We start from the raw sequence: 144,179 nt of genomic DNA on the forward strand, positions 1-144,179 counted from the left end.
CCAGAACCCTTTATCCCATTGGCTTTGCATTAATCATTGGCATTATTTATTGTTATCGAAGATTACCTTATTTATTTACTTGCTTATCCAGTGAACTTCTGGCTCATAGGTTGATGCTCAATCACTGAGCCACACCAGCTGGGCTATCATCTGATTCTAGATTATAAACTTTAGCAATTCCATGAACTTCATGAAGTCAAGGACCTTATCTGTCTTAGTTCATCCAGTGCCTAGAAAGTACCCAGAATAAACTACATACTAGATTAAAAAGAAGAAACAAACACCAAATTGACCATTGAAGACATCTACACTGAACATTGTCTGGAGCCAACAAGAAAAGAAAATAACACAGAATTCTTTGGCAGCTCTGACAAAAAATGTTAAGCCAATCTCCACTGCTGGTATTTCCATGAAAATGGGTGGAATTCTAAAAGCAAAAGAGGTTTTTGTATTCTCTCTCTGTTTTGGAATTTGATTTCCAATACAAGATGGTATTCTTTAGATCTAGATTATTTTTGCTTAAGAAACTTAAATTAATAGGTACTTTGGCTGCCACAAAGGGGTTCTGACTTCTCTTACTTAACTAATCAGTCAGGAAAAACCCCCACAAAACTTTGATGTCCAGAAGAGGGTCGTCTTCTTGAGACTGAAATTTGAGATGTCAGAAGTACTTCTCTGCTATAATTGTTGGAAAAGGATCATGTTGATTCTCTAGGGGAACTGAAGCATAATGAAATGCAATCTAAGAACATGCAAACTTATTATCTACCAGGATGGTTGAATAGTTCCAATCAAATGGAGGATAGAAATAGGGGCTTTATATTCAGATTTTGGAAAAAAAAAATGACTCCCTAGCTATATTTAGGCACAATAGTGCCTGCAAATACCTGTGATAGTGGCAGACTGTGGCTTATTCTTAACATAATGAATATATTGTCTTTGAAACTTATCATGGGGGTGAGAAAAAAACACCCCAAATTATTCCTGCAAATGGAAGAAAGATACCTTACTGTGGATAAGAGAAAGCCAGCTGCTTGTCTAAGTGATAGGTTAGTATTGTTTTAATTGGCTCTTCAGAGGGCTGCCTTTGTGTCAGAGACTGCTTAGAGTAGGTGGACTTTGTGACTTTAAAAAAAGTCAGAATTTTTCTTTATTTCTCCCACTCTTGGAAATTGCTGAGAAGTAGAGCTATAGCACCATTAACAGTAGGAATCCTTTCATGAGAATATTTTTTTCCACATTTCTATGGATAGAAATCCTGGCACCAGGGAGATAGCCTTTTTAAAAATACTAATCTGATGTCACTTGCTACTTAAAACTTATCAACAAGTTCCCACTGCTTTTAGGTTAAAAATAAAAATCTGTGTAGCCTATGGAACCCTGCAAGTGGTCTGGCTGTGGGCAACAGTACAGCCTCATTTTGTGGCCCGGGGACTTTGCACATGCTTTTCTCTTACCTGGACCCCATCTTCCTTCACCATCTTCTGTCCTATCCCTCAGACCCCAGCTCAAATCTCAAAACTTGTGGGTCACTTCCCTGACCTCCTAGATTAAATCAAGCTCCTTTGTCCAACACTTACCATTCCCTGAAGCTTGTCTTTTTCACAGTTAGTATTAACTATCACTCGAACTAGATTATTAGGTAGAGACCACATCTATTTGCTCACTACTAACTGCGATGGCACATAGTAGGTACTCAGTGAATTTATAGTAAAAGAAATGAATGCATGAAGGAATGAAGGGAACTGGGTAATACATTGCATCCTTGCACACATTTTATAAATACCTAATATGGTAGCAACATAAACAAGTTTGTTCCCTTATTATAATTAATAACGAAAAGGTCAGTTTTCACTTTGTTTCATATTGGCTATGATGTAACTAGATAAAGATAAAAGTTAAGTATGTGGGGTTTGTACTCATACAGATCTAAGTTCAAAACCTGGTTCTACCATTTACTGGCTGTGTGGTCATGGGAAAATTACTTAAAATTTCTGTGTTCCAGTTTCCTCATCTGTAAAATAGGTCAGACCTGGGTTTGAAGCCCTGATCCATCAATTATTGTGTAACTTGGGTCAAGTTAATAATCTCTTAAAGATTCAGGCTTCAGAACTTGTAATAGAACAAGGCTAATAATATCTATCTATCTTAGGCTTATTAGGAAAATTAATACATATATATGTATAATTTAAGTATATATATATGTACATATATATATATATAATTTGCTTATAAACATATGAAAGGTGCTCAGTCCATTTTGAGTAAAACAATAAAAGCAAATTAAAACAATATTGTAACATTACTTTTTATCAGAATATCAAAGATAAAAAATTGAGCAATGTATGTATGCTATTGGTAACAATGTAAAGAAAGTTTTTTTCACACATTGTTGGTGAAATATCTTTGGAAGCCACTTTGATCATATCTATCAAAATTGGAAATGCAAATAAAATTTGACCTAGAAATTTATTCCTCTAGGAATTCACCATACAGGTATAATCAGGATACAATCATCCAACTGTTTAAATGGGCAAAAAATATTTTTCTAAGAACTTACTGGAAGCTATAGTTGCCTTATAGGGAGAGAAATGAGGTGAAATGAGAGAAACTAGGGTGAAAGGTATTTTTCATTGTCTACACTTTTTAAAAATAATTGTGTGCAAGTACATATATTTCTTTTTTTTCTTCATTTAACATTTTATTTTTCAATTACAATTTACATTCAGTATTATTTTGTATTAGTTTCAGGTGAACAGCATAGTGGTTAGACAATCATATACTTTATAAAATAATCCCCCTGATAATTCCAGCACCCACCTGGCACTAAACATAGTTTTTACAATATTATTGGCTATGTTCCCTGTGCTGTACTTGACACCCTGACTGTTTTGTATCTACCACTCTGTACTTCTCCATCCCTTCACCTTTTACACCCGGTTCTCCATCCCCCATCCCCTCTGGCAACCATCAATCTGATCTCTGGATCTATGAGTCTGTTTTTGTTTTTTGTTTGTTTGTTAATCTTCACCAGAGGATATTTTCTCCATTGCTTTTCAGAGAGAGTGGAAGGGAGGGAGGGACAAGGGGGGAGAGAGAAAGAGAGAGAGAGAGAGAGAGAGAGAGAGAGAGAGAGAGAGAGAGAGAGAGAGAGAGAAAGAATGATGTGCAAGAGACACATCCACTGGTTGCCTCCCGCATGCACCCTGAACCTGCAAACCAGGTTCTTGCCCTTGACTGGGAACCAATCTAACCACTAGCCACACCAGCCAGGGCCATGAGTCTGTTTCTATTTTGTTTGTTCGCTTATTTTGCTCTTTAGATTCCATAGATGAATGAAATCATAAGGTATTTGTCTTTCTCTGTCTGACTTATTTCACTTAGCATAATACCCTCCAGGTCCATTCCTGTTATTGCAAACAGTAAGTTTTCATATTTTTTTATGGCTAATATTGCATTGGGTATATACATCCCAGCTTTTTTATCCACTTGTCATTGATGGGCTTGTGGTTGCTTCCAGTGCATGGTTGTTGTAAATAGCACTGTAACAATGAACCTTGAGCACATGGTGAGTGCTCTCTCTCTCTCTCTTTTTTTATTTTTTATCTTTTTTTAAATTTCTTTATTGATTAAGGCATTACATATGTGTCCTTATTCCCCCATTTCCTCTCCAACCTCCCATTCATGCCCTTACCCCCCTATTGTCTGTGTCCATTGGTTAGGCTTATATGCATGCATACAAGTCCTTTGGTTGATCTCTTCCCCTACCCCCATCCTCCCCTACCTTCCCTGAGGTTTGACGTTCTGAAACATATTTCTTTATCAATTTGAAATTAATTTAAAAGAGCAGAGACTGTGAATTAAAATTTGTAGCTACTGCTACTATGTTAGGCTCCCACAGAGAGCCCTGACTCTCCAACATGGAAGATGTAGGCCAGCAGGGTGGCAATGTGGTTACAGTGGGAGGACACACAGGTGTTAGTGGAGAGGCAGAGAAGCCTGGGAATTCTGGAGTGGGTATTAGAAATGAACAGTGGCTTTGTGGTATCCTCAGAGGTAAACGGAAACCAAATCTTAGAACAAACATCCTTTTAATGTGTATTTATTGAATCCTCATAACTACCTCAAAATAAGTATTGTGCCCATTTAACAGATGAGCAAATAGAGGTTGAGCAGCCTGTCTAAAGTCACACACTAGCCATTGGTGAAGCCAGTATCAGATGCTAGAAGTCTTACTCCAGAGGCATGCTTTAGGCATGCTCATGTGCTTTAGGCACAATCCTATATAATAAAAGGCTAATATGCAAATTGTCTCCTTGACTAGTTCGACCAGGGGGTGGGGCTGGCTGGGGGGAGGGGCCACGAGAGGTTGGTGGGCTGGCCCCATCCCTGATTGCCCCCTCCAACCGCAAGAAGCCCCTCCCCCCAGCTGACCCTGCCCCCGGTTACCCCCCCCCCCCAACCCTGATCAGGGGCGGGGCTGGCCAACCTCCCGCATCCCCTCCCCCCAGCTGGCCCGGCCTGATTGGCCCGGATTGGGGTGGGCCGGACAGACCCCAGCCATGCACCAGGTCTCTAGTTATAGTATATTGTCTCTGTGTAGTGTTTAGGGATCCTACTGCAGTTTTTAATCAGTTTTGGACTCTTAAAATTTTTTTAAATTATATTTTTATTGATTTCAGAGAGGAAGGGAGAGGTAGAGATAGAAACATCAATGATGAGAGAGAATTATTGATTGGCTACCTCCTGCATGACCCCAATTGGGGATTGAGCCTGTAACCTGGGCATGTGCCCTGACTAGAAATCAAACCGTGACCTCCTGGTTCATAGGACAATGCTCAACCACTGAGCCATACCAGCCAGGGTGGACTCTTGGTACCTTTGCTCAAAACAAGCACTCTGTTGGAAATGCAGTTCCACTCTGTGCCAACAACTGCATTGGAAGCTCTTTGGTGATTTCTAGAAGCTCCTTTATTCCCGGTTTGTGGTTTCTCCAGTTTCACTTCTGTTTTCCCTGGAGAAAAAGACTGCTTGATGGAATCAAGATACGTGAGCCCCCCTAGTGCTCTGCTGTGGCCATGAACATTTCAATTAGTGAAGACAGCTCTAGGAAAAACACATCTCAGCACATCTCCAGGCCTTCCAGTCTTGGAACTACATGAGCAATAGACATGGTTTCATCTTAAGGACTTCGCTTACACTGCTGATCAGTCTACTTAGAAAGTTACCAAATGCTGCCAGATCTGCCTCTCCTCCAAATAAACACATTTTGGGAAATCTCTTTGGAGCTGATGGAGAAGGCAAGGTTATAGCCTGAGGTTAGAGCACAGACAGAACATATCCAACCAAGTACCACCCAGATGCAAGTACAGTTGGTTCCAGTATAAACTGGAAACTATTTGAAGGAACTATCCCCTCCTAGCAACCTCTCCATTCTGAAATACTCTGAAGTCTAAGATGTTTGGAAAGGGCCTAAGGAGTAATTAATTTAATTTGTCCAACTAGGGATAACCAGTTGGTAAATAGATATTTTTCTTTTGAAATTATATTTTAATAAAGGTATTTAAAGGCTTGAGATGTTTTCAATTATTCTACTGCAATATAATGGTTAATTTTAAGAGCTCTGTGTTTGATTTGTAGTTAAGATTTTTACGGTCTATATATAGGTTGGTCTTTAATAACCATTTATACATTGCTTCTTTTTATATAGGTCATGTATTCTCCTGGGAGAGTAACAAGATTAGAAATAACAAATACAGTACAGAATAAATTAAAGTGCTTCAAACTGCATTATGTAATTTCAGAAAATTGGTTTCACACTGAATCGTTCAAATAAGGAAACCAAAGGATTTAAGGAAAAATCCCCTAGTATATGCATTTGAATAGCTATTGTTTAGTAAGTTTTATACTTTGTTGTGTGGTAATAGTATCTGTCCACAGTGCTTTATTTATGGGGTAGTTCATATGAGTCAATATGGATAAAATTATCATTATTTGTCTTTATTTAAAAACGTTGGCTTCATTCTCCTTGAAGATGAATAATATTCATTAGTCAAAATGTCAAAGAAATTGTAAAAGTAATTGTATTTATATATATAATTCTCCAAACTCTTGTATACAAAATGTTCTTATTACACTCAATGCAATAAATTCAGAGGCTGCTATGGGACAGGAGATAGCAAAATTGGGGCCAATGCTTTTCTAATTACTTACGATAATAAAAAGTGGGGCTTGGTTTTCCTCTCCCAACTAAATAAAGGAGATATGATGCTCTAGAGAGTCTATCATTCAGACTGGTTTTGTTTGTTTCTGTGAAGTTTAGCATCACTCTCTTTGTACCGAGTCCTCAGGCCTTTTTCAATTTTTCTATTCGTGCATTAAAGGCCTCTTCCTGTATTTGCAGCTTTTCGTTTATCTCGGCCTGTGAAGACAATCATAAAAAAGTGGTTATGATGGAGCTATCTTTCGCTGCACATTGTCTTTGTGGTTTTGACATACTATAGTGCCTAAAGACAGACATTATCCCTCACACACCTTCCTGTTTTGCAGACATAGCCGTGTTTCAGCCTGTAGTGATGTGATAACACTTTATCATATTTCTCTGCACATTCCCAATGTATAGCATGTCTGCTATGAACAGGAAGTGGTATTTGGACAGCCATTTTTCACATAGCCTTGTGTTGGAAGATAGGATAATTTATCTGTATTTTCAGACAGACTTTACCAAAAAGCACCGAATCAGAATAACTGCTCAGGGCTCAGTTATTACAATGCTGTTGGTCTCCCTACTCCTTTGCAATAAATGTTTTTGTCTCCTGTGTAGTACATTCTAAATGGGATCCCAGAAAGCTTCTGTTGTGAAATAGCAACACAAATAATCTCACAATTAGAACAATTTCCTTAATTAAATGTATTCATCAAACATTATAACTCCTGGGATTATGCCACTTGGTGGTATAGTTTTGGTAGAAAAAAGTCAGTGATTGCTGACAGGTTCCAGTGCTTGCTGCAGCGGTGATAGCATTTAGCCTCTGGCAGTGATATTCCATGGACTAGCATTGTTACCTGCACATTTCCAGAAATACTTCCACATTAACTGAACATTAGTAGCCTGGAAATGTCTGCTCTTCTTCATGATGGATAATAAAATCACGTGTAGAGAAACCAGCAGTGGGCAATGTGGTAAAATTGGTGTTTTTGTTTAGATGATTTAAAAAAAAAATCTACAAGTATATGAAGAGTAGTTTATACATATGTGTTAATTACTAACTCAAAGTGTAGAATGTTCATGTCTATAACATAATTTGAAGTTTCCAGGGTAATTATACTTTAAGAAACTCTTATTAATTTTATATAGAAATTTTAAAGATCAAATACTGTTTTGGTCCGGATATACCTTTCTATTCTTATTTCTTTCTTTATGAGGATAACTATAATAGATAGTTTTGAAATACTCCATCTTGGTTGCCTTATCTGATGAGATTTTGTTTTACCTTCACAGTAAGGACTGATATTTCTGAAAAGATCACGCTGGTGTCAATTCTAGATTCTCGTGTAATGCCAGAGTATCAAGTGTTTTTTGTTTTGTTTTTCTTTGGTTCAAGTATTATCAAGCCTTGGATCAAGCTCTGTCCTCTGGTTTTCCATTTTGTTCTTTCTTGGTGGTTGGGTGAAACAGCCAAAGAGGGATGAAAATGGTTCTCCAGGTTACAAAGGAACTCTTGTCACTTTTTAGGAATCTCTAATCCTTCAGGCATGACTAGGGTAGAGCTAAAAGGAGCACACAGGTCTAGGAGTGTGGAGACCTAGGGATTAGTTTAGCTATTGTACCCTTGGGTGAGACACTTAACCACTTAGGGTCTTACTTCTTACCTGAAATATTGAGCAGTTAAAAATTAAGTATTAAGTTAATATTACATGCTAACTTTTAAATTCATAATTCCAATTCCTGATTTTGTGATATATTCACCAATGTTATACTTCAGTGACATGATGTTATGAAACATTTTAAAAATATGTTACTCCTATTTCTTTATGCCATGTACCATATTAGACCATATAAGGATAAAATGGTTGGAAGAATAACGTGGTCACAATTCCAAAGGATTGGGAAGTTTGAACTAACTAACTCTTCCCACTTTCAATTATAGTCCTGTGCCACATAAGGACATTTTGGTCCAAGACAGACCATATATATGACAGTGGCCCCATCCTATCTAATAAAGAGGGAATACGCTAATTGACCCTCACACTGTCGCAAAGATGGCAGGACCCACAGCCAATAAGGAGGGAATATGCTAATTGACTGCCACACCCTCAAAGATGGTGGCCCCCACAGCCAATAAGGAGGGAATATGCTAATTGACTGCCACACCCTCAAAGATGGTGGCCCCCACAGCCAATAAGGAGGGAATATGCTAATTGACTGCCATACCCTCAAAGATGGTGGTGCCCACAACCACAAGATGGTGGCACCCAGTCCCCTCGGCCCCGCTGGGGCAGCAGGCGTGCGGCAAGGCCAGGCCCGCCCCCAGGCAGGCCCAGCCACTCCGTGCGCCTGCCTCCAGAGTCCCCCAGTGCCCTCAGCCCCCTAGCCGCCCAGGGCTGGCCCGAGGAACAGGCAAGCCTCGGATGGTGGCTGCCCAGCCGCTCAGGGCCACCCGAGGCTCAGGTAACCAGGGCCCACTAAGGCTTGGGCTGCTGGCAGTGACAGCCGCAGAGGTGTGATGGGGCATTGCCTTCCTCTGATCGCTGGGTCACCTCCCACCCCTGAGGGCTCCCGGACTGCAAGAGGGGGCAGACCGGGCTGAGGGATCCCCCCACTCCAGTGCATGAATTTTCATGCACTGGCCTCTAGTCCTATATAATAAAGAGCTAATATGCTAATTAGACCGAACAGCAGAATGACCATCTGGATGACCTTCCAGACGACCATCTGGATGACATTCCGGATGAGGCTGTGAGGGGCTGTGAAGGGCTGCGAGGGCCAGCTGGGGCTGCAAGGTGCTGCAAGGGCCGGCTGGGGCTGTGAGGGCCGAGCCCCTTGCATGAATTTTGTGCATCGGGCCTCTAGCAAGATTATAATGGAGCTGAAAAAAATCCTATTGCCTAGTGATGATATAGCCAGTGTAATGTCATAGCATAGCACATTACTCACATGTTTGTGGTGATGCTGGTGTAAACAAACGTACAATCATATAAAGGTACTAGAGGCCCGGTGCATGAAGTTCATGCACTTGCGGGGGGGGGAGGGTTGTCCTTCAGCCCGGCCTGTGCCCTTTCACAGTCTGGGAGCACTTGGGGGATAGCTGGCAGTTGGACATCCTTAGCGCTGACCACCAAGGGGGAGTTCCTGCATTGAGCATCTGCCCCCTGGTGGACAGTGCGCATCATAGCGACCAGTCGTTCCACTTTTTGGTTGATTTGCATGTTAGACTTTTATTATATAGGAAGGAGGATATAGCCCATACAATAATATACAGTGCATACTACTTGACAATGATAATTAACAGCTATGTTACTAGTTTATGTATTTAATATACTACACTTTTTGTTATTATTTTAGAGTGTTCTCTTTCTACTTATAAAAAATGTTTTCTTTTTCACAGGCAATGGACTCATACATCTCATGATCACTGTGTTTCTTGATTGCATCATTCTCACCTACACTTAATTTAATCTTGTGTTGTTTTTCACAGTAACATGTTGTATATGCTTGTAGCCTAAGAGCAATAGGCTACATCACTTAGCCTTGGTGATATAGACTCCATGATGTTTGATGTTAAGTATACTTTCTGATGTTTGCACAATAATATTACCTAATGATGCATTTCTCAGAATGTATCTCTGCCATTAACCAGTGGATGATATAATGTTTTCTATGCCCATCATAATCTCATTTCTTTTCAACTAAGGACAGATGTATCATCACCTACCGGCTTCTGTTTCACTGTCTCACCAGGGTTTTTTTCACATTAACCTGGAGACCTTTCTGGTATTTCACTGAAACAGAATTCATCTACACAAGTGTGAGCTTTGGGGAAAATATTCCTGGAGATAAGGTACACACCTAACAGAGTTGTGTACTGACAGAGGGGAGTTACGTTTAAGATCATCACTGTGGTGATCAGACTTCAGTTCAGGCACAGCCAACAGAGCCGGACGAAATACTCCTTGTCTGGTCAAAACACATTGTCATTGGTCTACCATCTCTCCTGGTTCTTCCTTATAACCCTGCTGAACAGACAAGCTATCCCACACCCACTAGGCTTGGGTATGCCCTGTTTCCTTCCCGGAAGAATGGGAAACATGTGCCCTGGTTCAGTAGCCTCTCAGTGATCACTTCCTTGAGGTGATCTCACTCTCTGGTTTTCTAACCTGGAAATTCAAGTTGACCTAAAATCTCTATAGTCCCAAGATGGCAAACTTCCCTCAAGGTTTTCACTTTATTTTACCCTGTTGCTTAGACAGAGCCAACAGCCAACATTTAACAGCAGGAATTTAGTGTTAGCATTCATATTTCTCTGAAATATAATTCTTTAAATATATTAAAATTTGCTCCATTGGGTATAATCTTTTATTATACAATATGGGGCCAAAATAATTTCATTTTCAATGTATCCTTAAAATTAAAATAACTAAACTATATAACCTTAAATGTTTGCTCTATCCAGTATAATTTTAATTAACATCTCCAGGCCAAGATAACTTCATTCTTTTTAATTTTTTCTTCACTCTTAATAAAGCTCTAAAACTATAAAGTGAGTCAATGGGAAAGTAAGTGAATCAATATACAAAATTTAAGGATTCACACTACATTTTTAGAAATTTCTGAATTACAGGAAGTAAAATATGCCCATAACCACACTAGAGAAGGAGCTCTGAAAAAACTGTACTTAAAACATGATTTCTCTACTGCCTTTTACTCCAAAAAATATAATAATTATGTGATTTTAAAATAAATGAGAAGAAAAACTATTGGAAAATTTTAAGCAGCTTACAATTAATAATTCAGTAAATGTTTCTACAGCAGGCCAGTGTATTCAGGCCTACACACACACTGGCCACTGGCATGTGGCTACCTTTGAACAGGGATGCGGCAGATTTAAGAGCCAGGGACACTGGGAGGTAGGTTTTAGAATTGGAAAATAACTTACCATCTAAAACAGGGGGAGAAATTTAGGTAAGCAGAGAGTAATTACCCAACTTGGAATCGAACCAAGACACAAGGGCAAACACTGAAAAAGTGCCACACCACGGGAGTATTAAAATCCAAAGTAGTCTGGTCGTGATATTAGAGGTTATGTGGTTTTTGCGGATAGCTCTGGAATTCAAACTAGAACCCAGTTTACAACTCCCATTCAGAGTCTTTCATCAGCTTCTGACCTTGGAAACTCTGGACAAATGACTCAGTCTTCCTGCCTCTCTCCTTTTTCAATTTATTTGTCAGAGAAGTGCCTGCCTAATTTGCCTAGAGTTTACTAGAATAATTGGTAGAAAATACAGAAAGGGATTTGCTATCTTGAAGCATTGCATAAATCCACATCATCATGTCATTTTATTGAAAAATTGGCAGTAATTTGGCCCAGGCTAATCCCTGAATCCACTTAATATGGAAATGATCGTAGCACCTTCTCCTCTGGTCCAGATTCTCTCTATGTCTAATTATACTATTTAGATGACCCAACTAATGAACTTCCAAGCCCGGTTAAGGATTGCTGCAGGCCAATGGGACAATCATGTACGTATACAGCAATCATATTATTTCTGTTACATAGTAGTGTTATAAATGCTGCAGACTCTAATATTTTTTAAAAATCAATAAATAGTTAAAAACACACTCACTACATGGAATATGCCTTGGTAAAGATGTTTTCAATTTTTCGGGCCTGCAAACAATTCTATTACTGTCTAGTAGTTCCTCGGCAATAATTTCAGAGCCACAGGATCGCAAAGGAGCCCAGGGCCATGATTATACATAAACTATATTTAGATGAAATGTTATCACTTCTAAAAAGGAGATATGTTCTGAACTCAGCTTAATTCAACTGCACTCTGCCCTTCCACACAGTAACCAGTTATTACATTCATGGGGTTGCTAACAATACAGCTTTGTGTAAAACGTGTTCTTCCACTATTTCTGGTAAACACTAAATACTCTTTATTAAGCCAAGGACTTTGGCTGATTCTGTTGGCATCAAATCATTAAATGTTCATGTAAATAGTGCATTAACATTTGACGATTAAACAGTAACAAGGTATGCTTATGCCAAGCTAATCTTTGCCCTTTCTAAATTAGTTGTTAATACAGTGTGCTTTTTATATACAGTCTCATGCTCAGATATCAACTAAATCTTTCCCTAAGATGCATTAATATTTTAAACATGCAGTAGACTGTCTTATTGATTCACGGTCATTTCCACAAGAAATTATAAATCCTCTCAAAATATGCAATTCACTTATTTAATCATTTTGCCTGGGCAATGATGCAAGTCTTTGTGTAGAGGTAGAAATGTGCTTTTTTGGATGGGAAAAAAAAATTAAGCATAAAGCTAAGCTGACTGATCCATCATTGGCAATTGCTGCTGAGCTGGCTGTTGCCAGCACCGTTTTCATGCATCCATTGGTGTAAACTGCCTAGCTAATAGTGCTATATGAAAAGGAGCAAACTATATGAGAGGGAGTTCAAAGATTTGAAAACCTCTTTTAGAAATTTGGTGAGAAAACTTAGCTGAGAATTATGCTGTGATCTTCAGTGTTTACTGCTTTTAGCAATGTACTCTAATTACTCTCGCATGAGCGATTTTGTTATGACAAGGCATGAAGTCTTTACCATATTATTTTTTGGGTTTTGATGCTGAATGATTTTTCAAACTGATAACACTACACTATGTGCTGTTGGTGAAGTTATTTTGTGATCTTATTGAGTCTCAGATGACTCAACTGAGAGTTATGTGGAGATGTTAAATTGAACTCTTCCATCATAAGCGTTGCTCCTGCTAGCTGAGTGTAGGTAGTGCTTACAGACATTAAGGATGAGGTTGGCTAATTAACCAGTAATGAAGTAAGCGAGCACATTATCAAGGCTGAGCACCTGAATGCCGATTAGGATGTCATCTGTGACTTGGGCAAGCACTGATTTTATATCTTCAATGGTGAGACCAGCTAAAGCATCTGTCTCTGAAGTGCTGGCTGCTGGCTGGGACTCCATCGGGCCTTGCTCTTGATCCAATCTCTAGAATATGGAAAGTAAACAATGTTCAGGTGATATCTAGAGTATTCAGGATTTATATGGAGCCTCAAACTTCTGGGTCATTTGCTACCAGGAGTGATGTCAATCTGCCAAGAGATTGCAATTTGACATCATCCTGCATTTTCATTATTTATGAGCATCATGAAGATCAAGTCATGGTGCTAACAGTGCTTACTTTGAGAAAGTGAAGGTGGAAACTGGGGAAGATGATGGAGTGGAAAAGATTAAAATTCCTGAACCAACCTCAGCTGGCCCACCTGCAAATTAATGGTAAAACAAATATTTGTATTTAGCTGGGAAAAGTCACAGGGAGAGAAAAATGGAAGAACATTTGCTTCCTTTCCTCCCACCCCTTAGAAAGTCCCATGCTGAGAATGGTTGAATTAAGAGACAAAAGGAAACATACCTTCATTTCTGTATCCAATATTGGGGGTGGCTCTATGAATGTTGAGTAAATATCAAATGAGATTCCTTCTTCTAGAGGGTTGGGGAAAAGGCCACCTGAAGACTTGACAACCTCTATCATTTGCTGGAGGGGAAGAAAAGAGCTGTATTATGATAAAGCCTTTTGTGTGTAACCACAATTTACAATTTCAGTTCTGCATCTGATAATTAGCATTTTATTCTACCCACTGTCTAATTCTCTTTCCATCCTATGTGGTTTAGGACTTCATTTTGTACTTCTCTGAGCTTTCATTGTTCATGGGTCAGTATCCCCTTCCTCCTGCTTACAAGCTCTCAGTACTCAGAGACCATGGTTTAGATCCCCTGTATTTCTTCTCAAAGTTTGGCAGAGGGTTAGATGCTTAAAACACTCAATAACAGCCTGATTGTGATAGATGTTACTCAGTGAGATACAGCTGTTCTTGGAGGCAATAGTGAAATGACCATCAAGAACTTGTTAAAGGCTCTAGGTTACTGTATAAAGCCAGCACACACTAAATCAGAGATGCTTGCAAAATCAACCAAGAACACAGAGGGCAGGGCAAAATTTCACTGTGAGCATTTAATAATTCTATAGCAAGAGTGTATCAAACAGAGGAAGGGGGATCATGGTTGGTCAACAGTGAAAATGAAGAAACAGGAATTAAAATGTCAATTTAAGTCCTGGCTGGTTAGCTCAGTTGGTTAGAGTATCATCCGATAAGCCAAGGTTGTGGGTTCGATCCCCAGTCAGGGCACATACAAAAATCAACCAATTAATGCATACATAAGTGGACCAACAAATTAATGCTTCTGTTTCTCTCTCTCTCTCTCTAAAAAAAAAAAAACAATAAATTTTTAAAAAAAGGAGTCTGGGGAGAGAAAGAGGATATGAGGGCACTGATTTCCTTAAAAATCTGAATCATTTTATTAGTTCCTCATGTTCTGATTCTAACCAACATTTTGATCATAATTTGACTTTCCATCTCTCAAATGATCTATAAAGATATGTCTACTTTCGTGCTCTGATTCTCTTGCTTATCACATTCCTTACTGTAAATCAATAAATTGATGTTCTAGTTTATGTAATAAGCTCCATGATCCTGTTTTTGTGGCCCTGAGCTGACGCTATCCTATTTGCTGACAAAGTCAGACCGTGAGCCTTCCAAGTTTGAAGACAATACTCTGGAAATGCATAAATTCACCAAATAATTACCATCCCCTGAGGCCTAGAAAAATCCTAAAATCATTATATATTCATTTCTAATTTCACAATAGTTCAGATAAACTTATATAATATTTCATCACTTAAATGTTACTATTTATTTTTACTTATATGGGTTTTGAAATGTACTGGAGGCTAAGTTATTGCTTGGTTATACCAATGTATCTTACATTGAATTCATATTTCTAACTTTAATTTGATTTTATAGAAAGTTGCTGCTTAGTATACATGTAAAGTAGGAATGAAGTGTCCTAACTTTACAGTCAAGTGAACTGGAAACCAAGAGATTAAATGACTGGCTTAGTCAAATAACTGCTAGGTCTGGGAGTTAAACCCTGGTGTGCTAACTTCTTGGCTTATCCAGTTTTCAGTAAACTGTAATGTGTCATCATGTTGCCATACTTGGAAATTATTGATGTTATTGAGCACTTAATCTCTATTCTGTTAGATGACATCATTCCAGATTGTTTATCTTCAGTTGACTAAATGTTAATCAAAATAGAATATCAAGAAAAAGCATAGCAGAACGATTCTTTTCTCTCATCACATTCATAAGCCCCAGTTTTTTTCCTAAATGGAGGCATTTTCAGCTTCCTACAAAATTATTTGTACCTTTTTTCATCACACTTGATTTTTCATCCTCCTACATTTTATATTGCTCTTTATTTTACTAAACTAGGACAATGAAATAGCTAAACATATTTTAGTGTCCTTTGAAACTTTATAGGCAAAATAAATAAGCAGCACATGGGAATACAGAGACAGGGAAGAGGACGAGTGATACAGACTTTAATATAGGCTGAGAAATAGAAATATGGGTGGAGTGGTGGTGGGCGAGACATTGAAAAAAGAAGAGAGAAAGAATTGAAGGGAGGTTACTGAATTTCCTGCAGGCATGGAGAAAATAAGCCTGAGCTAATTGGCAAGATACAAGTATGTCCTTTTAATGAAGCTGAATCTTATTTGTTGCTGTGGCCATATCTGTCCCACTGCTATGCACTTCCATATACAGGCTAGGCCTTTCTGCTAATTCTCTCTCACCTCCAGGTGCAAGTTCTCAATAGATTCCCTATTCCCTCTCCACCCTGTTAGGAGCAGATTCTACCATCTGCCCACCTGTGCCCCATCTTCCATCAGATTATACACTTACATGTAAGCAGATATTTGTGCTCAACTCTCCCATTTTATCCCTTCCAGCCCTCCCCGTGGTCTGGATTTCTTTAGAAAACTAATCTGAACTACCTGCCAATGACCCAGCACTCCTGGTCTTTGGCGCTGGGGTGTGTGTATACTGGGCACACACTTGGAAACTTGGAGCTCCTCAGGTCCACATCATTTCTCTGGTGGAATGAAGCTCCCATTTATTCCTAGAACCTGGAGCTCTGACTGAGAGTTGGGCTTTTCTTCTACTTGACTTTTTGAGTGTAGCTAACACAGCTAGTCACTTGATTTACCTTGTGCACAAAGCTGGAGGGGGGAGGGGTAATTTCTTTTCTTCAGCGTGTTTATACTATCAGGGAACCAAACCATAGCTACACTTTACTTTCAAAAGTTTTTTTTTTTTTTTTTTTTATTTTTATCGTACACTTTTCTTTTTCATGAAGAGTTACATTTGGCTGTGTTAGTAAGATACTGTTAAGGGAAAACATAACCTAATTTCAGGTGAGGGTAAATACAAAGCTGTTTAACTAATAAGAAGGTATACAGTCAAATATAGTTCACAGAAGCATCACAGTGATTTTTTTCCCCATTAAGTGGCATTAAAAAAAAAACAGTTTAAGAAAATTAGAATCAATAATTGTGGTGAGAGCACAGAGCCAGCAAATATATTTAAATGAAACCGTCTGATGCAATACTTTCTTTAAAAAAATACAATTAGGCCTTTGTATTTTTTTTTTAACAAAACCTCATGTTTTACAACATCACTGGTTCTGTAATAAAATCTATTTAAAACAGAGAGACATGGTCAGCTTTATTAAGTTAGATTTTCTGAAAGAACGTTATAATTTCCTCAGTCTATGAATAGTTGAAGCAAATTAAATAAAGCTAGTTTTATAACTATTTTTATACATTCCTATAGAATTGTAATTGTCTCATATTTTTTTCCTCAAAAGCCTAATATGTTACCTCTTAAATCTAGAAAAATAAAAACAGAAAAAGGATCAAGTATGTTTATTAAAAAAACACTCCTATTTGGTACCCTGATTTAGCAACCGCCCTTTTTCTATAAGAGAATAGCACCCATAATCTTCAGATCAAGAAACAAAGGGAACGACTTTAAGTGACTTGCCCGAGGCCTAATGCTGAGATTAAAACTCAGGAGTTTCTGATTATACACATACATCCATTTGGCCGAATGATTGGTTTTGCTTGACTTTCAAATACCCCCTAAATATTACTTTGAATGTAAAGCAATAAATGTGTTTCTCTTGCCATTTTTGAATGCTTGCACACAAATGGATATAATAAAAACAATCATGTTGTTCCATGTGAATGCCATTTATATTTTTTCAGATAATGAGCAGACCATTTGAACCAAGGTGAGTACATTAAAAGCTCTAATAAAGAAGAGAATAGATTTCTAAACTGAATAATCGACTGTTAAGTGAACATACAATAAATAACATCTACAGATGTGGTCGCTAGAAAATTAGTTTTCTATAGCTTACCAATACACATTTCCCCCAGATGTTATCTGTTACACGAAAATTAACTTAAGTTAGTTATATTGTTCATTACCTGTACATTTCATTAGTGTTATTTAAGACGGTTTACATTCCAAGCTTTAGTTGAATCATGCTATGGTATTTAAAGAATATAAAGTAAGTGGCTTTTTGGCATAATTTAATACTTATAATAACAAATTTTCATTATCAACCATTATGTAGCTTTAAAAAAATCCAAGATTTACTTATAAGCCAAACAAAATCACTAGAAATCTTTTAAGAATTTTATTTACATATTCAGTAGGAAATGGACCTCTATCATGGGAATCAATGGTAAGAATTTTGAACCCTCTTGGAACTAAGTACAGGGTCAGTTTACTTTTAAAAACATACTATACAAATTAAAGTCTGCTTCCAGATCTTACTGTGCCTAAGAACTATAAAGATTTTATCTGAAAAATGTTACTTCATGCTTTCTTTTTCTACTTTATGCGGCAACATTATTAATAATATCAACTCTGATTTATTATTTCTGTTACTTTTAGTTATTGTTTTTTGTTTATTGCTATTTGTTTATTATTTTCTCTGGAGAAAGTGCAGGTGATCGGTGGGTAGTGTTTGTACTGCTGAAATCTATGATTAAAGTGTCAATTACTAAATTATTCAAAATATTAAAAATGTAATTGAGATGACAACTTTCCATTGTTTTAAGTGGCAGAAAGCAAGATAAATTTGTTAAACCCTTTTGGAACTAGAGGAACACATACAAAACACTCACTCGCGTGCTTGAAAAAGACATTTGTTTGGAATTATCAAAGGATGATGACTTCATGTGTAAATCAGAACTTACTAAAAAATGTCAAAGTTTCAAATAGCAAACTTTATTGCAAACTTTTCCCAATACAAGGAAAAAGGCCACACAAATTCCTGTAATGTTTTAAGTATTTCCCTCATTAAAGAGAAAGGCATTACTAATTTGCAAGTCTAATTAAGAAGAACTTGTGTGGTTCTGGAAATTTTGACAAAAAAATTGTAACCCATTGCCCACAATATGCTTCACGTAAAATAACAACATATGAATGCCACCTGCAAAATGCAATAAACTCTGCTAATGTCATACTAAGGCCATAAATTTAAAATCAAAAGAGAGTAAATTCAAAAGCTATGATTATCAGAGAAGCAAAATTAATTCCTTTCTAAAGTGTTTTTCTTTTGTGTTCAGGCCATTAAAACTCTTAATATATCCTGTAAATGTAGAATATCAATTCTGCTATGAGAGCCTCCTCCCCCTTTGCATTTTTGACTTGGAAATAAATTTGCAAATGCAGCACATTAATTTTCTTTCCTATGCTTAATATGCAGTATTTACATTTTGAAAAGGTTCAGAATGTTGCCAGGCTTCTGCAGAGTATGAATAGACATCTAATAGCAACTTCTATTTTTACTCACAGCATACTGGTAGTTTGAACATTTATAACTTAATAGAGCATTGAGACCATCAGATCCACATGCTAATCACCTAAACAGTGAACGGTAACACAGTACAAGTTAGGACAGGAAATGAAGACTACCCCTTCCAGCTGAAGCTGCGATAGGAATTCAAGTTGGCAGGCCACAGTAAACCAATTTGCAACCTGGCTAGGACACTCCAGTTAGCACCTCGTGCCCATTTTTATTTATATGTCTTGATTTGATCTTGTTTAACTTGGGCTTGGAATTTAAAAAACTAAAGTTAGATAATTAAAGAAACTGATTCCAGATTATTTTAAACATCTTCAGTATTTCAAGCGTACTTCTGCTTCAGGCCAACACAATTTGAAAAGAAATCTGAGTACTCCTATCTTAATGACCTAAGAAAACAAAATCCTCTCTAATGAATTTGAAAAAGAGTACTTTCTCAGAGTAAATGCAATTTAAAAGGGAAAGATCTGGCTCCTGTACAAATATTTCCTCAGGGATAGAGCAGTTCTTCAGATGCCCAGATACTTTCTAAAGATGGCAATAATCTGGAAGATAGACCACTGCATTATAGGCTTATCCTTGGCTCTATTCCTAACTGTGAGATGCTAAGAAAATCCCTAGGCCTCAGTTTATTTATCTGTAAAAGAAGGATAATGATAATTGCTACCTGGCTACTTCATCGAATTATTTCAAGCACAAATTAGATAATGTGGGTGAAAATAATGGAAGTCCTTCAAAGGGAAGCTATTATTAAACCCAAAGGTGTGTTATTATAATTACTGTTATTATTGAAAGGGTCTTCTCTCTAATGCTAGCATTGGAAAACAGATTAGAGTAGCCACAGGGAGGACACTGGCCCATGTTATTTCCATATGTAATTGTTAATATTGCCCAAGGAGTCTAATGACCTCAGAAGAATTTGTTAATGAGGACATGCTATCAACCTGTTTCCATACGGCCAGTCTTGATAATACCAAACATATATTCAGTCCTATCTGATTTTAAGAATTCTGTGGACTCAACTTCTCTGAGGCCTGGATAGCATGGCATAATTAGGTAGTTACGTGGCATGGTCAGGACTAAGGCAAATCACCTATTTAGATAAGGAGAGTGTTTACATCTAACTTTTAAATGAGAAAAATCTGTCTCCCCCCTTTGTAGCTCAGTTTCTTCTTCTTTTTTATCTTTTGTTTTTCAGCATCGAGTGTGGTCTGTGGTTGCCCAGATTGAGTTTATTTTTAAAAAATTTCCTTCAACAAATTTCATCAAAAGTGAAGAGTTAGGGCATAGAGGGCAAACTTTCAACAAGTCCTTCTTTTGAAAATTGAAATACCAGAGATCTTGAAATTGCTAAATTCAAAACTGTATTTTTTATTCTTAGATTGACCTTATCCTCCAACTTCCTCAGTGTGAGAGATGGAAAGTATGGCAGGTTCCATTATAAATACTTAGAAAACAACTAATGCTTTTCAAAAATATTTTTAGAAGCCACTCAGAGTATATTTGTTTAGCTTACTAAATTATACTCTAAAAGGCATATCCTTGAACTCAGTTGTAAACTATTTCAAATAGTTCTAATCATGGATACATTTTTGTTTGGTTTCATTTAGAGTGTTCTATTTAAATTTTAGGTTTTAAATATTTAAAGTATTTAAAACATTAATAGGAAATACTCTAAATTATCTCTTGTTTTAAGAATTGGAAATTAAGTATCAGTATCTGTCAATTATAATAAAGATGAGTTTCTATTATCTTTGTGGAAAACCTGTTTTGAATTATCTATACTAATAAAAGAGTAATATGCTAATTAGACCGGGAGACCTTCCAGAGACCTTCTGGACAAAGCTGGGGGCTTGGCCAGCTTGCAAACCACCCTCAAACGACTCTCAGCCCTTGCCCAGGCCAGCCACACCCCCAGTGGGGACTCTCACTCTGATGGGGACGTGGCCAACCTGCAAACAGCCACCAGCCCCTCACCCAAGCTGGCCACGCCCCTAGCGGGGACTCCCACCCTGAAGGGGATGTGGCCAGCCTGAAAATGGCCCTCAGACCCTCTCTCAGGCTGGCCACACACCCCAGCGGGGACCCTCACCCTGATGGGGGCATGGCCAGCCCACAAAGGGCCCTCAACCCCTCGCCTAGGCTGGCCACGCCCCCCAGTGGGGACCCTCACCCCGATGGGGGCATGGCCAACCTGCAAATGGCCATCAGCCCCTTGCCCAGGCAGGCCACACCCCCCAGCGGGGACCCCTACCCCGAAGGGTGTGTGGCCAGCCTGAAAACGACCTTCAGCCCCTCACCCAGGCTTGCCATGCCCGCCCAGCAGGGACCCTGATGGGAATATGGCTGGCCTGCAAATGGCCCCAGCCCCTTACCCAGGCCAGCAATGCCCCTAGTAGGGACCCCCACTGCAATGGGGGTGTGGCTGGCCTGCAAACTGCCCCAGGCCCCTCGCCTAGGCTGTCCCCGCCCCCCAAGGGGACCCCCACCCTGATCTGGGACCCCCTTCAGGGCAGACCAGCTGGCCCCCACCCGTGTGCACCAGGCCTCTATCTATACTAATAAAAGGGTAATATGCTAATTAGATCAGGAGACCTTCCGGAAGACCTTCTGGACGTCCTTCTGGACAAAGCCATGGTGGCGGGGCCGAGGCAGAGGTGGTTAGAGGCAATTAGGCCAGGAGGGGAGGGCAGTTGGGGGCGAGCAGGCTGGCAAAGGGGGGCCAGTTGTGGGCGAGCAGGCCGGTGGGGTGGGCAGTTGGGGGCAATCAGGCCGGCAGGGTGGGTAGTTGGAGGCGAGCAGGTTGGCAGGGGGGCAGTTGGGGGCAAGCAGGCCAGTGGGGGGGGGGGCAGTTGGGGGCAAGCAAGATGGCAGGCAGAGTGGTTAGGGGCGATCAGGCAGGCAGGCAGGCAGGTGAGTGGTTAGGAGCCAGCAGTCCCAGATTGCGAGATCGGGCCTGTGGGATGGGGCCTAAACTGGCAGTCAGACATCCCTTGAAGGGTCCCAGATTAGAGAGGGTGCAGGCCGGGGTGAGGGACACCCCCCCCCCCAGTGCATGAATTTCGTGCACCAGGCCACTAGTCTATATATATAAAAAGCCAGCGACCAGAACGCTATAACGACCCAAACAACCGGTCACTATGACACCCACTGTGGCCAGTGAACTGGCCTGATCGGGGGGTGGGGCTAGCAGGCCAACCTCCCACGGCCCCTCCCCCCAGCCGCACGGCCCCTGATCAGCCTCTCCGACCCCGATCAAGGACGGGGTGGTTGGCCAACCCCCCGCAGCCCTTCCCCCCAGCTGGCCCTGCCCCTGATGGTCCCCCACCACCCCTATCAGCCTGTAGCTCCTCACCCCCATCCAGCCTGCCCCTGATCGCCTCCCAACCCCAATAGGGGGTAAGGCCAGCCGGCCAACCTCCTGCAGCCCCTCTCCCTAGCCAGCCAAGCCCCCGATGGGCCCCACCACCCCGATGGGCCCACAGCCCCTCCCCCCAGCCAGCTCCACCCCGATCGCCCCCCCCCCCACTCTGATCAGGGGCAGGGCCGGCTGGCCAACCACCAATGGCCCCTCCCCCAGGCTGCTGGCCCCTGATCAGCCCCCCACCCCATTCAGAGGCAGGGCCAGCTGGCCCACTGCCCACAGCTCCTCCCCATGGCCGGCCCTACCCCTCATCAGCCCCCACCACCCCAATCAGCCCACGGCCCCTCCCCCCAGCCAGCTCCACCCCAGATTGCCCCCCACCACACCAATCTGGGGTGGACCGGCTGGCCAACCTCCTGCTGTCTCCTTCTCCTGACAGGCCCGGCCCCGATCCGCTGATTTGCCCTGATCTGCTGATTGGGGCTGGGCCGGCCAGACCCCACCTGTGTACGAATTCGTTCACTGGGCCTCTAGTTAAATACAAATTTAAAATTTTTATTTTATATATGTTGCATTTTAATTACATTCTAAAATAGCTTATATGAAGATGAAGCTATTTCATAGCCTTCATGTTTGAGAATATTCCTTTTGAACAAGTTTCTATAATTTGCAGAAATCAGATGAACCAGTAAGTCCCAATGGTTGAAAGAGAAACTACAATGGAAGAAGCCTAAGTACTTGATTCCAGTCTTTCTCTTCATGGGCATCCCTGTTATTTTTCACAGTTTAAACTACCTGAGTAAGAGGAGTCTGAAACCTTTTGGATGAAGTATACATGTAATTTATTTAATTTCAAAGCACATTGAGTGAACGGCATTTCAGTCCTGAAGTCATCAGTAAGAATAAAAATCTTAAAACTATACTGAAACTCATTTCATGTAGAAATATAAAGCTTTTTTTAGACAAAAAGAGAATGTAAAGTACTATGAAACCTTTAGAGAAGTCAACATAATATTATTCCTGTCCTCTTAGACCCAAGATGTCTATTTTAAGTAATCTGACATTAAAAATGTGCTGACAAATATAGATTAAAAAACAACACAGGAAGTTGTAAATCAGTTGGTAACCCTTAGCATCAAGGAAATAAGAGACCATGAAAATATAGTCATTTGCTTTAGTCAACCTCAACCTTAATTTTTAACTAAAGAAAATTTGCAGAAGGCATGATGTTTACATTTTGGATATTTTACTCATAGTTTGTGTGTTTCCTTTTTCTCCAGTAGGCTCATAAATTATTACAAGGAAACATGTTGTCAGTTATAAATATTTCCCTCTCTGCTCAGCTCCCTCCCCGTTCCCTCCCCCTCCTTTTTCAAATCTCCCCTAACTGGTTCTGTTACTGTATTAGGCACTCTTCCTTGGTCAGCAGGGCATGATTTTCTTTCTTCAGAGGAAACTGCTGTCAGTTACTCTTCTGTGCCTGACATTCTAGAAGCAGGGCTCTTGCAGGAAGCACCCCACCCTTTCCTTCGGCAGCCCCTTATTATGTACACGGGGTGTCATTATTTTAATGACCTAAAAGGAGTCATGTCTTTCCAAGCAAGAAACAGCTCCAGGTACCCTAAGCTTATGAGGCTTTTCATGGAATCTGAATTCTTGGAAATCAACTTCAAAAGTGATTTTGTAGACAATGGTTTATACGCAATCAATAAATTTTCTCAAAAAAGACCTTTCATTATAATCTGTAAACCAAACAAACAAACCAAAATAACAACAACTCTGAAAAGTTTACATGGTATCTTATTCCAGATCTGAATGTTTCAGAAATCTGGATTTTTTCCCCCTTAAATGTGTGGAGTCCTGGCTTGGCCCTGTCACTCAACAGAGAGTATGTCTGAGATGTGGCATCTTTACTTGTAAAATTAGGGAGTTGGATTAGGTCTTCTCTAGTCTTGTTACAGATGTTATATCCTAATTTACTAAATTTCAAGTGGCTTTTCCTCTATCCAAACAAGACTCAAAGTTGCTGGTCAATGAAGACCCTCAGGTACAGTATTTTTCTCTTGTGGTGTAGAAGAATATTTGGATCACACACCCAGAGCTTACTGAAATTTTAGACAGGCTGAAGCTTGTCCATCTATTTCTACTTAATTATCTTCTCCAAACCTGCTTCTCCTCCATTTCCTTAGCTCTCAATGGCATCAGCAGCTTTTTTGTGACCGGACTCAAAACCCTGAGGTTGTCTTCAGTTGTTCCCTTTCCCTAACATTAAATCAACCACAAAATATGTTGGGGGCATCTCCGTGATGTCTGTTTCATCACAATGACCATTGTGTAATCCAGGGGCCACATTGTTTCCCATGGGCCATCTCCTCTACCCCTGGCACCCCCAGCCCCAAACAATGTGAATGATACCCATTCGACTTGTGGCAGCATTTGCCTCCATCCAGGAAAATGAAGATTGAAATGAAAAAAAAAAATAACCCCAAATAAAAACAGCTTTTATTTACCAGAACCTACACTGATTTTGGCATTGGCCTAGTTAGAAAGCACATTATAAATATTAGGTCCTTTAATTCATACTGCATTGTGAGGAGAGGTTTGATCAACCTCATATTTTGAATGAAGAACTTAAAGCTCAAAGAGGTTAAGTAACTTGGTCAAGGTTATACAACTAGAGAACAACGAATTCTGTCAGAACTTGAACTCAGATCTATTTCACTCCAAAGCTCATGCACCTAGTCCTTAGGGGTAAATGGAACCCCACTGGCTCTTTATGATCCCCCCAAAACATTCCTCTCCAGTTTTGGGGGGAGTAAATAGAGGTTCGGGAAAGGAAGATGATAGATGCACAGCAGGAATCTGGAGACATGGGTTCTCTGGGAAATTCAGAAAGAGAATTTGTTCACTGGTTCCTCATAGCATTACAGTGCATGTTCCAAAGTAAGTCAATGAAAGTAAGGCAGAGAGGACTGATTTTTTTTTTAAGAAGGCAAGATATAAAAAGCATCTGGTTTATAGAGAAATCTGAGAACATACTTAATTCATTCATGTAAACAGGAAATATAGGAGCATCAGTTTGCTTTTGGTGACTAAAACTGCATGTTCCTGCTCAAATAGCAATTTGTCCTATTTGTTGTAATTTTAATTACTATTTTCATTGGAATCATAGTTTATTTTTTCCCCCCTAGGAACAGGCATGTAGAAAAACAACCAATAACCTAGACAGTTAAAAAGCACTTTGAAAAATGAGTATGATTGTGTGAACAAGTCTCTTGTGATTATTCTTCCACTGTGTGCTGCAATGTGCTATAAATCCATTTCCATATTTTTAATTAACACTTAGTTCCAAAAAACTTTCTGGAGGCCATTAAAATCACAAATGGGGGAAAAAACAAATTCATTTTATCAGAAAATTGACTGTAGACTATTTTGGCGGTTTTTATTATTTTTATATTTTAATGATTAAAATTAAATATAGCTCAATTACTCATGACAGAGGACAGTGGAATAATTTTCATGGCTGATATAATTTTGAAGTCAAACCCGGGTTTGACTTTATTAGTTCTGCTGTGGATGAGTGTCATTGTCCATCCTGCAGCTCTAATTCCTGATCACTTCCATCCACCCATAAAAGGAATCAGACAGCTGTCCCAAGTTACACTTCTCCTAGAGACCTATGGTGCTTTGGCTTTATCTCAACAGCATTCCTATGGGAACTGTACCTTCTGTCCTACGGATTTTAGGCATCTATTTTCATAGTTTGAATCATTCATTTCTTTAATTTCTTTAATGGGAAAACAGAGAATGCACGAGAATTATTTGAAAATTTGTTGCACCAAAATCTTCTGCTATTTTGAGACACTTATTTTGTCCCAAGTAGAAGGTATAACTGCAGCTCTCTGAGGCTACTTATGCATTCCTGGTCCCACAGCAATGACCATGGTTTTCTCATTTAGAAAATGGGGGTAACAATAGTTACCCACCACGTGAATTTTTGTGAGGATTAAATCAATATGCATAAACCTCTTAACTCAGTGTCTTGCATGTAGGAAGAGCTAAAAAATGTTGTCTGTTTTTCTTCATATTTTTATGTCGCATATTTATGTCTATAATGATGCTAAACAAAACTCTCCAAGAATAGGGACTTGATCTCTTTTGTTCCCCACTTAACTGCCTGGCAGGTGGCTGATAAATATGGGAAAGTAATAAATATTTATTGAATACTTAACTGTAAGAAACCCTCATGGACTCATGATCAATAGATCATTTTACCACTACTTTTCACCTTGTTATATAGTCTAATGAGATACAGGGCATTACTTTTTTAAGATTTTTTTCACTCCAGTCTCCTCCCCCCACTATGACCTATGGACTCAGGATGCTCCTCATCTGGGGGTCCAGCCCAGCTCCTTGACTTCACCTATTTCTCCCCTGCTGATGGTCAAGTTCTTCCTGTCCATGCTAGATGGAGTTAAGCAAAATGAATAGATTGTAGTGGTAAGACTGGAATATTAGGATGAGTATAGCCTGTTTCCGATGAGGAACTTGTTCAGGCCAGGAAAACCCTGGAAGGATCATTCTGATTTTCACACTTGTATGAACACAGCCTTGGTATGAGGGGTTGCTAATGAAGCCAGAGAATCTGGCCCAGCATGTTAATTTCAATTCAGGGAACTTCCAGGTATTTAGAAATAAATTCCATATATTAGGCAACTGATACTTAGATAAGAAAGTCAGAAAGCACATGCTATAATATAGTGCTTCAACAGATTATAATATCAACCCATTCTAGCAAAGCTAACATAATTAAAATAATCAAAAACAATCAAGGACAATGAGCTACTGTTTTGAAATTCTTCTGCTAGAAATAAGAAACCAGGACTAAAACCATGCAAACAACAAAGCAACATTGCAAAATTAAGCCATAGTATTAATGGGGTTTATTGAATTATATAATCTACAAAGAAGCCATAACAGATTTCAGATTGGAATACCTTTGGAAACATCAGTCATCTGATTATCATCATTGCCCTAAGAGAAGATGAAGGTTTACTTTGAAGGATCCGATATTCAAGGCAAGTTTTGCAGAACAGATAGAGTATCAAAATATTATGAAAAAACACATTCAATTTCTTTAGCTTCTGTATCTCTCTGAAACATTTTATTTTGTTTGGCTCAGCAATGATGGTAAACACTAAGAAATGATGGAAAAGACGATATTTTACAGTAATTCTTTAGTCTAAAAAATACTCCTTTCCTTACGGTTTATTTTGCTATAATTGTTTATTTATTTGCTTATTAGTAAATAATTTTATTTTGATTTTAGACACAGAAATACAATATTGTAACTGATTTATTCTTTTATGAGACTGATCTTTCTATTGGTAGATCATAAGATATTATTTTAATAAGAATTTTTTTAAAGCATTGGCTGTTATATCTCAGAACTTTGGAACTTCACCATCTCACTAGCATCTGTCAGATTTAATCACCCACAGAACTACCTTATAAACATTATCTTATCAGAAAAAGTGTCATCTTGTGAGCTTAGGTGTGAGAATTGCAAAATAAAGCTGAGCTACACTAACAACTGCTGTGCTAATTTATTGTAAATTATGTTTTTTTTTTGTTTGTAGATATAAGACATGAGAAGTGTTTCTATTTTAAATTCATTTCCTATTATTTCAACATAAATACCAAACAGCTCGGGGGGAAAAAAAAAGTGAGAACAGAGAATATTCCTTAAATAGGTTCTAGTGACAGTGAAATTTATTTTCTAAGCTATCAGTACCAGTCATGTCATCCCGTTCTAGGTGCAGAAACCAGGCAGCACAATTAAGACAAAGCATGTATGCTTAGAATGCTAGATGGAAATTGCTGATCGTCATATGAAGAGTGATGATTTATAGGATATGAACTGGAAATAATTGCATAGCAAGCTGGTCTACAACAAAGCTTTAATTCACTGGGCTGACACTGTAAACTCATAATGTGTCGACCTGGCACCAGCCATGATAGATTACAGCTGTTCACAACACATAAGCATGTCTTTTTCATGAACATTCTGGGAACCGTAGTTCAGATGACCCCAGTAAAAAACTGCAATGGTTTTAACCAAGCTGGTTCCCTCAGAAATGTAAAAACCATGATGAGTCATTATATTATTAAAATTCAGAACCAGGTGGCAATGAATCACATGAAGTTATCACCTCTAAATCATCAAAGAGAGTATAAATTGGGTTCTATAAAGTACCACGAGTCTCAATGCATTTTAACAAGCTAACCTCTTATATAAACACGATTTTATTAATATATTTATTCTTATTATGAAAACTAGAGTGAAATTTAGTGGCAATAAAAGTGAAGGGCTAATGTTGCTAGCTTGAGCCAGAAAGAGTATAGGCCTGTATTTGTATACTGCTTTATTTATGTAGTTCTGTCAATAACTTTTGACCTATGTTTGTTCTTATGAGTCAATGACGAACATGGGAATTTGTATGTTTTTTTTAAAAAAAATGCATTAGTGGACTGGGCATGTGGCAAGAAACACTCAAATTCATAGTGTTTTTTTTTTTTTTAATCTAAATTAGAATTTGAACTCTGGTCTCAAGAACCAGTTGTGGGTCAACGCAACTATTTTGCACATACCCCTCCACCACTTTAAAAAAAAAAATAAATATATATATATAGATTTCAAAGAAAACGGGGTAGAAATACTATTTTAAAAAGTAAAAAAAAAAAACCCAAAAAACATTTTGCTGGGTTTGCTGTGAGCTAGTAAGCTTTATGTTGTACCAGATCACAGATTTAAAAGAATAGTTTTGCCTCTTATGTAAGATTTAGATATCAGTTAAATTTAATAGGTCTGGGTGCATGCAATGCAGGCAGACACATCATAGGCAGACTTCTGCCTTATCAGTGGTTACAGTCTAGAAGTGGAGTCAAAAGGCAGGGGATACAAATACCTGTACAATCAATTACAATAATATGTGAAAATGGCTACAGGTGGGCTAGATTAGGGTACTATTGGGTCATTCACACTTTATTTAGCTGACAACTGAATGATGTACCAGTGAGAGAATCAGACAGACAAGGAGAAGAGCTGGAAGGGAAGGACATAGTGGGGTATGTGTCAGCTAGCTAATTTTTTTAAATCCTCACCTGAGGATATCTTTCTATTGATTTTAGAGAAAGAGAAAAGGATAATGAGAGAGAAAAACATTGATTGGTTGCCTCTTGTATACGCCCTGAGAGTGAACCTGCAACCTAGGTTTGTGCCCTGACCAGGAATCAAACCCACAAACTCTTGGTGGATGAGACAATGCTCCAACCAGCTTAGCCACCTGGCCAGGGCAGCTAGCTAATTTTTATAATAATTACTCAAAATCAGAGGAATAAGTGACATTAAATCATTTGAATATAAAACCATGCTAAAATAAACTCAGTTAAGCATAATTGTTAATTGCTGATAAATATTGCTTTATTTTAAAGAAGATCAGAAGAAATATTCTTGGTTAATGGCTATTTTTACTTAAAATATTTATAGTTGGAGGGACACAAATAGACCTCTGTGGAAAACACATTTGATAGCTAAATATAAAAAAATCCAAATATTAATAACTACTGACATTTATGTAGTCTTTTTTTTTCTCCCAAAGCTCTTGACAAACATTACTGACTATATACACACAGGAATAGTAGTGAAATGCTGCTACTCTTTCAAAAGACTAGACACTAATCCAAGAGTAGCAAATGGCTGATCTACTTAAACACAAATCTGCAGAACATAGGTATGTATTTGGAAATGAAAACTCACACCACAGCACCTCCCTCTCAAAGTGTTTGTCATATTTTAACTTTATTAAATAACTGGTCTTATCTAACTCCATTCTCTTACTAAGTCAACAATGGTGTTTGTATTGTTTTTCTTAGATGGCCTGAGCTGGTTTATGATTGCTGTGAGGCAGTGAAGAAGTACAAAGGCTGATGGCACCTCCTCTCTGAGGATATCCACGCTGGCTCCTTAGCACCTCCTAGCGTGAGGATGGCTGATATGCAACACAAGAGTGCCTACAGATTTGGAACTAGTGGATTCATCGTGAATCAAGTTATTTGAGACAAACCAGTTCAAACAAGTTTCATTTATGAAATACTAGAGGCCTAGTGCACAGGTGGGGTCCCTTGGCCTGGCCAGTGATCAGGCCCGATGGGGCCATCTCGCCCAGTCCCGATCGATCGGGCGGCCAGGGGTTGGGACCACAGGAGGTTGGCTATGGGAGCACACTGACCACCAGGGGGCAGCTCTTGTGTTAAGTGTCTGCCCTCTGGTGGTCAGTGCGTGTCATAGCTACAGGACAGTTGTCCGGTCATCTGGTCTTAAGGGTTGCTTAGGTTTTTATATATATAGATTAGATCAAATCAATTGTTGCAGGGCTGCTTGGTGACACTGATTAAAAAGATGCCATGTTTGTTGTACTTGCTTGAACAAAGTGTAAATTACATGGCAATAATCAAGTGTAGAATGTTTAATGTCTACTGTTAGGGCGGTTACTATAAAATATTAACTATTTTATTTTATTCTCACAGTATGACTGGCAATGACAGAAATATAATATTCTTTACACTTCCTGTAATGATGTTATTCATTGGAAATTTTCAATTCAGGGCTTATTATAAATACTTTGCTTTAAGTTTTAACATCCTTCCTCTCCTCTATAAATCCAAATGTCTTTAAAAATTCAGCCCAACCTCAAACTCCTCCTTAAAGCTTTCAAAGATTTTTCAGAAAACAAGGCACTCTATGTTTTTAAAACCCTCATGATTGTATAAATGTATCTTCACTGAGGAAGTTCTGTCTAGATCCTGGGGATTCAGGCACAACCAACACACATTCATAGACTTTCAAGGAGGGCACAAGCTAGTGTGTGTGTGTGTGTGTGTGTGTGTGTGTGTGTGTGTGTGTGTGTGTTTGGTTGGTAGGGATAACACACAAGATAATTTGCAGAATAAAGTAATCATTAGGATTATATGTAGGGTGTCTGAGACATATAGAGGAAAGAAAGCATTTCACACAAGTGGGAAAAAAGACAGGAAGGGATTCAGGGAAAGTATAAAGGGAAGTTGGTGCCTGAGTTAAATCTTCAAGGGTAAGTAGGGGTTACTATGCAGATAGGGTTAAATAGAGAGAAAAAATTCCAGGTAGAAAGACATAGAGCCATAAGGAGAGCATTCCAGGACAAGAGATGCACATGATGTTGGTGAAGAGCTGGGGTCACACAGGCCTGGGTTTAGTCCCAGCTCTAGTAATTATTTAATAACTACACAACCTTTGGGCAAGTCATTTATTTTCCTATAAGCATTAGGTTTTGCACCTGTCAAATGGTTCAAGTAACTTGACAACCATCAAATTGGCAGAGCCCATTTTCTTCAACATTTTGTGGGAACACATGTCGAAAATTTTAAGATCACAACAGAAATAAAAATTATGGTGTTAAAGTCTAATAGCAAAAATGAAAATTTTATTTTAGGGGTGCTAATATTTTAAATATTTAAATGTTGTGAATACTTTAAAAGGTGATTTATAGTCTTTTAGAGTAAGTTATGTCTACAAGTGTTTGTCATTTGCTATAGCTACATAGAAACAAAAAGTAAATAAAAAATTCAAGAGATTTATTTTCCATATGTCCAAACAATATTCAGCAATTTAAAAAACAAGTTTAGCAGAAGTTAAAACAATGTATTTCCCTCATCATTTGCTGAGAGGAAGCCTACTTGATTAATGTGATTAAAGGGTTGCTTGTAACTCAAGACTCAATTTAAAAAAATAAATTTGGCCTTATTACTTTGCTTCCAACTGGTGGTTTTCCTAGTGTGATTTTTGAGCTACAATCTGCGGCTGCTTTGTTCATGACACATGAATTGTTTTAGCACATCCTTTCCCCTGCTGTGCATATGATTAAGAAAGCAGAGGTTAAATAGTGCAGTAAAGAATTGGGTAAATTCATTCTATTTTTGCTCATAGTGAGTTAGTCCCCCTCCCCCTTTTCAGGACTTGAAGAGTGCAGAAATCTATTATCTTCTCTTGAAATTCCTTAAGGTATGTTCTTATGCCAAAAACGTAACTTCTCTCCCACCATTTTCTGATACACTGATTTTGTGAGGCCTGTGCTATAGATATTATCGTATTGGCATGAAAACCAAATGCAAGTGTATCCTACCGTTTATTGAGTGCTCATGTGTGCTAGGCACGGTGATAAGCATCTTATTTATTTATTTATTTACTTATATTTATTTATTATTTTTTAATCCTCACCTGAAAATATTTTTTCCATTGATTTTTAGGGAGAGTAGAAGGAAGGGAAGGAGGGGGAGAGAGAGAGACCCATCCTCCCACATGCACCCCAACTGGAGCCTGGGATTGAACCTGCAACCCAGGTACATGCTCTTTTAAAAATATATATACATTTATTGATTTCAGAGAGGAGGGAGGGGGAGAGAGAGATAGAAACATCAATGATGAGAGGGAATCATTGATTGGCTGCCTCCTGCATGCCCTTCACTGGGAATTGAGCCTGCAAGCCAGGCATGTGCCCTGACAGGGAATCGAACCATGACCTCCTGGTTCATGGGTCAATGCTCAACCTCTGAGCCACAACAGCTGGGCCCAGGTACGTGTTCTTGACTGGGAATGAAACCCCAGACCCTTCAGTCTGCAGGCTGATGCTCTAACCACTGAGAAAACTGGCCAGGGCTGTGATAAGCATTTTAAATACATTGTTTTATTTTTACTTTGTGATAATCCTATGAAATAAGACCAACCATTCTCATTTTTAGATGAGAAAGAAGAGGCTCTGAGAGGTTTTGTTATTGTTCCAAGACCCCACAATTAGGTGACAGAACTATTAGGTGCTAATATGATATTTCATTCTATATGTCACAGTCTATTTCATTCTAAACCTGGGTTCTTACCATTTGCATTTTTTGTAGGTAGCATTTGACTCAATTCTGGTGAAGTCTCTTATATATAATTGGTGCAATACATGTTAAATTCAATTGAATGGAAATTGTATGTTCATGAAGGCAAAGAGCAGTCAGTTGCCCTCTTTCAGTTTATAATTTAATTTGGATATGACTAAATAAAAGATGTAATATGGAAGCATGAACGCAGTGTAGTTTGTAGGGGAATCATGACAAACTCAATATGTCCAAAGAAACTGTTTCTTCCCTTAAACCTGTTCCTTCCCAGTCTTCAGGGTAATGGTGCTAATACCCACCCAGCTGTTCAAATCAGAATCCTGGGGGACATCCCTGATTCCTCTCTTTCCCTCACATACAATTCATGATCAAGTTTTGTCATATCTGCTCTGAAATATATCTGAAATCTACTTCTACCTTCCCTGCCACCACCCTTTCCAAACCATCAGTACCACAGGCATCACCTTCTAACTGGTTTCCTAGCTTCCTCTACCCAGTTAAGACCCATGTACAAAGAACAGCCAGAGCAGGTTTTGTGGAGCATGAAGCTAAATTATGATATATGAATAGATAGAAATTGCAGGAGTGACTATAGAGAATGATAGATTAACAAAAATTCTATATATTAAAAAGCTGACAAATTCCACAAATATAATAAAAACAAATTAAAAATTATTAAATGCTTGACCCATAATACATTTTAATATATTTTTTGGGCTTTATACTCTAATGCTCTTTAGATACCAAAAATTTTGTAATATTATTTTCACATAAAGAATAGAAAGATCATCTAGTCTTTCCTCTAGCATGGTTATGGGAAATTGTTTTTATTAGTGATACTAGAGGCCTGGTGCATGAAATTCGTGCACTGGAGTGTGGTTCCCTCAGACTGGCCTGTGCCCTCTCGCAGTCCGGGACCCCTTGGGGGATGGCCGACTGCCCTCCCAGGGATCAGGCCTAAGCAGGCAGTCGGACATCCCTCTCACAGTCTGGGATCCCTCTTATAGTCCGGAACCCCTCGCTCCTTACCGCCTGCCTACTCGCTGCTCCTTACCACTCAGCTGGCTGCTCCTAAGTGCTGCCTCGGAGGCGGAGGCGGGAGAGGCTCCCGCCACTACTGCTGAGCTTGCCAGCTGTGAGCCCGGCTTCTGGCTGTGCGGTGCTCTCCCTGTGGGAGCACACTGACCACCACAGGGCAGCTCCTGCATTGAGCGTCTTCCCCCTGGTGGTCACTGCGCATCATAGCAACTGGTCATTCCGCCATTTGGTTGATTTGCATATCAGGGTATATAGGATAATTTAGAAAAATTTCAGCATCACAACTCATTATTTGCAAATCATATACATGTTTAGAACTAATGTCAAATTTCAGAGAATCTGTAGCAAGTTTCCTTCATACATGAACTGCAAGATTTAAGGTTCTTTTCAGGTTCTTTTATGCAACAAACAATTTAAAATATTCTTTCCTTCTTGAATGGATGACACTAATTAACCAACTTGTGTCGATGTCTTCACAGAAGAGGCATATTATACATTTGCTGTTATCTTCATTGATGTTAGAATTTTTTATAAAAATGCAATAAATTTATCTCTCTTGAGACAGTGTTCATATGATTCATTCCTCTTCACTAATTGGACTATCAAACAATCTAGAAGCCTATTATTGCTTCTACTTAAAATGTATTTCTTCTTATTATTGAATTACTACTGTTGTTATGATCTGAATTCCTGGGATTACAATTTATTCATTGATGTCAGAATAATTTTCTATTGAATTTAATTGCTCATCTGTAATGCTCTTGTTTTGTATTTTGAATTTTTCTCAGTTCTTTAATAAATCAACTCAAAGATGACAAAAGAAGGTACTCTGAACATAAGTCCAAATCAGAAGTTGTAATTTCCCATTTGTTGAACAAAAATATTCCAAAATTCTGCCCAAATTGCAGCTAAATTGGTATATTCAAAATTTATTGAATAAAATGTTTGCATTTCATTTGCACTTGGGTTTTTACTCCAAGTCTTCAAAAATATATTTTAGAGTTCTTAAAATGACATTTAGTTTCTACTGCAAGACTTGAATAACATTTTACACAGCTGATGATTATCAGAATTTTCCATAGTTTAGTTTCTAGCTCCATACATTTCATACCTGTTTCTCCTCCACTACTTACTCTTGTCCAGAGTCTGGCCCTAAAAGACACACTCACATTGCAATATGATCTTGGACCTTGCACCTCTGTATCATGATATCATAGTGAATGGTAGAAGCCATATCTGCACAAAGATGGCTAGATATAGTTTATTATACAAGATTTTCCTATTCCAATTCAATCAGTGACCTTTATAATATACTTATCTAGCTCTATATTTCTAACTATGTGTAGGAAGTTTCTATATTATCATTTCAGTATTACATTAAACTTAATGTACTTAACACCAAAGTCATCATCACAACTTTTACTATCATTTTGAAAAACTGTCTTTTCTAATTATGTCAATGGCACAATTACTTTTAGATCCTTTGCTCAAATCTGTGTAAGTTTTGGTTGAAATTAACTTCTTAGTCTTTCTCTTTCAAATGGTCATAATTTCTGTTAAATTTGCTTTATATTATTTCTGACATATGTCCATTCCTTTCCATTTCCATTGCTGTATTCTGGTAGTAACTGGAATAAACTGTTAATAAAATGTTACAAGTAGACACTCTGGATCTATTTTAATGACTAAAAAACTCCCACTTCATTTATAATTAGCAATGTCCATTTGCATATAAACAGTGAGCGCTGCCAAATTTAAACCTTGTCCTAGTCCAGAGAGCAAGAGGCTGTTTATAAACAGCCCTCATGTAATATTGTCTACATTATGTGTCTCTGTTCTCTTATAGACTAAAGTTTTACTGTTAGTGCAGACCAGATTGATATGTCTGAAATTCTGAGTTATTTGTGTTTGAATTAATAAAGTTTTTACTGTTTATAATTTGAAAAAATATTCAAAGTGCTACAATATCTATTGTCCAATATAATAGTTAACATATAATACCATGTATACAATAATTTTTATGTTAGTATTTTAAAAATATAAATATTTTGAGAGGAGAAACTATAACATAATATTCTATTCTGGAGCTATTATTAAACTTAACATGTAATTTTAAAAATTAAAAGTGGACAATATTTGTTCACAATACAAAGTAGTAACATTGGTGTATTAGGTTTGCATTTAGCTATTAAAGTGACAGAAAACCCAAAATTCAGAACTGGTAAGGGAAGACACTATAGGAAAGATTAAGTGAGAATTGTTAGCATCCCTTCAAATGTTCCTTTCTTCCCTCATTTATCTGACTTGGTTAACCATTCTTCTCTTTTTTCATCATTCATTAAGTCTTCAGAGCAGTTTGGCCAAAGCTCACATGACAGAGTAAAGAGGGAAAAGGAAATCTCTGATTTAAGAAAGAAAAGTTTCCTGCAAGGAACTTAAGTGATCGGCAGTGATAACATGGATATATATAAAGTGAACCACTGGCAGGCAAGGCCTTCATCTTTTCAAGAACGCCAGGGTCTATGGCATGGTAGAAGCTTAAGGAAGGGCAGGGTGGGAGGACTATCTACGCTGTTTTGGCACCAGATTGATTTAGTTCTCTAAGCCTGGCTGCTGGTGGGAAGCTAAGACTCGAAATTTAAGGATTTCCATTACCTAGTAAGAGATGACTTCACCTCCCTGACTTTACCTGATTTTATTGACAGAAAACTGCTCTCAGGCCTGTCTCTCCCTCTAGAAAGAGACATCAAGTTTCTGCGGATTCTGAATTAGCTTTCTGACTATGGACTATGTGATTGGTGCTCATTTTGTAAATGGCTTTTGGGATTTATCCTGAATCCCTTTGAGGGAAATTTTCTGGCTGGGCCTCAAATTTATTCCATTGATTTTACTGTTCTACAAAGATACTTTAGATTTCACCATTGCTTATCAATGGAAATCTCTTTGTTCTTGGCCTTAGAAAATTCTATTCTTCTGGATTCTTTTTAGAAAATGGAGGAACAAGTACGCTCAGTACTAAGCATGCTTCATCCAAAATATTAAGATTAGCTTTAATTACTCAACTATGGATCTAATCTTACCTGTTCTGATTAATTAAGCTATTTTTACTAAAGGAAACAAATACAGTCCTCCACTCTGTTCCACATTCTCATCCTATTTTTGCTTTAAAAATTTTTTTTCAACACTTCTAGTTTGGATGAGCTTACTCATAATCTCTTTGATCATGGCTATTGCTTCAGAAAGAGCTCCACTTACTTCTCTAGTCATGAACGTTGCCAGTTACCTAATAGTCTGTAATTATAGACGTTTAAACTTTGAAAACCCAGTATTTTCCCCTTTCCATTCACAGGAGACAGACTGAAAGAGATTTATGTAAGGAGACAAAAATCCATTGTATTTGTTGTTGACATAAAATGCTACAGATAGCTTTCTGGTTTTTGTCTTAGTGTTTTTCCCTACTACTTCTTCAAGAAAGTCTTAATTAGGTTCTAGTGCTTCTTAACACCTATTTAATTTCCCATTTAAGAAGGAAGGTGGCCTTTAGGGTTTGAGTAGTTAGCAGGCATCTTTGGCCTTAGCAAATGGAAAAGGCTGGGGAGTAAAGCAGTGGGCTATTTGAGGAAAAGACTAAACACAACAGGAACTATTGGACACTTAAATCCACCCATCTAAGAATGTTATGCACATTGAACTTGATTATAAATGTGCACCAAGAGTAAAAAGGTTGTGTGTGTGGGTGTGTGTGCCTATGTGCATGTGTGTGTGCCACATGTGGTAATTAACTTCGCATTTCCACATCCCTGAAACGAAGAGTAAAAGAAAGTTTAGAGCTGAGAGGAAAAACAAACAAACCAAAGCTTTGAAATAAATACTTAATATGTAACATTAATTTATCTCTAGAAAGAAAGTTTAAATCTGAGGAAAAAAGCTTGGGTTTGAATAAAAAGTCACCTTTTGCATATTTCATTGGCAAATATAAATGAGTGCATATTCTAGATTAAACTTAGTCATTTTCTTTTTCATAAATTAAAAATATAGTCTTTATGCTTCCAACAATAAACCTCTGTTTTCCTTACATAAATCTGAAAGTGCCTTGGCTGAATAATTTACCTTTCTATTTAAGTATTGATTATGCTCCTTCCTTTTTATTAATTACTTATTTAGGGAAAAATCAAGGGAAGAAATCCATTTTAATAAAACAATTAAGGAATGTAGATAAAAGACAACATGCCTCAGTTTGTATTTTGAACTGCAAATCTTCTGACCTGTCAATGCTTTTACATTGTAATAGTAATTTAACGTCGTTACAAATGAAAACAATGACCAAATTATATTGAACTTCAGTAATTTGTCACTTAGCTTGAAAATCAATCTCATGGGCACAAAAATGAAGTTTTAACCAAACCTCCACAGGAGGGCACTATAGTGTGACTCTGGTATAAATTGCAACTACAGCAACCTATTCTGTCATAATCTGGCCCTTGAGGGAACATCTAAAATAGTGAGTCCTCCTAAATTAGAAAATTCTGGTTTTCAAAACTCAAGATAGTAGATCTCACATGTGGTAAATATTTTTTATTTGGTTAAAAAGGACTATAAGTAATTTAATTTTTCTTTTGTGGCATATATTCAACATAAAATCTATTTCAAAATATAGCAAACTTCATAAAAATCCATGGTCTGGATGAAGCAAAATCTAAATAGTTTAAAATTATATAATATTTTAACAAATAGTGGGACTATTTTAGAACCATCATGTTAAGCCACCAAAAGGGAAAGATATTACAACTGATAAATGCATTTGTAGCATTATGTATATATGGTATGTATTTATAAATAGAATATATAAATAGTTTACATAAATATCACTTATAAGGGTATTATTACTTATAATGGTATGTCTAGATAACCAGACAATAGATAGGTGAATCAATCTTAGTGAATGTAGAAATATATCAAAACATATATATTAAAGCATTTCCTAATTGGCTTACCTTGTTTCAATAATATTCTAAAAACATTCACTGTAAGGATAAAGATGAAAATTTGGTCCAAACAAAGGTTTGTAAAATGCCCTTGATCCTTTCAATTTCACTGGTATATATTAAAGTAGTTCTTCGGAAGATAAAATATTTTGATATTTTACTAGCATTAAATCAATATGAAATTAATTGTAATCTTTTCAGTTGCTATGTGTCTTTGTGGGCCTTGCCTTATTTTTTTGAGGACTAAGAATGCTGTACAAGTCCAAGAAAGCTATATTAAATAAACAGTTTCATTAAATTTGAAGAGTAACAAGAGCAGTGGTTATAGATGTAGTTACACAGTTCTATAACTTTACATAACAAATGTTTCCATTAAGGAAATTACTCATTACAGTTTTGCCCCCCCCAAAAAATGGCATTTAGGTAAATTCTAACAATGGAGGAAAGGACTGGTGAAAATCCTTAACTTTGGGGCAGTACATATGCCTCTTTATAGACTAATATTGATAGCTTTAATATTATGGAATTTATAGTTAAATCAAAATAATCTCACCACTGTACAAATCTGACAGCTTTCCGAATCTGCATTCTACATTGATGGCATCATATTTTCATACCAATGCAAAGCACTTGCTCTAAACTTTTGATGTTGCACACCTGGGTTGAATAATTAAATTTGTTGATAATTAAAATACTAGTTCATCACTCCCCCGGGGATTTAAGGCAGATGGTTCGAATTTAAATATCTTTTCTTTTAGCTCATACTTAGATTCTTTAGCCAATAAAGAATTCAAAAAGTAGATTTAAAAGTAATAAAAAATAACAAAGTAAGGCTTGGATAATCTGCTTGCACATAATAAAAATTACATTAAATATTATTCTTATGTAAAATTGGCAAATTATGTAGTCAGATACTTAAATAATAGAATCATACACAAAGTATGATTTTCTTTGCTTTTTAATCTGGAATCAAGCTAACCAGAACATTCAACTTACTGGATATTTTGTATTTTAGAACAAAAAATAATCTATATTTAAAATGTTTCCCAGCTTTATTGAGGTATAATTTCATATACAAAGGTTGCACATATTTGATGTACACATTTTGATGAGTTTGGACATATGCATAAATCCATTACACCATCACTACAATCAAGGTAATAAACATATCCATTTTCAAAAGATTTTGTGTCCCGCATTTCTTTCATTTATTTTGTGGTAATAACACTATCTACCCTCTTTAACTACAGACACTATAGACAGATCTCTAGAACTTATTCATCTTGCATGCCTGAAACTTTATACCACTGAACAACTTAATCGCCTGGCAACTATCATTCTATTTTTGCTTTGACTATTTTATATGCCCCATGTAAGTGGAATCATGCACAATTTGTCCTGTGACTGGCTTATTTCACTTAGCATAATCCAAGGAAGACCTGTCTTCCAGGTCTATCCATAGGTTGAATTTCCTTTTTTTTAAAGACTGCATAATATTCCATTATATGTATATACCACATTTTCTTTATCCACTTGTTTGTTGATGGACATTTAGATTGTTTCCTTATCTTGGCTGTTGTGAATAGTGCTGCAATAAGCATATGAGTGCAGACATCTCTTTGAGATGCTGATTTCAATTCTTTTGGTTATATATTCAGAAGTGGGATTGCTGGACCATACAGTAGATCTGTTTTGTTTTTTTTAGGAACTTCCTTACAATTTTCTATCATGGCTGCACCATTTAACATTCCCACCAACAGTGCACAAGACTTCCAATTTCTCTACGTCCTCACCAACACTTTTCTTTTTTTTTCTTTCTTCTTTACTAACCATCCTAAAAGGTGTGAGGTGATACATCACTGTAGTTTTGATTTGCACTTCTCTGACGATTAGTGATGTTAAGCACCTTTATATTTGGTATCCATTTGTATCATGCAGGATCATGTAACAAAATCCAATAGAAACAGGATACAGAAAATTTGGAATGAGCTTCTCCTCAAGGCACATGAACATTGCCAGCATCCCTAATGATTCAGACCTTACCATTTTAAAAAGATTACAAAGAATTTAGGGCAAAATCATTTTTTTCTGTTGTTTGTTTTACTTTTGAAATAACTACTAGTTTACTTGTGTCATAGAAAAAAATACAGCGTTCCTGTATAACCATTGAGATTAAATTGCAGACTAATGCTGCATTTCTCATCAGACTTCAATGTGCATTTAAGTACAATGACACTTACCACAAAACAGCTATTAAAATTAACTTTGATCTAATATTGCCATATAGTCTCCAGACTCCAATAGTTTTGCCAATTATCCTATGTTGTTTAGAGATTCAGGATCCCATCCAGAAGCATGTTTTGTATTTAAATTTCTTTAGTCTCTTTCAATTTATAAGAGTTCCTGAGCCTTTTCTTATTTTCCTTGACCTTGAAATTTTTGAAGAGCCTAGAACAGTTATTTTTTAGAATAGTCCTCTTTTGAAGTTTATCTGATGTTCCTCATGATTTATGCATTTTTGACAGAAGCACCACAGAAGTGATGGCATATTCTTCCCTCTGCAGCACAGCAGGAGGCACCAATGTTAATTTGCCTCATTTCTTATATTAATGTTTATTACATGAATAAGATTATATTGATCAAGTTTTTCTGCTGTGGAGTTAATTATCCAGTATGTTTAATAAAAAATAGCAATTTCTATGAGAAGAAATTTTGAGACTATGTAAATATTCAATTCCTTATCAAACTTACTCTTTCAGTTTTAGACTCTTTAATCATTCAAACCTAAATAAGTTATTGTAATGCTTATCAAATGGTAATATTCTAATTTCAATACTTTTTTATTTATTAGTCTCTTTCTACTGATGTGTCCTATTTCTCCCACCTATCTATTTTTTTAGATTCATGTATTTATAACAGTAATGCTTCACGGATATATATTTTACTCAAATAGTTATAGCCCATTACTATCATAATTTATTTTGATGTTCAAATTGGCTAGTAGGAGACTCTTCAAAGCTGATCCTGTGTCCTTTGGATAAGATCCCATCACTCTTTGTACACTTCTTTACTTTCTAGCTCAATAACATAGTCCACACCTATCTAATTTTTTTCCTTCCCCAAACCCAGAGTCAGTCATTTCCTATGGAGCCCTAGTTTCTTCTATTGGACAAGGGTATTTAGAAATCCAGAGCTGAGTGTTTAAGATTAGTGTGCTTATTACCAAGGTATTGTTGCTGTGGGCCATCTCAGCAGGTAAAATTAGAAAAAAATTACATTATATACTTTTATGATTATGGTTACCTATCTACCTTAAAACCCATTATTAGTTCACACTGATATCTCCAACATCATGTAGTCTTCCCCCTTACCAAACATGGAACTCCCTTCTCCTACAGTGACAAACCCATTGTCCCTGACATATTTACTTATCTGCTCACTTCCCCAACCCCAATTTTCAAAGCTGTGCCAATAAAGTTAAACCCTAGTCATATGCTGCCTTCTGCCCGTCTCCTCCCCATTGCCCCCAGCCAGGCTCCAAGAACCATCTAACCAGAATAACAATCCAAGAAGGGGAATGGGAAGTGGATTAACAAAGGAAGGAGGAGGAATGGCTTAAAAATCTTGGCTCAGACATGTCAGTCCCCTATATTGTCCTGGTTGTATTGACTGAAAGCTGGGCCCTGGATAGATACACTGGCAGAAACTTAGCTTAGTCAAAATTTTTGAAAACCCCAATTCTGAAGTCATCTTTTGGAGTCTATTCAATATTAATTGAAACAATCAGGTTAGCTCTATAAGCATATAAAACAAACTAAATTTTTACATTCCCTTTCCCTAGTAATCTCAAGGGTTCAATGTATTTTCTCACCTTGGAAGTAAGATAAAAAATGCATAGAAATATTATAGATTATTCTTTCTTTTTAATTGAAAAGGGGATAGCTAATGAATTTACTTATGAGGTTAGCTCCCTATTGGTATGTTTTTGGTCAGAAATCTGCAATCACCTGGTAACATTTGGTGCTGCCTTGTAAATACTGACAGGCCAATTGCAATACTGGCAGCTCTGATTCATACTTCCATATTTCAAGAATGATGTTTTTATTGCCAAATGTCTAAGAATTGATATGCCAAGTGTTAAAGACCATGAATATAAACATGAGTAAAAACTAACTTTGTGTATTTAGAAGAAAATTAATCAACAATAACAATAGGAAACACACACACACACAACAGCACAAAATAAGACATACATAGCTAAAAGACTGTAAACAAATTGGATAGAATGGTAAAATACCTGTATCTTGGACCTCTGGCCAAGATGGTGGTGAAGGGAAACACAGTACTTGCCTCCTCCCACAACCACATAAAAATTCTAACTAAACTACAAAACAACCATCATTCCGAACAGCCTGAAATCAAGCTGAATGGAAGTCTTACAACTACAGAATTAAAGAAGCCATGCCCGACCGGCGTGGCTCAGTGTTTGAGCTTTGACCTATGAACCAGGAGGTCAGGGTTCGATTCCTGGTTAGGGCACATGCCTGGGTTGCAGGCTTGATCCCTAGTAGGGGGCATACAGGAGGCAGCCACTCAACAATTATCTCTCATTATTGATGTTTCTATATCTCTCTCCCTCTCCCCTCATCTCTGAAATCAATAAAAATCAATAAAAAAAGAAGAAGTCACTTGGAAACTGGTAGGAGGGTCAGAGATGTGGAATGCGCTGGTTCCACACCCACGTGCAGCAGATCAAAATTGGGAGGGATATATCAGCAGTGCAGGTCTCCCCTGAGGAATGAGGGGCCAGGCCCCACCAGCCTAGGGTTTCAGTGCCAGGAAGAGAAGTCCCCATAACTTCTGGCAGTAAAAACCAGCCAGGATTGAGGCTGAGAGAGGCTGAGGTTGCTGGAGTCCCAGGCAATTCCTCTTAAAAGGACCACACATGGTCTTACTCAGACTCACTCCCTCTGAACTCCAGAGTGAGGGCAGCAGCTTGACAGGCAACAGAGACATACAGGGAGGAACTGAATTACTTGGCATCAGGGCAAGAGCTGGAGAGGCAGATTTCTCCCAGACAGAAGTGCTGGCAAGAGGCCATTGTTCCTTTGATGAAGACCATATCTGAGTCTTCATAAATCTGGCTAACAATGTTTGCTCCATCCTGGTGATACGAGGAGGCCCCGCCCCATTCAATTTTCAGGCCCACCCAAGTTGTTTCCATACAAATGCCTGTCTCAGATTTTCCTGCTTCAGAGTTTCCTAAAATCTCTCAAGTGGCTTCTGGCCTCAGCAAGCCCCACACCTCTCACTAAGTGGCCCCAGGCTTGGCACTAACAGCAGCTGGCTTTGGTTCACAGCTTGGTCTCCCCTAGGCACCTCCAAACCCAGCACAAGAAGTAGCCATCCTCAGACTGCTTTGAGCTTATGCAGGCTGGCCCTGGGCAGAACACAGACAGTGGCTGACCATGGCCTGCACCTCCCAGGAGGCCCCAGAGCCAGCACACCCAGTGGAGAGCTTCAGACCATGTCGAAGCACTACCACCCAGCCATCTCCACAGTGATACACTCAAGGGCACCAGAGCCCTGCTGAAATAAGTCCTGCTCTGTGTGGTGGACCCCTACATAACTGATCCTACACAGTGGTCAAGGTTGGTGGTCAGTGTTAACAGCCAGTCCTTGCAGCCAATTGGCCTAAGTCAGTGGTCGGCAAACTCATTAGTCAACAGAGTCAAATATCAACAGTACAACGATTGAAATTTCTTTGAGAGCCAAATTTTTTAAACTTAAACTTCTTCTAACGCCACTTCTTCAAAATAGACTCGCCCAGGCTGTGGTATTTTGTGGAAGACCACACTCAAGGGGCCAAAGAGCCGCATGTGGCTCGCGAGCCGCAGTTTGCCGACCACGGGCCTAAGTAAATCCCACCCATTGATGTTGCAACAGCAATAAAGGTTCAACTATAACAGGAGAGTATACAGCTATATGGGGGGCACACCTCGAGTACCCACTGTGATCAGCAAGGCTGTGCCACTGGACCCTACAAGACACCTACTACATTAGGCCACAGTACCGAGCCTGGGAGGCATAGCAGCTCTACCCAATACATAGAAACAAACACAGGGAGACTGCCAAAATGAGGAGACAAGGAAACATTGCCCAAATTAGAGTACAAAATAAAATTCTAGAAATAAAATTTAAACCAATTTTGAAACAGATGCTAATGTAAGTGATGCTTACAGGCATTGATAAAACTTTGCCTTCCTTCTACTTATATATTCCATAATTATACTGTGATTTAAGTAGTTTATATATAGAGAGATGAATGTGGAACAGGAGAAAAGTATTCATATATTAGCATTCAGAATAAGTAATTCAAACATCTAATTGTTCCAGCTCAAGGAATATTACCAGTTAGATGTTCGAAATTATTTTGGTTTATTTCTATTGAGTCATGCTGATCATTGACAAAATTAGAAAATGTTCTGGATCATCATACATGCACACTACAGAAAATACAGAAAAGGAACAGATGACACAATTATCAAGCAAGCGTTTCTGTTTTTCTGTTATTCTAGATACAATAAAAATCATTTTTTAAAAAACAGAGCTTGTGCTATTTGAAGACTGTTATGGATGAAAACAGACATTTCTAATTATTATTTTTTTATATGAGAGAAATACTGTGTGTAAAGAGTTTGATTGTACATTCTTTGAACTCCAATACTTTTTCAGATGCATTTTAATTAGCTTGGAACAGTTTAAGTCTTTTTTCAATATTCACAGAACACCAGTGAAACATCTTATTATTGTAAAAATTACTTTGAGATTCATTCGTTAGCCAATTTATAGTCTTTTCCTTTGTAAATCGTGTAGAACTAAACTAAAATGGAGTCACTTATGTCAAGGACAAAATGGAGATGGTTAGTACTGGTTCATAAAGGATACTTAATCTAACATTATAGGAATTTACAGCTTTTCTCAGAAACCAAGAGGACAATAGCCAATTCCCAAACATCAAGCCGTCTCTGGACTTCCTTGTTCCCATGACTCCGCTACCTTGATCCAAATAAGAAAGAGTCCACTAGGTAACCAATCAGCTGAAAAAGCCAAATAATATCTTTATTTATCCCATACAAATTCCTTAGTCTGTGATGTGAGCAACTCAGAACTCATTGTTCCTGTAGCCTTGAGTTTTCTGGTTTGCAGGATGAAACCTTGTAATAAACTCATCTTTCTGCTTTGTTTTATACAGTGTGCAGAGTTTGGTTTTTAACACTTAGATTAGTATAGGTATATTAATTAGTATAGGTATAAAAATTATATTTTTTGAAATGGTTTCAGTTCAATTAGTTTAACTCAATAAATGTTTACTGAGTACTTCCCTATGTTAAGATCTATAAGAAATAGTCTTAAGTTCAAGAAGTTTATAATCTAATAAAAGGTAATAACTTAAAAATCACACTTTGTCTTTTATTACTGTAATTTATACAAGTGTCATAAATGATGTGGAAGTTCAAAGGAAGTCATCCAATTCTGGGTAATCACATATGATTCCATAAAAAATAGTATTTTCTAACTATTATGAATGAGTAACATATCATCTATCATAGTATTTCCTCACCAATGAAAAGGATTTGTTTTTTAATCATAAAAACAATCAGAATCATAGTAAAAGAGATCAAGCAATCAAAAAATAGCAAAAATATAAAAGAAAAAAAATGAAAAATCATCCAAATCCTATAAACCATTAACATTTAAACATTTTCCCAGATATTTTCTATATAATCAGGTATTTACTAGGTACATAATTGCTATATTTACTATTAAATATGTATGTATTTATTTTAAAAGACAGAATGATATAGGCATTTTGCTATATTTCCTTTCCAATCTGTGTAAAAGTTAATGAGCTCATCATTTATAATGGGTATGTAGTCTTAAATTGGACAGATGTGCTTAATCAACTTATCAAAGAACACTACTTTACAACTTTCCTGATTGTAAAAACACTCGGATGAAAATCCTCACTGACATATCTCTGCACATGTTGAATTATTTTCTTGAAATAAAGCCTTAAAGTTAGAATTGTCAGGTCAAAAATATGCCTTTCTAAAATTTTGATACATTTTAACAAATTACACTCTAGAAGAATATCAATTTAAATTTCCACAAACAGTGCAGGAGAGATTCTCACACATAGGCGAACACAGGACTGCCAACCTAATAAAAAGACTGGTATCAAATTATCTTATTTGTATTTCTTTGATTACTAGTGAGCCTAATACCTTTTCCATATATTTTTGGCCATATTGTTTCTTCTGTTATGAAATGTTATTTATTTTATTGTTGGAATGTTTTAATTTTTTTGTATTCACCTGTGAAATGCTAGGGATGTTATTAGCCATTTGTTTAACATGTATTACAAATAATATTTCTATTTAAAATTTTTTTCAAACTTGATTTTGGTTCGTCTTTCTATTAAAAATGTAATTTTTATGTTTTACAATGATCAATCTTTTGCCCATGAAAAATTATAAACAAATTGGAAATGAATGCACTCATCTTTTCATTTTGTTTTAGTATGGTTTAATTTTTAAAATTTATATATTTTTTCTGACATTTTCTTTGATACGATAAGTGAGCTGATAATGAGCATTTTTCCATTTTCCATCATTGATTTGAATGTCATTGATAGCATATATTAAGGTCCTATATAGGCTGACTGCTGTTTCTAAACTTTTTATTGTACCACATTGATATATTGGTCCTTTCCAGATCCTATAACATTGTATTTGGTAGGATATGTTGCTCTTCATTATATCATATTTTTATTGTTCCAAGTGGAAGGATAATTTTGTTTTATTCTCTCATTAGTCGATATACTCCATATTGAAAGTATGTTAGCCACAAATTTTAATAGGCTTTTGAATGGCATAAGAGCTTAAAATTTCACAATATTGAGTATTTCTATCAAAGAAGAAACTATGCCTCTTGTCCAAGCTTTCTTTCATGTTCTTCAGTAAAGGTTATAGTTTGTTTATTTGAGTTTTGCATATTATTTTGACTTTCATATATTTCTAAAACTTTTCTTACTTTTGTGAATGGAGTTTTTATTCCAATATATTTTTTAATTATATTGTTTAATATATGTCTTAAAATGTTAATGGGAATGTTTGTAATATTTCATATTTTAGCTTTTTGATTTTGGAAATGCATACTTTTATATTGTTAAGTATCATATTATATATTTTTAATTGAGGCAACATTGGTTTGTAACATTATATGTTTCAGGTTTATAACATTATAATTCAGTATCTGTATACATCAGAAGTCTAGTTTCCATCTGTCACCATTTATTTGACTACCTTTACCCATTTTGCTTTTCCCCAAACCCCTTCCCTCTGGTAATCACCAAATGTTTTGTTTTATATTCCACATATGAGTGAAATAGTTTTTCCCTTTTCCTTTAAAAAAATATGTTTTCATTGATTTCAGAGAGAGGAAGGGAGAGGAGGAGAGAGATATAAACATCAATGATGAGAATCATTGACAGGCTGCCTCCTCCACGCCCCCTACTAGGGATGGAGCACGAAATCCAGACATGTGATCAAGCCATGCCCTCCTGGTTCATGGGTCGATGCTCAACCACTGAGCAACACTGGCTAGGTGCCCTTTTCTTTTTCTTTTTTAAATATTGATTGATTTTAGAGAGAGAGGGAGAGAGAAACATTGCTTTGTTTTTCCACTTACTTATCCTATATAATAAAGAGGCAATATGCAAATTGACTGTCATGCCTTCACAAGATGGCTGCCTATGACCAGGCCGGCAGGGGGGTTAGTGAGGGACTACCAAACAACTGAACAAGCAGGCTGTGTGGGGTGGTCGTGGGGGGGGACTGTGAGGGGTGACCAGGCCAGCAGGGGAGGCAATTGGGGGTGACCAAGCTGGTGGGGGGGGTGCAGTTGGGGGTGACCAGATCAGCAGGGGGGCAGTTAGGAGTGATTAGGCTGGCAGGGGGGGCAGTTAGGAGTGATTAGGCTGGCAGGGAATGGGCAGTTGAGGGCAACCTGGCTGGCAGCAGGGGGGCAGTTAGGGGTGACTAGGTAGGCAGGCAGGTGAGCTATTAGGAGCCAGTGGTTCAGGATTGTGAGAGGGATTGGGCCTAAACTGGCAGTCGGACATCATCCAAGGGATCCCAGATTGGAGAGGGTGCAGACTGGGCTGAGGGGACCCCCTGCCCCCGTGCACAAATTTCGTGCACCAGGCCTCTAGTTATTCACAATTTGTTTTACTGAGACCTGGGAAAGCAGTGATCAGACTACATGTTTGGTTTAAGATACAGGAAGTCAGGGCTTTCTTAATACTTCCTGAAACTCTAGGCATTTAGAAGCAAATTATATATTGGTATTATTTTACTCCATTAGTAACTGTATCCAACAGGTAATATATTTAACCGAATGGCTTTCTGTAAAATTAACAAAGTGTTTTTAAAGCATATTTATGAAAAGTAATTGATGAAAGTTTTCCATTTGGCAATTATGCTGGACTTTTTATTATTAATTGGAAATCAATTTCTAAGCACCTATAAGATATAGGCATTTGATAAAAATTAACATTTTTTTCTAAGAAATGTATCCCATGAGATTAACAAAATTTATTTCTAAAATAAATTTGACAAGCTGTTAGGTTAATACCTATATTAATACTTTTCATTAGATAAACTTACAGTGGCTTTCCCCAATGAATTAGTAAATATTTATTTTTAAACTTAGTTTTTTTAACTTATTCCAGTAAATTGTCTATTTGTGAACTAAAATAACCAACTTGATTGGTTGGCCTCACTCATAGCACTAACCTGTCTTTTGACCACCCACTTTAGAGATTAAAACTTGCACACCCATGCACACACCCCGACACACACTACGCGCCGAAAGTCTCAACTTTGCTTCATGTTTAAATAATAATCTCTATGGAAAAACATGCTTATTTTTATAGCTTTCTTTAAACAAACTGGGACTGCTTTTCATAAATAATTTATAACTATTTTAATTTAAACATGGCTGATTGCGTGTTTTCCAGTGAATTGACTACTTCTTCGATTGAACTGAACAGCTTTGCTATATCCCGAACCTGACCCTGACTTTGGAAATTAAAACACCTACACACATCATCGTGTTCGTGGGCACAAATACACACCCAAACACTGACCTTTGCTTCATGTCAAAAATAATAATCTCTTACGGAAAATCATGCTGTATTTATGCCAAACAAGTAGGAAGATTTCATTCCAACTGTGCTTCAGGAAGAATTTTCCTATGTTAAAACTCAGTCCAGGTTGCTTTAGTCCATTAAGTGCTCCTACAGGCAAGTGTGTAAATGGCTTCCGCTTGTTTACTGCACCCAGCCTGAACCACACTGACTAGCATCCATTTAAAGCCTGTCATAACCTAGCCTTTCACCCATTAAGTTACATTTTCCAATATTCTCCAATACAGAGCTCTGGTCAAGGTGAGCAGTCTCTCCCCTGTTTTCTGGTTAAAATGTAACTATCATTCTTGTTTTCATGACCTTGCTCATACTGTTAATAATTTCCACCCTCTCAAGTTTGAAATGGTCGTTGCTAACTTTTCTACGTTCTGCCCTTCTTTGTAGGCCCACTTTTATTCCCAACTCCTAAGCAAAGTTTTATTTTGCTGTAAAATTCCACAATGATGTTTCCCTTTCCTGATCTTTTATCTTATTTTTAAACTAAAGCTTGCCTGTTAATTCCCTAAATATTTAATTTTACCTTTTCAAGTAGATTGCATATTCTCTAATGTCAGGTACTATATGATACACTTTTAAAAAAAAATCTTCACCCGAGGATGTTTTGTAAATCCTCCCTTGATATTTTTTCCCCTTGGTTTTAGAGAGAGTGGAAGGGAGGGAGGGAGGGAGGGAGGGAGGGAAGAGAGAAAACATGGATGTGAGAGAGATACACTGATTGGGTGCCTCCAGCATGCACCACGATCAGGACGGGGATCGAACCTGCAACACAATTACATGCCTTGTCTGGTAATCGAACCCGAGACCCTTTGGTGTGCGGGCCAATGCTCTACCACTGAGCACACCAGCCAGGGCTGAAGCGTGTTTTTCTTCATTGATTTTAGAAAGAAAGGAAGGCGGGGGGAGAGAAACATCAATGTGAGAGAGAGACATCAATCAGTTGCCTCCTGTAGGTGTCCCAACTGGGGATGGAACCAATAACCTAGGTCAGTGGTTGGCAAACTCATTAGTCAGCAGAGCCAAATATCAACAGTACAACGATTGAAATTTCTTTTGAGAGCCACATTTTTTAAACTTAAAAAACTTCTTCTAACGCTACTTCTTCAAAATAGACTCGCCCAGGCTCTGGTATTTTGTGGAAGAGCCACACTCAAGGGGCCAAAGAGCCGCATATGGCTCTCGAGCCGCAGTTTGCTGACCACAGACCTAGGTATGTGCCCTTACCGGAAATCAAACCCACAACCTTCCAGTGTACAGGGAGATGCGTCAACCAACTGAGCCACCTGGCCAAGGCCAGATCGTTATTTTCAACAGTCATAAAGCACAGTACTGAGCACACAATAGTTTTTGGTTGTTAAACAAAAGTATCAGAAATCTGTTTAATTTTCTCTATTTATAACTGGATTTTACCTCGAGGTAGAGTCCAATTATAAAAACAAACACTAAATTATTGTTAGGCTTTTCTTTTCCTGTATAAGTGTTTAAAGGATTTACTTTTACATTAAAAATAACATTAAGGTAATATGAAGCCTTTGATGTTCGAATAAAGCAGAATATCAATGATTTTGTTCTAAAAATAAGAATTCATATAAACATGGGAAATGTACATTCTAATTCAGAGGAAAGATAAACTTTTTTTTTTATATATATCCCCAAAGTCATTTTCTGAATCTGTTCTTAGAATCTGTCTTTGTTCCTCATTTCTTGGTTATTTCTTCCTTTTCTTCAAAACTTTGTCAGGCTGTTAGGAGGATGAAGTTCTCAGAGATGTGCCTGACAGTTAGGAGCTCAGTAAGTGTTAGCCATTGTGTTATTTTCTTTTGTTTCTTTTATTATGACATTCCCTACCCCCCAATGGTAAAATATACAAAAACATTACTTAGTATTATCTTGCTTACTGGTATCTAAAAATATGGTTAAGGATAAGAGAGTAGCAAGCTAAATGCCCTCAGAAGTACCTAGTATTTGCCTATAAGAAATTTTACTCCTACCTTTCTCAATAAATGTTTACTCCTACCTTTCTCAATAAATGTTTATTAATGATCTCATAAGTGTAAAACAGTATGGGGAGGCACATAATATTCAAAAATAGATCCTGATAATTTTCTACAATATGACTATCTTATTTCAGCAACTAGAAATAATGTTATTTAAAATGTAGAGAAGAAGTGACATAAATAATTCAAGATTGAAAGTTAAAAGTGCCTCAAGAAAGGTAAAGATAAAACGAGAGTTCACAGGGTAATGGAAGAGCTATTTTCAGTTTAGGGGGTTAATAATTCATAAAAGAGAGAGGGTTTGAAATGAACTTTGATGATAGAGCTAGTTTTGGACAAGCATCCATTGGAGGGAGGTGGGAAGATGTGAAGATTATGGATGGCTGCAAATCTGTCATTCCCCACATTGAGCATGTCCTTTATTTCCCCTCTACTTGAATGCTAGCTAGTTCTGTGACTGCTTTCACCAATGCACCATGGGTGTGGTCAAGGTGACACTGTGCCAGTTCTGAGCCTAACCTCTAAGGGGACTGGGAGCTTCTGTGTAATTAGCCCAGCTAACCACATGGAGAGATTACATGCAGAGCCCGTGTAGAGAGAGGTCAGCTTCCAGGGCTTTGCATTTTCTTGGTGACTAATAAAGTTGGACACACCTTTTTATTTGGGTATCTTCTTCTGTGAAGTGTATGTTCAGTTTTTTGCCCATTTTTTTTCCTATTGGTTTATCTGTCTCATATCTTATGGACTTGTAAATTTTTATCTATTATGGATTTATCTTTTGTCACATACATTTTATGAAAAATATTTTCCCCCAATCTACCTGAAATTTTGCCCTAATTGTGTCTTTTGTTGAAAAGAAGTTCTCAATATTAGTGTAGTACAGTTTATGAGCATTTTCTTTTATGGTTAGTATTATTTTGTGACCTACTTGTGGCCATGATGATATTTTTCTGGTTTCTTCTATAACTTAACAGTTTTACCCTTTATGTTTAGATCTACAGTGCATTTGGAATTGATCTTTAACATTGTGAGCTAAGAGTCCAGATTCCTTGTTTTCCTTATGAAATACACACTCAATCCAGCATCACTTACTGAAAAGGCCGTTTCCCCCTCTGCACTATGTTGACACTTTTGTCATAAACTAAATGATCGTGAAAGTGTAGGTCTCGTTCTGCACTCTCATTCTCTTCCGGTGGTCTATTTGTCCATCATTAAGCTCAACACATTGCTTTAATTATTGCAAATTTATAAATCTTGAAACAGGTTAGTATAAATCCTTCAATTCTCTTCTTCAAGATTGTTTTAGCCTTTTGCAATTCTTTAGACATTATAGAATCAGCCTGTCAGTTACATGCACAAAACCTGTTAGGATTTTTAATGAGATTATGTTGAGTCTGTATATCAATTTGAAGAGAATTGATATTTTTATTATATTGATTCCTCCAATCTATATCTACTATGTATTCCTCCATTGTTTAGATGTTCTTTACTTTCATTCAATAGTATATATATGCTTTACACATTTCCAGTTAGATATGCTTTTTTATTAATTGTTTGACTTTGAGAGAGAAAGGGAGAGAGAGGAAACACTGATGTGAGAGAAACATCAATCAGTTGTCTCCCGCACATGTCCCAATTGGGGACTGAACCCACAACTTTGGCATGTGCCCTGACTGGGAATCAAAACTGTCCCCTTATATAGAATTCTCTTTTTTTATTGGTCATTTGTCCATTGGTTTACAATATTGTTTTATATGTTTGAATAATTTTTCAGATTCTTTTGCACTCTAAATATACAATCAGATCAAATGTGAAAATGAGAGTTTTAAAATGTTACTTTCCCATATCTATACTCCCATTTTTCCCCCTGCCATATTGCACTGGCCAAGATTGCCAGTGTATACTGAATAAAAGTAGTGACAGCAGACATCCTTATTCCCATTCTCAGGAGCAAAGGTTTCAATATTTGACTATCAGTTATGATAATTACAATCATTAATGTTTTTCCGGGTTTGCTAACAGATTTTATAATGATTGGGTATTCATTTTATGAAATGATTGTTCTGTTTCTAGTGAGATTGATCGATCCTGAAATATTAAACAAACATTGCATTCCTGAAATAAACTTAACTTGCTCATGGTGTTCTATCTTTGCATATACCATTGGGTTTGATTTGTTAACATCTTGCTTAGAATTTTTACATGTATGTTCTTAAGGACAATATAGCAAGAATTTTCTTTTTGTAATGTCCTTATCAAGTTTAGGTATTAAGGTTATGTTGATATTTTTCTAAACTTGAAAAGCTTATATAAGATTAGTTTTATTTCTTTCTTAAATATGAAGATATATGGCCTTGGAAGTTTCCTTGTGGAAAATATTTTAATTTTAAAAATATTTTAATTACATTCAATTTTTTTTGACATAGAACTATTACAATTTTCCCAATTTTATCATTTTATCTAGTATAAAACGTAGACATAATGTTCCTTATATCATCTTCTTATTTTTTATTTAATGTTTGTGTGATCTTTTGAGATGACCCAATTTATTACTGACATTTCATTCTTTCTAAAGAATCACCAAGTAGGCTTGTTAGTTTTCTCTTTTGGTTGTATAGTTTCTATTTTATTAATTTCTACTCTTAGCTTTTTAATTTCCTTCCTTATCCTTTCTTTGAGTGTAATTTGGCATTTAAAAATTTTTACTTCTCTAACTTGATCTCTGGCTCAGGAGTCTGGGATCTCTTGCCAGTATCCATAAAACTGTGAAAGCTAAATTGTAAAGTATGTAAAATCTCAGACCCTCCACAGTTCTTGACAATAATATTCTCTTATTTTCTTTCCAATATTTGTAGACATTTTAGTGATATCTTAAGAATCAGCCCATGCCTACAGTAGAAAGCTGTCATAGAGTGTCAGGCTTACTTCTATACACCCACCTTCTTCCTGTGATCTTTATCTCTTAATCCTAGCAGACTTGGCTTTTCCATACTCAAATTTTGTTTTCCTAGTTTTATGAAACTGCCAAAAGTTTGATTGGCTTCTCTGCTTCTTAGGGGCAGCCTTCGCTGTTTGCTGTTTCTTGACTTTTTGCCTTGTACATCCTAAAACAAATGTCCCTAGGGGAAAAGCAGCACACAAATATTGGGCTTACTTTAAAATTATTGGGATCACTTCTCTCTGAGACCATGGCCCTTAAATCCTTACTTTCTTGGAAAATCTCCAAAGCCTTCAAATGGATTTTAAAAAATGTATTCACTTTTCTATTTGCTCTTGATTAAAGCATGGTCTGTTATAAGATACTCCATCAGAGCTGGAAACAGATGTGCAGAATGGTTGTTTCTTTGAATGAAGTATTTTTCACATTGGAAAGATATATAATTATTTGTAAATTTTGTGCTTTATTTTTTAATGATCCCCCCCAAAAAAAACATGTTTCCACTATTTGAACAATGATAATATATTAGAGTTCACTGTATATTCAGGGACTATCAATAGTATCACAACTGGTTTTAGGATCCAAACTGTATTTAACAGAAATTTAGGGTTTATTTTTATTTTTTTAAATTTCTTTATTGATTAAGATATTACATATATGTCCTTATTCCCCCATTACCCCCCACCCTCCTTTAATGCCCCCAACCCCCTGTTGTCTGTGTTCATTGATTAGGCTTATATGCATGCATACAAGTCCTTTGGTTGGTCTCTCCCCCTTACCCCCACCGTCCTACCTTCCCTGAGGTTTGACATTCTGATTGATGCTTCTTTAGTTAACTCAAGACCTCCTTAAAGAAACTATTATAATGAAGTCTCTATCATTATTTCTTTCTCTATATCTATGTCTACACACACGCAAGTGCACACATGAGTTCAGCATCTCTAGCCTCCAGTCGCAATGCTGTGTTAGGGACTAAAATCTGTACATAGAACAAAAGGTTTCCATGGATCGTATACACAACAAAAGCTCACCAAAATATTTATTTAAAATAGTAATTAGGTAAGTTCTTCTTGTTTTTTGGCAAATAAATGCATTACAATCTTAAATCATTGTCTTCATTTTGTATATAAAAATTTAAACTTCCCAATTATGTAAAATGCTTATTTTATGAAGTCACTCATGCTTTAATTCATGTCCTTCACCCTTTAATTCACTTTATACTTTTGAAATAGCAAGTGGAGCTTATGTTACCACAAACATTTTCTTTAATCTGAAAAATATGTTTTTAGAAAAGCTACTCAACTCAAATAAGGCCCTAAGTAAAGCTTCTTTCTCTAAATCAGTTTAAATTAGTTGCATTTTAGATTGTGATGCAGTGCTGGAGCCCTAAGAAAAATGAGAGAAATAGCATTTAGTTTTGTCAGTTATGTATACACTAGAGGCCTGGTACATGAAATTCATGCATGGAGGGGAGGGGTCCCTCAGCCAGGGCCTGCACCCTCTCGCAATCTGGGACCCCTCGGGGGATGTCCGACTGCTGGTTTAGGCCTGATCCTGCAGGGCAGTTGGACATCCCTCTCGCAATCTGGGACTGCTGGCTCCTAACTGCTTGCCTGCCTGCCTGCCTGATTGCTTCTAACCACTCTGCCTGCCTGCCTGAATGCCCCTAACCACTCTGCCTGCCTGCCTGCCTGATTCCCCTAACTCAGTGATGGCGAACCTCTGACATGTGTGTCAGTGCCATTTCTGATGACACGCGGCCGCTAAGGCAGCCGCATGCCGAGGATGAAACATTTATGTTATTTAAACTATAAATATCGCGAAATAATGTTTTTTCCTCAAAGGGACACACTACCCAAATTATGCTCAGTTTTTTGGCGAAGTTTGAAACACCGAGCTCAAAAGGTTGCCCATCACTGCCCTAACTGCTCACCTGCCTGCCTAATCACCCCTAACTGCTTCCCTGCCTGCCTGATTGCCCCTAACTGCTCACCTGCCTGCCTGATTGCCCCTAACGGCCTCTGCCTCGGCCCCCGCCACCGCAGCTTCATCCGGAAGGATGTCTGGAATGACATCCGGAGGTTTTTTGGCTGTCCAGTCTAATTAGCATATTATGCTTTTATTATTATATATTATTTTCTATTTGTAGAGAAGAAGAGAAGTCAGGCCAATGGCAACTTAAATAATTTTTTAAAAAAATATTTTTGTCTTTGTTTTTAGTGGTTGCTGAAGTCCTTTTAGGTATGCAAACTGAATCTGTGTAAAGGCACTCATTTTGTGTATTTGTGTAAATGTACTATGCATTTACTGTGAACATTTAACTGAGTTTTTATGCTTATGGCATATAGCTAATAAAACAGTCCAAATATTTTAGCCATGTTTTAATCAAAGGTGACTATCTTAAACTAACTTAATTCCAAATGTCTGGCCTTATTTTAACTTAATGGGTCTATGTCTAAGCACTAATCTAATTTTAAGCTTTTTGTTTATTCCAAGTAAAGTCAAACAATATGTACATTTGTTAAGAATAATCTTTGGGCAACACTTGAGTTGACATATCCCATTAGAAATGATTTGGGGAGCCTCTTTTGAGTAACCTATCCAAACTGTTTCTTCTTAAGATTTGTAGAAATAAGAGGAATAAAATTAACTGTCTTCTACTAAAAATTAACTGTTGAATGTTAAATATTTTCCACATCTATTCATTTTGGATTTATTGAAATAAGTTTCAGAAGTGGGGCCTCTTCCAAATTCTTAGAGCATTTTAACCATAAAAGGCTAAAAATATTTTGCAATCCCATGGGCAGTAATCTGATATTTAGAAGGTTTTTTTTTAAAAGGAATTAATGGAATATAAACTTTCACAATTAGAACTCCATGTGTGATCCATCACAGACATTATTTCAGTGCCTATAATGTGCCAGGAACTTGAGATTCAAAGGGGACAAAAGAAAGAGGAATAAAATTTATGGAGTACTCCCTATTTTCCAGATATTTTAACTGTTACCTAGTTTACTTCTTACAGCATTCCTATAAGGATAGGAGGTGTTATCTCAATTTTAAAAACAAAGATCCCATAGCTCAATAGGGTTAAGTAATTTGTCTACAACTATAAAGGCAGCAGATGGAGATGGAATTTAAACACAGGTAGAGGAATGAATGGAAAGGAAGGTAAATCATAAATTGACCAATTCCTTTGCATTATCAAAATAAAACATTTACTCATTCATTCAATTACTCACATAGTTGGTACCTGGTATGTGTCTGTCTATATGGGGAGCACTGGGGATGCAAAATGAGGTAAGTACTGGTAGACATGGACCCTGAACTCAAAGGTTCATAGCACAGTGGGTGGTACTAGGTTGGAAGTGCTGTGAGAGAGGAATGCTCAAGATGCTGAGCCCAGAAAAAGGGAAAGTAAATTAGTTTATTAGCTGACTCGCTCTCTTCTATCTTGCTTATCCTTACAACTATGGGAGGCAGATATGATTCCCCTTATTTTATAGATGAAGAGCCTCATAGAGATTGAGCTTCATAAAGATTAAAAGAATTGTCAATGACAACCCAACGAGAAGTGGGGAGGGCTTACCTTTGAACCAAGCTCTTGCATTAGCTTCTGTTTTCACCTTGTGCTAAACCTGAAGTAGGACTTAGTACTTGTATCAGCTATTCAGAGAATATTTATTGAAGCGTTGTGTCCAGTGTAGATCTTACTGGAGATTTTTTAAAAGGATTTCATTCAGCACTCTTTTCTCACTAATACTATTAAAAATTCACTTAGTGTTTAAGAACATACAAACATGTCATAGGAATGAATAATGTAATCCATATCCCAAACATGGTTCTCAATATCCCGGGGGCAATGGTTAGCAAGTATAAACAGGTTGCACATTATTTAATCTTCCTGAACTATCTGGATCCTTCCTCTCATATGGCAGGGAAGTTCTGGCACATCTTCCTAATTGACTGTAGGCCACCACTGAGTTCAACCTTCAGTTATCCAGCCTAGCAGACTAATAAAGCCTCTCTGGGGTACTCAAGCCACACTTTCAAGTCCTGAATTCTGAGTGAATGCCCTACATGAGTCCGTTCCTCCTGCTCAATCTCTATGATCTCATTACTTGTTTCATCCTCTTTTGTCTGGTACCATTAAAGTCAACTCAACCATGTCCCTTAGTGTTGCATCACCACTTCCCCCCTCTCCTGGCCAATAAGTTGTCTGAATACCACACACATATTTGGACAACCCAGTTCAGAATCCCATTGTGAGGGTGAGTTTCCTGAGGCCACTTCTGTTATCAATTACTATGTAATCAGGGTTCTACATGAAAAACAGCACACCGATGCTAGGTAATTGATGAGAACTTAATAAAGGGCTATTTACAAATACAGTATGTAGCCCATTTAGGGGAAAGTAACAAGGATGGTTTGGCATCTTATATATTCTCATCCCTGGGTCTAATGGGAAGGCGAAGGGAGCAGTTTCCAGAATAAAGAGAGAAGAGCTATATAGACAGGACAGGAACTACCCTTCTGTAGAGGATACACCCAACATGCAGTGACCCAACTGGGAGGGAGTGGGGAGTAAAGACACCTCAGCTGCACTCCTTTCTCACCCATGTTGCCAACTGGCCGAGCTAGATGTCAAAGGGTAAAAGAGTCTATTGGTGATTTCCATAAACTTTGGCCTTCTGAGCACAGAGTAGGCTATAAAAGGTAGAAAGTGGTTCTGAACAGGTAAACAGAAGACATCCAACATAACATATAGCATAGGGAGCATAATCAATAACATTGTAATAACTCTGTATGGTGCCAGATGGGTACTAGACTTAGAGTGACATAAGGCATAGATAAATATCTAATAACTATGTTGTAGACCTGAAACTTATATAATATTGTATGTCAACTATAATTGGAAAATAAATTTTAAAAATACATCCATGCAATAGGCTAAATATTTAATGTAGGGTTGTTTATGGTATTTAAAAATCTATGTAATACTATTAATAAAAGTATACAAAATAACAGAAAGTAATAAAAGCTTAAATAATTAAAAATGTATTTAGGAAATAGGTATATTCAATTATAATTATTTTTACCTAGATAACTAATTATGTTGAATAGGTGACTGCACACATTTTGTGTAAATGGAACAGTTAAATATTCAGAACTTTAGCCAGATTTTATCTTAAGAAACATTTCAAGTTTTAAAAAATTTATATTTATATCACATTTATGCTCATTTGTAATTAATGACCACATTACTTCAAAACATTCATTATTTAACAAAGAATAATAAAGCACTTTCCTTCTTCTTTTCTCAATTTTGGCTGCAATTTAATATACAGTAGAGTGTCCATTTTCATAAACTATATAAGAAGAAGCATACATATCTGGACAGCAGTATTTATTATACAAAAAAGGACATCTGGGGTTCTTGGGTAGAAAGCATAAAGAATTTGAAAAACTTGTAAAAGTGTAAGTAATTTAAAATTACTTAGTTATAATATTATTTATTTGATCCTTTACTTTTTTAGAGAGCATGTTTGGAGGGTAATAAAGTTAAACCATGTCCTCTTTTGTTTGTGTTTAATTGTTGAAACTTCTGTGGGTAAACAATATATGACATGCTGCTTCACTTAAAAGTGGTCTAAAGATTTCCTTAAACCAGCGGTCGCCAACCTTTTGGACCTCACGGACCACCAGTGGTCTGCGGACCACAGGCAGGCGACCGCTGGAACAGTCTCTTTCATCCAAGACTTTCTTTGGTGCCTCTAGGGTTGAATTCAAAGCCTTTGCAGAGGAAATTTGGGACAGTAGTTAATTAAGCATGTGGACAATAGGCCTCAGGTTTCATGTCTTTAAAATGTGGTTAATGTGGTGCCTACCTCCTATGGTTGCAAAGATGACATGTGTTAATACTTAAAGTACTTTGACAGTTGTTGGAATATAGTAGATGCTGAACTAATTTAACTTCCCTTTCCCCTACACTTGTGCCTAGGTAACTTCTATAGTCTCCAGATCTCTATAACTAGCTCAAAGGAGTATTTGCAATCAACTAATCCCCAGATTAGTGAAAGCTCTCTAATACATCTCTCTACAGTTACCTGTATTTTTTCTCTACAATTTTTGCTTATAACTATTTTTCTGTGGGTTTATTAATGTCCATTTGTCTCACTAGACTATTTAGCATTATTAGTAACTATGTTTTTTTTCTACCCAATGTCACATACAAGGCAGTAAAAGTAATATTTATAAACAAACTAACAGTAAATTCCAAAGCACGGCACATATACCACATTTGTTTTATAATTATCTTGATTATTAAAGGTGGCAATATACACAAACCTGAAAATTACAGGCAACACCTAGAACTAGACCTGCATTTACAAGACAGTGACCTTGAACTTGCAATTGTTCCTTAGGGCAAAGCTTGTTGAACATTAACTGTGTGGCTTCATTTCCCCTCTGGGACTCAAATGCATACCCATTCCTGTTCCTGAAGCCGAAGAATGCATTGAGTCCAACATCTGCCTGGCTCAGGCCCCAGGTGAACTTGATTGTATAGTCATCAATAGTAAGCCTTGCTTATAAAAAACAGCTTCAAACACTTAAACACTTCTCTTTATAATTCTAGTCTGAGTTGATAAAAAACATACTGTTTTCAAATGAATGATTTTTGTTTGCACAACTCAAAAGAAACTGAAATTTGGTTACACAATGAACAGATATTTATTAAGCACCTCTTATGAGCAATCTAGTTAGGAGATGAGCTATGCATGTGTATAATTTGATTTTTTACTAGAATTACAGGAGGCTTCTTTAGGAGTGAAGAGCAGGCCAGAGTGCATGGTATAGAAGCAGCCTAACACAGGGGAGGCGAAAATGAAAGACGAAAAAGTGAACATTTGGAGGGTGATTGAAATAATGAGTAAACGAGAGAGATTTCAGCTATTGTTGTGAACAGGAAGTGTATTAGTTATCTGTTGTTGTGTAACAAATTTCCCCAAATTTGGCAGCTAAAAACAACAAGCATTTGGTATCTCACCATTCTGCTAGTCAGGAACCTGGGAGTGGCTCAGCGGGTGGTTCTGGCTAGGTTCTCTCACAGGCTGCAGTCAAGCTGCTGCTCTGTCTGCAGTGCTGTCAGGCTCACCTTGGGGAAGATCTTCCCAGCTCACTCATGTGGCTGCAGGCAGGCTTCAGGGCCTTGCCCCGTGGGCCTCTCCAGAAGCTTCTTGCATGTCCTCACCACATAGCAGCTGGCTTCACCCAGTGCAAACGATTAGAGAGAGAGAGAGAGAGAGAAGAGAGAGAGAGCAAAAGAGTGCAAGCAACAAGGTAACCACAAGTTGGAAGCCACAGCTTTTTCACAGCCTAATCCTGGAGGTGACACCATCATTTCCTCCACATTCTAGTCTCTAGAAGCTGGTAACTAAGCCCAGCTCACATTCAAGGAGAGAGGAATACATCTCTTGAGAAGTATTAAATTTGTGAACATATTTTTAAAAACAACAGAGGAACCATGGAGGGACATGGAAATATACAGATCCCTTTGTGATGCCTTATGTATAATATCTAAAGATATAAAGAGTCACTGTTGATTCTAACTCATAGGAATCAACTGTGTGTTTGTGTGTAGATGTGTGTATGTCTGAGTGTGTGTGTTTCAAGAGGCAGCAGCCAACTTCAAGGCAACCCAGCTATAGTGAGATGACATACAGACTGACACTGCAAGGCATAATGCCTTAAGTGTCAAATCTCAAGAGTGGTTTACAGAAGGAAGAATTCAGCATGGTCTAAGGAAGTCAAGAATGGTTTCATAGAGGAAACGCGAGTTGCTCCAGATTTTGCATATTACTATGTGATATTGATTTAATATAGTTTGCATTGTATTGACAAAAGATAATTCAAGTCAGATTTTCACTGCTTAAATGGAGTAAAAATATCTGCATTCATTTGTTAGTTACATGTATAATTTTTCCCATCTAAAATATTTAATCTTTAAGTTTCTACATATTAAATATGTAGGGCAGAAAAATATTCTCTGAATAATGGACAGTATCTCCCCACAAGCACTGGCAGATGTATATGATCCTGTGTGAACCACACAAATCCCAAAATAAGCTAAAGTAGGTTGCTTCTCCCATCTAAATTCTTGTTAGTCCAAAGCCATGCTCTGGGAGCTATGAAACTCCATATGCATCAGTTAAACTTGCCATGTTTGCTATTAGTACTTTAAGCAAACAGAAGAAATAAGCAACTTAAAAACAAAACAAAACAAAACAAAACACAAAAGCAATCTACCTCATCTACCCTCATCTTATTTCCTTGATCAGGTACAGAGCTAGTTTGCACAGAAAACTCGCCGTCACCCTTCACTCCTATAGTGTCAATGGTGCTGATGCAGCCTAATTTGCATAGGAAGTTGCTCAATTCCAGTCAGAATAGCAATAAGGTGACCTGTTTCTAAGCATGTCTATTCTCTCTTGATTGACTCTTCACTTGCATGCTTTTCTGCACAATGCACACTTGCATATTCTCAGCCATCTGTCAAATATTCACCAAGCCTTAAGATTGGCCTAGCAATCAAATTTGAATACTATGGAAACATTGGTATATGGCCCAATATTATAAAACTATGACCAAAATTATTTTTAAAGAAAGTAATCAATACAAATATATCACCCTACAGTCTCACTTGACATATTTGATTACATAAATTTATTAACACTTAAGTCTGCATTCAACAAGACAGAGCTAGCATTTATGACTTCCTAGTTATAAACAACAATAGTGCTCTATCCACATTACTGTAGCAATCCAACATGATTTCCAGTCTGTAGGACAGAATCTATTTTGTCATTCTATTAGTTATGCTACCCAGAGTAAGACAGGCTCATCATAAATTGTGGACTTTACTACCAAAAAGAACATACGGAAGTATACTTATGGGAAGAATAGGACAAAATAGTTTATATTGGAATTGTCCTAGAAAATCCTAGAAGAATTTGGGATAGATGGTCAGGTACTTATAGAAGACCTGGCTCAATCTCCTATCCAATGTTTAAACAATTTTATAAGATATCTTTCAACAAAAATCCTATAGTTAAATTTGGAATATAGTCAATGAAGATATAGCTTATTACCTCATTCAATAGAACATATTAAGTGCCTTCCGTTTGCCAGGACCTGTGCTAAGTGTTGGTAGTGAAAAAGTGAGGAAGGCACATCTTATCCTTTCCATTTCTGGATATATCCATTATTTAAATAGTGTTGCATATACTAGTCAAAAATTCCCCCCAGAAGAGCCAGCCACTGGTATTTGGTCTGCCATCTGGGAGTTCTACAGATAAGACAAATCTTTTTTACTTTGCCAGACCTTTAGATTTGCAGACAGCTATTAAATCTTCTTTGAATTTTTTCTTCTTCGGAGGCCTCTGGTCCTGAAAAATCCAGGTTCTTTTCCTCTGAACTCATGTTGATTTGAATGTGTCCCTTTTCAAATGTGGGTTGCTGAACCTTAGTTAGTCTATTTTAGACATGTCTGGACATTTTCTTTAAACCAGAAACTTGGATTATTAATGGATTCTGCTGAGTATGTAATCACAGACTAGAGACATATTGATTTTTCTTAGACTCCATTCTCCCCCCTATTTCTCACCATCTATTAGCCAGATAGCATCTTAAATAATAGAGTAAACCCCTGTAGCTAGAGTCCTTGTTTTTTAGGTCTTATTGTGATCACCCTGGACATTTTGGTGATTTATATAACTCATGAATAATAAAATGCTCATCCTCAAGTAACAATTAAATCTTCATTTGCAATAGAACCTTTTGCTTTAGGGAAAAAGAACACTGCCTAATCACATAAACATGAAATGCACATCTTCAAAATAAAACAGACATTTTCATAATGTTATGCAATCTTTTAAAGTTAAATAAGCAAGGAAAAAATAATACTGAAAAAACACACAAAAGGAAATGGAGTAAAACTTTGACAGTTTAAATCTTTATCTTAAAAAGCAACTGCATTCAATAATACATGCTGATTGCCATAAGTAATTTCAGGATGTATAAACAAGTGGGGAAAAAAAGCAAAGATTATCTGGTATACTGTCAACATCAAATGACTAACTGCTAACAATCTGATATTTGTCCTTTAGGACCTATTCTCTCTCTCTCTCTCTCTCTCTCTCTCTCTCTCTCTCTCTCTCTCCATATATATATATATATATACATATACATACACACACACACACACACACACATATATGTATATATATATGTACATGTATATATACACACATATATGTATATATGTATATACACAAAGACACACACACACATATACATACATATACATATATATGTATATATATAAATATATACTAGTATATACACCCATATATATATACTAGAGACCTGATGCACGAAATTTGTGCAAGAGTAGGCCTTCCTTACCCCAGCTGCCGGCACTGGCATCCCTCCAGCCGCCAGCAGGCACCCAGGACCCAGGCTTCCCTCGCAGCCCTGGCTTCATCCAGAAGGTCGTCAAGTCTAATTAGCATATCATGCTTTTATTATTATACTAGTGGCCTGGTGCATGAAATTCTTGCATTGAGTGGGGGGGAGTTCCCTCAGCCCAGCCTGAACCCTCTCCAATCGGACATCCCTCTTGCAATCTGGGACCACTCACTCCTAACTGCTCACCTGCCTGCCTGCCTGGTTGCCCCTATCTGCCTCTACCTGCCTGCCTGATTACCCCTAACCTCTCTGCCTACCTGATTGCCTGTAACTACCTCTGCCTGCCTGCCTGATCACCCCTAACTGGCCTCCCCTGCTGGCCTGATCTTGCCCCTAACTCCCTGCCAGCCTGATCTCGCCCCCAACTGCCCTCCCCTGCTGGCCTGATCACCCCTATCTGCCTCTGCCTCAGCCCCCACCACCATGGCTTTGTCCGGAAGGAAGTTGGACATCCATAAGATGGCCGGTCGACCAAGTCTAATTAGCATATTACCCTTTTAGTAGTATAGATTATATAGGATAGGATTGCTTAAATGGGGCAGGGGGGAAGCCTTTTCCAGCAGGGGGGGGGGATGCTCTTGGAAGACAAAAATACATAATCCCTATATCTAGACTGATAGCCAGCCATATGCACTATACTGCCAAACCGGTCATTAAAAAACAGAACCACTTTCTTACACCTTACACCAAACAGCTGTTGCCCTAAAAACCCCTCCTCAACCCCCACCTTAGGTTCTGCCTTTCGCAGTTCACCCAGATTAGGTTCTGATTGGTCAGTTTCTATGCCAGTCAGCGTCTCTGGGCCTATCTCCGGGCCTGATCAGAGAGGCGGGGCTGATCAGCAGGCGCCCCAGACTGCTGGTGAGCGGGCTGAACTGCTGACCTTTTGGAGAGAGAGAGAGGTCCAGCTGCTGGCAAGGCCCGGAGAGAGAGAGAGAGAGAGGTCCAGCTGCTGGCAAGGCCCGGAGAGAGAGAGAGGCAAGGGCTGACCAGCAGTTGCCACAGAGGCTGCAGATCAGACCCTGCTTCTCTCTCTGGGCCTCGCCAGCAGCTGTGGCAGCTGCTGATCAGCCCTGCCTCTCTCTCTCTCCGAGAGGTCAGCAGTTCAGCCTGCTCGCCAGTCCCTCTCCACCCGTGCCTGCTGCACACGCAGCCTGGCATTCGGTTGTCCCTTTGGTCGTTTGGACGTTACGGACCCTGGCTCTTTATATATATACTAGAGGCCCGTTGTACGATATTCATGAAAGAATAGGCCTTCCTTCCCCTGGCTTCGCTCCCGGCCACCCAGGAGCCTGCAAGTCCTCGCTCTGCTCCTGTCCAGAGCACCACTCCTGTAGCTCCCTCCGCCGACCCCCCTCCCCCTCATAGTAGGCGTCCCGCCCCTGCCGGCTGCTCCGTGCCTACATATGCAAGTTAACCCGCCATCTTTGTCAGGTTAATTTGCACTCACTCCTGTGGGCGTAGCGGAGGTATGGTCAATTTACATGTTTGTCTATTATTAGGTAAGATATATATACACTTACAAACTGCAATCACAATAGATACACTTAATAGTCTGTTTTTCACTTAATTAACACAGTGTGAATAACTTTCCATCATAAGTACAACACTATATGAGTACTCTTCATGATGACAGAATTATAATGAGGAATCACACATTTTTTAAAACTTCCTGCTAATGATAAACATTTAGGTACTTCACCATCTGACAGTTTTTCTTCTATTATAAACAAATATATGCACACATAATTCTGTCCACTTCCCTGATTATCTCCTTGGGATAAACTCAAAGTAGTATAATTTTTGGCTCAAAAAAATAAACACATTTTAAAATTTGATATATCATGCCAAACTGCCCTCTGGAAAGTTTACCAAATTTACATTCCTACCATCAGTGTATGAGAGTGCCCTTCACTCTCTAACAAGACAATGTATCAGCATTTTAATTTTTAAGAATCCGATTATTTTAATTTAGTTTGCATTTCTTTGAGTACTGCAAAGCATGAAATTCTTTGCATGAGTTAACTGGCTACTTATATATCTTCTCTTCTAAATATGCTTTGTTAACTTTTCCATTAGCATGGTCACCTTTTTCTCATTGATTTGTAAGAAATAATTATATAGGATATTAAGACTGTTAAGCCTTTCTGTCATTTATACTGTAAATTTTTTAAAGTCTGTTTGATTTTTGTTTTTCGGTATTCCCTTCCTCAAAAATAGAATTTTTAAATTTTGATGTGGTAAAAAATATTAGTGGTTTCTGGGATCTTAGTCTCAATTTATAATAGGCATACCTTTTACATATTAAACATTCTCAACGTGGTCCATATGAAGTAGGAACATAATTAAAAATGACTAAGCATATTTTATTCTAATATCAGCTTTTAATTTTCTAATAATGGGTTTAATAATTGATATTTAACCCTTTGCACTCACTTGCTTTTTTCTCGATTCCTTTATTCTACTCGGGATTTAATTTTTTAAATACCCCAGATTTTACAAAGCGCGGCAGTAGAATAAAAAACTGGAGTTTCTTTTCATACAAACTTATTTATTTGGATTTTTTTATATTTCAAATTATTGACACATTCAAAGAGTAATTTGCACTCGACATCCAAGTGCAAAAGGTTAAAAAGGTTTAGATTTTTCAGTCTATACACCAAAATTATATTTCAAATAGAATATTTTGAAATTAATAAGGAAATAAAAATTTTCTTTTTTCACATTGATTTAGTAAACAGTTATTGAAAACTAGGTGAATGTATATAAAGTTGAACCTTGAACAACATGGATTGGTTCTGAGACCCCTGAGAATACCAAAATCCATAGATGCTCAAGTCTCATATAAAATGGTGTAGAACAATGCATAGAGTTTGCCCTCTCCTTTGGGATTCCCAATCATGGATAAAAAATGCTTGTTTTGACCTGTGATTAGTAGAATCTTTGGATGCAAAACCCAGGAATAAAGAGGGCTGGCTGCATATTTTTTAAAAAAACAACAACGTATATGTGGACCCGCACAATTCAAATCTATGCTGTCCAAAAGTCAACTGCAGTTCCTATACTGAGAAAACAAGAAAAAGAAAGTCAGTTACCCAGGTCTCACAGAGCTACAAGAAGTAGCACTATAATTAGAAAGTTAATACTGAGGAAATAAGTAAAAAGTAATGTTGGATAAAGTATTTTTCCCTCCCTCCATTTTTTCCTTTTTTCCTATCTTTTCCTTTCTTTCTTTGATTCTTTAAGAGAGGTGTTCCTCAAACTAAGCTGTGAAGAAATAGATTTTGGTTGGCAGACAGAAGGTTGGAGAGCCTTTCAGGTAGTAGGACGAGCTTACTTCAAGGCAGAAATAAGTAGAAAACCTGTAATTATGAAAAGAACAACATAAAACTCCATAGAGAACTGGTCACAGAGGAGCTGAGATTAATGCTAGTTGGCCCATGGATGGGAAGACTTGAGTGACAGGTTCAAGAGTTTAGGTGCCATATGATCCTTGATGGAAACCATCTTTAAATTATGCTCCTGCCATTTATCAATTATTGTACTGGAGACAGATTCCTTGAATTTCTCTTAAAAGATTTATATTTAGGAAGGGATGATTATTTTTCTGTGCTTTGGAGAAAAAGGACTAGGGTGAAGTTTGATAAATTGTATACCCAAGTGTCAACCATTTTCTTTAAATGATAGCTTCTAAAGTCAGTTAGTCACACATGCCAGGTGGAGCAGATTTTAACACAACCATTTTTGATTCATTTTCTTTAGCAACACCCAATGTGAGTAGGTCAAACTACAAATTATGTCCTGTATGATTTTCCCTTCCAGCAGTTTGCTAATACAATCATCCAAAAAGAAAAAAAAAAGCCTTTTTCAAGATTACAAACATCATCTGGATAAGTTTAGATTATTTTGATAGGTACATCTCAAGGGTAAACTGAAGAGGAAAAAGAAACCTTTATAGCTACGCTTCAATTGCCTTCCTCCTCTCCAAAATATGATCCGACATGCAATGTTGTTTTTGCCTATTTTTTTTTTCCATAAAAGGGTGAGTGTTTACATAAGTCTCATATTTTGTTTATTTGGGAAACTATAACTTTATAAAGACAGAAAATAAAATTTATGTTTCTACCTGATTCTTTTCCCCTCAAAGCCTAACAGTTTTTAAGCACAGTGTCACTAACACCCATAATCTGTGTTGATTTTGAAGGAAGAAAAAAGTGTTTTCTTTATTTTGTTTTTGCTTTAGGAATAAGTGCTCAGAACATGAAATTATATACAATTGACATTCACTGCTTTTAGCGAGGTCTGAGTTTTCTACATTTGCTGACTTTAAGTGGTATTATTTTGGGTTATGTAAGGCTGCCAAAATATGACTCTAGGCAAGGTAACTACTTAGGTATATTTATCATACCCTTTAAATATCTAAGTTTATCACATTTACAATATTCAGGTTCTACTGTAGGACCACTTGTGAAAACGGCCTCCACCAACAGCTGCACAGACTGGGCAATGAACAATTCCATTAAGCAGAGACTTCATTGTGTATAGTGCCCCCTGGAATTGTGTGAGGTTTGCATGAAAATGCCCATGTTACAAAGTAAAATTCTGAAACATGTTATGTATGCTGGCTTAAATGAAAACAAAACTACACCTATTACACTTGATAAATTAAGGAAACTATTAAGGCGGACAATCTTATGAGCTTTTCTACACTGAAACACAAATATGTGTATATGTGTGATTATGGATGTGTTTAAATACTTATCTATATAATAAAAGCCTAAGAGACCGTTACGGCGGAACGACGAGAACAACCAGTCACTATGATGCGCACTGACCAGCAGGGGACAGCTGTTCAATGCAGGAGCTTCCCCCTGGTGGTCAGTGCACTCCCACAGAGGGAGCACTGCTCAGCCAGAAGCCGGGCTCACAGCTGGCGAGCACAGAGGCAGTGGCGGGAGAGGCTAAGGAGCAGTGAGCCAAGCAGTAAGGAGCAGTGAACAGGCAGGTGGTAAGGAACAAGGGATCCCGGACTGCAAGAGGGATATCTGCCTACTGGCATAAGCCCAATCCCTGTGGGGAGTGGGCCTAAGCCGGCAGGCGGACATCCCCTAAGGGGTCCTGGACTGCGAGAGGGCACAGGCCAGGCTGAGACACCCCTCCCACCCCAGTGCACGTATTTCATGCACTGGGCCTTTAGTATATAATATAACCTTTGAAAGTATAAATGATCCAAGATGTGATGTGTTGTCACATTGGTGAAATTAAACTGAATAAATATTTTTTAAATGTACTATATATACATAATTCATGATATCAAGTTTATTTTCTTAGGGGAAATTTGGGATGTTATAGCACAACACCAGATTTTTATTCTATAAATGACTTTTCAGCTAAATCTAGTTTATACTTAAAATTAAAATATGGCAGCAACACAGTTGTAAGATATTTAATTGTATGGATCAAGAGTTCACCTATTTTATTCTATTTGGTCATACATTTTGTAAACACCAGATAATATCTCTCTGTCTGTCAATATATTAGTATGGAAGCTGGTTGATATGCCTACACTTAATGTATAAAATGTGCCTATATTCTCCTGGGAATGAACTAGGGAGCAATTTTACTATTGTACAAGTATTATATGGAGACATTCACATTATAAAAGATTAACATAAATCTGAAATATACAAAATAAAATGTCCCTCTTTACGTACTATCCAACTCTTACTTCCACTCCATTGCCTAAAGGTATGCCATGTTAATGGTTAGTATAAATCCTCCTAGTCCCTTTATTATCACTTACATACATACATATATGTGTCTAGGTTTTCCTGTTTAATCTGCATTTGAAAATAAATGGAAGCTATGGTCATATTGTTCTTCTTCTGTAATTTTTTTTCATTAAGAATATGGTTGAAATCTTAATATAACCATACATTCCTTTTAAAGACTGGGTAGTTTTCTATGTATAACTAGAGGCCCAGAGCCGGGCCTGTACCCCCTTGCAGTCCGGGACCCCTCGATCCTTACCACCTGCCTGCTTGCTGCTCCTTACCACTCATCTCGCTGCTCCTTACCGCTGCCACGGAGGCGGGACAGGCTCCCACCACTACTGTGCTTGCCAGCCATGCATGAGCCCAGCTTCTGGCCACCTGGTGGTCAGTGGGCATCATAGCAACTGGTCATTCTGGTCATTCTGCCATAAGTCACTTAGGCTTTTATTATATAGACTAGAGGCCCGGTGCATGAAATTTGTGCATGGGGGGGGGTGTCCCTCAGCCCAGCCTGCACCCTCTCCAATCTGGGACCTGTTGAGGGATCGGGCCTAAACAGGCGGTCAGACATACCTCTCACAATCCAGGACTGCTGGCTCCCAACTGCTCACCTGCCTCTGCCTGATTGCCCCTAACTGCTTCTGCCTGCCAGCTGATCACTCCCTAAACACTCCACTGACAGCCTGATCGATGCCTAACTGCTCCCGACCGGCCCGATTGCACCTAACTGCCCTCCTCTGCTGTCCCGGTCACCCCTAACTGCCCTCCCCTGCTGGCCCGGTCACCCCTAACTGCCCTCCCTGCTGGGCTGATCGCCCACAACTGCCCTCCTCTGCTGGCCTGGTCACCCCTAACTGCCCTCCCCTGCAGGCCTGGGTCCCCCCCAACTGCCCTCCTTTGCTGGCCTGGTCTCCCCCAGCTGCCCTCCTCTGCTGGCCTGGTCACCCCCAACTGCCCTCCCCTGCAAGCCATCTTGTGGCAGCCATTGTGTGTCCACAGGGGGGCAGCCATCTTTGACCACATGGGGGCAGCCATCTTGTGTCTTGGAGTGATGGTCAATTTGCATATTACTCTTTTATTAGATAAGACTAGAGGCCCTGAGCACGAAATTTGTGCACGGGGTGGGGGTGGGGGTCCCCCTCAGCCCAGCCTGCACCCTCTCCCATCCAGGGCCCCGCAGGGGATGTCCAACTGCTGGTTTCGGCCCAATCCCTGGGATCGGGCCTAAAACGGCAGTTGGACATCCCTCTCACAATCCTGGACCGTTGGCTCCTAATCGCTCACCTGCCTGCCTTCCTGGTTGTCCCTAACTGCGCCCTGATGCTGGCCAGGTCACCCCCAAATGCACCCCCCACGCTGGCCTGGTCGCCCCTAACCCCTCCCCAACATGCCTGGTTGCCCCCACCTGCCCCCTCTGCTGGCCTGGTCACCCCAACTGCCCCCCTTGCTGGCCTGGTCGCCCCCAACTCCCCCCCCCCCCACCGGCCTGGTTGCCCCACGCAGCCTGCTCTTCAGTCGTTTGTTTGTCCCTCACTAACCCCCCTGCCAGCCTGGTCACCCCATGCAGCCTGCTTGTTCAGTCGTTTGGTTGTTCCTCACTAACCCCCCTGCTGGCCTGGTCATAGGCAGCCATCTTGTGAGGGCATGAGGGTCAATTTGCATATTACCTCTTTATTATATAGGATTATATTTCATTTTATTTAACCATTTCCCTTCTAATTGACTTTCCACAATTGTTAGCTGTGATAAACCATGCTTTGTGTATAAACAGCTTTATATAATACTAGAGGCCCGGTGCATGAAAATTCATGCACTGGAGGGGGGTGGTCCCTCAGCCCAGCCTGCCCCCTCTCACAGTCCAGGAGCCTTCAGGGGTAGGAGGCGACCCGGGGATCAGGGGAAGGCGATGCCCCCATCACACCTCAGCCGCTGCCACTGCCGGCAGCGCAAGCCTCAGCCAGCCCTGGTTACCTGAGCCTCGGGTGGCCCTGGGTGGCTGGGTAGCCGCCATCCAAGGCTTGCCTGCGCCTCGGGCTGGCCCTGGGCGGCTGTGGGGCTGAGGGGGCTGGGGGACTCCCAAGGCAGGCGCACGGAGCAACCAGGCCCACATGGGGGTGGGCCTGGCCTTGCTGCGCACCTGCTGCACCAGCGGGCCTGAGGGGACTGGGCACCACCATCTTGTGGCTGTGGGCACCACCATCTTCGAGGGCATGGCATTCAATTAGCATATTACCTCATTACTGGCTGTGGGCACCAACATCTTTGTGACGGTGTGAGGGTCAATTAGCATATTCCCTCTTTATTAGATAGGATTGAAATATCCATGGGCAAGATACTTCTTTAAATATATTTTTATTGACTTCAGAGAGAAAGGGAGAGGTAGAGAGAGAGAGAAACATCAATGATGAGAGAGATCATTGATCGGCTGCCTCCTGCATGCCCTCTAAATGCAACTTTTGGAATTTACTTCCACCACTCCGACTCCAATTTTTGTTCTCCTAGCTCCATCTATTTACCAAAACTCCACTTCTAAGTGTCTCAGATTCTCAGCTACCTTTTACAAAATAGTAGCTGTCTATAGTAGAAACTACTTCTAAATGTCAGGTTCACTTCTTGGGCCAATATTTTTTTTAAAGCTTTGCCAGCTCCAATACTTTCAAATATTTAAGTCTTAAAAAAAATCTTGCCCAACTTTTTTAGTTGTTTTCATGGAAGTTTGGGAGGACAAAATTATAGTGTTCCATTATGGGCTATGTCTATCATTATGAGAAATGAATCTCTTAATGAATTAGACTCATTTTCAAGTTTGATGTGAAGGAGAAATTTAATTTTTTTCCTCAAACATGTAGACAATTATCCCAACTGATTTTAAATGCCACTCTTCTAAATACCTGTATATATTCTATACAAGAAATATACATGTTCATGAGTTTAATTCTAAATTTCATATGGAAGTAAAAATGAACTATTAGAGGTAAACTATATAATCAACCAAATATTGAAGAATAAAAACAATGAGAAGACACTGTCATATCAAATAACAAGACATTCTATAAAGCCATGCTAATTAAAACAGTATTGTAATCAGACAGGGATTGGTAAATAGACCAATGGGATACCTGGTCAAAGATGAGACAACCTGAACGTTAATAAGAATAGCAATTAAAATTCATGAAAAGAAAACAATTGTGTGCCATTAGCCCAAATCTATGTTAGTTTCTTATTCCTGCTATAACTAATTATCATAAACTTAGTGGCTTAAAATAGCACAAATTTAATATCTTACAGTTCTGGAAGTCAGATATTTTTCACTTAACATGCTGACAGGGCTGCATTCCTTTTAGCAGCTCTAGAGAAGAAACTGTTTCCTTGCCTTATCCATCACCTGGAAGTGACCATGATTCTTTGGCTCCTGGTCTATTCCTCCATCATGAAGGCCAGTAGTATAGCATCTTAGAATTTCTCTCCATCTCTGACTGACTCTCCTTCTTTGCCTTTCCTCTTATAAGAAGACTTGATCCTACTTGGACAATACAGAATAATTCTCGATCTTGAATCCTTTAATTTAGTCACATCTGCACTCCTTTTGCCCAGTAAGGTTACATATTCACAAGTTTCAGGAATTAGTATGCAGGCATTTTGATTTGGGGGTGGGTGGGAATTATTTAGTCTACCACAGTCACTTTTGGAATATATTAAAAATCTAACTTATTATTTGAAAACTATTAAAGAAAGAAGAATCAAGCACTTATCCTGTCTTTTCATATGAACTATATCTCAGTTTAATAAAAAAGTGAAGGGTGACAGTTTCTATTCATAAAAGTGACCATTTAATAAATTAGAAAAGAATAATTAAATAGCATATCACCACTTGAAATGATAGATGTAGCCAATTATGATTAGTGGTTCCTAACATCACAAAAAAAGAGAAGAAACCAGACATTATTTGCCTCCATATAAAATTGTATAAAACCACCTATAGATTGTTGTTGCTAGACATTTGAACTGAAATATGGTCAGTCTCTAAACCTTAAGAACCCATTTAGTAGAAATATTGGAAACAGAGGAGCATGAAAGGGATACCACAGGAATGCAATTAGCAAACCAAGCAGTGGGAAATTCTAGAGAAGATGTGGATTCTTCAATAAATAAATTGCAAGGAAAGAATAAAAACAGTAGTGAACTTATACATTAAAAATGACTCAATCTAATTGCAAATCAAATTTGGATGCTACTTCAAACAATAAATTAAAACACAAATATGAACCAGTTATAAGATAATTAGGGGCTTTTGATCATTTGTTGCACATTAGATGATATTAAAGAGGTACTTTAAAGTCACTATTTTAGAGTCATATTAAAATATTTAACAATTTTGGCCTTAAGTTCATAACTGTTGAAGCTAGGTAATAGATATATGAGGGTTAATATTATTTTTTTCTATTTTGTGTATGCCCCACAATAATTTAAAAAAAATAATTACTTGGTAAAATGCTACAATTATAACATTTTGGTTGTAACTACCTTGAGTTTACAGGTTAATTTAGACTGACATGATATCTTCCCAAAATTGAGTATTCTCAACTGGGGACATGTCTATCTCTCTATATTTACTCAGAATTTAAGAAAAAAAACCTCTTTCTTAAAACTACTTAATTTTCATTGTGTTTTTCTTCCAGATTTCTGTTAAGTTCATACCTAAATATTTTATGGTTTTCATTATTATCAATGTGATCCTTTTCTAGTGGATTCTTACTAAAATATAGGAAAATATCCTTTTCTGAATGTTGTGTTTCATACCATCTGCAAACAATAGCAGATTTGTGTGTTATTTTTCAGTAACCTTTTTCTTCTACTTTTGATTTCTTTTTTGTTTGTTTGTTTGTTTTATTACATTGGCTAGAAACTAAAAAGCAATATTGGTATATAATAACAATTATCATTGTCTTGTCCCAAGTGGGTATTTTAAGGTTTTCATTAAAATATTTCTAGTAAGTTTCTTGGGTTGTTATATTTTATGACTCAAGAGTGTAATTATCTATACTGATTAAGTAGGGTCTTTTAAAAATCAGAAATTGATGTTTACTTTTATTAAATTCTTTACCATATCTACTGAGATGATCATTTGTTTTTTCTTCCCTTAATTTGATAATGTAAAGTACATTAATAAATATCCCACTGTTAAACCATCTCTCCAAATCTGAAATAAACCCTATTTGTGAACATTCAATCACCTGCTCTGTTTTACTTCCTAATATTTTATTTAAGACTTTTTCATCTCTTTTCATAACTGAGATTGCCCATAACTTTGCATTATTGTTTTCCATTTCTGGTTATAATTCATTATCAATTCATAGCCTTTCTCAGGATTATATTAATTTCAAATGAGTTGAAAACTTTGTTTCCTTCTATCCTCCATCATAATTTATAGAAAGGGGGATTATTTACTCTGAAAAATTTTGGTAAAACTGACCTATAAAACCTTTGAGGTATAATGCCATTTCCATGCAAACATTTTTCAGTATTTTATATGGTTAACATTCTATTAAGATTTCCACACCCTTTCAAGGAAATACTGGTAATTTACAGTTCCCTTAATATCAATTTTGTACATTTATAAATCTATCAACACAAATTGTACCTGATAGTTCATTAAAAGTTTTCAAATCTTATTTTAAATTTCTAAGACCTCTATTAGGTCACTTTTTAAGAGTATAATAAATTTTCAAACATTTCTGAAACTATTAATCAGTCTTCTGCCATTTGCTCTATTAACTCTTCCTTATTTGATCTGTTTGTAGAATTTCATGCCTGTGTACGTTTTTATTTTCCTCAACTGTTTGGTGAATTGGGGCTGCCAATCACCTTTACATTAGGTGATTCTGGCTTACTTATCTGGGGATATTTGTTTGCCATAGCTTGCCTCTAGATACTGTAGAAGGTGCAAAGGAGGATGGTAGTTAGTGTGCCAGTAGCTTTTATTTAGGGTATATTTGCTGTCTCTCCTGAAGATCAGTAGCACCACAGAACTGTCCTCCTCTTGTATGTCAATGTCTGCACTAGTTTCTTTAGCTTTGGAGCAAATGCTATGGAGTCCCAGTGCTCTGCTCATCAGCAGAGGGCGAAGGGGCTGGATGTGCAGTTGCTGGGAAAGCAGTCTCCTACTTGCTTTCATTTTTCCATCTAAAGCTTTCTCCCACTTCTGTATCAATTGAGGATGCCTAAGAAACCGTCATTAACTCTGTATCATCTTCTTTGTATATATGAGGCTGTGGTTCCATCTAATCAATAATCTATAAATTTAGATGTCAAAAAAATCTCTTATCCATAGCATAATGGATTTTGAAAATTTTGGTCTCTTACGGGATTTTGGATGGAAAAAGAGTTGTGCACATGTTTACTTCACTCTTTTGATAAAATCACTCTTCCCTTCTGCAAATTCTCTTTCTGCTTCTTTTGGGTACATGTTCATCTTGTTACCCATTCAATATGGCCTACTTGGGTTTTCTAATAACTTTACTCCACTTCTCTGGCCACAGTGATTAATCGGGTGTGGACACATGACAACGAGCACAGCCAGTAATGTTAACATTGTGAGGAAGGATGTCTCTTTTGTCTGCAGTTGTTAAATGAGAGCTGCCTGTGTCATGTCTCCTGCAGGTTGGAGGAAGCCTGTCTACAGAAGGGAATGAGGCCAAAACAGAGAGAATCAGAGAAGTGGAAGAACTAGGCTGAGAGGTGGAGACACATGCATTCATAATACACACTCACATGTACGTACACACGTCATAACTGACTACTTAGATCCAGCTGACCTTAGGCTAGCTTATCCACTGTGTTTATCAGTTATTTTGAGTGGAATTTCTTCCATTCATACTCCAAAATTATAATATATTGACTGGCTAAGTCATTCACAACCTTTAGGTTTCCTATTAGATTTCACTTGTTTCTAGAAGCCCTATGAGCCTTAAATCTACAAGTTAGATGCTCCTCTTTGTTTTCTATTTGTCCCCATAGTATATTAACATTATTGGTCCTATATTGTAATTATTTATTCTCCTGTCTCCTCTCAGTAGAGTGTAAACTCCTTCAGGACAGGAATTGTTGCTTATCCCTGTTATACCCGAAACTCAGTACAAGGCCTAAACATAATAGGAACTCAATAACATATGCTATGAAATATTCTTAGAGGTGATTTATGTGTTTTGTTCTCATCTTCCATCCATTAATTTACAAAAACTAAATTTCATCAGCTATGTAGTTTGAATGCTTGCCTGAGAGTTAAATTTAGAACACTGGCCTGTGGCCTTTGTTTGGTCCCAGAGCTCTGAGGTCAGCATGAATAGTCACATTAGTGGGGCAGGTTCTTGCCTCCTCCGCCAAAGGTTGTTAATTGAAAAAATAGATATTTGCTAAGAGTTATGAGATAATTTTAAAATGCCATAAAATATTGCATACTATAATAACTGCTTGGCTAATCCTTTAGAAAATCCATGAGTGATCTAATTCTTGAAGATCCAATATCTTCCTAAAGATGATTTTTACAGTTCTGTCAGCTTGGGGAAAATACAAAAGACAATGGCAAATAAGGAGCCAATTCCTGTCCGATTTCTCCACTTTATCTTTCTGTGAGCATAAATGTCACCTAAATATAGCCTTACAGCAGAGAAGAAAGGCATGGCTGTGCAATTAACAAAGGGAAAAGGGACTTCTTTATGAAATTTTCCTTGATAATTCTAAATATTTGCTTATGCTGCTATTGAAGCCACTATCATTTTCCCAAAGTTTTGCTGAATAAATGAGATAGGATCGTATTCCATAACGATAATTATTGCAACACTGTCACACTATATGATGTAATTCTGAAATGGAAACATTTTCAGTGAAACTTTGTCAAGTGACATTTAGTTTAAGCTACAAGGATATTGCAAAGAAGAAATTTTAAGGAAACTCAAAAGCAAAAGGGTTCATTGTTTTCCTTCAGCTCATTTTTAAAAGGGCACCATTAGAACAAGTATCCAAATGGAGGGTGAGTGATGGTGACTGAAATGTTTATGAAATAAACAATTTAAAAACAGTAGAATAACAATGCTATGGAAGACAGAATAGTTGGCACATTCCATCTGGTTCTTAATATCAGGAAAATTATAAAGATAACATAAATATCCCCTTATTCACTGTTTATTTGCAAACATAGCCACCCCTATTCCTTACACCAGGCGTCCTCAAACTACGGCCCGCGGGCCACATGCGGGTGTTTTTGCCGTTTTGTTTTTTTACTTCAAAATAAGATATGTGCAGTGTGCATAGAAATTTGTTCATTTTTTTTTTCAAACTATAGTCCGGCCCTCCAACGGTCTGAGGGACAGTGAACTGGCCCCCTGTTTAAAAAGTTTGAGGACCCCTGCCTTACACTTTTAGGCAATGTAGTCTCCTAAAGTAGTAGAGTACCTAAGAAACACATTTTAATGGCATTTTTAGCCTCCTTAAGATGTTCCCTTACACATAATTCATTTCTGGTCATTACAAATATGTGATTATATGTAAGGCTGGTCAAAAGTGTCTCCAAGTAGACTGACCATAGAACTTCTATTTTATGCACTGCCACTGAATCACTGAAGTAGTGTTAACTGAGAGACTACTATGTCCTTCATTATATTGTATACTGTGGTAGAAATACAGCACATGACCCTTTTCTTCAAGGAAATTACACTCAGGTTATAGTTAGAAAAGCATATAACAGTGCATTTATGTGCTAATTGGTGTGGTAAAAGTAGCCAATATTCAGCAAAAAGAGATCAATTGGAATAAAATAATAGAATGTGATTAAAGAGTTTGCCTAAACCCTTTCTTTGCAACATGATGCAATTAAGGAAGGTTTGTTTCATTGAGAAAGTAGGAATTGAATTAAGCCTTAGACGAGTAGATGGAAAACAAATGTGCAATTAGAAGAGATTTAACTGAATTAATTTATCTCACTTTTCCTGATTTTATTTTTATGAAGACATACATATCCTATCCATTTGAGCTTTGTCAAAGAATTAATCCATAAATACATAAAGTATATGTGTTTAACAATGTTGTTAATGCCCAAAGACAACTTATTTTCTTAATCCAAAGTCACTTTGTGTGATTATTCTTTTTATAAACTACTAGTTGGTTATATTAACACTTGAGTAATCTTGACAAGAAGTTGCTTTAAGCAGTTAAAGATCCAGATGCTGATCAGCATGCATTAAGTGATTCAGCTTAATTGGTGCCATCTAGATAAATTACTTACCTCAGTTCCTATCACAATTTCTTCCCTGGAAGAGTAGAACAGAAACTCATATAGCTTGTAGTGTTGAAATAAGCTGAAATATAAAACAATTATGCGACTGTGAAACATTTATTTCAGGAAAAAAGGCAAATATGTAAGAATGTTTATTAAAGGAAAGCTGTTGACCAAGCTAAAGACCTTAAACACTACTATGGAGTTAACCCCTCCTTTATTCCAAAATAAATTTATTTAATTTATAAGTACTAATAATTTATTTTATTTATAAGTACTAAGAAATTAACAGTTTACTTTTTGAGACATTGACAATATAACAGTGCCTAAAATAATATCAGTAAATTAATTGTGATGAGTAGATAGGTTTGGAATAAGGGAGCAATTATATTGCACCTTAACATTTCCTGGCTTACAACTAAATAATGCACTGCCCCTAAATAACACCAAACTTGACATTATTTTTATATTTTGTTCCAAACTAAAGTCAGTTTCCTTTAGCATAAATGGCATGGAATTCTACAACCTACTTCTGTATCAATTACTTCTTCTCACGTTCTAAAATCTGTTTCAAGAGTAAATTAATCTCTGATAACTCTTGAAAAATGATGCAATATGAACTAAAATCCATTTAGAAGATGTCTGATTTTCTTGCAGAATATTTGATCATACATCAAAGAGAGGAATTAATTTAAGGAAGATGATTTCTTCTATTCCTACCCTAAAGATCAAGTGGTTAGTTTATAAAAAATTATAAAGAGCCAAAACACATATTTCTAGTAAGTTTAAGGATCTCAGCAATGTATTATTAAAAGTTAAAATTTTACTAAAGGGCTGATTTTTAATATCCTGTTTGTGATAATATTTGGATTTTTCTAATTCTCTTCCTGCTGGTTGGGAAAATTAATAGACTCATAATACAGCAAAATGCCCAAGAACAAAAAATTGTCTTAGTGGTTTCTCTTTCACTCTGCTGCCTTTTGCTATTTAAGAAAATTGATTTTAATATAACTGAGAAATTAACATTTGCAAAATGTAGCTACAGAGCATGTATAATAATGGCTTCTTCTGAATGCTGTAATGGATCAAAGTTTCAATTCATTTGAAATCAATGAAGAAATCCTCAGGCAGCTGGGTCTCTCCGAGTTACATTTGCAGTTGATCTCACAACTAACACAATCCATTAAAAAGTGATGGGTGTGCAGACTCACTCATGGTATTTTTTTTTTTTGGGGGGGGGAGGACCTTATACATTTACTAGTAAATTAGTCATCAACATTCAGAAAACTAACTTAGCTTTTGACATTACTTTGATTTGTTGGCTAGAACATACATCAAGATTAGTGAAGTTTGATGATTCAATGAAGCAAAATAAATTCAAATTCTCCCTCCTTACATTGCTTACCTAGAGAAAGCATTAAGGTTAAAAAGATTACACTGGCAATAACTGATTTTGAGTAGAAAAAGTAAAAACTTGTAAATAGCTTGGCTTCCTCTCAGTGAATTAGTATAAGATTTTTCTTTCACCAATTCAAAGTTAATTCATAAGTCTTTCTGAAATTTCATCATCTTTCAGCATTATTCTCCTCATTACATGTAGTGATTAGATTTTCCCAGGACAAAGGGAAATTCGTGACATGGATGCAGTGGTCAAAGATGCAAGGTTGGGGTAAGGCCAGGACTAGGGTGAGGCAGAGGAGGGGAGGGAGGCACCTTACTCAGGGGCAGGTCAAGTTGCCTCCATTGCCCCACACTGGTCCTCACCTTGGTTGGGGTTCTCTAACTTTACCAAGAAATATTAGATGACCTCCCATGGGAGCAAACTGTGACACCTTCGCAATGAGAGTAAATTTCTTCCCTCTTCCTTTAGACTTCCCACTGACTCAAGCCTTAGACTACTTTGCTAAACAGCTTGTCTTAGTCATAAATCAAAGAAGAAATACCGAGAATGAAAATGGGTCAAGGCATCTGGCCCCATGCCAGAAAGTTCGATTCCTTGTTGTGCACAGAGAGGCAGTGTTGATTTTCTCATATTGCATATATGCCTGTGCACATTACCTTCACCTAATTCCAGGGGACAGGTAGAATACACAATGGGAAATGTGTGCTTCCAGATATATATCCAAATTATGTCCTAATTAAAAAGCTGCAGCAGTATTTATATTTATACTAGATGCCCTGTACACAAATTCGTGCATGGGTGATGTCCGGCCAGCCCCCCGCCATGGGGGCCGATTGGGCAGGGCTGGTGGGGGGGAGGGGATGCGGGAGGTTGGCTGGTTGGCCCCGCCCCCAATTGGGGTCCGGGGGTCGATCAGGGGCTGGGCTGGCCGGGTTGGGGGGGGGCTGCAGGAGGTTGGCCAGCCGGCCCCATCTCCAATCCGGGCAGGGGGAGGGGCTGCCCCCCCACCCCATCAGGCCAGTTGGCCGGCTGCAGTGCGCCTCATAGGAACCAGTCATTACGGTTGTTCTGGTCGCTCCGGCCACTTGGCTTTTATATATAAATATGGTATACAACATTTGCATATGTGTATATTGCACAAGAAGATTCATCAGTACTTACAGTAATGTTGGGGAGGAATTTTGGTATTAGTTTTTTTAAACTCACAGACACATGACAGAATATATCATTTATACCAGCAATTTTCAACCTATTTTGTCTCATGGCCACATAAACTAATTATACTAAAATTATGTGGCACACCAAAAAAATATATATTTTTTGCTGATCTGACAAAAAATAGGTATAATTTTAATTCATTTACACTGGATGGCTATTGTGTTGGCTGTTGTCATTTTTAAATTTTATAATATAAGGGAAAAGAGGTCAGTGCCCCTGACTAAATAGTGAAATATTGCATGTTTTAAAAATTCTTATGGCATGGCAAACTCGTTAAAAATCACTGATTTAGACACTATTAACAGTATCAAATGAGATTTCAATTTTATGCCAGTTAAGTTTCATGTGCTATGGGGTCATGTTCTAAAAACTGCTCTCCCTAAATTGACGAGGGTTTTCACTGGTTGAGTAAATTTAATATCAGGTTAAATTGAAGCATGCTCATACTTTCAATAATTGAGTTAGCTTCATATTTTTAAAATTTCTTTATAGTCATTAAAATGAAAAATATATTATTTAATTGCCACTAAACTTACATTTGTGGATCTATGAGGCATTATGAATAGGTGTTATAGAAAAATGTATTTCTCTTTATACAATTTCTGTATCAATTCCAGGTATCCTACTAACTGATATTTTATTTATGTAACATGTACATGGAAAATGTATAATTTCTTTAAAATCACAGTATAAAGATTTAGCAGCATCAAATATAGTTCCGATTTATTTTGTATACTTTATATGATGACTAATCTCTGAAACAGTACTTTTTTTTAAGAAGACGAGGGATTTTTGGTAAGTGGTTACCCTGGTTAGGACCTAACAGTGACTAAGACTGACATCTCCTCTGAACCATTTTCTGAAATAACATGGTAAGAAGTATATTGATGAGAGATATGAGATGAAAGAGAAAAGAGCCACCATCTTTCCTCATCTAGAAGGTGTTATTATGGTGCCCGCATGGGTTTTGCTGCTGTGGTTAACGACCAGTTCCAATGACCAGTATAAGCCTCTTGGGCTTAGAACTTAGATGTAAAAATGTGTTCTGCAAAAGAGACTTAGCAGTTTTAAAGAGAGAGAGGATGGAAAGAAGGATGCTATATGAATGTGCAGAGGATTCCCCCTGGCCAGTATCCCAGGCCCTGAGAGGCAGAAAGACCTGGGACCAGGTTCCCTTCAGTCTGGATTTCCACTCCCTCCTCTCCCCCCACACAAGGGCCTTGCTTTATTCTAATTGATATGAAGACTAATGTGGCTTTTAGTGGAAGACACACTTTAGAGGTATGTTTTATGGTAAGAAATCATATTATATTAAATGCTATTATATAAAAACATTATATCATGTGCCATTATTAATTCATGCCAGAAATCACTATACAAATCTTATCATATTAAACACATTAATATTTAAAAAGCTTCCAGACTACAACCAGGATCCTTGCCAAGCAAATCATGAGCATGTCTAGGACATCATGCAGCACGCTTTATTTTGAAATTTTAAAATTTAAAGTTGGAAAACACTGCAGTATACAGTATTAGAGAACAAAGATATTCTGGGAAGCTTTTAGTAAGACAAAAGAAATATTTTTACCAACTCTTGTGTAAATGTTTTCAAACTCTAAAATCTCTCTTCCCTGGGAGAGAAAAAGGACTCTAATGCAGACCCTGTGACAGATTAAATAAAAAGACAGATTTCATAATTCACCACTGAAGAATCACTGTAATAAAAATACTTTCCCTCCATATACCATCATTTTCTATGCAGAAAGAAAAACTTACTGAGTTTAACTGGTCAATACTACAAAATATTTCTAGACAGCTAATAAATTTGAGGAAGTATATACATAAATCTTTTAAATTTCTAGTACAAAGCATTTAAAATAAATGTTTAAGTGGAGATGAATGTTCTCTTTAAAATGTAAAATTTTGACATTAAGGGCATCTACATAAAATATAGATTCCATTGTAATCAAGTCTGATAAATAAAAAAGAATCTTTTTATTTACAAAATGGTATTAGAGACTTAGAGAAAAATAAATGCATAGATCAATTTATTATAATTCTAAATAAAACTATACTTATCAAACACGAACCTCTTTTTAAAAATGCAAGTTAGCTAAATTGATCAATGACCTGACTTTTATTTATTGAATGGATGATTAGAATAATTATCTAATTATTGGTTGAGTTAATTACTGTATAACTTCTATAAATGTCAAACTTCACTAAAAACTGAATTAGTTTCTATTTAGAAGATATTTTCTAGAAGATATGAAACAAAAAAATAATTGTGACTAAAAAGAAATCCATACCTGATTTTTAAATAATCAGTGATAGCATTGGCTTGTTTTATATCAAAGATACTCCATTTCCCGTGTTTCTGTAAATGGGCTGGTCCAATTTCAGCCATAACTTCTCCAACCCATTGTAAGCTATCTTTTAAGGACATATGCAATGCTGAAATAAAATTCAGAGAAGCTTTAAGCAATTGTTTTGATAGATGTTTGGAACAAAATAATCCAAGATGTCCTTAATGTGAAAAAATGTACCTTCAATATTTGTGAGGACAAATTTTAAAACTATTGTTTCTTTATGATAACTTAATAATTATATTTTGTGTAAAAGAACAGCAGCTGACACACCCAACAATTGTAAATTGCTATAACGCTACACAATTGTCTAAAGAGCTTATGTTTTCATTTTAAGACACACAAAATTTTGAAATCTATCTAAAGATTACTTTAAAATGGAAAAGAAATATTTTTTTATGATCTCAAAATAAGAGCACATATGGAAACAACACAAAAGTTGGTTGGATTAGCTGGTGAGGAAGGCCTGCATAGTAGATTCAGTCACAGTAGACAGCAGAACTGAACTCAGAGCTGAAAATATAAATGAGCAGTCGACCAACACTTGGCTTTAGCTGATTGTTACCATGTGGGAATTTGGGCTTGAAGATTTTCAATAGATGCCAGAAATATGGATTTTTATGTAAAACATCAAGATTTTTTTTTCTTTTCCAAGCTATAGGCTTATAACTTATGTAAGCTGTTTCTCAAATTATGGGTGGTGGTGATGGTGAGAGCCAGATGACAGTGCAAAAGAGTGACAAGGACTCCACTTTGCCACCATTACCAAAACCAACAAGTCCATGGTTGTGGTCTGTTATCTTGCAACTAAAAACAACAGAGTAATGCTATCTTTTATGGCATTTGTTTAGCTGAAAAAGAAGTAAATGTCAAAAGCCATAGACAACTTTTATAGTGTCTATAACACAAATATATTATCTTTTGTCTTCTTTTCATCTTTGGTCATATTATGCTCGTTTTTACTTGTGGGAGGCAAATATTTACAACCCACACACACCCACTAATCCCCTCGTCCCAAGGATGAATCCAGGGAACTGGAGTGTCCAGAGTGCCCTTTGTTTGCTGACAAGTGACTGTGGTATGGAAGTAAAACTGAAGAGTCTTAAGGTGGAGAGTTGAAAAGCTCTACCAAAAGCGAGGTTGGACAGGCTGCATGTGGGAGGTGAATGGGCTTTGGGGAGAATGGTGTTGCTCAGTGTGAACCCTACTCTCTTAATCCCAACCAAACTTAGGTATCTTTATCTTTAGGAAATCATCAATAAACTTCCACTTCCTCCTAAAGGAGTGAATGTTTTCAGGGAGGTAGGAAAAGAGAATACAGAGGAATTATGAGAACACTAGAGGCCCGGTGCACAAAATTCGTGCATGGGTAGGGTCCCTAGGCCTGGCCAGTTATCAGGGCCGTCGGGGCCTTCTGGCTGCTGGCCAGGGACTTCCTTTGTTCCGCGCCACCCCCTGGTGGTCAGCGCACATCATAGCGAGCGATTGAACTCCCGGTCTCCCGGTTGAACTCCCGAGGTACACTTTGCATACTAGCCTTTTATATATATACTAGAGGCCCGTTGCACAATATTCGTGCAAGAATAGGCCCCTGGCTTCACTCCCAGCCTCCTGGGAGCCGGCAAGTGCCCGCTCCTGCCGGGAGCCGGCACGACCCTGCTCCCGGGCCGCCCGGGAGCCGGGAAGTCCCTGCTCCCTGGGAACCAGCAAGTCCCTGCTCCCTGGCCGCCTGGGAGCCGGCACGTCCCCGCTCCCGGGCCGCCTGGAGCCGGCACGTCCTCGCTTCTGTCTGGAGCACCACTCCAGTAACTCCCTCTGCCGCCCCCCTTCCCCTCATAGCAGGCTTCACACCGCTCTGTGCCTTCATATGCAAATTAACCTCCATCTTTATTTGGTTAATTTGCATACCCACTCTGATTGGCTGTGGGTGTAGTGGAGTGATGGTTAATTTGCATGTTTCTCTTTTATTAGGTAAGATAGATAGGCTGACTGTTGGACCCAGCCATTTCTGGGTTACACAGCTACTTTTTATCTCTGGGATGTAAGTGCTATACTCCCAAATTACTAACAAAATGACAGTAATTTAAAATTTTAGGAAGATACTGTGAACACTAACTTGTAATTTGTTTAATCTAGATTCTTTTCTACTTATAGAAATTAGAAAGAAGCAAAAAACTATGTAACAACTTAAATCTGGTTTAATAAATGACAACTGGTACATTTCTTATAGGCTCCCTCCATCTTTTATGTATGTCAGATACATAATTATTGCTGGATAATTAGGCTTTCCTGTATCATCCTAAGAGATGCTCAATTATTATTGTATATTTCTTTTTCCATACCAAATTTCTTTTGAAAATAGTGCGAGTAACTTCAGAAATGAAAAATTTGTTGGATAAAAGCAATTCAGAAAGGAATGTATTGAAAATGTGAATTATTTTAAAATGGTATTACTTACAGTTTCAGAAAAAAAAAGAAATTCTTAGATAACCTATTATAATTCTAGATGTAATTATATTTATCAAGCACAAAATACATGTATATGACTACTTTCTTATATTGAAATATAACTGACTCTAAAACTGTTTTTCGATTTCTGATGTCTTTTTATAGATAACAGCTTTAAAAATTAAGAAAGTTTTCGCTTCACTTATCTAACTGAAATATTTGCTCTTTTAAAATCACATTTAGTGATGTGGTTAAAATATGAAAAATTAAACCATTTGAATTGTAAGGGCTGTTAGAAATAAAATTTGTCTTTGAAAATTTAGGGTAATGAAAGAACACACTAGACTTATAATCAGTTGGAAGGCTTAAGATGGTACCTCATAGCTGCCACTTACTAGCTAGGTGATCTGAGTTTCATTTTCCTTATCTGTAAATGAGAGTAGTATCAATTTTCAAAGTGACAGTGCTGTTGCGAGGGTCCAATAAGAAACACATGTGAAACTCTTGGTAAACTGAAAAGATACATATCCTAGTATATTACACTAGAGGCCCGGTACACGACATTCGTGCATGGGGGTGTGTGTCCCTCAGCCCAGCCTGCACCCTCTCCAATCTGGGACCCCTCGAGGGATGTCCGACTGCGCGTTTAGGCCCGATCCCGGTAGGATCGGGCCTAAACGCGCAGTCGGACATCCCTCTCACAATCCAGGTCTGCTGGTTCCCAACTCCTCGCCTGTCTGCCTTCCTGATTGCCCCTAACCGCTTCTGCCTGCCAGCCTGATCACCCCCAACCACTCCCCTGCCAGCCTGATTGATGCCTAACTGCTCCCCTGCCAGCATGATTGCCCCTAACTGCCCTCCCCTGCAGGCCTGGGTCCCCCTCAACTGCCCTTCCCTGCAGGCCTGGTCGCCCCCAACTTCCCTCCCCTGCAGGCCTGGTCACCCCTAACTGCCCTCCCCTGAAGGCTTGATTGCCCCAAATGCCCTCCCTTGCAGGCCTGGTCCCTCCCAACTGCCCTCCCCTGCTGGCCTGATCGTCCACAACTGCCCTCCCTTGCAGGCCTGGTCCCTCCCAACTGCCCTCCCCTGCTGGCCATCTTGTGGTGGCCATCTTTGACCACATGGGGGCAGCCATCTTGTGTGTTGGAGTGATGGTCAATTTGCATATTACTCTTTTATTATATAGAATGTGTATAGGGCTTTCTAGAATTCAGCCCAAAGGCAGGCACATTTGATATAGTAATCAGCAGGATGAGCTCTCACTCACTGGGGTTGAACCTCGTGACCTTAAGGAGTTATTTTACCTCCCTGAATCTCATTTATTTTTCTCACTTTCAAAGTGAGGAGAATAATAGAACTATAATAAGATCATGTATGAATTAAATGAGACAAAGCAGATGACACTGTGACAGGCACAAGTTAATCATGCACACATTTTACCTATTGCTATTATTATCATACACATTTGGGGGAAAACAAGTCAACTTGATAAAAGTATTCTATGGTTATTTATTAATATTAGTGTTATATACAGGGGAATCAATCTAGGTCCTCAGACCTGGAGAGAGGCCAAATATCCAGTCTGTTGAATACAGTTTGTCCTTGGTCAGGCCCTGGAAAAACTAAGCCCCAAAATGTATATTGTTAGGACAACTATACAAATCCTGTATCTTTCACAATCTTTCAGGTGATCCGATCTGATTCCAGGTGGACTATCTACAGAATGCCTTGTAGATAGATAACACAGCACCAGTTTGAGACAAGAAACAGATCAGAAACTGAGTCAGAATAAAATGCAGTTTCCACACTAGGTTTTATTAACAATGATCAACCACACTACAGCTAACAGCCCAGACTGGGCTCTTCAGTGCTTTTTCTATTAGCATGTCCCGGGTGGGAATGCTCACTAGGGCCCAGGACTCACCACCTCTTAGTCTGAGTATAATGCATTTTACCTCTTCCCTAGCACACTTGGCTAAGATTACATTCTTTCCTGATTATTACAATAACCTTCCTGTGATTAAAGGTTTGAGGGGATTTTTTTTTTCTTGCCAGAAGGAAAAACTAGATCCCTTGCTTTTTTCTGGTTAGGTTTTACATATGTACTTTCACTCTCTCATAGTTGATGTGGAGTTAGATGGAACCTGCTCAAGTTTGAAAATTCATTTTTGCATTGATATCAACAATATGACGTTTCATGTAAAAGAAATAGTCTTGGGTCAGTTATAAGTTATGGAAAAAAGTTAAAAATGGAAATATCTTGTCAGATTTGGAATTGAGGTTTATGAAAATGTTTTACTTTTTAAAATTCTGTTTCTAATTTGTGAATACTTAGTTCAGAGTTTGCAAAAGTTCATGCCATATATTTTCTTTACAATCTAGTTTTTGCATAGGTGATATATTCACATGGTTCAAAAAATCACATGTGAACATATATTATGAAAAGACTCTTCAATTCCTGTTGCCCATATGCCCAGTTCCCACACCCTTCCCTATAGAAAATTTTGATAATTGTTTCTCTCCTCCCCCTTCCCCCGTATTCTCTGAGCATTTTTTTGTACATATAACATGCAAAAGCACACAATTCTTCACCTGGCTTTACTCAGTAACAATATACAGTTTCCCATGCAACACTTAGAAAGCTTCCTCATTCTTTCCTTTTTATAGCTGCATCATATTTCATTTTAGGGATAGACTAATCCCTACTAGTTAACTTCAATGTCAGCGTACTTTTAGATTTACAGAAAGGTTGCAATAATATCACAAAGAGCTCCCATTTACCCTATAGACAGTTTTCCCCATTAACGTTGCTATGGTACATTTGGCACAACTAATGAACAAATACTTTGGGGGGGATTTCTTAGTTTTTATTGAAGACTTTTTCCCTCCCAGGATCCCATCCAGAATATTCCATTGCATTTAATCATCTTGTCTCCTTGGACTGTACAGTTTCTGACTTTCATTGTCTTTGATGGTTTTGACAGTTTTAAGAAATACTAGTCAGGTATTTTGTAGTAGGTCCTTCAATTTGGATTTGTCTGATATTTTTATCATGATTAGACAGGGGTTAATGGTTTTGGAGAGGGAGCCCACAGTGCCATTCTCATCACATTATGTCAAGGGTTTATGCTATTTGATATGGCTTCTCACCAACAGTGTTGGCCTTAATCACCTGGCTGAGGTAGAATTTGTCAGCTCCTCTACTGTAAAGTTACTGTACTTCCCCTTTTCATACTGTCCTCTTTACAGGAAAATCAGTGTGCAGCCCATACTTAAGGGGTGGGGATTTGTGCTTCAACTTCTTGAGGATAAACTATGTACATAAATTACTGAGAATTCTGTGTGGGAGATTTATTATACCCCAAGTCATTATTTATTCATTCATTAATTTATATCAGTGTGGATTCAAGGATGTTAATTTTACATTTTGGGTTATAATTGTATTTTTAAAAATATATTTTTATTGATTTCAGAGAGGAAGGGAGAGAGAGATAGAAACATCAATGATGTGAGAGAATCATCAATTGGCTGCCTCCTGCACGCCCCCCACCCTGATCCGGAACCCCCTACAGGGCAGACCAGCCAGCCCCCACCCGTGCATGAGGCATGTGCCCTTGACTGGAATCGAACCTGGGCCCCTTCAGTCTGCAGGCTGACACTCTATCCACTGAGTCAAACAAGCTAGGGCAATATTGTATTATTTTGTTCAAATTGTTCCAGGTTTGGATATTGGGAGCCCCCATCATTTTCATTTTTGAGTACTTGCTTTTGGCCACTAAAGTTGCTCCAGGCTAATCTTTTATGTCTTTACTCCAGGTCTATAGCCATTTTTCTAAGGAGCCATGGTTCCTTTTACTGAAGAATAAAATTATAAACTAAGACCTGGGTTCTGGTATTGCTACTGAGATGTCATTGCTTCTAGGCCCTCTCTGTGGTCAGAGCTAAGAAATATATGTGTGTATATGTATGCGTATGTGCACTAAACCAGCAGTCGCCAACCTTTCAGACCTCACAGATCACCAGTGGTCCTCGGATCACCAGTTGGTAACTGCTGCACTAAACTATCCTATCTAATAAAAGAATAATATGCAAATTAAACATCACTCTGCTACACCCACCAGCCACGCCCACCAGCCACACCCACCAGCCAATCAGAGTATGCAAATTAACCCCAACCAAGATGGCTGTAGCCACAGAGAGCAGGAGGAAGGCTTGGGTTTCCTGGCAATGGAGGAAGCCAAGCTTTCCACACACCCTGGTTGGCCCAGGCCTCCACTCAAGGGTACAAAGTTTCAATTATAGAAGGTAAATATATTCCAACAGAAATGGCGGCAGCCATAGAGCTTGAAGAGCAGGAGGCTAGGGTTGCCCCGGGCGATGGAGGAAGCCAAGCTTCTGCAGCCCTGGCCAGCTCAGGCCTTCACTCCAGGCTACAAAGTTTCAATTATAGAAGATACGTAAATTCCAACAGAAATGGCTGCCACCACGAAGTGAGCAGGAGGCTTGGCTCTGCTCCAGGCTACAAAGTTTCAATTGTAGAAGATAAATAAATTCCAGATAACAGGGCCTCCACTTGGGTTGCTGGGGATGTGTGGCCAGCCTGCAAACCACTACAGGCCCCTCGCCCAGGCCACTCCACGCCCCAAGGGAACCCCCACCTTGATCCGGGACACCCTTCAGGGAAAACCAGCTGGCCCCCACCCATGCACCAGGCCTCTATCCTATCTAATAAAGGAGTAATATGCAGATTGACCATCACTCCAACACACAAGATGGCTGCCCCCATGTGGACACAAGATGGCCACCACAAGATGGCCAGCAGGGGAGGGCAGTAGGGAGGGACCAGGCCTGCAAGGGAGGGCAGTTGAGAGGGATCAGGCCTATAAAGGAAGGGCAGTTGGGGGCGATCAGGCAAGCAGGGGAGGGCAGTTAGGAGGTACCAGGCCTGCAAGGGAGAGCAGTTGAGAGGGACCAGGCCTGCAAGGGAGGGCAGTTGGGGGCAATCAACCCTGCAGAGGAGGGCAGTTAGGGGTGACCAGGCCAGCAGAGGAGGGAAGTTGGGGGCAAACAGGCTGGCAGGGGAGCAGTTAGACATCAATCAGGCTGGCAGGGGAGTGGTTAGGGGATGATCAGGCTGGCAGGCAGAAGCAGTTAGGGGCAACCAGGAAGGCAGGCAGGCGAGCAGTTGGGAGCCAGCAGTCCTGGATTGTGAGAGGGATCCCAGATTGGAGAGGGTGCAGGCTGGGCTGAGGGACACCCCCCTCCCTCCCCCACCGCCCCGTGCATGAATTTCATGCACCGGGCCTCTAGTCTACATATATAAAAGGCTAATATGCAAAGTGTCCCCTTGGGAGTTCAACCTGGAGACCAGAAGTTTGATCACTCACTATGACATGCACTGAACACCAGGGGGTGGCATGGAATGGAAGAAGGCCTCAGCTGGCAGCCAGCAGCCGGGGAAGGGAGGCCCCCCCTACCCGGGATTGAGACCCCATCCAGGCATGTGCCGTGAATGGTAATGGAACTGGCAACCCTTCAGTATATGGGACAACACCCAACCAACTGAGCCACACAGGCCAGGGCTACAGGGGTTTTTAAATGTAGCAATAAAGAAGTATATATGTTTTCTTCCAGTTTTGTCAACTGAGGATGTTAGCAAAATTTTACAGTTTTGTCAATCTGATATACGATAAATTACATTTCGGTGTAGTTTCAATTTGCATTTTTCTTATTAATGTCAAGGCTGAACTTTTCATTTGCTTAAGAATCATTTGCATTTATTTAGTAACATCCTTGGCAAATTCTTCTACTGCATTATTGGACTTTTTCTTCTGCTTCTGCATGCTCTTTTTTATAATTCAGAACTTAATTGTTTGCTGGTGTGCGAGATGCAATAATTCCCAGTTTCTTATTCTTCTTTTGATTTTTCTTTTGGCATTTTTGCTTTGCAGACTTTTAACTTTTATATATCAAATTTAACTCCTTCATCTTTATGGTTCTGTAGCTTAGAGGCATAATTATAAATGTCTTCCTCATCCAAGGTTGTAAAGAAATTAAACCATGTTTTCTCGTAACATTTTTATAGTTCCACTTATTTTACGTTTAAGTGTTTGATCCATTTGGAATGTATTCTGGTTTATGGACAGAGAAAAGCTGGATCCAATTTCATTTTATTTTCTTCGAGATGGATACCTAGTTGTCCCAATATTATTTACTGAATAGTACATTTTTTTCACCACAGATTTGAGATGTCATTTTATCAAATACTGAATCCCATTGTGTGCTTGAGTCTATTTCTGAACTTTTGGTCTTCCTGCTCAGTCATTCACCACTGTGTTTAAATTTTTGAGATTTCATAAACACTACTACATACTAATACTTCTAATAGCAATATATGCTACATCTTATACTTTTAAAAGACCGTTTTTCTGGCTATTTGTGTGTATTTCCTATGTTTTTGTTAGAATCAACTTATCTAGTAACCTATCATATAGACAAAACATCAACAACAAAAAAACTGTTGGTATATATGTGTGTATATGTATGCACATACGCATACATATACACACATATATTTCTTAGCTCTGACCACAGAGAGGGCCTAGAATATTAATATTTTTAATTAATTTAATGAGATTTAGCATCTTTATGATGTTGAATCTTTCAATGAATTTTGTTTTTCCCAAATGTTGAAAACTTCCTTTGTGATCTTAAAAAAATGCTTAGAATTTTTCTTTCTATAAGATGTGCATGTGTTGTTTTTTAATTCTCACCTGAGGACATGTTTATTGATTTTAGAGAGAGAGAAAGGGGAAAGGAGAGAGAGAGAGAAGGAAAAAGAGAGGGAGTGAAAGAGAGAGAGAAAAACACTGATGTGAGAGAAAAACATCAATCAGTTGCCTCCCGTTTGCCCCCTGACCGAAGATTACACCTGCAAGCTTTTGGTGCCCAGGGCAATGCTACAACCGAGCCACCCAGCCAGGGCACAAGCGTGTATGTGTGTGTATGTGTGTTTGTGTGTGTGTGTATTGTTGAAAGTATTACAGATGCCCCGTTTTCCCCTCCTTTGCCCACTCCATCAAACCCTCACCCTACCCCAGGCCTTCATCACACACTATCGTCTATGTTCATGGGCTATGCATATATGTTCTGTGGTTAGCCTCTTCCCATCCCTGCCCTCGCCTCTGGTGAGATCTGTCAATCCGTTCCATGTATCCATGTCTTAGGACATGTCTTGTTTGTCAGTTTATTTTGTTCATTAGATTCCACATTTAAGTGAGATCATGTGATAGTGTGTTTTTAAATTTATTCCTAGGTAGTTTCTCTTTCTTGTTACAGAATATATATATTTGCTTTCATTAAATCTTTTATCTTTATTTTTATACATACATATTTTTTAAAAGTTTTATACAGTGAAATTGACTTTTCCTTTTGCTGTACAGTCTTATGAACTTAAACACGTGGATAGATCAGGTAACCACCACCACCACAATAGGATACAGAACAGTTACATCACATCAAAAACTCCCTCATGGCCCAGCCAGAGTGGCTCAGTGGTTGGTTTGATTTTTGGTCAGGGCACATGCCCAGGTTGTGGGCTCAATCCCAGGTGTGAGGCGTGCAGGAGGCAGCCAATCAATGATTCTCTATCTCTGTCATTGATGTTTCTATCTCTCTCCCCCTCTTCCTTCCTCTCTGGAGTCAATAAAAATAAAATAATAAAATAAATAAAACTCTCCCATGCCTTTCATGGCCTCTTCCCATCCCAGTCTCTGGCAACCAATAATGTGTTCTCCATCACTATAGCTATCATCATTTTGAGAACATCCTACAAATGTAATCATACAGTGTACAATATTTTGTGGCTAACTTCTTTAAATCAGTATGATGCTATTGAGATTCATCTAAACTTTTGCGTGTATCATGGTTCATTCATTTTTACTGGCAAGTAATGTTCCATTTTATGTTCATTGTATGTACATTGTTTACCTCTTCATCTATTGACAGACATTTGGACTGTTTTCAGCTTGGGGCACTTATGAATAGAGCAACTACAAAATATTCACGAACAGGTTTTTTGTGTGAACATGTTTTATTTCATTAGAAGAATGCCTAGAAGTGGGACTAATGGGTCATTTAATTTTATAAGAAAACTGCCAACCATATCCCAGAGTAGCTGTGGCATCTTGCATTGGCAAAACTCTTGCTCTAGTTGCTCCATATCCTTCTCAGAATTTGGTATTTTTTTTATTTTAGCCATTCTAATAGGTGTGTAGTGGTATCAGAGTGATTTTAACTTATATGTCCCCAGTGGCTAGTGATGCTGAACATTTTTTCATGTCATTTTGCATCCTTTTATCTTACTTTGTGAAGAATTTGAATTAAATTCTTTGTCCATTTTTTAAAGACAAATTTTATTTGAGAATAAATGTATATATATATATAGAAAAATTTAAAAAATAGTACTGAGAATTCTTGCATACCTCATGCACAATTTCTCTTATTTTTAATATTAGAGGCCCAGTGCACGAAAATTCATGCACTGGAAGGGGGGTCCCTCAGCCTGGCCTACCCCCTCTCACAGTCCGGGAGACCTCAGGGGTGGGAGGCGACCTGGCGATCAGGGGAAGGCAACGCTCCATCACAACTCTGCTGCTGCCACTGCCGGCAGTGCAAGCCTCGGCTGGCCCTGGTTACCTGAGCCTCAGGCGGCCCTGGGTGGCTGTGCAGCCACCATCCGAGGCTTGCCTGCACCTCGGCCAGCCCTGGGCAGCTGACATCTGAGTCTTGTGGCTGGGAAGCTGACATCTGAGTCTTGCCTGCTCCTTGGGCCAGCCCTGGGCGGCTGGGTAGCCGCCATCCGAGGTTTTCCTGCACCTTGGGTTGGCCCTGGGCGGCTGGGGAGCTGAGGGGACTGTGGGACTCCGGAGGCAGGTGTGCAGAGCCTTGCCATGGGCCTGCCGCCCCAGCAGGGCTGAGGGGACTGGGTGCCGCCTTTTTGTGGCTGTGGGTGCTGCCATCTTTGAAGGTGGGGCAGTCAATTAGCATATTCCCTCCTTATTGGCTGTGGGTGCTGCCATCTTTGCAACAGTGTGAGGGTTAATTAGCATATTCTCTCTTTATTAGCTAGGATCTTACATTATGGTATATTTATTAAAACTAATAAACTAAAATTTATACATTATAATCAACTAAAGTTCATGTTTATTAGAGTTCCTTAAATTTAACTTAATGTCCTGTTTCTGTTCCCGGATTTCATCCAGGGCATCACATTATATTTACTAGTCATGTCTCCTGGGGCTCCCCTAGAGTGACAGTTTCTCAGACTTTTCTTGTTTTTAGTAACCTTATCAGTTTGAGAAGTACTGCTCAGATATTTTGTACAATGTCCCTCAATTTGGATTTGTCTGATGTTTTCCTCATGGTTAAACAGAAGTTATGGGTTTTGATGGCTTTGCTTATTATTTTTTAATGTTTTTGTTGATATTTTAGAGAGAGAGGAAGGGAAACTGATAGATAGGAACACTGATGAGAGAAAAACATCAACTGGCTGCCTCCTGCATGTCCCCTACTAGAGCTCAATCCTGCAACCCCAGGCATGTGCCCTTGGCTCCTGGTCTATGCTCAACTGCTGAGTCACACTGTCAGGGCATTTGAAAGGGTTTGTTTTCTCACTGTTGAGTTTTCAGAATGCTTTATATATTATAAATACAAGTCCTTTGTCAGATATATAATTTGTAAACATGTTTCGTGTTTCCCCTGTCTGTAGCTTGTCTTTTAATTCTTTTAATAGTGATGTTCATAAATCAAGTCTTAAAATTTGATGCAATCCAATTTATCAATTATTTTATTTTATGGGTTAGGTTTTGGTGGCAATTTCTAAGAACTTCTTGTATAATCCCAGGTTGTAAAGATTTTCTCCCAATGTTTTCTTCTAAAATATTTACTGTTTTCTGGTGTATTGTTCTGTAAACATCAATTAGATCCAGTTAGTTGATGATGTTTTTCTTTCAGTTTAACTTGTTTGTGGTCCAATCAGCCTTTTGAATTTATAGGTTTTATCTTCTGCCAAATTTGAGACTTTTTAGCCATTATTTCTTCAGATGTGTGATCAGCACTGTACTCTCTCCTATCTTTCTAGGACTCTGATAATATGGAATTAGAACTTTGGTTGTCCCACAGTCTCTGAGGTTTGGTTCATGTTTTCTCTGTATTGTTCAGACTGGATAATTTCTATACTCTATCTTCAAATTCCTTGACTTTTCCTTTGTCTCCTCTCCATTCTGCTATTGATTTTACCCAAAAAGATTTTAATTATGGTTATTATATACTTTGAACCTAAAATTTCCATTTGTTTCTTCTTTATATCTTCAATTACTTTCATAATTCTTTGTATTTTAACATTTGTTTCAAGAATGTTCACTTGTTCATTTACGCATTTTTATAATAGCTGTTTTGAAGTCTTTGGCTTATAATCTCAATATCCATTTTATCTTATTGTTGGCATCTACTTACTATTTTCCATGCAAGTAAGGATTTACATAGTTTTTTGTTTATTAAGTAATTTTGGCAATGTTGTTGAAAGAACGTGTTTAAAGAAATGCAGTATTCAAAGATTCTACAAACATTTGTGTCACAAAGAAAAAAAAATAGCCAAAGTCTGTCTTTTTTATAATTTACTAAAAATTACTTTTTGGAAGGTTGTGGCTTAACACTTGAAATTCAAACAATATTATATTATTTATCATGTCTCTTAATTACAAATTATGTCTCTTGAATTATAGTACTGGAAAGACTGGATTCTCAAGACTAAGTATCTAGGACTTCAGTTTTTGTTTTCACTTTATATCCTGTTTCCTATGTGCAGGATAATTGGAAATCGGTCAGTTATTATCATATTTATTTTCATTACCAAGTATAATTATTTTATCTGCTATTGGTATAGCTATTTATCTTTAACATGACACTACAAACTTAAGTAAAAGCAAAGATAAAATTATTGCACTTGCAGAGAAGGAAAATAATAATTTCTTCTCCCCACATATGAGAACCACCAATTCTTTCCTTGTAAAGGGTGACTAGAAGCTGTAAGAGTACACAGGGCATGAGGGGATTCTTTATAGTCTTGCTAACTCACTAAAAACTTCCCCTGTACCAGTATAGTTAGAAATTGATGCATAGAACAGACTAGGCTTTGTGTGACCACAAGGCATCCACAAATTTTGCAAGGATGATGGTAACAATTCTTTAGGGGGAGCAAGGTCTCTAACTGCCCAGTTGAAAACAAGAAAAAATAGAAACAAACAAACAAAAAAAGGCAAACAACCAAAGAGAAAAGAAACAAAGGAAAGGAAGAGAGGACTGGGAGACAGGAGGAGAAAGAGAAAGGAGGGGCGGTGGGGGAGGGCGAGAGAGAAAGGGGAGGAAGGAAGAAGATGCCTCCCAACTGACATTTTCAGTTGAGACACCAACACCTTTACATTTATTGTGCTCATGGCCTTTTGGTTTTACAGTCTGGGATCCAAATTCCAGTTCTGCCATTTCCCAGCTCTACGACCTTGTTCTCAGGACTGCCTGCTCAACTCGGAGACAGTGGTTACCACACCCACCCTGTAGGAAGGAGATGCTCTAGGTTCAGTAATGTATGTTAAGGCTTAGGACCAAATAAACTACCTAGACCACAGACTTGGCATTAAATAAAGTATATTTCCTTCTTTTCCTCCTACAAGAAGCAATTCTATTTATTCTCAAACAAAAGTTATCACATTTAAAATTGCTCCAAGGAAAAATTTGCAATCTGCTTGTAATAACTGATTGCAATGTTATACAAGAAAAACAGTCACAAAATCTAAGTCTATATGAGTAATGTCTATTTAATGGGGGTTTGAGATTGACCAAAGTACCTCCTCTTTTAGTCCTCCTGAGATATCCCAGGAATATTTTTAGGTAAGATGAGATGAAAACTGCTCAAACAATGAAAAAATATCCAACTAGATCTGAACTACTTGATATTTTTTGGATAGATGCCACTGAAAAGATTTTAAAATGAAATTAATATATCTCTGGTAAATTAATTATTAAGAGACCTTTATATTATTTAATATTATTTGAACTTTTACAACTTAATGAAAATCTGACTATGGTTTTGCTACACCAAGGAAAAATATAATTTTCACTAAAGGAATCATAATACAATTAGGAACTTAGCTTGACAACACAATTTAAAGAAAATTTCCTTTCTTTAAAAGAAAGAAGAAAGTACTTACCTCTAAGATTATGAAGCAAGATATCTAGTAAAGTCATAAATTTTGAGTACTGCATAACAGAAAAGTCCATGCCTCTAGCCCACAAAAATCCAGATACATAATAATCTAGTAGAATGGCTTCTTTTAAGCAGGTTTTAAGATTTTTGAAATTCAGAAATGTGGCAAATTTTCTGTAACAAAAAGAAAAATTCAGGTATTAAAATTAGATTAAATATTGAACAGTCCCTTTTTCAGTTTTAAAAAACATAAATATTTTTGGAATGAAAATTCTATAATCTAAAAATATTCATATCTAAATTCTAAGTCCAAAATGACATTCAAAAGAGAAACAGAGAGGAGAGAGAGAGGGAGAGGGAGAGATAGAGAGGGAAAGGGAAAGAGGGAAAAGGAGGGGCAAGAAGAGAGAGAGAAAGAAAGAGGGCAAGGGGCAGAAGAGGGAAAGGGAGAGAGAGGAAGAGCATATCTCTCTCTATATAAAAGGCTAAGTGAGTGGCTGATGGGCTGGTAGGTATGATGTGCACTGATCACCAGGGGGAAGATGCTCAACGCAGGAGCTACTGAGCGACAGCAACTTTGCAGAGTGCCCTCTCGCATTCTGGGACCCCTCGGGGGATGTCAGACTGCAGGTTTCGGCCTGATCCCCGCAGGCCAGGCTGAGGGACCCCACCTGCTGGAGGGACCCCGCTCACTCCGCAGATGCCCTTCGAGCCCCGGAGCTGCCCCAGGTGCAGCTGGCTGGCCAGGGAGAGACTGCAGGAGGTTGGCTCCAGAGTGTGTCCTGCCCATCTCGCCCAGTCCCACCCCGCAGGCCACCTTCTAATTAATTTCCTTTCAATGTGCACAAATCCATGCACTGGGCCTCTAGTAAAAATATAAAACCATATTTGGTCTTCTTCCTCTTCCTCCTCATTCATTTCTAATTATCCTCCTTCTCCTAGTCTTCCCTTCTCTTCTTCTATCTGTGAAGTATAGCAACTTAACTACTACATTTTTCTCTGAAAATCATTATCTTTTTCTATTATACAATCAAGTTTCCTTTCCTCCTCACAATGTTCTGGAATTAGATAGTTAAATATTTGTTCTTTTTAAAAAATGAATTCCAATTATGTGTATTTACTCATTTTTTCTATAGCTACAATTTTCTATTTAACCTTTAAAATTTTTTCAAATCAATTTTCTTTTAATTTTATATACTTTTCTCATTACTGTATTCTATGTCTCTCAGTGTTTTCAGAGTGTTAATCCTCCCTTGGGCTGCTTTATAAATTTTTATCTCTGCAACACTGTTTTTTTCCTACTCTGTTTTACATATTTTGTCTCCTTTTATTTTGTATCTCTTCCTTTAGTTTTGTACTCTGATTTACCTTGTGGTGATTGCTTCCCATGCATTTTTAAAATTCATGATAAATATTTTACTTTATTTTTTATCTGCTCATGGCTATATTTTTCTGATGTAAGTATTATGTCTACAAGTTCTTTACCCTATTCAATTTTTTCCCCTTGCTATGTCTTATATGCATATTCCTTATTTAGCACTCAGACCTGGCCATATTACAAGCTATTTTCTGTATGACATAAGTTTATGTCAATGAGTCTAGTTTTATTTTTGTTAATTAGTAGGGAAAAAGAAGAAAGAAGTAGGATATGATTTCTTTACTATCACACAAACAATCTATTCTTGTGAATATGGGAAGCATCTGCTCCCATCTCTACATCCTGATCGTGCTGTTGCACCCAAGGCTTCTGGAAATGCATTTTAAGGTTTTCTCTTCCCCTAGGAGACTGAGTATAATTTTACCTCAGTCTAGGTCTTCAGATGTGTGTGTATGTATGTATGTGCTCCCAGTCCTTTCTCCTGCACTTGTGTTTCCAGCAGTTAATCTTCCTTCTGAGTGTACTCTTCATCTGCCATCTCTATGCTTTGCATTTAAAAATGGAAATATTTGGCCTGAATAGTTACATGTATACTCAGTGTTTGGTTGTATGTAAGTGAAGGTAACTACCTGTGTAAGAATATCTTGGTGAAATTTCTTTGACATCCTCCACCTTTGCCTCTTTCCCATATCCCCTGCACCTCTTCTCCTGGTACCATTTAGATGTTAACCTCCAATGTGAAGTGCAGGACTAACATTTCTATTCTTGGTTCAGTTACTTCACCCCAAAGGAGATTATGCAGGGAAGCATTTGGAGCAAGATACTACTGTGGTTTGACTGCAGTTTCTATACCCTACTGTCAAATTGGTAAGCTTTTCCTCTAGGGATAAGGAGAGATGAATAGGGGAAAGGGGAGAGATGGCCACATCTGGAGTATGAGAAAATGCAGGGAAAGGGAAAGATGCTTAGTAGTGACTTAGGAAGTTTTGCTACACTGATAAGCGGTATAACTATCTCACCAAGAATTTTTCAGTAAAAATATTACATTATCCTTGCATGCTCTTAAAATTGGAGTGCATTTTATTTTTTAAATATGATGATATGCAGAAATAAGCCTTAAGGCAAGAATTGAACAGCTCATGGAAGCCCCGTTATAGAAAGGTTATTAAAAAATCTCTTAGTGTTATTTCTGTATTTAAATAGTTATTTTAAATTTTTTTCCTATCATTGTTTCAAACAAGATTTGAGTAGATCTACTCATAAAATCAGAGTTACATTAAAATATAATTAATAGTACTTAGGAGGCCATGAGAAATGTACCCAGACATTTAGCTTTATGTGAAGTATCTTCCACAAATATGTTTTAATGATCCTTTAATGTTTTACTTGGTTGGCTGCTTTTATGGAGTACAACTTTTAATTTTAAAAGGTAGAAAATATGCTAATTTCCTATAATTTATTTTTAATAGGTGTATTGCTTTGCAGACTGTATGATTTTGGCATACTTCTGTCACTTAGTGACAGGATACCTAAATTATATTTCTGTTATGTTGAAAGGTATTTAATCCCCATTTATAATGATGCTATTTTAACTGAAAAATGAATGATTGATTGTAAATATTTCCAGATTACTATTACAAAAATCATTTAAAAAAACACACAAAAAAATACTTTGCAGAGCCATGACTCCTTACATAACATTGGTGTCATTTATTCAAAAGTGATGTCTTAAAATTTGAGATTATTTCAGGTGATTTCTATTAATGAGACAGTTTAAAAGGTCCACCTATGTTAAATCTGCTTGTTTCTATAGGGCTAACTTCTGTATCAACATCTGTATCATTTCCTTTGTCCTAGATCTCTCCTCTTAAAGATTAAAATACTTTCAGAATTTAGATCTTAAACAACAAAAGAACCAATAATTGAAAAATAAAGATTGTCACAGATGGTATGATACACAGTACAACTTAAGATGCAGTAATAAGTCTTGAAAGCATTTGTCTGCAATACCCTTTACTTAATATTAATTGCATTGAAGATAACAACTTTTATTTAATATTTTAAAAAATACTTTGTAAACGATATTAAATATGTCATTTGCATCACTTTATTTTGCCTAGTATTAAATACCTAACTTTTACATTTCAATGACCAACAACATTTGGGATTACTTAATAAGAGAAAATAATATTTTACTTAAAAGCATAATCAGTGATGCTGATGAAATGAATGAATTTTACTAATCAATTCTGACACTAAAAGTCAGAATTCCCAATGAGCATTCATTTATATAAAAATGGTAAAATCACCATGAAATACTTGTTTTAAAATCAGTAAAGATTTTTATTGACTAACTAGAGGCCCAGTGCACAAATTCGTGCACAGGTGGGGTCCGGCCAGCCCAGCCCCAATCGGGGCAGACTGGGGCTGGGCCTGTCGGGAGGAGGAGATGGCAGAAGGTTGGCCAGCCAGCCTAGCCAGATCAGGGCCTGATCAGGCTGGGCCAGCTGGGGTGAGGGGCTGCAGGTGATTGGCCGGCGGGCTCCGCCCCCGATTGGGGAGGGGGGCCGATCAGGCATCAGCACTGGGGGAAGGGCAATGAGAGGTCGGCCAGCCAGTCCCACCCCAGATTGAGGTTGGGGGGCAGATCGAGGGCAGAGCTGGCTGGGGGGAGGGGCCGAGGGCTGATTGGGGTGGTGGGGGCTCATCGGGAGTGGGGCTGGCCGTGGGGAGGGGCTGTGGGTGGTAGGCTGGCCGGCCCTGCCCCCGAATGCGGTGGGGGGCCCATCAGGGGCCAGCAGCTGGGGGGAGGGGCCATGGGTAGTTGGTCAGCCGGCCCCACCCCCGATTGGTGGGGGGGGCGATCAGGAGCAGGGATGACTGGGGGGAGGGGCCCTGGGAGGTTGGCTGGCCGGCCCCACTCCCAATCTGGCCAGCTCGCTGGCCGCAGTGGGCGTTATAGTAACCGGTCGTTCCAGTTCCTGGCTTCATATATATATATATACTTATAAAGATGCAGAGAGTCAGTAGTATGGTCGAATCACACATCACCCGCATTTCCAGCAGGATTTGCAGGTGCTGGAGGTGAACAGCATCTTGGGAAAAGGCCTGTCACTGGTATTCCCCTGCTCTTAATATGCTTTCCCTTCTCAGATTTCTCTCCCAGCCAGTACATCTGTCATATTCCTTCTCAGTAGTAAATCACCTCTATTCCATAATATTTGTGAGATTTGCAAATGATAACCCCTGACAGAGTCATTTTCTATTTGCCCATTACAGTCCACAATTCCCTGCTAAAATGTGGATGACTGGCCTGCAGAAATCTTACATAGGGACATTACGGTCCAGAACAGCACATTGTCCCCACTCTCCACGCATTACAGCCAATTGGGATTCCATTATTAGAGCTGATGATTTTTAAAATCAGTGATTACTAAAAACACCATTTAGGTATTTGTGTGTTGAATATATCTGACTAGAATTCAAAGTAAATGCTCTACTATAGAAATCAACGGTCTTAAATATAATATGTACACATATTAGCATTATTGCATATAAATTCAGTTATATTCACATTTTTAAGCAAATGTATGAAATCAGAGTACTCAATATAGCTTCATATCCAATAAAAATCAGAGGTGGATGGCTAATATTGAGAATTTCCAAATAAAATATATTATTAACATTACAGAAAATTACAACTTATTCTTTTCAAGATGACACAGAAGACCTAAAAGCTCTTGTGAATATTGATGGTTTTATGGATGAAAGAGAAAAAGAAGTAGAAGATAGCATATGTTAAAGGCTGCTTTTAACAATAAATCCCTACTCTCAGTTAATATTAACAAGTTGGTTTGAAATGCATTTCTCCCATAAAGAAGACTACTGAGTGGTGCAAAGTTAGTTGGTTAAGATTTTTTGTGTTCCAGAGTCTGAATATATATCTATATATATATAATACATGTGTATATAACATTTAGTAAAAAAAAAGTTTAAAATGTGTAGTAGAATATTATGGTCATTTATAGATGCAGAGTTAGAACTGTTCTACATTTGGTTGTAATATTGAAGTGCTTACTGTTGAACTCCATCTATGTCCTCTGCTAGCATTTCGGTGATTTGGGCAACTGAGAGAAAATCTGGAGACAGAAACTTGTCATGTTCCTGAAATTCAGCATCTCTCTACAAAAAAAAAAAAAAAAGTGGAATGAGTTATCTCAATCATATCTTTTACATATTAATCCCAAGGATATCAAAATTGGTTCTTACTGTGAGACCAGGAAAAATTTTTTTAGAACAACACTCTCCTAAATAATCCTTTTCTGTTTTTAAGTAAAAAATTGAATGGCTAGTCTATCTTTTGTGCATACTTAAAACTGGGTAATGGTTTTCAATAACAAATATTTTTTAATATCTACATATGGAGAGCGGCTACAATGTTTGGACAGGTTCAAGCCTCAGACTGACTTGTGGCAAAGCCACATACATGTCCCACCTTGGAGGTCAAAGCCCTCCCAGCACAATTATAGCCAAAAGGCTATGGTTGTAAGCTTGACCCTATAGTCCAACCCTGCAGTCCTAGGTAGCTATAGGGATGTGGGCTGCAGGGGGTGCAGCAAGTGCTGCATAAACAAAGCTTGACAGAGTTCAGAGAATGGCAACAACAGGAAAGAAGCAGATTTGAAATTCACAAGAACATTGTAAATATCTTGCCCTTGTTTTGCTTTGTGTGATCTGACTATAAAATAAAGCTTCAGATTACAGGCTGTGTCACTGTTTCCTGGTCCAGGCACAGAGATCCACCTGGTCCCAACTGTATTCTCTTGTCAATTTTTAATCCTTCACCGCCCCTCCTCAGGTTCACCCCTGGCCATGCTGGACGCGGTTCATCTACATATTCCTCATTGGACTTGGGGCTCAAGAGGAGGCAATGGCAAGTAAGAAAGACTTGCTATCCTCAAGAATCTTAACATCTAGTGGGAGGCACAAATTAAGGGTGACTATAAAACAAGAAAATAAAATGGTGAGCCATAAAAATGTGGCATTCAGTCCAAAAGAAGGAACAAGAATAGGAATAGGACAAGGGAAGTCTACAGACAAAAGGTCCAGGAGTGGACTTTGTGAGACTTGGCATGCCCCAGGTGAATGAGCGGCAATGCCAATGTGGTAAAGACATTGATGTTGGGTACCAGTTCTGTAAATATCAAGTAATTCATAATGGTACCTAGGTTACAAGTGGGGGACTAGTTGGACTAAGTGGGAAGTTGCCAATGGGAACCTATTGTGGGAGATCTTAAATTTAATAATTCAGTAAATATTTATTGAATGATTACAAGATACAAAATACTGTGCGAAGAACCATAAAAATTTAAACCCTAGCTGGTTAAAGAATGAGAGGCTGAAGAGTTTGTTCTTGCTGATAAGGCATCCATGAAGTTTTGAGCAGTGAAAAGCACAATAAAACTGTGCTTGAAGGAAGGGTAATCTTTAGCAGGGGCAGAGTAAGGGCACAGAGGAGGAGCTAAATGAAAGGGTTAAAACAGTTCAGGAATGAGGCCTTAGGCTGTACTAGGCTCCATGCAATGCATTTTAAAAGAAAGAGGTGAATGCAACATATTATAGTAGTATATGGGGGACTAAAAGAGGGAAGAAGGAATGGAGGTTCTGAGTTTCTGAAATAGGCGACTGGAAGAACAAGGGCCTCCAATAGCATATATGCCCCTCTGTGTGACCTGGACAAAGGCATCCGCTCTAGGGGCAGCAAGTGCTAAGAGTCTTAACCCTTGGCCCAAGTGCAGCACTTGTGAGGACAGTATAGTTTCAGCTCCTGCTCAACCCTCAGCCAAGTTCTTTTGTTTGGAGTAGTCTGCAAATTCCATACATGGTACTCTCGTTATACAGAATAGAAATAGGAGTTTTTGAAGATGATGCTAGTTTTAAAAAGGCAAGATAATGAGTTTGGTTTCAGTGGTTGAGTTTAAGATGCAATACACCTATCAAGGAAGAAATGTGTAGAGGTTAATTAGAAATGCTGGAGTGAGAAAGGTCAAGTTTGAAGATCCTCGTTTAGGAGTCCCGCAAGTGTGAGAATAGATGGGACTGCCCAAAAGAGAGCAGGAGGAGAAGAGCTGTGAATGGGGGTGAAAGAGGAGTCAGACACAGTAACAGCAACAGCTCCATAAAAAATCAAGGACTGTGAGGTTTAGGGAAGAGAGGGGGCAAGTGTTTTCCATTCAACAAATAGTGATATATCCTTCCATATGAATTAGCTCCAATAAATAAGAAAAGCAAAGAAATGCTTTGCTATAGTAAAGAACATCATATCACAATTTTTCCTTATTCTTTTACCAGAACAGAAAGGTTCCAAAGCTAGCACTTACAAGGAATGGTAATCAGCTTAATGATTGTATTTAAATTAGGTAGTTAAATTTTTGTTTTTAAATATCTAACTTAGAATTAAAATATGCTACTTCATTAGCTATCTTTTTGGTAATCTAGGGTTAGCAAATTAACCTAAACTAGATCATTCTATTAGATTATAATCCCAATTAAGCCAAAATACCTTAGTACCTAATATATAATAGCTTGCACCTAGTAGGCACTTAGATACTTGGAAATTGAATTAAACGCACTCAGTTTTTAGATAGGATAGTATTTAGTCCACAATATATGGCGGTATATTTGTTTAAATGTTTGTTCGTTACATATTTTTTATTAGTAGCAGTATTCCTGTACTGTCAAGCCCATTAGATTATGAATTCCTCAGGGACAGTCATTCAATCTTTTACTTCTTTTGAGAATTCTGAAGATCCCACTTATGTCAACATAGGTTGTTAATAGGCTGCCTGAATTCATCTCCATCATTTGATGACACTGTTGGATGATGCAGCTTAATGAAAAGCAGGACTTAGATTTGGAAATCTCATGAGGTTTGACAAATGATTAATTTTGTGACTTACAGCAAGTCATTTCAACCTAAATTTGAACTCATGTTAAAACATCATTTTGATATGTTTTAATATATATAAGACTGCTATCATTATTAATAATGAATAAATATATACATGAAAGGTTCATTATACAGATATTTAGATCAATTTTATTAGATTTAAAATTTTCTGGATAGGAAAAAAATATGTCACACAAGAACTATATGAAAAAGAATACAATATTCAACCTTTTGTATAGTAATAGTTCTAGCTAAGATGCCTAAGATCAGTGCCTCAATTTTTACTAAAACTTGATAGCTTAAGATAATCATCTTGTAGGAGGGTTTGCCTCTGGTTTCTTATTTTCTTTGTTTAAATTGAATTCCTGGACCTATTTTAAACTAGAGCTCTTTTTTTGTTTGTTTTTTTATACACTGCCTTGCATTAGAAAGGATACAAGGTGGTTAAAAATCTTTAATCTTTTAACACATACATTCTAATTTGTACAAATCAAACGTATAATGGAAAATTCATGAATAGGCTAATAGAAATGTGGGTATGTAATTGTGGCTTTCTCTGTAAAATGACATCTCTGACTAGGAAATCTGTAAGCTAAACTGCACTGTAGCTCATTTTATTCCACCACCTGGTGGATTTTAGCAGTTATTCCAGAAGCAATAAAATGAAAAGCTGATATTATTTGCCAGATAATGTTTTCTCTGAATTTTTTCTCTTATGTCACCTAAACCTTGTACACATGTCTTCCTTCTAGAATTTAAGGTTTCTGGGGGTATATTTGTATCCATCACTGGTAGTGTCTTAAAAGAATCTTAAGGAATGTTCATTAAAAGAAAAATACATTTCACCAAAGATGACTACGGAGGAGTATCACAGTCATACAATGGTCTACAATTTCCACATTTTAAAAGACTTTCTTCAAGCCTGAAAATAAATGAACTAAGGAGCAGCACTGTGTTGAACCATGTTGGAGCCTGAGGCAAAAGTGGGGCGAAATCAGTAATACTAATGCTGTCTTTATTTAAAAACTTTGACCATTAGGGATTTTTCTGCATTAACTTTGATTTTTTAAAATACTGCATTAAAATAGAATTTATCTTGACTACTGAATTTTTTTGGCATCCCTTAAATTTTGTGCCCAAGGAGAGTGTATCACTCAACTCACTATAGTCCTGACCATGCTAAAGAGCCAATTTAAGAAAAAGAAGGAAAAAATAATTGAAAAAAATGATATGTTAAAGCAATAGCTAGTTTTTTAAAATAATAAAACAGGCAAATCTCTGGCAAATGTGATTAAAAATAAAGAAAAAATATGCCATGTAAGTGGAAATACATTTTAAAATTACAAGGAAATGGGTGATTTTGTAGGATTACATAAGTTATCTAACTTGACTAGGGGTAAGGGAGAATTGACCAAACATAAACTAAACTGAAAGTCTACTTCTTAAAAAGTCACCAAGCCCAATAGTTTTACACTTGAAGTGCTACGTAATAAACAAGAACACAAATTCTGTTAAGTGTAATAGACTGTAGATAACTCATTTTAAAGAAGCCATCATAATCTACACACACAAAGCTGAACTAGCACAAAAAGAAAATTATAAACTGAAATCATTAATAAATTCAGATGCAAAAATTCTAGTTAAAACACTGTCTTAGAAAATTGAATCCAGAAATGTTCTAAAAGAACAATAAGCTATCATTGTGACCAAATTAGGATAAGTTCAGAAATGAAAGCATGGATCATCATGAATAACTCTATCATAACTTTGTATGTGTATAGTTGTATATAGGAACTAAATCTTTAGATCCACTGAATCACATTTATAATGTGGGAAGAATTTAATTTTTTTAAATTTGAAGGTTTCCAATAAGTCTTCTTTTTATCAACTCTTGTTATTAAACTTTTGATAGTTTATAATTTCTTTAGGTCCTATGCCTTTCTTATTATATTCAAAACCAAGATCTTACCATTTCCATTTCTAATTAATTTCTAACATAGAAAATAGCAATTGGCCTTGTATATTTATATTATATGTAACCACCTTATTAAATTTCGTATTAGTTCAAACCATGTTAATACAATGTCATGTTTCTTAGGTATGCAACCATGTAATCTTCAAATAAAGTTTTTTATATTTCCTCATTTCTAATACTTAAGTCACATATTTAGTTTTCTTATTTTATTAATTAGAAGTTCTATAGTATGTTGGATTCCAATAATGTTACTAGCCAGAATCTCTTTTTAGTTCCTGGCTTTTATACAAATGGCTTTAAGTATTTCATCATTCAATATGATGATGTTTGGCAAATAATTTTTTCTTGTTTAGCTATTCTTTTTCTACTCATACTTTACTGAGAGTTTTGTCACCGAATTCCTGCAATACCTGTTTTATATTATATATATATATATATATATATAAATTCTCTATTCTATGACTACTTTGTCTATTCTTTGTCTATTCCTGTGTCCATTCAGGTATATTGATCCTATATAATAAAAGCCTAATATGCTAATTATCCAGTCATCCATTCAACCAATCAAAGCATAATATGCTAATGATATGCTAAGGTCGCTCAACCACTCGCTATCATGTGCACTGACCACCAGGGGGCAGATGCTCTGACCAGTAGGTTAGCTTGCTGCTGGGGTCCTGCCAATCCGGACTGAGCAAGACAGGCCGGACATGCCTGGGGCCCTCCCGTGGTCCCTCCCTGGCTGCCAACCTCCCGAGTCCCTCCCCGGCCCCGATCGTGCCCTCTCACAACCTGGGACCCCTCAGGAAATGTTGGAAAGTCAGTTTTGGCCTGATCCCGTCAGGCCAAGGGACCCCACTGCTGCACAAATTCGTGCACCAGGCCTCTAGTAATGTTATAATGTGATAGCCAGTCAGTCCATTCTCTAAGAACAGAGAGGATAGTTAATTTAGTTAAGGAAGCTAATTTAATTGATGGTTCACGTCTAGAAGAAAACAAAATTAGATCCTCATTTCAAATAAATAAAATATATTTATCAAACATTAATTTTAGCTGTGTTAAAAACCTAGCTTTAGTATATTAACACTTTAAATACTAGAAAAAGATTGAAGATTATTTGTGCAACCTGAAAGGGAGGCTGGAGGGGAGAGAAGAAGTAGGACTTTTAAAATAAGACAGGAAACCCAAAGAAATGCCCCAATGTTTATCAATATTTCCATACCCACAGCCACTATTCCCAGAGGTTCTCAGTGTCTGATAAATAGTATCGTATAATGACATTTTGAGGTACATTAGTAGCATTTTCTCAATGATATTTTAAGGAATATTTTGGAGACCTCCCCTTGGTCCTGCATAGGTTGACCTACTCTCTGTGCTGTGAATGGCTTTAATAAGTAACTCTTGAGTAATATTGTAATAGCAGAAACCTCATCATTTTGCTGTTCATGTTAAGCCCAAAGTGTTTTCTCTCTAACCTGTCAATAGAGTGGGGGCTGGTTTCCAAGTTCTGTAGAAACCACCTAATGTAGAGAGAATCGTCAGTGGCCTCCTCTAGGACATGATGAGGATCTCTAAGACAAATGACGTTCATCTTTCCACTCAAGATTATGTAAGTGTCCTTCTGAGCTGATAAAGCCCAGAAAGCAGTGAGTAAGTGTCATCCATCAGGGGATATGGTGACGCTAAGGGACATTATTCAAAAGAAGCAATTGGGTGGGAAATAAACATTCACATTTTCTTTTAGGTCTCTAATGTGAGTTGAAGTATAGTCCTTTTAAGTATACTACTTAAATAATTATATTTCCTAAAAAGTGTTTCAAAAATATTAAGAAAGTCAGTTTATGAGTAAACTAATAATAAAAGACTGATTACTGAATTCCTAGTTTTCATTTTTAAATTCCATTACAAATTCACTTATAAACTCCTTTCTCTTACACATATATATTTGTCTACAGCAAATATTTATTTTCAGATTTTTGATATTTTTCTGTTCTTGTGCATTGATACAGATATCTGCTAAAAGTTTGGTCTTACCTTTTGCAGGGAGTCATTTACTCCAATGTTATTAAAGAACCTGGAATGTTAAATTCAAAGAGTTGACAAGAAGAGTTTATGCAATGTCATAGGAAAAATATTTTCCTGGATCTGCATTTCAGGTCTGCTTGTTCACAGTACCTCATAGAGTAGATTTTAGTCTATGATAACTACTATCTTTCCTGGCATATGTCAGTCCATCTATGATTTTAACTAGCTATATTTTATTGAGTGCTTACTGTGTGATTGCAGTAATTGTTTGTTTTTATTCTAGGTATTGGCAACAAATAACAAATGGGAAATCTGAGACTCCTGGAAGCTTATGTTGTAGTTCCAACAGACTTAGCAAGAAAAGAAATATTTCACTACTGCTTGTCTGAAATGACTACATGGTCTACTGGCTAAGTCAATTTGGATACCGAATACATTAGAAGTGACACCATAAGGGACCAAGTCTCAAGGGATCAACTCTGGAAAGAATCTGATCTGAGAAGAATCTTTCAGTATCTAACTGAAAAGCTGTGGCCTTGGGAAGACTCCAAGAGAGAGAGAGAGAGAGGTTTTGCCATCTTTTCCATCTAACCCCTGAACCCTCCAGTCAGCACAAATGGGTGGCTGGCAGAACTTGTCATTCTAATGAATGACACAGCTCTATGGATCAACTCTCTCCTCTGTGGACTACAGGAACTCTGCTTTCATTAGACAGTGCTAACATGATAGATACCCATCTAAGGCCTCTAACGAGCTCATTCATCTGCCTCATCATCCATTATAAAAAGTGATTTTTCCCCCCTCGACCATGGCATTTATTTGCATCTTTAAAAACCATGGTGGGGTATTTCTTTCTTTTTCTTAAGTACAGATACATTAAGACCTCAAATTGTCAGTCTTCTTAGAAAGGACATTATCTACATGGATAAGTATATGTAAGTGTACACTGAAAATTATGCATTGTCATAAGTATGTTTTTGTATATATTTAACAAAAATTTATTGGGAAATTTCCTATGCCACTTTTGAAATTGTATTACATTAGAGATCACAAGGGAGTAACTGGCAGTTTATCACATTAAGATGTGTTTTTAAAGAATGCTAATTTCAAAAGGCTCACAGGAGAGACAGCATGCCTTAGCAGTCTGCAGACAGTAATGGGAAGAATCTGGATTGGGAACAACTTTGTATATCTCTGAGCAAGGAACTGAATTATTGGCTCTGTGTTTATTTATAATATTGCAGCTAATACTTCTGCGCAGAGAACATTGTTTAGGCTAATGAGGGAGTTGAGCATTCAGTGTTAATTATAACATTATTTCCCTTTGGGGGCCTTCAGAAACTGAAAAACACTTCATCGGAACAACATGGCCGGCTCAGTGTGTGTGAAGACAAACATTTTCTTAGGAATATCTGGCATAGCAGCTATGTTCTTGATAAATATCTCAGGATGCCAAGCTTCTGAGAAATTAAAGTTACCTAAAGCCCATTTATGATTGACAGGTGATGTTGGGCGGGGCCTAAAGGTACGTGTTGATTGCACACAGCAAACCACTGGGGCCCGAGCAGGCGAACGAACTTCCCAGGGGACAAGTGGATGAGGAGCAACTCAGCCACAGCCAGAAGGTCGCTTTTCCGGGGACGCCTCCTTAGTCCTACCTCCTGTCCTGTATGTATTTAGAGAATCGGTAAAAGAATAAGGGATTGGCCACCCGCCACTGCACCTGACCACTTCCTGTTGGCTGGTGCATTCCAGTGGTGAGCTGAAACTGAACCCCAGCTTAGGAAACAGGGTTCTTCTTCATGTGGAGGACTCTGTGCCGAAAGCATGGGAACAACGAGAAAAAGGGGAAAAAAAAGGAGAAAAAAAAAAAAAGAATAAGGGAAAAACCAAGCCCCAGCCTTCGAACATTCATCAGTCCAGTATTAATGAAGAGTTATTCCCTGACACCTTTCCAACCATCGGAACGGTGACCGTTAACAAACAATTAGTAGAGGGACTGATGGCCTACCTAAAATGCCAAAATCCCTTCATGGGAGCAGAGAATCCGGGGGGGTGGCGCGTAGTTGAGATTCTCTGGGCCCAAAACCAAAGCGTCCCGCGGAGGACTCGCCACCCTTCCCCCTCGAGGGCAGAAAGGGCAGCGAGCCGGGCGGGTTGGACCCGCAGGAGGGACGCAGGGAGCGCGGGGCGGTGCCTCCGGGGCCCTCGCCCCGCCCCCTGGGCCCCGCGCAGCCCCACGCCTCGGGCCCCCCCGCCCCCCAGGCCCGCCCCGCACCCAACCCGGGCGCGGGACTCTAGCCCGGGACTGGCCTGGGCCGAGGGTCCCGCGGACCTGTGGGGCGGGCGGTAGCGGGTCGCGGGTATCGGGAAGGGGCGACGTACCTCCGACTCCGGCGAGGTTCCCGCCGGGGTAAATGCCGCGGTCAAGGCCGCGGGGGTCGTCCCCCCGACAGTTGACCCCAAAGAAGTCGCCATGATCTCGCCTCGGCGGAGCGGCCCCTCGTCGCCTAGGCAACCGGGGGCGGGGCCGGGGAGTGAATCCCAGGCTCAAGCGGCTTCCGGTCGGGGCCTGGGCCGCACCGGGGAGGGGTGGGACCTGGCGGTGGGAGCCGAGGTCTCCGGCCCGTGGGGTGGGGGCAATGCTGGGAAGGCCCTTGGAATCTTTGGAGCAGAGACAGACTCCTTCCTTCCAGTGACAGTGGGGGCAGGGGCGGCAATTTAGATGAGCTAATGTGTGGAAGTTGCTTGTGCCCATGCATTAAGTTCTCAATAAATATTTAAGTGAGATACATTATTGGGACTTTACCATTGATTGACATTTGATATTAAGGAACGATTACAATTTTAAGATGCGATGATGATATTGTCATGGTTAGAAAGAAAATAGTGTCCTTACCTTTCAGAGACACAGACTGAAAGATTTATTGATGTCATTGAAATGATGTAATGTTTGGATTTACTTCAAAATAATAAGGGGAGGAGCATGGGAAATGGGTGGAGGTATAGCAAATGAATCAAGATTGAGTACATGGTAATGTGTGTGTGTGGGGGGGTCACTATATTATTCTTTCTAGTGTATGTATGTTTGAAATTTTCCATAATAAAACATCTAAAAACAATACAGTTATTGGCCCTATGAGTATTCCTTTCTGGATAATACCTGCTTTGAAAGTGAAATGTACTTTGCTTGCAACCCACCTGCATGGGAATTGCTGTGCAGGAAGCTTACTGTAAAAATCAGACATTACTTGTGTGCTTCAATTCTCTCATCTGTAAAATGGGATAATAACTGCCTCACAGCATTACCATGAGGATTTAACATGTTAACATATGGGAATGTTTAGAAGAGTGTCTGGCACCTTCAAGTGTGAGATATTGTTAGGATTAGGATTAGTTTGCATAATTTCTCCTGATTGTAGCCCATCGTGTGTAGAGCTGCCAGGATAATATTTCATATTTTCCCATTGCCTTTCAGACCAAATTAAACATTTTAGCTTTACATAACCTCCATAATAGTGCCTCTTCTTAAAATTGTCTCACAGTTCAAGTTATGCACACAGTTTGTATTTTCATCTGGTGTTCATGAATTGTCTCCGGTTTTGTGTATGTTTGGCCAATTTTTCAAGTGGATTGTAGTGGTATTTTCATTCTTAAAGAAACTGGTTTAGTTCTTAAAACACTATTCATCCAACAATGCATCTATGACTTCCAATCCCCTTTAAAAAGGGCTACCTTAATTAGTGGAAATACAGTCAATTTTTAGTGACTGCAGAGTTGATACAAGAGCTACCTACCACCTTACAAACTCATTACAATGTGTATTTATTTGATTGTTTCCTTGTGATGGCTACTTCAAAGACACTGAAAATAGCAAGTCACCTTCTGCTAGGTAAAAAAAAAAAAAAATTCTCCACTTTCCTTAAATTTAGCATTTGGTAAAGTGCTTAAGCATTTCTCTAAAATACAGTTCTAGTTTCCTCAAAGATCTGATTTTTTTTTTCCCTTTAATTTTTCCTAACAGTCTTTGACAGTTGTTATATTCCTGCTCCCCTTTTTTTGGGCCCCAGAACTAGATGGAGTACTCCATTAAAGATAAAGTCAATGTTAACAGAGATAGGAAGGGGGAAATTGTTTTGTAGGAATTCCAATTTTACTGTATTTAATGTTGCAATTTGTTGGAGAAGTCAGTTTTGAGGAGGTAATTTAATCTTATGCGGCCCAATTAATTTTTGCCCAGTAAGGAGTGGTGTTGAAAACCCATTAGCCTGAAGGTTACTTTTAATTTTCACAAGTCGAAGCTGATTGTAGTCTCCCACTTCTTTCATAGGGAGGTGCCAACAAGGAAGACACATCTCAGTAGATGATACGCCTTCTTACATGGGAAAGTCAGCCCTTCCTTCTCAGGTCGCTTTTGAAGATAAAGGCTTCTAACCAAAGCCTGCGAAATTCCATTTGTTATCTTAGTTTATTGTTTCAGGACTGGAAGAGAAAAGGAAACATATGGGTTTTGTAGTTTACAATTATTTTTTTAAAAGACCTCTGACATTTACCTCATTACAGCAAAATATGGGGTAGCTTAAGATATTATTGTTTCATCAATTGGTTTGGCTCCTGTACCAATGAAAGTACTCCAATCTATACATCTATACACCTATGAGTAGCACATTTTACAAATGGAAAATTAGATGTTAAAAAAGACCATACTTTTATTTATTTATTTTGTATTTTAAATCTTTAAGTTGAATGTATTACATATGTCCCTCTTTCCCCCCCATTGACCCCTTCTAGCCCGCCCCCACCTCCCCCCAGGCCTTCACCACACTATTGTCTGTGTCCATGGATAATGCATATATCCATTCGAGTTCTTTGGTTGATCTCTTCCCACCCACCCCCACCTTCCCTCTGAGATTCAACAGTCTACGCTTAAAAAGACCATACTTTTAAATACCAGAGACACATTTTTAGGAAAGGGCTAGATGCTTCTATGGTGGATATGGATGGGCTAGTGTGGAAATAGGTGACAATGAAAACCGAGATTTCAGCTGTCTTCTTAGGATGAGGAAACATTGCTGCTCCACTCTTCATGGTTCCTAAGTTACTGGCTCATTTTAAATATGAATGAAGTTCTTTAACAATACATGAAATAATGCCCCTAATGTGATTAATGACCTATTAGTAGTTCAAGCACTGTGATTCCTGAAGTAACACCCATGATAGTCTCAAGTGGATAAAGCTGGAAGAATTCTAATTTGTCCTTTAAATGATACTGAGAGGCCACAAAGTTCTGGAGGTAGAATTTACATAACACATTGTATCTTTGTCTTGAAATACCTTGAAATTGTTAAATGTAGGAAAAATATATGAAGCATTTTATTTTGTGATTAAAATTTAGTCTTTGTTTCATATTTAATTTTTTAGCAAAGAAAGTATTCGAATAGCTAATTATTCTTGAAATATATTTAATTTTCTTAAATCTTTACCTAATCCTTAAATCTGCTCTTCTTATTTCAATCAAGTGCCTTAATCTGTTCAAGTCATATATGAGAACATTTTAAAGTCTAACCTTAATATGAACACTTTTAGGAGATGGCATAGTAAACCTACTATAGCAGAATGCATTCTAAGACTAAGAATCATTAAGGGAGGTAATGAATTCTAGTAAACAGTTGGTACGATTTTGACAGTGTTCATGTAATACTGCAACTTGTCTTCAAAACTCTACTCTCCCATTGTGGGTATATCTGTTTATTCCTTGTACAGTGGATCCTTATGCTCTTCACATGAAAATTCAAAGTTTCCCCCCCAAATCAGAAAATACTCTTTTCCTAATCCAGATACGTCTTTCAGATAGTTTGGTAATGTGATCCTTTTCTTCCTGATCAACTTACTGAAAAAGTGGACTCATTCATCAAGCTCCATGCCCTGCCATCAGTCTCTTACTTCCTTTGCTCTCCTAAAGCTGTCCTGTCTTTCCTGGTGTGTGGACATTGTCTGTTTGCCCTCTTATCCACTCTCTACCTTCTCCACTTGCCAATGTGCCCTGGAAGGCTGACCCTTATGATCTTCATCAGCTGGATTTGCCACATGCCTTGCCCTCTGACTTGTTTGCGGTTGGGTTTGGTCAATGGGAACACCAGCAGGAGGTTGGAGAGTGGATGGGTGAGGTCAGGGTCCACATTCTTCCTGCTCTCTCGTGCAGGATTGTAGGCTGGGATCAGCAAGTTCCTACACCAAAGCGCTTGAAGTCCACTGCATGTCCCTCAGCTTCTCCACAGCTATAGCCCTCTCTGGGTTTTGGTAATCATCACCCCTTTGCCCCTTCAGGCCTAAGGGTGGTAATGGTGCCCTCCTGATGCTAGCCTGGGGTTGCCTCCCCTTCCCTTGTTGGTTCCCTTATGGCTGCCCACATTTTTGCAAGTAGCTCCTTTACTAACCTATTCCTTGTTCTCATCTGTATGCCATCTGTTTCCTGTTGGTACCTTGACTGATAACAGCAAAAATGAACTCCAAAGCATTTAACATGGAAGACTAAGTCTAGCTTGTTCAACACCGTTGTTGCCCACCACTTAGTTGTCATGCAATCAGAAATTATCTAGATAGAACTGCACCCCACCTCTATCCATTTTCCACCAGGAGGCACCGCACCCAAGTTCCACTACCTTCAGAATTGATGGCAAGCAGAGGGACTCCTCATGGGACCTGTACTAGCCATGTCCTGAGCAGCTCTCTGTCTCAACTTGTGTAAACTGCTGGCTCCCCAAGTCCTAACTTTCTGATGTTGAGCAGTCTGTTTAGTTAGTTATCCAGTTGACAAGACTTCTTTAAAACCTGACCTATAAAACTACAAAATGGCAGATCACCTGGGCGCTGGCATGCCTTGCCATGGATGATGGAGAGTGTGGGGAAGGAACAGTGCCTTTCTCTTCTCTTTCTTGCAGATTCTGGCCTTCAAGCTTTGACCTTTTCCAATAAAACTTCATCCTGTGTCATGTGATGATGTGGTATTCAGGAGGGACATACCAGGCAGGGGAGGTTGCTTGTGAAAATGCATGTCATTCACAGATTCAGACTGAAATTTATAACCTATATTTGCATACAAGTTAATTATTTTCACTTACAAATTGTTCTTTATTTGTAGGATTTGCCGTAGTATTTTCATCATTCCTTTTATGCTTCAGTGAACTCCTGTTGAGTCATCAATTCATATATGTGGATTGGTAATTTAATGCAAAATACACGTTAAAAAACCTGAGCAATGATTTAATATATATTAAATGAAAATGCTTCCTCTGACAAAGAAACTGCACCTTGTTTCCAGAGCGTTATCCAAGGCAGACTGACTCAAATTAAAGTGCAAGCAGAATCTTTAGAAACATGATGTGAGTTACCCATAAAATATTTTTAAAAAATCAAAATTCATCCTACATTGTATATTTGTGAAATATGTGTTATCAAAATAGTTTCACTGATTGTTTTTCTTCTAAATCTATCTACCAGTAAAAGTGATTGGGTGCCACTCAATTAATGGCAGCAGACTCCCATATTGTTTGAGTATGTTTTTCAGAATACTTACCCTGGGTTATTCTGGAAAGTACTTTGTCTGAGCAAGCATGCCCCTGTCTGTGTACTACCTCCCATCTTGCTCCACTTTTAAATGTAGCAAGTCTAATTTTACCTGTTTTACATAATAGCTTTCTTGTAAATTTCATTAGAAGGGAGGGTTTTGAGTTTCAGAAAGTTTGAAAGCCAGTGGATAATCTCTAAGGAAACTTTATCTCTGAAAATTTGATTACATTATAATTTCCCAAAGCATGCATTGTCAGAATCAGAATCATTCACTGACAAATACACGGTATTATTAAACATTTCTGACGAACATGCATGCTTATGATTCTAGGGAAGTAAAATGTCATACATTATCTTATTTAATCATTAGAATCCACTGTCATGGTATTCCACACCGCATTGCCTTTTTTTTCCTCCTGTTATTTATTTAAAATCTCTATTATTGAAAGTATTACATATGTTCCCTTTTTTGATCAAAAAAAATTTCACTGCAAAAGAAGTGTGGCAATGGGCCAATGCTTATGGATTCACTGGTCTTTCCATGTTTACCTCCAGCCAGAGGTAGACTTGACGGACTAGTGGAATGGCCTTTTGAAGACTCAGTTACAGCAACAGCTAGGTGGCAATACCTGGCAAGAGCTGAAGCAAGGTTCTCCAAAAAGGCTGTACATGCTCTGAATCAGCATCCGGTATACAGCGCTGTTTCTTCCATAGCCAGGATTCATTGGTCTAGGAATCAAGGAGTGGAAATGATTATTATTCTATTATTATTCTAATGACCCACTAGCAACATTTTTGCTTCCTGTTCCCATGACCTTATGCTCTGCTGGCCTAAAGGTTCCAGAGGGAGAGATGCCTCTGTCAGGAGACAAAAATAATCCCATTGGACTGGAAGTTAAGACTGCCACTTGACCACTTTGGCTTTCTCATGCTCCTAAATCAACAGGTAAAGAACGGAGTTACGGTGTTGACTAGGATGACTGATCCTGACCCTTAAGGGGAAATTGGGCTACTGCTCTAGAATGGAGGTAAAGAAGACTATATCTGGTATATAGGAGACCCCTTAGGGCTTCTCTTAGTATTACCATGCCCTGTGATTAACATGAAAGGAAAATTACAACAATCCAATTCAGGCAAGACTCCTAATGGCCCAGACCCTTCAGGAATGAAGGTTTAGGTCACCCCACCAGGTAAAGAATCACAACCAGCTGAGGTGCTTGCTGAATGTCAAGGGAATACAGAATGGGTAGTGGAAGAAAGTAGTTATATGACCACTAACCAGTTACAGAAACAAAGACTGTAATTGTCATGGGTATTTTCTCCTTATTTTGTTATGAATACATGCGTGTTTTCTTTTTTATTTTATTAATTAATTAATTAATTAATTAATTATTTAAATTATTTATTGTTTAAACTATTACATAAGTCTCCTCCCCCCCCCCCATTGACCTCTCCCCAGTCACTCCCACCCCCCAGGACATGCCCTCATACCCCTACTGTCTGTGTCCATTGGTTATGCTCATATATCCTTTGGTTAATTTCTTCTCCCCCGCTCCCCCTGCCTTCCCTCTTAGGTTGGTCATGTGTGTTTTCAATAACATAAAATTTATTGACTTTATATCATAGTATTTACGTATTATTAAGTTTACATCAGAGTATTTAAGTTACAGGATATCAAAGAGAAGACTAAGCATCACTCAAAGACTAACTTCTGGGGAGGGGTTAGTGCATTTTCAGTTGGACAAAGGATGGTTTTGAATCATGTTGGGCAGAATTATGACTGTGTTATTTTCTTTATTTGGAGCTGAAGTATGGTTTAAGGAGGTGTATACAGGTGACAAGTTGACAAGGGATGAACTTGTGATGGTTAATTTTATGTGACACCTTGACTAGGTCACAGGCTGCCCAGATATTTGGCGAAACATTATTTCTGGGTGTGCCTGTTGAGAGTGTTCTGGATGAGATTCGTATTTGAACCAGTAGACTGGGTAAAGCAGATTGACCTCCCATAAGTGCCCAAATAGAACAAAAAGACAGAAGAAAATGGAGTTCACTTTCTATGCCTGACGGTTGAGCTGAAACAAACCTTCACCCTCGGACTCAGTTTGGGAGTTACACCATCACTCCCTTGCTTCTCAGGCCTTCAATGTAGGCTTGGGACTATATTACTGGCTTTCCTGTGTCTCCATTTTGCAGAAGGCAGATTGTAGATGTCTCAGTATCCATAATCATGTGAGCTAATTCCTCAGAACAAATCTCTATGTTTTAAGCACATATCCTATCAATTCTGTTTCTCTGGAGAACCCTGACAAATACAATGGTATTATTTTGTTTTACAGATGGAGGGCACTGAGGCTCAAAGGGCCAAGGTAACTGATCTAATGTCTTGTGACTAAGTAGAGACCATGCAGGCCCAGGTGTAGACCAGTTCTATGATTCCACTGCCTACTCACTGTGCCCACTACATTACACTACCTCAGCTGTGTCATGCACTCAAGAACCTGGTGGGTTGATGAAGTTTATCACTGGAAGCTTTCCATCATTCCCTGCATATCTGTTCTCTTGTCCCCTGCCCCCATTCCCCAGTGCCTTTACAATAATCGCTAATTCATTTAGTGTTTTCCTCTTGGCAAGTTATCTACCGAGGTATATAGTAATAACTACAGTGTGAGATGACTTGGTATAGCACCTACCAAATATTTCACTAGGCAACTCTTGAAGATGGAAGATATTTTTGCAGCTCAAATGAAAGAGGTTTTAATAGAAGATTCCCAAGTTGTGGAGAATATATTGTGGAAATAGGAGGTCTTTTCTGTTGCCTTCTCGCCCAGACTCAGCTGTACTTTACCTACTAGTGACATAAGATGTTGTCATGATTTGTTCTACCTTCCATAGCATCTATTGCACTGTTCTGGTAAGCATTCAATTAATAGGTAGAGCATGATGATGAAAGAGTAAGTCAATCAATAGAAACTATTCTTGTAGCTATGATTATTCCTGATTCTAGTACAATAGATGACATAATTTGCTCCTTTTTTGGTAGATGAAGTTATTTGATCTTTTCCCCATTTTCATTAGGATATAATTGTCACATATCACCATATAAGTTTAAGGTGTATGTACAGCATTATGGTTTGACTTACATATATTGTGAAATGATGAACAAAAGTTCAATTAGTATCCACCATCTCATATAAATTTAATGAGAAGAAAAATTTTAAAAAGGAAAATTTCCTTATGATAAGTGTCTTGGGATTTATTCTAATACCAACCTTCATATCCATCACTCAGCTCTGTTAACTATAATCATCATGCTGTACATAACATCCCTAGTACTTACTAGTATTTATCTTATAACTAGGAGTTTGTACCTTTTGACCACCTTCCTCTAATTTATTCTCTCCCCCCACCCCCATCCCTGCCTCTGGTAACCACAAATCTGATTTTTCTTCCATGAGTTTGGTGGGGTTTTTTGTTGTTGTTGTTGTTATCTTGTTTTTAGATTCCACATATGTGTGAGATCATGCAGGATTTGTCTTTCTCTTTCTGGCATTTCATTTAGCATAATGTCCTCAAGGTCCACCCCTGTTGTTGCAAAAGGTAGGATTTCCTTTCTTTATATGGCTCAATAATATTCATATATATATAATATTCACATATGTATAATATTCACATATATATGTAATATTCACACACACATATATATGTATGTGTATATATATATATGTGTGTATATATATATATATATATATATATATATATATATAATTTTTTTTTTATCAAAACTTTTTCATCCATTCATCCATTGATGGACACTTGGATTGTTTCTCTGTCTTAGCTATTATAAATAATGCTATTATGACCAGGGGGTGCAGATATCTTTTTGGGTTAGAGTTTTTATTTTGTTTGGATATACTCTCAATAGTGGAATTGCTGGATTATTATAGTTCTATTTTTAATTTTTTGAGGATCCTTCATACTGTTTTCCATAATGACTGTACCAGTTTACAATCCCACTAACAGTACACAGCATTCCCAATTCCTCCATATCCTTGCCAACACTTGTTATCTCTTGTCATTTTTATGATGCCCATTGTAACAGATATGAAGCAATATCTATTTGTGATTTCAATTTGCATTTCCCTATGACTAATGATAAGTATCTTTTCAAGTACCTATTGTCTATTTATATATCTTCTTTGGAGAATGCTTATTTAGGTTGTTTTAGAATGTTTTCATAGAAAAAGAAAAATATAAGATTGAAAAAATAAGGAAAGGGAAAGTGTATGGTAGAACAGACTTTGGAGAGAGAAAATGGACTAAAATTAAAAATCTGAGTCAAAATCACCATGTTATCAAATCATATTCCTGTCATTAGGAGTGAGCCCACATGAGATTAGGCCAGAGTGTTCTAGTAGGTTTGGTTTTGCTCTGGAATTACCCTGGTAATTTGTAGGAGAGTTGCTAGGACAATCCCCTCTGTGGGACCTAGATCCTCTAAACAAATGATATACTGAAATGAGACCATTTTTTTCTTTCGACTCTTAGACCCTCTGAAAATAGTTGATGTCATGGCATTGATACAAAGCTGACTGATACAAGTTGATTAAAATTCAGCAGCTGAATTAAGTATTCAAGATATGTTTAAAATACAGATTTTGAAGGACCAGTGGGCTATTCTTGGTAGGCAGCCCACTCCTGAATGCCTGGCCATTCTTGATTTGGCAGCTTGCTCATATAAACTTGACTATGCTCAAGAAGTGTCAGACTACTCACAGGACTCCATAAATGTTAGAGCCCAATGGTCATAGGTCCAGGGTTCAAGGATATTGTAAGACAACAGGGAAGGTCTTTATTCTAGTTCCTTTGTTGCCAATGTCCTTTGGAACCCACTGGCAGAATCACTGCTCCTCCCTTAATTGGACAAGGACAGGCTCATTTTTGTTGTGAAAACTTAGGTTATTGGAACAATTCTACCTCCTCTTCTCTGGAAGCAGTAGGTGCTCTTGCTCTGCATGGAGTGGTGAGGCACTGTAAACTTGAACCTCCCTCTTTGCCTATGGAGCCTTCCCTTTCTTCCCTACTGGGCATGCTCACGAAACTGGCTTGGGCCATATCCATACATAGAGTGATAAACTCCATATTGGAGTTCTGCTTCTAATTTCACCTTCAGTGACAAGCACTTAATTATATGATTATACTGAGTGTTAGGAATATAAAAAGAAGTAAAAGGTATTTCTCTACAATTTAAGACTATCTAAAACTGATAATATTCCTCAAGGCATTTTCTTCTTATTATTCATTCAACCAGCTTTTATTGACTACTGGCCACTTGTCAGGCACTATTCTAAGCATTTGGTGAAAAAGTAAAAGACAGAAACTCTCTGTCCTCTCAGAAATTCCATTCTAGAGAATTAATAACTCTAGATTCTATTTTAAGATATAAGAGCCCATTAATTAGTATTTTGGAAGGCTTTTTCTCTATGTGAATCTGAGAAGTTAAGGTCAGCAAAGAGGGTGATAGTTTATGTGATGTGATGTCACTTTAACTGGAAATCATACCCCACTGGTTGATGTTTAATAGTTTGTTAAAAAGTGATACATGTTATAGAAAAAATAGAGCAAATGGATGAGGTATCACAAATGTGAGGTTGGGAGAATATGGGCATATTATAGTTTTAAGTGGGATGGCCAGGATAGGCCTTAGAGAAAAGATGACAACTGAACAAAGCTTATTGTCACTATTATCATAACTCATCTTCTGTCTAATTGCTTTTCGTGCATATATTTCTTAAGTATCCCAACAGGTGTGATCACTGAGCTTAAACAAGTTAGGTATTTACCCAGCATCACACAGCTATTTAGTAGAGGTGTGATACTGTTTCATAAAATTTAAACCGCAGGACTATCTGAGTAAGGGCCCATGTTACACTCTATGTTGTGTCTGAAAGCAGTGGTTTACAAACTGTATTTGGAGGTTGTACTAAAATTTGATTTGACACTAATTTTTCAAAGCATTTATTATTACCCATATTTTAAAAGCTATCTTTAAAAACATGTACTCAAATAGACTATAATCCACATTAATATATTGGAGCATCTCAACCTGTTAAAATGTGGGGTAGACACTTTTTGTATATGTGCAAACATTTTCTGCCTCGGTGCAGATATTTGGACATTGTATAAATGTTTCATTGCCTAGGAATGTTTAAATTTTGCATGATTCAAAAGAAACTCAGGTCTTAGCATGTCTGTTTAACATAAAATTTTTAAAGAACTCATATGTAGTACAGGGTAGAATCAGGAACATCTGCTGGTTACATGTTCTCATCATGGTAGAATTGTCGACAGCTCATTCACAAGGGAATCCATAACATGTTTATATAATGTCATGAAAGGTAATTCTAGTACTGTTTGTTAGGTTTAGATGCTTTTTGAGAAAAGCTGAAATATAGTTAGTGACTGACCTTGATTTTATTTTGAGCTCTGAATTACTTAATTAAAGAATATCCTGAGACTACAGGGAAATTTGGTGTATTTTTGCAACCTACTATTTGACATTACTTATATGGATCAGGTTTCCTTTTTTAATACAACTAAATCAAGTCAGAATATTGGAATAAATTAAATATTGAGACTGACATGGCTGGAAGAGTCTCATTATGCTGGTTTTTAAAGTTATAAATAAGTATATTTTATAGTAACTAAATGTTTTTAGTTATAATGCACATGTTAAAATAGACTATAGGTAATATATTTATATGAATAATTTAGCACTTTCATCAATTTACATATTGATTAATTTTTTAAAAATCAGCAAGAGATGGCCCTGACTGGTTTGGCTCAGTGGATAGAGCGTCGGCCTGCGGACTCAAGGGTCCCAGGTTCGATTGTGGTCAAGGGCATGTATCTTGGTTGCAGGCACATCCCCAGTGGGGAGTGTGCAGGAGGCAGTTGATCGATGTTTCTCTCTCATCGATGTTTCTGACTCTATCACTCTCCCTTCCACTCTGTAAAAAAATCAATGAAATATATATTTTAAAAAAATCAGCAAGAGATAGGTAAAGGTTGACATCCATTGATATAAACATGGAATTAGATTCTAAAATGGCAACCACTTAAGGAATTAAGAAATAACATAGATTGTGCCCATGGTTGCCCTAAATGAAACTATTGCTCCTTTTGGGAATATAAATAGTCCAATAACCAAAATAATTTGTGTTTTATTTCCCCTGTTTTAATGTATAGAATTGTACCATTAAGGAAGTAGAATAGTACAAAAACCTTCACAATTTTATTACTCAGCCATTGACTTTAGGTGATTGAACTTGGAGGACGGTTATTGCTGGGGTGTTGGGGCTAAAGGGACAATTCACTGGAGTTTAAGATTGCTACTGCTATGTCCACAGGCTTCGAAATTGTACACCTCACTCCTTAACTCACTTGCAGAATTACACCTCAAGTTCACCTTGTTATGTAGGCGGAATACAAGTTGATATGAGAATTGGATATTCATAGTTTCATTTTCATAATTTTTACTTTGGCCACTAGAACTGAATTGTCTTCAATGGTTGATTAACACATTGAAAATTGTTTCATTTATGTGGAAAGCATGTCTTAATGTGAAAAATTTAAGACATAAAATATTAACCCCAAACTTATTTTGTGCTGAACTAGTAGAATTATTGAAATGGATATGAGGTAATAAGAAAACAGAAATTCCCTGCCCTCTTCCCAGTGGAAAAATAGACAAGGGTATATATATGAGCACATCTCAAAAGAAGAAATATCAATGAAAAGAAACACATGAAAGAGGTTAAACCTCACTAATGATAAAAGAAATGCAAATTTAAAAATCATAATATCTCTTGCCTATCAAGATTCACTAACATGTAGGGCAGTGGACATTCTTAGGACACTTCTTGTGGACATGTGAATTTATAGCATTTCTGGAAGTTCATAAGACTGTATACATAAAAATATAAATATTTGCATATTCCTTGACTTGGAAATTACATTTCTAGAAATGTATCCCAAGGACAAAACCACAAATATCTGAACATGTCATCTATATTTTTGGTATAATCTTGTTTATAATCTTGGAGTGAAGAAGAGAGAAATAAAGTAATCCTATATAATAAATGCCTAGTATGCAAATCGACCAAACAGCGGAATGACAAGTGGAACAACTGGTCACTATGAAGCACACTGACCACCAGGGGGCAGATGCTCAATACAGGAGCTGCCCTCATCCCACAGGCCCCAGGCCAGCCAAGGCAGGGACCCCACCAGTCGCTCCACAGATTGGCCCTGATTGCTGGCCAGGCCTAGGGACCCTACCTGTGCACGAATTTCATGCACCAGGCCTCTAGTGTTTAATAATGGGAGAAAGTTAAAATAAATAAAGTTAGATCCATAAAGTGCAATTTTATATTCTTACAAAATCATGTTTGAGAAATCGTTCATGATAAAAGAGATCACAGAACAAATTAAGATATAAACAGCATGATACTCATATATAATCTATGCATATGTGTATTGTTTTATATGTATTTAGTAAAAGAATTGGAACAATGTTCACTAAAGTATTTAGTGTTATTGCACGATTTCTTCTTTTTGCTTATTTGTACTTCACAAATTTTCTATAACAAATAAACAAAATTATTTTTTACTCTTAATACAAATTATACAAAAGTAGAGAGAATAGGACACTAAACCTTCACTTAACTATCATTCATTTCAACTATCAACCAAAGCCCTTTTAAAAAAAAAATTTTAATTCAATTACCCACAAACCATTGTGCTCAAACCTCCTGGAGCTGCATATTAATTGTAATTCTTCATAAAGAATTTATCATCTCTTCCCTTGAAAAATATTTTGTTTCCATTGCCCGAATCCTGTTTCCAAAACATTGGATTAGTCACCCAAATTTTTTGTAAGAGAAAGCTAAAAGTATTTCAGTGTTGTTAATGAAAACAGTAAATCAATAATGTGATTTATTATTTTTTTATCAAAGTAAAAAATACATCTTTGTTTTCTGGCAGTTTGTCATTGTTTCTTGAATATACAAACAAGAAGTTGTTGTTTTTTTTGTGTATAAATGACATTTGAGCAATGACAACTAAAAGGCAAAGTGGCCAGTTGTGTGTGGTCCTTGCCATCTCTTTCTTCATCTAGTTTATGGATTATTCTGAATTTGGTAAAGCGCATTTAAGGAAAATTGTCTCTACACTCTGCAGTCAGTTTTCGGAGCACCTTCACTCTTGAATTCAGTATCTCATTTACAGAACATGCTATGTGAGCAAATGATTTTAAGGAGCATCTAGAAGTTAAGAGCCATGTTTTTGCTAAAGGATTAGGTGCTCACATGTTTAAAAAAAGAGTCCAATGAGTCTAAATATTTTCTCCACTGAAAAGTAAGATACAAAGAGGTGCAACAACCACCATCTAGTGTATTTATAACTGAAAACCTCTCCTCCAGACTCCTCAACCTCTAAAGGCACATTTTTACACCCTGTGTTAGGACTGTATGTGTTTTGACACAGACTAACCCCTCTAGCAAACTTTAGTGTGTTGTGTTTTTTTAAATTCAAGATAAGTTAGTTTTGGAAAAATGGAAAGTTGTTGTTTTTATATTTCCATAAGGCCCAATACTGTGGTTCCAATGCACTCAGTATAACTGGACCATAAAAATAATAAATGTCTGACAACATGATATAAACATAATAAATATCCTGCCTTCACATGGCAAATTGTCAATATCTATTGACATTTGTTCTTATGGCATCTATTAAGGCCACACCATATTTATTAACTCTGGTTTGATTACACTGCTCCATTAACTTGCTAATTTCATTAGAGCTTAAGAGGGATTTTAGCTGTTGAATTTAGTTTAAATTTTATGCACAAGCCCAGAAATCCTTGGGCAGTAAACACATTTCATATATATCAAACAAATAATTAACAAATAAAAATGATTTTAGAGAAGCAGAAAACAAGAGAATCAGGATCAGATAACTTTTTAATAAGACAATCTGAGAAATTGTTCATCAAGAGTATAGTCATAAACTGTGTCATGTGTATTCATATGCTTGTTAGTAACACACTTTGGAATAGAAATACTCATATCATAGGGAAACATTAGTTCTGTTAGAAAATAGATGTTAAGCCCATGTAGCATGAAAGGAAAGGAAGATGCTTGTATGGGGGTAAGAGGCTGAGTAAATTTGTTTGTTTCTGATCTAGTTTCAAACATGACATTCACATGAAAAACACACAAGGTGTCAAAACAAGCCAGAGGAAAATCATTTGGGCAAAAAATGAAATAGGATCCCAAGTCAAATTTATAGAAAAGATTCCTTTATTAACTTTTGGTCGAGAATATGTTTGTATATTTTCAGAAAACAACTCCGAGACCATGTGGATTCCAGCAACAGAGAGGAATTGACAGGACTACTCCAGCCATGAAGACAGAAGAGAAGCAGTCTAGAGATAGAAGATGCTGACGTGGTCTTCCCATACTAGCAGTTAGCAGCTGTGCATCACTGCAGGTTGCCCAGGACCAAACCAGAGAGAGTCGGACCTGCATTACCACCATTTGTCCACCATCCAGAACTGTAATGTCAGTGCTGACATGTACACATAAGGAACTGTTGGACATTGTAATTGGGTCTCAAAAGAACTGTTGGCCCAGAAAGAAACTCACCACAGACTGATTCATTTCCTGTCACCAAACATGAGATTCAGATACTCAATGATTAAAATGTTCCCCTTCTGATAAATCCCACAAAAGTTTCCAAAAACACCAGTCAAGAGATAATATATTGGCTAAAGGCATCTCTGGTCTATAGTTAATCTCACTTGAAAAAATATATAGAATAATAGTCTGTGTTACGTTAGCTACTATCTATTAGCAAGTCAAAAACTACATTTGGGTGTGACCTTTCAGTTCTTAGCTCACTAATTTGTTTAATTTATTGTCCTCCCTAAAGGCACTTAGAATATAAAAAAAATGTTTTAAAAGCCTTGAAAACAAATGAGTAAACACATGTTCTACTTATCATTTTGTCAGACTGAACAAAGCTCTTTGGATGTGCTCAACAGCTCTTGGATGAAGACAAACACAATCAGTTAAATAAATGAATGATTTCATTGGGATCAGAAAGTTTCAGCAGAAGCTATTAATTTTTATGAGCATTAACTGACAAAAATCTATCCATTTGACACAACCTAGTATCTATAACACACTCCCTCCATGTTAACATCAGGAATAGTGAATCAGGCAATTCAGATAAAAATTGTAGCATATGGTAGAATCTTTACAATGGTGGGGAGATACACTAAAAATTATGTTTGTAAATTTCTGAAATGATTTCCAGAAATGCATTACAGGCTAAGTGCTTTATGCAGTATGTATTGTTAGCAGGTGTTGCAAGTACTTTATTTCTTACATACAATGCTGACATTTTACTCCTTTATACTCTTTAAGGGAACAAGCAGCATAATTGGAATTCCTTTGAGGATGATTTGTTAGTTATTTTGGCCCTTTGCAGGGAGTAAATGGTAAATAAGAGCTGAGTTTTTGGACATTAGTGTCTATTGGTTGAGCAGATTATGCTGTAAATTTTAAAAAGGAAGGGCAATTTAGGCAATGATACTAACAGCTGTACGGTTATTGTGTAATAGTGGCCCACCTGGGCTGAATTGTGAATTGCAGAACAACGCTGAATGCTTTCAATTCCGTGATGTATTATGCTACACGGGAAGCTCTCCGCTAAGCAGACTGTAGAGCTACTGTCAGAGCATCCCTCTGCCAAATTACTACTGCACTGAAAAATGACTACAGTGATATCACATGGTGAGATCATCACAGTCCACTTCTCTTAATGTTTCCATCATTTCTGATCCCAATTTTACATCTCAGTAATTTATTTTTGGTGATGAAGTGTTTTTTTCCCCACCTTTACTTTGGTAGAGCTTGTATTAGAAAATGTACTCAGCTCTTTGAAAATAAATTAACATGAAGTTTTCTCCCTCCTTCATCAAGAAGAGTATAATAGGTGAACAATATCTAGGCAATGACTCACATGCTATGATTTATATATCTATAATGTGCAATTTTTTTTAATTTAAAAAAATTGATTTTTAGACACAGGAAAGAGAGAGAGCGAGAGAAAGAAACATTCCCCTATGCACCCACCTGGACCAGAGATCGAACCTGCAGCCTGGGTATGAGCCTGGACTGGGAATAGAACCTGCCGCCTTTTAGACTCTCTAACCATCTGAGCCACATTGGCCAGGGCATAAGGTGCAATTATTTTAAACATAGAGGAATGTTCCTAAAAGTTGGTTAAACTCAGCAAAAGGAAGCCTCTTTGCACTTAAGAATTTATTACAAAATGATGTGATTCATTGGTTTTCTACAACTTAAAAGGAGAAGAAAACAATATTTTCTACATCTCCATTAGGACCCCAACTCAGCATTCCTGTAATTTTCCTCTATACTTCCTAGTGGTAAAGAGAATGGATGCTTCTAGAAACATGAGTTCTTAGAAAAAGGAGTTGAGACATAGGGAAACCATGTGGTCTTGCTGTGAATCATCACAAATAGGAGCCAAAGAAAAGTTGGGCATTCTACCAAGCATTGTTTTCTTTCCAGGTTTTGTTAAGTCTGGCCGAGTTTTACAAACACTTCAAGGGATGTGCAGAGTTCTGCATCTTTTTCCTAGATCTTTCATGTGACCCTGAGAAACCACTTAGGCTCACAGATGTGTTTGAGATGCGTTTTGAAGCACCTTTCCAAATATACCAGAAAAAAAAAGATGTTTGTTTGGATGTTTTCTCTTCACACACACTCAGATAAAAGCATTGGAACTGTTATTATATTTTGATGTAAAGAATAATTCAGATTTTTAATAAAGCCAAATGGCTGCCTGGATAAATCAGTTAATCAGTGTTCTCTTTCCTTATTTTCTTTCAGTAATGTGGTTTCCATTAGACATTTCAATTCTGTCTCATTGCTGGTAAGCATCTGTTTTAAAATACAGTTAAAAATTGGCACTCTTGGTCCAATTCCAAGGGGCAAAATCATCAAGAATAAGTAATCCCACAGCCTTCAGAGAACCTTCTAAACCATGAAAAAAAAAAGTATTAAGTACTAAACTTTGAATAAAAGAGCCATAAATGAGTCTGGAAGCCTCATTTACATTGTAATGTGCATACCAGCATGATGTCATTATCAATTAGTGTGAGTATTTTCTAACAGCCAAGTATGTAGTCATTTAGTTTATGGTTATGATTGTGGTGTGTGTGTGTGTGTGTTAATATCAGAAAGTGAACACAAAAGCGGCAATGTCCATGGAAAGTAATAATACAGAGAAAGTTTATGCCAGCCATGAATCAGTCCCACTTCATCTACTTCATTTAATGTTATTTATTGATACAATGTAGATATAGTACCTCAATAATCTATGCACGTTGAATAGAATAATAAAATCTGGCTGTAATATCTTTGTATTGTATGAATTAAAGCAACAAATATATATGTGTGTGTGTGTGTGTGTGTGTGTGTGTACACACACACACACACACACACACACACACATATATATTCTCTTTTTGTCAGTCCCATCACACTGTACTTTTTCATATTTCATTCTGTGTTTTAAAGTCTAGCTCAGTTTCTCTGCTTGTTTCAGGAATCCTGTGCACTGATTAGGGAAGTGGTGTCTGAGCTGTGAGGTGAGACTGTCCTCTGGAGTTTATGGTTTGTTCCTTGTAACTCCAGGCTCTCTGGGAGGATAGAGGGGAATCTAGAGCAGCTTGCATGGACATTGATGTTATGAGCTAAGCAATCTTAATGGGGCTGTCTTTTAAATTTTAATTTGTTTCTATTTCTTTTTGTGTGCTGTGAAATATTCCATAGCTCTTAAAAAATTATTATTATTGACCTTTTCTGCTTTGCTACATTTCCACATATTAACTCATTCCAATGATTAGGAACTTGGTTAACATTTTTTATTTTAGTACATAGATACTTAGGATGACTGAGAGTCACCAGTGAAAGAGATGCAGGTAGTTCCTATATATGTGTAAGGCATCCTATATAATAAAGAGCTAATATGCTCTTAGACCGAAGAGCAGAATGACCATCCAGACGAAGCCGGGGCTGCACGGGCCAAGCCCCTTGCACGAATTTTGTGCATTGGGCCTCTAGTTTCTCAATAATATTTATGAAATATATAAGAGGGTCACCTGAGAAATGGATACCTTGTTTAAAAATATATGACTTAAAATGATCCTTGATTTATCCATGTAACAAAGGGAAAGTAGTTAATGAACAAAACAGCAACAACACTCTGTTTCTGGACTCTGCGAAGTGAGCATTTTTAGCAATATGGACAGTGCCCACCTTTACTTGTCTCTGCTTTCCGACCAAGCTGTGGTGCTTCGCTCTGAGCGTGCTGCAGTTAGTGATCTGTGTAATGTTCTGTGTCTTTGTTAATCACACTATAGAAGGATTCAACTTACTGAATCATTTGCTTTATTGCAACTCCAGAACAGCACTGTAACTGCCCTGTGGGAACTCTTGGAGCGAGTTTTTTCTGGAGTCAGCCACTATGCAACTGCATCCCTTCTATCCCTGAAAATGGCACCAAGACATTCTGCAACAACTCACTTAGGAAAAAAAGACTGTTTTGATAAGCTTTCCTAGTGGAAGTCCTTTAATGCTGCATTTAATAACTTCATGGTGTTAGCGTGCTAAATCGCTAGAGTAGTAATTGAATGGGGTGATGTATGTAAAAGTGTTTTGGGTGATGCGGAGAACTCAACATATGCTACATATGAACCGATGCTGGCTCATGACCATATTTCTTACATTAAGTTTCAAACGGGCATTCATTTAAACTGTTTTTTGAAAATTTGGATATGCCCTCCCCATTTTTCCCCAGTGCACAAATGTGTTATTTTTTTTTAAATATATAGAACTCTCCCACCTGATCCCATCCTCTCTCACTGTTTCCTAGACTTTGCTCCATCTGGCATGACTTCAGTTCACCATCCTCTTTTTTGCAACTTGTAAAAACTCTCAAGTCTTCCTCTAAGACGTGTCCATAAAACATAATACCTTTCCTTGATCCAACCTTCTCTTAAGCAGTTGACTTAGGCTTATTCTTTCCTTTATAGCCAAACTTCTTAAAAGAGCCATCTACTTGATGTTACCCCCCGCCTCCTCCCCCCACACACACACAACTACCTATGCAATTTGAAAAGCAACAAAAGATATATCAGAGCAAATAGAAAGACACAGTGGTGTGCCCAGCATATATGGGACCAATTGCAATTGTGTGTTCATCAGCAAAAGAAGATTCTGCCTCTCTAAGTCAGCTTCCCAGTGTCTAAATTGTAAGCCTACATTGTAATAATTTGTCTTACATCCTGTGAGGCATGCCAAGAGAGGGAAGGCAAGGGTTTTCTCTTTAAGTTGCTTATGAACTAATTGTGGAGAGGACCACATATATAGAAAGATAACAGAAGAAAAGGGAGGTCCTTTGGTTAGGAGAGGGGTGGTGGCAGATCAAAGCTGGATCTAATGGCTGGATCGAATGTGGCAGGGTTGAGGAGATAAATTTCCAGATGTAAATATGGGTAGTGATGGAAAAGGTAAAATGCGTTTGGTAGACAGAGAGGAACAATCTATCTAGGAAAGAAATTCTTATGTGAGAATGGTGCAAGTCAGCGTAAGAATACTTATCAATTTGTACTTTATTCAATAAATATATTCCTGGAAAATAGGAGAAAATAAGAACTGATGTATCTAGTTTTTTAATAAATAATGACAACTGGCTCTCTCAGCAATGAATGGATGCTTAAGAACCAGGTTCTCATAGTCTCCAGTCTTATCTTAGTGTAAAGGAGGCAATTTTGTGAACTCTTTCAGGCCTTTAGGTGATCTACCATTTGCTGTGACAATAATTAACTGGCACCTGCCATTTAATATACTAATAGTGAGCATGCGATGCTACATTCACTGCAGTGTGTCATGGACCTCTTGGATGTTATTTTAATGGATATTTGAATGCTATTCCTGGCAACTCAACTTCTACTAGTAACTATTTCAATAAATCTGTGTTCATAGCAAAAATTGGGTTGACGTGGTACTCTGTAGGGCAAATTTAGGGAGGAATTATGCCAAATTCCTAAATTACCAGGGCTGTCCCAGGTGCTGGGTCATTTTCAAATCTCACCAAGTTCACGAAAATGATAAGAATAGGGTCATAAAATGGTTCAATTAGTCTAACTTTCCCAAGATGTAACGTCCTCTTCAAAGCCACATATCACATGGCTGGAGGTCCATTTAATAAATAAATAACTTCTGTGCACTAGATAGGACCCGAGAGACCTGAAATTGTTCACGTGGCTTCATGTCATCCACAGACTTTCTATGTTTAGTTACCCCTCTATGGCAATATTTTATTGATGTCCTATATGTCAATTTTCAGATTGGGTCATTCTGTGTAATGTTGCAAATTATTCTGATTTTTTTTCTCTCCTGAAAGACTGTGTTCCTCTAAAAGCTCTCTGTAATATCTATCCATTAGTAATTTTGAGATGTGAAAGGGGTTGGGACTAGGGCTCTAGGGGGGAAAGGGTGTAGCCAGGTTTCTATTAAAACTGATAGATGTCTATGAAAGATGGAGTATTATTATTGAAAACATTAAATCAGGTCTTAATTCAGTGACTCCATATTAGCCTTTCATCTAAAATTACACCATCAAAGGAATACTATGAAACATTTATCCAACTCTGATCCTTTGAAAGCAATCAGTCAGAGTAGATTTTCCTTTAACATCTGAGTTTGACCTACAGCTCTTGAGCCAATTTGGAAAACAGTGTGTTAAGATGAAAATAATAAGACTTAACAATAATACTCATATTTCTGATTTTTCTATTGGAAACTCAAAATGAAATTATTGGCAGGAAAGCTCCAAGTGTTATAAGTAACATATTTTAAAAATCTACATAATAAAATATAACAGAATCAGCCAGCAATTAATCAGAAAAATCAGAGCTAGACCAAACAATATACATGGAAGAGCATCAGCCACATTTCTTTGAACAGAATCTTATTTCCTGGTTGTATCATTCCTTTGATCAACTAATCTGGGGATTCAATTTGTCTAGCCATGATTCAGAATCCCTTTAATGAAGTTATAAGAAGGATATCTAAAAAAAAAGGGAATATCTACTTAATTACCACTCAGAAAGATGAATTTAGCTCCATATTTAAAGGCTGAAAATGTAACTTCACAGGAGTTTGCTCCGAAATCTTCCCCTGACAAGGCTTATCAGACACAATGAACTGGGAAGGAATTTTAAAATTATTCAGTCCACCAGGTCACTTGCAAGATGAGGAGCCTGAGACCCAGGGGATAGCTGAATTACTGAACTTCCTGTAACTGGGCCCATCTCTACCTGGCACCACCCTGCCACTTGCTTGAGGATGTGGGAGCCTGAAAATTCTCTGAGATTTTACAGGTTCATCATTTTGCTGTGGTTTGGTATTATTTGATTATTTATTTTTCTCATGAGTGAAGAGTATATTTCCCTAGAGATGCAAACTACTGTTAAGCAATAATTATAGTTAGTCTACTCAAGTTCAGAGCATGATCTTTGCTGTCTGATAGACATAGATTCAAGTTCTGGGTTGGTGACTTTTGATACATTACTTAATCTAAGCCTCAATTTCCTCATAAGGAAAATAGCTTTTGTTTATTATTGTGAACAAAGTGAATAGTCAATAAGTATTGCTCTCATTATTATTTTTCAATAAATGCTTATTGGTCAGTTGAATCTAGGAAATTTTCTGGGGCTTCATTACTATATTTAAAAGCATTTCTTTTTCCATATTAATCAAAAAGTGATAGTGAGATGAAATTTGTGAATGTGTTCAAGTATGTTTTTTGTTGACAGTATTTCTAGATTTATAGACTTCACGAGTTCATCTGTGTAATACAGAAAAAAAACAGCCAAAAATGTAATTTATTGAGTTGTTGGTGAGTCAAAGGTAGGTTGGAGTTTAAGCAAGATTTGATTCAGAAATTAATAGAGGATGGAGTATGGAGTTTCCTTAAAAAATTAAAAATGGAACTACCATATGATCCAGCAATCTCACTTCTGTGTATTTATCTAAAGAAAATAAAAATACTAACTAAAAAAGATATGTACTTCCATGTTTATTGTAGGACTAGTAGCCCGTTTGCACGAAGATTTGTGCAATAGACCTTCATTCACCTGGCTGCCTGCACCAGTTTTCTGCCGGCACCGGGGAACCAGGCCTTGGCTGTGGCCACTGCCTTCTGCCTTCTTTCAGGGTCCGGGCTTGGCCCTGGGCGGTGGCCTTGGGCTCGGCCGCACCCAACATCCCTGCTACGAATCATAGGAGCCAACCCCCTGGTCGTTGCCTGCGATCCATGCAGGCTCCCTGCTGGTGCCCAAGGCTGGGAAAGCCTCTACCCGAGGCTTTCCCGGCCTTGAGCTCCGCCACACCCCAACGTCCCTGCAACGGTTCCCTGGTGGGCGTGGTTGGTGGGCGTGGCTTGGTTGGTGGGTGTGGCTTGGGCGTGGTGAAGGTGCAGTCAATTTGCATACTTGTCTATTATAAGGTAAGATTATTTATAATAGCCAACATAAGGAAACAATCTAAGTGTCCATCAATGAATGAATAAATAAAATGTGGAATATATATATATATGTATATATATATATATATATTCACCCATTAAAAAAAGAATGAAATTTTGCCATTTGTGACAACATGGATGGGCATTGAGGGCCATTATGTTAAGTAAAATGTCAGACAGAGAAAGACAAAATAAGTAAGTTAGGGGGTGTAATGTACAGCATGGTGACTATCCTATATAATAAAAGGCTAATATGCAAATCAACTGAATGGCAGAAAGACTGGTTGCTATGATGCACACTGACCACCAGGGGGCAGATGCTCAATGCCGCTCAGCCAGAAGCTGGGCTCTCCTGCCTCCAGGATGTCCCACCTCTGGCTTAGGCCCTCTCCCCAGGGGGACATCCCTGTCAGTCAGGCATCAACCAAGGGCTCCCAGACTTCAAGAGGGCACAGGCTGGGCTGAGGGACCCCCCTCCCCCCAAGTGCACGAATTTTGTGCACTGGGCTTCTAGTAGTTAATAATACTGTTTGATTATTTGAAAGTTGCTAAGAGAGTACATCTTAAAAGTTCTAATCACAAGAAAAAAAATTGTATAATTATATATGCTAACAGATGTTAACTATACTTACTTTAGTGATAATTTTGCAATTTATAAAATCATTATGTTGTACACCTGAAACTAATATAATGTTATATGTCAATTATACATCAATAAAAAATAAATTAATTTTAAAAAGAAATTAAATCATGTTATTAAAGATCCCATTTTTTTCTTATTATCCTCTCTGCCTGTCAAAGTGTCTGCTTCATTCAAGAAAGGCTCAGCTTTAGGGAACTAAATACTTCCTAATTCACCTTAAGCACTCAAGAGAGAAAATCTCTTCTGGAAGCTTTCAAAGAAGAGGGTGGAAATTTATTTCTTCAGAAACTCTCAGCAAAGATCTTCTTGTATTTAATTACTTTCACTAGACTCTGGTCATTATATGAGTGATTGGACTTGTTGGCTAGTTTTAGTCAGTTGGGATCCAGCTCTGGGGTTGGCGATAAGTCAGCTCCTCATTACTAAACATACTGTATTGGAGACAGAAGAATTCTCAAAAGGAAATTAGAATATGCTTACTAAAAGAACAAGACAATAAATGATAGTTAGATCAAACTGTTTGCTACAGCTCCCCAAAGTAAGAGATATGTCTCAAGTTTGAGATCAAATGTTAGATGTAACCATAGTTATTTTATGTATCATCAAATTCTTTGCTTTTGCAAAGATTAATAATTATTGTGGATAAAAGCATGTCAGCATGGAGACAGTTAAAAAATTATTTGTATTTCTATTAAAAATTTCTCAATCTCCTCCCAAAGCAGTGGCCTATTGAAGAGTTTACTATCATTGGACAGAGGTCTAAATTAATTGTATTAAATACTAGAGGCCCATTGCATGAAGAGATTTGTGCAATAGGCCTTCCTTCCCTTGGCTTCCAGCACTGGTTTTCCTCTGGCACCCAGGACCCAGGCCTCCGCTCCGGCCAGAGTCTGCCATCTTTGTCTTCGCTGCAGACTCCAGAGTCTGCAGGGTTGTCTTCACTGTGGCACTCTGCTCCTGTAGATCCCTTCGCCCTTCCCTCCCTCTCATAGCAGGTGTCCTGCCCCGCCTGGCCACTCCGCACCTGGAGCAGCTGGGCAGCTGCCATCTTTGGCCTTCTAATTTGCATACTCACTCTGATTGGCTGTGGGCGTAGCGGAGGTATGGTCAATTCACATGTTTTTCTATTACTAGGTAAGATAGCACTTTGTAGAACTTCTGGAAAATGGTGTTTGAAGCTTTGAACTCAAAGACAAATTATTTGCATTATTTTGTATTATGCAAGATAAAAATGAGAATTGAATGATTTAATTTGAATCATTTGACTGCATTATTTCCACTTTTAGCAAATCATAGTGTTATCAACATGTCATCCTTATTTTTACACATAGTATTTAACAAAATTTGGTCAAGTTGGAAATTCTTTTCTTTTCTTTCAAGGAAATTTATACTCTCAATTCTGACATCCTCTAAACATCATGGATCACAGTATATGAATGTCTGAGTCTACAATATGTACCCAAGCTACTGTAGACTAAAAATAGAATTATGGCTCAAAAGTGTTTTGCATTCCCATGGGGAATATATACCTCACAGGAAAAATAATCACAGAACCAAATGATGCTAAGTACAACAAAATGATGCAACCATAGACTATCAGAGAACTTTCAGCAAAGAAATCTGACTTATTTTGCACTTCATGGTTTTCGCACGCACCATGATCTTGTGATACTTACTGAGTAGCTGCAATAAGGCATATGTATGTAGTCTGTTAGTGGTCAGAGCCATAGATTCTTTGGGAATCAGATGATAGCTACAAATGTTCACACCAGAAAAATGCCCCCCCCCTCCAAATTTCACTACAATTTGGGGGTTTCAGGAACTCCTTAAAACTCATTTTTAGTTCTTTATTGGAGTGAGACTGGTTAATAAAATTATATAGGCTTCAGGTGCACAATTCCACAACACATCATCTCTACACTGTATTGTATGTTCACTACCCCAGTCAAGTCTTCCATCACCATTTATCCCCCCCTTTATGCTCCTCCACATAGCTCCCTCCCACCTCCCCCTGACAATCAATTTTCTCTTTTTTTGTACTTTTTTTTTCTCAATCCCCCACAACCACCCTAAAGCTCATTTATAGACTCAAGCATATATAAATCATTTTTATCAGAATGCAAACACTAACCCCTCTTTGTTTGAATTTTAAAAATTTGATATCTGGCTTCTTATAGCCATAGTGTTAGGAAGTTAAAAGAACTGAGTTCATTGCTTCTTAAAGTATATTTCTAGTAGTTCAGTCTAGTAGGACTAAGAACATGTAAAGGAATAAGAAATGTGGAGCATTAATGAATTCTTCCAATGCGTCGCACATAGTAGGTGCAATGAATCCTGTAAAAATGAAAAATAGGTCTTAGAATTCTGACTAAGGTAGCAGCTCATCTAATGTCATAAAAGTAATACTAGGTGAATACTTATTAAAATAATACCCCTTCATTTTGTCATAAACAAGCTACTTTACCATTATATAATTAATAGTCATCTAAACAGAACTTTCTGAACATGTGAATTCACTAGTTTATACAAAATAAAGTGCATGGCTATATTCCTCCAATTTCTTGCATTTATTGCTTCAGTGAAATGTTTCTCTAAATAAATACTAGATTATGTTTATGCATGTACTCAAATAGTTCCATGAAGAATGTTCCTTACAGTTTGCATTTTCAGGGCTATTTTAATTTTTTCTTTTGATCTTTATAATCTCTAATAAGCTGTTTTCTAAAATCAGTGCTCTCACTGGAGATGATCCAACATGTTGCCTCAAATGACTGAAAAAACACGATTTGCCCTAACACTGAGTGAAACTATGTGGAAAATTTGTAATGATTTGTAAACATTTCACACTTATTATGATTCAGATATGGACTGTGGCCCAGAAAAGATTTGGATTTATTTTGATAGTCCCTGTAATTAGCTCAGCAATGTTTTTCTAAGTTATGATTTCATGCTGACTATTAGAAATTGCACATTGTTGAGATGCCACATGCAAAGAAGGTACGGTATTATATGGCAACAATTAAAAACACCATAAAGTAAATTAAATAGGATTTCAAACTGAGAAAACATAAATGTGGCATAAATAGAATTGAAAGGGAAAATATCTAGTCTTAACGTTTTAGTTAAAATTCTAAGCACATAGCCCAATTTAGTTTCGAACAAGTAGAGCAAAACTAGAGCACTGATGAGACAATAGAAAATGTGGCCTCTCCTCCTATGTCATTAGCATAAGTATGGAGATCAAGGAAACATTTCCTGGCCTTAACATTATACTACTGATGTCTTTTCTCCCAGCATGCATGACGGGCAGAATTGGCTACACAATTGGTGGGGCCCAATACAAAATGAAATCGCAGGACTCCTTGTTCAATATTCATTATAGAATCAAGCCCAGCCAGCATTCTTAGTGGTTGAGCGTTGACATATGAACCAAGAGGTCATAGTTCGATTCCCAGTCAGGGCACAAGCCTGGGTTCTGGGCTCCATCCCCAGTGTGGGGGATCCCCAGTGCAAGAGGCAGCTGGTCAATGATTTTCACTTATCATTGATGTTTCTCTCTCTCTCTCCCTCTCCCTTCCTCTCTGAAATCAATAAAAAAATAAATATTAAAAAAAAAAAGATGACAACAGACATACATTAAACCAGCACAGGGTCCTGTGCTACTGTGGGTCCTGGTGACAGGGAAAAGGAAGTTGTAAAGACACTTTAGAAGCCTGTCTATCCATCCCTCTGGGATCTTCAGGGATCCTGACCAAGCCCAAAGGAAGGGTCAGTGCTCAATTTGGGACAAGTTTTGAAGGTGGTTGAGATGACAAGGCTCTGCTCCCTTCTGAAATCTATCCTCTAGATAGGTTGTGAGGATTAACGAGTTAATATCAGAATTTGCTCCAGGGCAAATCTTCACTTGCCTAAAAGAGCATAAAATTTTTATTTTGCCTTTTATGCTTTCTGACAATCCCTTCAGTCTGCCACTAGGCTTTTAGTGGAGCGTGTGGAGAATTTAGGACAAGATGATGAATCTTACTCAAGGGCATCTCAATAGCTTTGCAAACTTAATGCAATAATGTAGGTCTTGCACCCTGTGTCATGG

General features: G+C 37.9%; 1 protein-coding gene and 1 non-coding gene across 2 annotated transcripts; one reads left to right on the plus strand and one right to left on the minus strand.

Annotated features, from left to right (window-relative positions):
• Window positions 1-6,060: 6,060 nt before the first annotated feature.
• Window positions 6,061-115,693, minus strand: CABCOCO1 (ciliary associated calcium binding coiled-coil 1). Its single transcript, XM_008145471.3, has 8 exons — window positions 115,579-115,693; window positions 106,323-106,426; window positions 100,871-101,040; window positions 86,100-86,244; window positions 81,177-81,249; window positions 13,659-13,781; window positions 13,094-13,234; window positions 6,061-6,421 (listed from the first exon to the last, which is right to left on the minus strand). Exons 1-8 carry the CDS (start codon window positions 115,669-115,671, stop codon window positions 6,347-6,349), a joined length of 924 nt encoding a protein of 307 aa, XP_008143693.1. The 5' UTR covers window positions 115,672-115,693; the 3' UTR covers window positions 6,061-6,346.
• LOC114232948 (small nucleolar RNA SNORA65) lies at window positions 114,904-115,032 on the plus strand. The gene has a single exon (XR_003619060.1). It is a non-coding gene; the product is annotated as a small nucleolar RNA SNORA65 (small nucleolar RNA).
• Window positions 115,694-144,179: the final 28,486 nt, after the last annotated feature.

Source organism: Eptesicus fuscus, chromosome 17, assembly GCF_027574615.1.
Source record: "Eptesicus fuscus isolate TK198812 chromosome 17, DD_ASM_mEF_20220401, whole genome shotgun sequence".
Lineage (NCBI taxonomy): Eukaryota > Metazoa > Chordata > Mammalia > Chiroptera > Vespertilionidae > Eptesicus > Eptesicus fuscus.

Bases quoted from the DNA above. Each gene is read 5' to 3' on its own strand.
- CABCOCO1 (XM_008145471.3), bottom strand. From the start codon at position 115,671: ATGGCGACTTCTTTGGGGTCAACTGTCGGGGGGACGACCCCCGCGGCC. The intron at 106,427-115,578 runs GTACGTCGCCCC...TTTTTTTTGTAG, and splicing joins GAACCTCGCCGGAGTCGGAG to AGAGATGCTGAATTTCAGGA. The intron at 6,422-13,093 runs GTGCTCAGCCTT...TTGTCTTCACAG, and splicing joins ACATCCTAATCGGCATTCAG to GCCGAGATAAACGAAAAGCT.